Source organism: Epinephelus fuscoguttatus, linkage group LG8, assembly GCF_011397635.1.
Source record: "Epinephelus fuscoguttatus linkage group LG8, E.fuscoguttatus.final_Chr_v1".
In the NCBI taxonomy this organism is placed as follows: Eukaryota; Metazoa; Chordata; class Actinopteri; order Perciformes; family Serranidae; genus Epinephelus; species Epinephelus fuscoguttatus.
Genome location: NC_064759.1, coordinates 14,942,945 through 15,061,268, shown reverse-complemented (window position 1 = coordinate 15,061,268; position 118,324 = coordinate 14,942,945). Strand labels below are relative to the sequence as shown.

The 118,324-nt window shown below is 41.7% G+C and overlaps 4 protein-coding genes across 4 annotated transcripts; 1 reads left to right on the top strand and 3 right to left on the bottom strand.

Annotated features, from left to right (window-relative positions):
• Positions 1-7,279: 7,279 nt before the first annotated feature.
• On the top strand, positions 7,280-23,900 carry cacng6b (calcium channel, voltage-dependent, gamma subunit 6b). The gene is made up of 5 exons (XM_049584550.1): positions 7,280-7,387; positions 11,204-11,939; positions 16,320-16,394; positions 19,135-19,272; positions 20,945-23,900. Exons 2-5 carry the CDS (start codon positions 11,582-11,584, stop codon positions 21,163-21,165), a joined length of 792 nt encoding a protein of 263 aa, XP_049440507.1. The 5' UTR covers positions 7,280-7,387; positions 11,204-11,581; the 3' UTR covers positions 21,166-23,900.
• A 7,060-nt stretch (positions 23,901-30,960) lies between these two features.
• cacng8b (calcium channel, voltage-dependent, gamma subunit 8b) lies at positions 30,961-59,481 on the bottom strand. Its single transcript, XM_049584750.1, has 6 exons — positions 58,971-59,481; positions 45,048-45,342; positions 44,110-44,334; positions 36,823-36,906; positions 33,854-33,994; positions 30,961-33,587 (listed from the first exon to the last, which is right to left on the bottom strand). The coding sequence occupies exons 3-6, from the start codon at positions 44,330-44,332 to the stop codon at positions 32,791-32,793; spliced, it is 1,245 nt and encodes a 414-aa protein (XP_049440707.1). The 5' UTR covers positions 44,333-44,334; positions 45,048-45,342; positions 58,971-59,481; the 3' UTR covers positions 30,961-32,790.
• A 7,161-nt stretch (positions 59,482-66,642) lies between these two features.
• Positions 66,643-85,645, bottom strand: cacng7b (calcium channel, voltage-dependent, gamma subunit 7b). The gene is made up of 6 exons (XM_049584834.1): positions 85,375-85,645; positions 77,242-77,437; positions 76,767-76,853; positions 74,518-74,658; positions 70,417-70,562; positions 66,643-67,713 (listed from the first exon to the last, which is right to left on the bottom strand). The coding sequence occupies exons 2-6, from the start codon at positions 77,435-77,437 to the stop codon at positions 67,264-67,266; spliced, it is 1,020 nt and encodes a 339-aa protein (XP_049440791.1). The 5' UTR covers positions 85,375-85,645; the 3' UTR covers positions 66,643-67,263.
• A 2,817-nt stretch (positions 85,646-88,462) lies between these two features.
• Positions 88,463-117,031, bottom strand: prkcg (protein kinase C, gamma). Its single transcript, XM_049584414.1, has 17 exons — positions 115,786-117,031; positions 114,509-114,755; positions 107,109-107,140; positions 106,909-106,991; positions 105,868-105,979; positions 104,228-104,356; positions 103,955-104,111; positions 102,662-102,863; positions 101,981-102,178; positions 98,707-98,880; positions 97,617-97,708; positions 97,115-97,177; positions 96,796-96,934; positions 95,570-95,650; positions 95,273-95,380; positions 92,949-93,089; positions 88,463-92,103 (listed from the first exon to the last, which is right to left on the bottom strand). Exons 2-17 carry the CDS (start codon positions 114,748-114,750, stop codon positions 91,942-91,944), a joined length of 2,115 nt encoding a protein of 704 aa, XP_049440371.1. The 5' UTR covers positions 114,751-114,755; positions 115,786-117,031; the 3' UTR covers positions 88,463-91,941.
• Between the last annotated feature and the right edge of the window lie 1,293 nt (positions 117,032-118,324).

Here is a 118,324-nt window from a genome sequence, read left to right as displayed (position 1 = left end):
GCACTGACCTCTCCCGGTTCAAATCATTTCTCAAAACACATCTTTTTAAAATGGCTTTTAATGTGTGAATGATGTGTGTATTTTACTGTAGTCTATTATTTTGTGTTTTGTCTTGAAAAGCACTCTAAAAATATGGGAGAGGACATTTTCCACAAAATATTCTCCAAAAATGCATTTTTAGCAACCTTACCAAATCTTGTCATCCCATTGGCTTCTTTATTTATGTAAGAAATGTATATTATTTTTTTAGTATGTCTTTCCAAGACCTCACACACACACACATCGATTTTTAGTCAGATATAGGGGTCCTAACTTAAGATATCCTCCTTAACATCATACAAAAGTCATCTGTTTGACATTTTCCTGTGCAAATAAAGAAATTTAAAACGTATTATGTGCCATAGCAGGTAAATGTATGTAATTATAAAATGCTTAGGAATCGTATCTTCCTCTTTCTTAAGGTAGAGCTGCTTGTTGTGTCTAAATCCATCCAGAAACCAAGTGAAGTTGCTGTCTCTGGTCTTTCCCTTCACACTGAAGTCAGTTCACATGAGCACTCCGTCTTGGTCAGCAGCAATAGATGCAATAAGCTGTGTCCACCTGGGACTGTGACTGTAAAACAGTTACAGGAAAGCAACAAATCCCTGACATGTCCTGTGTCAGCTCTATACTGCCCATCTCCATCTGCATCGCTGCGCCCCAGTGCACAAAACCCAGCAGCAGGGCCACTGATGCATCACTCTCTCTACCCTGCTGTTCCCGGAGGGCACAGATGAAACAGCAGCTCTCCCGGGCTGCCGGAGCCATATTATCCACCAGAGGGAACATGTAAAACTGACCCTGCCTCTCTTATAGATCAGGACATCCGGGCTGCCTGACAAGAGACCTATTAAATGTTATTAGCAGCCCTCCCCAGGCCTCATGCTGCAGTGAGGATTGCAAATACATTATCTCCCTCTAGTGGTGAATGTAAAGCTGTGGTGATGGTCATTGTCATTCTGGGCAGTGCCTCCCCATTGATCCTCATTCAGAAAGATAGAACACTGCAGCAGTGGGAGAGTGCAAGGCTGGAGTAGGATGGATGCAGTACTCTCTGTACATATGGCAGTTTGCATTCAGTGTAGGGAGTTAAAAGAATTGAAACATCCCATGAAACCAAAGTGAAATTCCTTGTATGTGAACAAAAACTTGCTCATTAAAGCTGATTCTTATTCTGTGGTTGTTTGATTGTATTCTCAAGGCAAACTAAACTATGGCATCATAATGCCATTTCTCCTGACGTACTGTACTTATTATTGTATAAGATGTATACTGTATTACTGTACGTTATATTCAGCTCTAAGGACACAGAAGACTATGACTTTTATGATTTTTTTTAATAAAAATACAATGACGTTTTTTCATGATTTTGGACGACATACTATACTATGACTTTTTTTAACGATTTTTGACAACATCTTATACTATGACGTTTTTTAATTATTCTGGACCACATACAATACAATGACGTTTTTTCATGATTTTTGACGACATACTATACTATGATGTTGTCTCATGATTTTGGACGACATATTATACAATGACTTTTTTTTCTCAATTTGGACTACATACTATACTATGACATTTTTTCATTATTCTGGACCATATAAAATACTATGACGTTTTTTCACGATTTTGGACAACATACTATACTATGACGTTTTTTCGTGATTTTGGAGGACATACTATACTATGACTTTTTTTCATGATTTCTGACGACATACTATACTATGACTTTTTTCATGATTTCTGACAACATACTATACTATGACGTTTTTCATGATATTGGACGACATACTACGCTATGACTTTTTTTTAATGATTTCTGACGACATACTATACTATGACGTTATTCATGATATTGGATGACAAACAATACTATGACTTTTTTTCATGATTTTGGACGACATACTATGCTATGACTTTTTTCATGATTTCTGACGACATACTATACTATGACGTTTTTTCATGATTTTGGATGACATACTATACAATGACTTTTTTTCTCAATTTGGACTACATACTATGACTTTTTTCATGATTTCTGACGACATACTATACAATGACGTTTTTTCGTGATTTTGGATGACATACTGTACAATGACTTTTTTTCTCAATTTGGACTACATACTATACTATGACATTTTTTCATTATTCTGGACCACATAAAATACTATGACGTTTTTTCACGATTTTGGACAACATACTATACTATGACGTTTTTTCATGATTTGGGACTACATCCTATACTATGACTTTTTTCACGATTTTGGACAACATACTATACCATGACGTTTTTTCATGATTTTGGACTACATACTATACTATGACATTTTTTCATTATTCTGGACCACATACAATACTATGACGTTTTTCATGATTTCTGACGACATACTATACCATGACGTTTTTTCACGATTTTGGATGACATACTATACTATGACGTTTTTTCATTATTCTGGACTACATACAATACTATGTTTTTTCATTATTCTGGACCATATCTTATACTATGACGTTTTTTCGTGAGTTTTGACGACATACTATACTATGACTTTTTTTCATGATTTTGGACGACATACTATACTGTGACTTTTTCCACGATTTTGGACAACATACTATACTATGACATTTTTTATGATTTGGGACTACATACTATACTATGACCTCTTTTTATGATTTTGGACGACATACTATACTATGACGTTTTTTCATGATTTTGGATGACATACTATACTATACTATGACGTTTTTTCATTATTCTGGACCATATCTTATACTATGACGTTTTTTCATGATTTTGGACAACATACTATACTGTGACGTTTTTATGATTTGGGACTACATACTATACTATGACTTTTTTTTTTAACGATTTTTGACAACATATTATACTATGACTTTTTTCAACGATTTTTGACAACATATTATACTATGACGTTTTTTAATTATTCTGGACCACATACTATACTATGGTGTTTTTCATGATTCTCGACCACATACAATACAATGACATTTTTTTATTATTCTGGACCACATACAATACTATGACGTTTTTTTGAATTATTTTGGACGACACACTGTACTATGATGTTTTTTTGTGATTTTAGACAACATCCTGTACAATGACTTTTTTCATGACTTTGGATGACATACTATGCTATGACGTTTTTTCATGATTTTTGACGGCATACTATGCTATGACGTTTTTTCATGATTTTTGACGGCATACAATACAATGATATTTTTTCATTATTCTGGACCACATACAATACTATGACGTTTTTTCATGATTTTGGATAACATACTATACTATGACTTTTTTCACGATTTCTGACGACATACTATACTATGACTTTTTTTCAGGAGTTTGGACGACATACTATACTATGATGTTTTTTCGTGATTGTAGACGACATCCTATACTATGACTTTCTTTCATGATTTTGGACGACATACTATACTATGACGTTTGTTCATGATCTTGGACAACATCCTATACTACGTTTTGTCGTGATTTTTGACGACATACTACGCTATGACGTTTTTTCGTGATTTTTTACGACATACTACTATGACGTTTTTTCATTATTCTGGACCACATACAATACTATGACGTTTTTCATGATATTGGATGACAAACAATACTATGATGTTTTTTCATTATTCTGGACCACATACTATACTATGATGTTTTTTCATGATTCTGGACCACATACTATATATACTATTTCGTGATTTTGGAAGACATACTATACCATGACGTGTTTTCATGATATTGGACGACATAGTACGTTATGACTTTTTTACATGATTTTGGACGACATACTATACTATGAGGGCGGCACGGTGGTGTGGTGGTTAGCACTGTCGCCTCACAGCAAGAAGGTTTCCGGTTCGATCCCGGGCGTGGGAGCCCTTCTGTGCGGAGTTTGCATGTTCTCCCCGTGTCAGCGTGGGTTCTCTCCGGGCACTCCGGCTTCCTCCCACAGTCCAAAAACATGCAGATTGGGGACTAGGTTAACTGAGAACTCTAACTTGTCCGTAGGTGTGAATGTGAGCTCTGCGATAGTCTGGTGACCTGTCCAGGGTGTACCCTGCCTTTCGCCCGATGTCAGCTGGGATAGGCTCCCCCCCCCCCCCCCCCCCGCGACCCCCAAGAGGATGAAGCGGTTAGAAGATGAATGAATGAACAATACTACGACTTTTTTCATGATTTTGGACAACATACTATACTATGACGTTTTTTTCATTATTCTGGACAACATACTATACTATGACGTGTTTTCATGATTTTGGACACTATACTATGACGTTTTTTCGTGATTTTGGAGGACATACTATACTATGACATTTTGTTGTGATTTTGGATGACATCCCATGTTATGACTTTTTAAAATTATTTTGGACGACACACTGTACTATGATGTTTTTTTGTGATTTTAGACAACATCCTGTACAATGACTTTTTTCATGACTTTGGATGACATACTATGCTATGACGTTTTTTCATGATTTTTGACGGCATACTATGCTATGACGTTTTTTCATGATTTTTGACGGCATACTATACTATGACTTTTTTTCACTATTTTGGATGACATACTATACAATGATGTTTTTTTCATTATTCTGGACCACATACAATACTATAACATTTTTTCATGATTTTTGACGACATACTATACTATGAGGTTTTTTCATGATTTTGGATGACATACAATCCTATGACTTTTTTTAATGATTTCTGACGACATATTATACTATGAAGTTTTTTCATTATTCTGGACCGCATACAATATTATGACGTTTTTTCATGATTTTTGACGACTTACTATACTATGACGTTTTGTCATGATTTTGGATGACATACAATAATATGACTTTTTTCACGAAACTGGAAAACATACTATCCTACGACGTTTTTTGATTATTCTGGAATACATACTATACTATGACTTTTTTCACGATTTTGGTCTATGTACTATACTATGATGTTCTTTCATTATTCTGAACCACATACTATACTATGACGTTTTTTCGTGTTTTTTGACGACATACTATATTATGTTTTTTTCATGATGTTGGACGACACAGTATACTATGACGTTACTACTACATCCTATAATATAACTTTCTTTTACTATGATTTTTTTTCATGATTTTTGAGTACTTACTATAGGCCTACTATGACTCATTTTCCATGACTGTTGACTACGTACTATACTATGACGTTCTTTTTTTTCCACGATTTTTGACGACATACTATACTATGACCTTTTTGTGATTTTTTTTTCATATATCATTCTATGTTTTTTTTCCACATTTTTTGACATTCTACAATATGAAATTTTTGTCACGTTTTTGAGATTCTTTACTTTTACCTTCTTTGTTTTAAATACTTCACTATGATTTTTTGATTACTTTTAAGACACTGTTTACTATTTCTTTTTTTTCATTGCCTTTTTATGTCATACTATGAAGTTTTAAATACAGGTCATACACATACAATTTAAATGTAAATCATTTACTCAAATGTTGTAGGTTTTATCAGATATAGATTCAAATGGAGTAAATTGCCTGTTTTATGGGGGCTGTATTTTCGGCTGCGGATCTGGTGAACTAGGTTGTAAATGCCACAAGAATCATGCATGCAGGATTGAGTTAAACAAACCACAGAGCCCATGTTGTAGCTTTTTGATGTATTTTAATAGTTTTTGGACAACAACAGAGAACAGATAAATGGATTTTGTCTTATCATGGAATTTGTTGACAATACATAAAAATATACGATATCACTAGACCTATGTCTTAATCAGACAAATATTTTTCGTCAAAATTACTTAACAACTTTAAAGTGAGAGATGGTTGCAGCTGTAATGTGCACATGTGTGGTCAGTGTGCGCATGGCTGCATGCATGAGCACACATATGTGCAGTTCAGTGTGTTCAAGCATACATCAGCACTGCTAACAAGAATTCTTGAGTGATGTAGAGACAAGATTGTTCACATCAGCATACTGTAGATTATTAATGGCCTCAGATTGCCAGTGGACACTTTCTATCAATCTCATATGATGGAGGAGCAGCGATAGGCTGCATAATTAGAAGCAAAGTCATTTTAAAGAACAGACACACATATGTGCGTTAAAACAGATAGTTGTACTCCAGACGAATCAATTTATCACAGCTGTCATGTGTCCAACATATTCTTTTCTCTCTGTGAAAGTCAATCTGCAAACTGCACTGTGGCTTCAGCAGCAGTCTGTCCTGAAGACGAACATGAACCTGACTGTTTTGGACATTGTAGGTGTTTATTTTCCTGTCACAGCCTACAGCCTGTTTCGTCCCTTTTCTCCGATTCTCTCCTGTTCTGTCGTTCCCCAACTCACTCTGAGTTTGCATCACCCCCTCAGCCCCCCCTTTCCCCTCTACCCTCTCCCCTTTCCCTCCTTTCTGCCCTCACTGAGAGTAGCTGGCCGCTGGGGTTGGCCTCTCTCTCGCTGTGCCACGTATGTAACCTAAACCGTGCAGGAGCCAAGCAGGGCTGGGCCACGAGCAAAGCTTTCCACAAGACCAGGCTGAGTCTCTGAAGTCTCCCTGGACCTTGTTCAGTGAGGAATGAAATGGGGCTGCACATTCTCATTTTCCTCTCTGAACCATTTCACTTTCATACAGTGTAGTCCATATCTGCATCTACCTTTAGACATTAGTGCTCCTTTACCTTTTTATCCCTCCTTTTCCTATCTCTCCGTCTTTTCTCACACTTATTTTTTCCCTTCTCCATATGTGTCCCTCTCTGCTGCTCTCTCCGTTTCACTTTCACTCTCCGTCTCTGTGTCACATTTTCACTTTCCTCACACTATACTGTGTTGCTATAAAATGCTACCCTGGCCCCTCTCATATAAACACAGGCTCCTCCTTCACCCTTACTTAATGTCATTAACAGGTGGCTGTCCAAAATAGACGCACACATACACACAAACAGCGAGGCTGACACAGATAGAGACATGTTTTTAATCATGCAGGCATGGCTGTCGTCATGTGAGCCGACCACCCTGCAGCACCCCTGCTCTGTGATTTAAGAGTCGAACATGTGCGTTGAGTGAACGGGTGCTGGTGAGATTGCCGGGTGCAGTCTGAGGAGCAAACAGCAGTGCAGACACACACATTTGATCATCAGCAGTGTGAACCAACCAGGCTGCAGCCCCCTCCCCTGTTACACTCACTTTCCATAACCCTTATGTACCTCCCTCTCGCTTTCTCACTAACTCTCCCATCACCACTCTCCCCCTCTATTAAGTTTCAAGCGTCTCTTCCTCCTGAACTGAACAACACACACCAAACAGGTCAGAGTTATATTCTTATTTTCACTCAAGTACAGTTGTTGCTTTCTTGTGCCCACAGGTCACACAGGTTACTGGGGCAGTCTTTGGTGAAACTGTAAAGAGTTCCTTGTTTTCCTCGTGTGAAACGCACCCGTGTTTACAAGCTTATCATCTGCTCAGCTGCTACCAAACTTAAAGTCAGCGCAGCATAGCTGTTGCTTCATCAACTTCAAAACACACACAGCTCAGGATAATGTTTTAGTACAAAGTGTGCATTTGTGTGTGTTATCCCTCCAGTAGAGGAGCCTGGCATGCTCTGACCCCTCCGATCATCCTGTGGTTAATATGGATGTAATGTGATCAAGGTTTGTAACTCAATGACTACTAACTTGGCTGTCAGCAGCTGCAGTCTTGATATCCTTTATTACAGTTAATGCTGGAGGAGGATTCAGATGCATGGCTGCTATTCCAAACTTTTGGATCATTAGAGACATGCATAGATTTGTTTAGCTTTTAATATTAGGAGATTATATGCCTTTGGGGAGCCTGCTGTGGGTCAGGATCGGGCGACAAATTGATATTATCGTCACTGACTTTTTGCAGAATAATATCATGATGATATAATCTTATCATGTTGTTGTTTTGCTCATATTTGTTGTCCAAATTAATGTCATCAAGTTAGTTGTGATTAAAACCTAATTCAACACACCAAAGCCAAATTCTGGCTACTACTATCAGACCATCTTTACTGGCTTGGCTGACTGGACTGTCACACTCTGTTGCCCTTGAGAAACTTGTATGATTCAGGGTAAATATTCTACTTTTGATGAGATATGGAAATGTTTTATGACATTTCTAGAGGGGGGAGAAGACTACATAAGTCTACTTGTCTTAATTTGTTGAATGCGACATAATTATGTGCAGTAGGTAGCATTTCTGATTATTTAGTTTAGTTTAGTTTTGTATTGTCCTGTCATAACAGTTTTGGACCTTACTTTTTTTTTGTTGTTGTTGTTGTTTAAAGTAATATTTGAAGTATATTAAAAATCCGATGAACACACTTGTTTAAAAAAAAAAAAAATCAAACTCAATTAGGCATCAAAAATAATCTCATCACAAGGTCCACATGATTTTCCTCTGATAGTGGAGTTTACTCTTTCAGATAGAGTTGGCTTTGTCATTTTTAACTGATGCTATTTGTTATTTAAGTTCTTTTTTTAAACATATGAAGTGTCTGGTGACATGTAGTACATATCAGTGAAACACAGATTATCAGAGGTGTGAACTCAAGTCAGAATCAAGTTACAAATTTGATGACTTTTGAATCGACTTGACAAAATCAAAAAAGACTTGCAATGTGATTTGGGTTTAAACACCAAAGACTCATGACTCCACCTAAACTTTCCCTCAAGCCCAAAAATCAAAACATATTACATTTAAGAAGTGTGCCATAAATGGATCGTCAATCATTTCCTAAATCCACTCACACTAAAGCTATTCATTCCCAACAAGTTCACACTTAATTCCCCAGATTTACTTTGTCTGAACTGTCCGACAGCATCCAGTCAAGCTGCAGTAAAGAGAAGAATAAATCTATATTACTGAGCACCAGTTGGAAAGAAAGATACCTCAGATAATGTTGTTCATGTACAAAAACAACACTATGTTTCATGTGACATTATGATTCTGCAGACATTTGCTATTCGTAATGTATAATCTACGCCAGAGATTACCTTTACAAATATTGTGATAATGAGTTTAGGGCTGCAACTAACTATTCTTTTCATTGTTGGTTAATCTGCAGAGTATTTTCTGAATTCATCAAACTATAATTTAAAAGCAACAAAAGATGTTTGCACAAATCTCAGGATCATTTGGCAGAAGGACCTAGGGTGTGAATTAAACAATGAGGAATGGTCGAAATTACTATCAGATACTGGGAAACATATAAAGGTGGCAAAGGGGAAATTTACTCAATATACAGTTATTTTAGGTTCTACTTTACTCCTTCTGAGTTGTACAGGATGAGTTTACTGGCTTATAATTTATGTTGGAAATGTCAGACAGAAACAGGAACATTTCTACATGAAATCTGGTTAACACATTTTGAAAAAAAAGCTCACATAGGGAAGTGTTAGGGTATAATTGTACCTAACTCACCAAGGTTATGCTTTATGGAGGACCAAACAGAATTACAGAATGCATCAAAATATGACCTTGTTGTGATAAATGTAGGGGTCGTCACAGCTGCTCGAGTGATCCTTCTGGAAGAGTACATCACCTCCAGATTCTGAAAAGTGGAAGGAGTCTATGCTAGAAATTGTGTCATATGAACACATGTTAACGAGGGTGAGCAATGAAGCTGAAAGCTTTAAGAGGTCATGGGCTTTTTTGTGTGTAATATAATACAATGTAATACGATGTGGTGTTTAGTTGTACCTCTGTGGTTGCAAAATTATGGGGTATACGATATATGTGTAGCTATCACGTGCCTGCGGATATGTCAAGTTTCAATAACAGCACTGACAGTTTGTTCAGATTTGACTGAATTGATGGATAAAAAAAATTGAATTATATAAAAAAAGCTGAATGATATGATAAAGGTATTATAGCATAATTTCTGGTATTCAAAATTATATGGAAAAAAGTTAACATTAAAAAAATCCTTTTGTTTGAGCATGTTAAAAAAGAAAAGCAACAAAAATCTATCACAGTCGGAGTTTTTGATTAAAAAAATTCTGCTACTAATAAAGTATCAAAGTAGTTGCAGGTTAATTTTCTGTCCAATTAACTAACTAAATTACTCGTTTAAGATTAATAAATGTGCTGACAGCAACCAAAGTTTTTTTTTGTCTTAATAATAGAACTTTATATGCTGCAAACCATAAATTTAAATTCACATATTTCAAACTTCTCTTCATATTTATACACTGCAAAATATTGTACACAAAGGACCTGCACTCAGTGAGTTCATGTGGTGCGTCGCCTATATAAAATCTCTGATGCTGTCAGCGCAAAACTCTGAATTAAGTGATCCACCAACTGTGTGTGGCCTGTTGGTGCTGTCTTCCTAACTGGCTGGGCCTCCTGCCTCCACTATGTGACCTGTTGGACTGCACAGCAGAGTTAATTACTGCTGCCCCCTCTCTGTCAGAGGGTTCAGGCATGAATTATCACCTCTCATGCACCCTGCGCAGAGCGGCGACACCGCCGTGCCCCGTCACTCACGTTGTTTAAACTGCTCCAAAGGTCCCTTGCTCACAGTCTGGAATAACAGAAACAACTCCATAAGCCTGGCCCCACTTAGAGCGCATATGCCACACTCTGAAACGCACACACACACATCCACATGCGCGCTCAAAAAGAGAGTCATGGCTGCAGATTCCGAGTGTTTGCTGGTACACGTAATGCAGGATGGGAGGTATTTGTGGCAACCCATTATCCCCTCCGATCAAAGGGGATCTGCATCTAAGCCACAGATAGTGTAACTGCTCGGGGAAGAGCTCTGTTGTCAACTCCTCTGGGAAAATAGAAGATGGGTGGTCCAGTCTGGCGCTGTGGTGTTATCTCTCACCTTGAACCCGCACCGTCCGACTTCACCGGCTCACCCAGCCCAATTGTTTCTTCATCTGCAGCAAAATCTGCCTTTCAGGGAAACGCCATATGGCTTATCTATTGTTGGCTGAGAGCATGTCATATGGCTTTTAGGGAGGGAATACTGTAGATGCTGATAAAGCTCTTGGAAATTAAATATTACGCTGGTGATGAAAGGATTTTGCTCTTGTGAAGCATATGCCGGCTGCTCTTTCATCTCTCTGTTTCATCTCTCTATTTCAGGGGACTGGACGGACAACAGAAATTTGCTCTCCTGGTCCTCGCCTCCATCACCTTCCATTTTGTCATTTCCTTGCTTCATCCACCCCACCCACCTCACTGTAGCTTTTTAACATCTCTCTGTCTAATTTAATTGTTTCGCCCTTGATCCTTTGTTCGCTATGACTGATTTTGCTCAATGTACCCATCCATCACAGGCTAGTTAATAGCTTTGTCTTCATACTATTTTAAAACTTCCAAACCTCCACTTTCTTCACATTTAACCTCGCCCCATTCTCCTACACCACCCCTCCATTTTTTCATCTATTACTTCCTCCTCTACTCTTTAGCCAAAGTGCACTACTCTTTACCCCAATCTTCCTCGGGCCAGTTGAGATCAACATGTGGTCCAACTTTTTCGTACAGCAGGATGAGGACGGTCGGATCGGAGTGGCAGGGGCTGGACAAGGTGGGGGTTTGGGTGGAGTGAAAGGTGGAAGGAGGAGGATCCACAAGATGAGCGACAGTCAGGAGGGAAAGATCAAGCTGGCCTTCTTTGTGGCTATCATTGGTGTGACCCTGACGGTGCTGGGCATGGGGACAGAGTTTTGGGTGGAGCTGGCCCAACCAAAGAATTTCAGTGGCAACCAGACCTGCCAGATGGCCCATTATGGCCTGTGGAAGGGCTGCATCCGCACCCTATGGGTGGCTGACATAGACCCGGAGAGGACGAGCTGTGGCCCTGCTGAACTACCTGGAGGTGAGACCTCTGGCTGGAGTGCGCCTGTGTGTCTGTGTGAGTTTGAGTTCATCTGTCTGTCTGTGCTGTCTAGGAGGTGAGCAGGTGAGCTTTCTGGAGGGCATGTGTCTGTTTTGTTTCTGCGACTGTCTGCTCGTGTCTGCTTCTCTGCAAACTAAATTGCCCAGCCATGCAAGTGTAGCTTGAGGCTGCCTCTATGCTACAGTATGCACCTCAGTATGAAAGTGAATTAAAGGGATACTTGGCTGATATTCGCCAAGCTTTGTATCATGACATTGTGGGTAGTATGTGTAAATGAACGGTGGTAAACATCCCTCCATCTTATCAGCGCCCAGATCTCGATGCTCATCTCTCAGCTCAAAAACGTGCCATCCAACAAATATTCCCTGCATCTAGGGCTGTTGCTCCAACTACAGATTGTACCTCTGCATTTCCATATACTCACCACCACAAACACAAAGAGCCAACACATTATCACTCCGACCTCGTCACATATCAATGTTTTGGTCATGGACTTTCCACGTCCACATACGACTTGCAAGGTACCCTGGGTGCATTGGTTGTTGACATTCTGGGACACTATGTCAAGTTCTGTCTGTTACATGTGTTGTCTTCTTTCAAAATACACTTCCATTTTCACAGGAAATTTACGTCAGCACAACACAGCAGAGTGACCTTTTTTTTCCTTCAACAACAAACACACAAAAGCATGTGGTTAGGTTTTGGGAAAAACAACAGGGTTTGGCTTTAGAATCTTACAGGATGTGAACACTGCTCCTCTCTTGGGTCTAAGTCGGCGTTACTTGGACGCATCAACCACCTCTCCTCCCTGTCCCACTCGGACTTTCGCCGCCTTAACTTTTTTTTTTTTTTTTTTTTTTTTAAAGGTTTGTTTTTATTAACATATTCATTATTACAGCCTGTTTGTGGTACACAACATCAAGCACTTCCAGCCTATGCAATGGAGAACAACATAAAATAAATGTTTTTTGAATCTGTCCGTTTCCAAGGAAAATAAAAGGAGCACCTATCCACAAAAATACATGCAGACAAACCTGCCGCCTTAACTTCCTTGTCTCGCCAAGTTTCCCCTTGCTGTGACCAGGTGCTGATAAAATATAACACCAAACAGCCACACAAGGACGCTTTTTTTTGTTGGTTTCCGACGCTGCAAGTCACTGCCCAAGTGCGGTATTTTGACGCCTTCAGAGTGACACTGGGCTCAGAAAGCAGATCAAACATGGATCAGACAGTAACACTAGGTAGTGCTGATCAAATATAAACTAAGATTCTTTGGCATCGCTCTAACAATCACTATCATTTCCAAGAAGATAATTCTATGTCCTCAAGCACTGAATAAAATTTCCGAAAAATAAAATGCCAAGCCCTGGGTCCATGATTTACAGGTAACTAACATCTAACTAATTTACTAGCTTTCACCTTCTCATCAAGCGCACCTGGTTGCTAGGTGACAGGAACAGGTCGGGGCGGGAACAACGTGACACAACCAAGAAATCATCCGCAGACCAGACCGTCCTATTTCGGAGACCATTCGGTTTGGCTGATGCGGTCTTCGAAGGACAGGACCGAGGTAGACTGCGAAGGCTGCGTGCTTCAAAGGCTGCAGCCTCTGTATTAAGACACAGCTATATTTTAGTGCTCTGTTTGATTCTGATAAAAGAATTTGTGAACAGGAAGTGGGCACCATATTGTTTCCTGTATCGCTGATTTCTCATCTACAGTCTCTTTAGAAATATATTTTAGCTTAATTCAAGATCAGTTGTTACCAGCTGACTACCAACCAGATTGTTTCTTGTGGAAAAATGGCAAAGCTCACATTGTGTCACTCACTAGAGCGTTTATTAGTCAAGTCTGGTGCAGTGCATTCTGGTAGCTGTAGGTTTTCTTCCTCTTTAGCAAAAGCAAATGCCACAGCCTTTTCCTCTATTTTCTCTGATCAGTTTCAAAAGCATTTGTTTTTTCTACTACACAGACAGACCATCTCTCCAGCAGTGAAATTCTTCTTTAACAGAAAAGGGTCAAAGGATGTTTCGGAGAGGTTGCACGTTGTTGACATCATTGAGGGAAAAAAATGTATACACTTAATCGCCGCAATTTTTCTTTGCCATCACCACTGATGTGAAAACAGAGGGAGCAGGCATAACTAATACGATGTATGCCCTCTGGGAATATGCTTACATCTGTAGGTCTTTTATCTGAGCCCATAAGGGACTGAGGAGAGCTTTGCCAACACTTCATTTTAATAAAAATAAATGTCATCCCACTAACAACCTCCAGATTTCTGAGCGACATATTTATGTTTTTTGATAAACACTTAACATCATTTCTCCATGCGTATATATTTATATACACTGCGTGTGCATCCACTGTAACCTTTTAAAGCAATGGAGAGAGGGTAGCTGTGTATGTGAAGCTGCCTGCATACATATGTATCTAGGTCATCCTACAGATAATGTGCAAATTGAATCATTAAAGAAATATGATGCTCGGAAACAGACCACAGTAAAGCTGCTTTCAACTCCTGTGCTATTGTAACAAACACAAAGCAGCACGCAGGAGCATTACACAGTAAAGTGTCTGTGATTCACAACATTGTCAGTGTAATGAAGCATCGATTTCAAGTTTTCCCTTGACTGGGTACCTAATCATCTCCTGTTGTACACACAGTACAGACAGGTGATGAGGGGCAGACCACGGGTTTATTGTGCTGACGAACATCCGTGTTTAGAGTTGTGACGGCTCCTTTCGAAAAGCGCTTTATTCAACTTGACCATGGTTAGGTTCTCCAGAGTGCGTTGATTATCCGCACAATGACCTACTTCTGTCTGAAAAGTGAGTCTGGAGACGGAGAGAGGCAGGTACTGGGAGAAAAGAGATGGGCAAGGCAGGCTTTGGAAGGTGCTGCTCCTGGAATCAGAAGGATCCGCTGAGACACAGCAGAGCTCTGAAGAAACCAAAAGAGATTTCTCATCCAGGAGAGATACACATGGATAATATATACATAAATACTATTAACATGCAGCACCTTGAATGATGTGTCGTTTTTCTATTCAGTCATCACAGCTAATTCATCTCCCCTGTCAAAAAATCCTGGCTGCTTCTATCTAGCTGTTATTTATCTGTGCCTTCGAGATGGTCTGTTGGTGTGCGAGAGCAGCCAGTATGCTTCTGACAATCTTTCTCACACGTCCTAACAGTGTTGGCCCACGCCGCCTGTCGCAGATGGCCGTGGGCTTGTCATGTTTGGAGGAAAACAACTGTTTTTGCCATCTCTGCTTCTCTGTTTCACGTCGCTGTTTACATGCCTTTGGCTCCCGTCCCGAGCAAAGTGCGGCCCCGCTGATGCCGCGCCTGTCATCTCAAGACCAGCTATCCATCTTCGCAGCCTGCTGGAGAGGGACATGACAGCTCAATAATTATAGCCTCAGCAGGGGTAGCGAGAGCAGAACCAGTTGACTGTGATAGCGTAATGTGTTAAAAAATCAGTAAGCTGATAAATGGCGTGTCTGCCTCGGTTAAAAAATGTTTGCCCAAACATATTTGTGTGTGAGGAAATCTGTGAGTGTGTGTGTGTGTGCATGTGGTCATCTTGGAGCACATGATATTCAGTGGGTGAAAGTCATCACTATGCGCTTGTGAAGTCAAGTGGAATCTGACTACTTCACAGTTTTTGTCTAAATATAGAGAGGGGGAAACGAGGAAGAGGGACAGACAGGGACTGAGGGAGAGTGTATGTCTAATGCAGTATTAACCAACCCCTCTGTGCTTCCTCCCCCTCTTGACATCTCCTGCTCCCCTCACCTCCTTCTCCATCTGTGGCTCCCTTCTCTTTTCCCCTTCACTCACCACCCCTTCCATCTGCCCTCGACTCACTCCTCCTTTTCCCTGCCATCTCATCCTCTGAGCCTCTATCCATATTTTCTGCATCCCCCCTCATCATTCGCTCAGCCAACATATCCCCTTCCCCTCACTCCTTCTTCTTCTTCTGCAGCCACACCTCTCCATTTCTATCCTCCATCTGCCCCCTTCTCTCTGTCCACCTCTCTTTCTCCCCTCTGCCATCCACCTTCAGTGTTTTGCTGTCTCTCACCCTCTCTGGCGGCACCATATGTGCAGTGCTGGGCAGTGTGTGTGTGTGTGTGTGTGTGTGTGTGTGTGTGCGTGTGTCTCTGGGTATTCCAGCTAATGCTTGACACTTGGATATAAATAGGAATGATGCCTGGAAGGACAGAGTGCATGGATGCATAGGAGGCACATAACAGAAGACCAGCAGCCATCCATAGGAGTGTGTGTGTGTGTGTGTGTGTGTGTGTGTGTGTGTGTGTGTGTATCTGATCTTTTTTTTCTCTTTGCCCACAGAATCCAACTGCACCTACTTCAAATTCTTCACCTCTGGGGAGAACGCAGTCATATTCAAGAAGACAACTAACAAGAGTGAGACATCATACTTTCCTCCCTGCGTTTTCTGCTACACATGCAGATGCACACTAACAGTCACAGAGCAGCTACTATCAATAAAGATGTTCACTGGGGTGCTCAGAGGGCCGTGCTGGTGGTTTTTGCATGTTTCAGCCCATTAACTTCTGCTGCCACCCATTTTCCAAAGAAAAACCATGAGCTATTAGACTGATGAATGTGTTTAACGCACTGTCCGGGCAGCTGCTGGTTTCAGTATAGTTTGAAGATCAGCTGGCTGAGAACTGATACTCACATCACGTAGAACATAAAGTCAACTTTAGCTTTTAGTCAAAAGTTTTGAGCAGGGACTGTTTTGATGCATCCAAGGAAGTTAGGACATTTAAAATATAAGAGCTGTGAGCACAGAAGGTGCGTTGTTGGCGTTCTTAAACCCAGAGGATATACACTAAGCAGTCCCTCCAGGATTTCACAAGCTGTTTTTGGGATTGCTGCAACCTGAAACGCCTGATTTCACGGCAGCTTTTCTAAAACATTGCAATGCATGTTGCAATGTTTATAGGTGTATTTTTGCAAAGAAAATACAGGGGGCAAGTAAAAATCTGGATTCGGAGCTTATTATTACCAGCATTAAGTGTTTCCCGCAAAATTAGAATCTACTTGTGAGGGTATGGGGGATAGGTCAGCAACAGCTGTTGCTGCCGTTGGACGCAGCACTGACGGACGGTCTTCGTGAGCCGCTCTCCTCCTGCTTTCTCTGCACGGTTACCAAGACCTAACACACCACATATTTTGTCGGTTGGGCCGAGGCTCCGAAGCAGAGATTAACATCCGACACCGAACACTGGAACGGCACGACTTCATCATTAAACATGTCGTAATCCCTTGGGGTAACATTAGCCATGTGATGCTAACAGTTAGCACTGTCACTGTGTGTGTGAAACTATCTCAGGCACAGAGCTCCAGTCCCACAGTAGGCTCATGATAAACAGTGAGAGAGATGGGCTGAGAGAATCAATACACCAAACACAGTTCTACCATGAAATGAGATTTTATCCATTTTGGATTGTCAGATTTGCCGTGAAATTGCGGTGACTGGACAAAATTACAAGGTAGCGTATAATTTATGGGAATCGACTGAATTTACGTTAATTGTTGCGGTTGCAACATCACAACATCCTGGAGGGACTGACTCAGCAAACACTGATTTTATTAGAGGGATAATATGTGGGTGTGTAAATCACAGTTTTCAGTGGGATATGACATCTTGATTTACCCCCTCAGTGCAGTTCGTTCGGGCAGGTGTGAACACAGCAATCGCACTCAGGTGTGCACCAAAACAACTGGACCGAGACCTTACTTGAAGAGGTGGTTTCGGTCTGGTTACAAACGAACTCTGGTGCTGTTCGTTGGTGAGAACGTGTTCCGGCCTCTATCTGAACCAACTGCAGTCACATGACACATTGTTTGGGTTAAACATGAGCATGTTACAGTCCTGGAGGATTATTAATGTGCTTCTCCTCCTGTACTGCCTTAATATGCACATTCAGCACATCCAATGCATCAAAACATTGTTTTCTAGTTGGAGCCGCGCCTCGTTTTCAAACTGTATGGTTTGACTAAAATGAACAATGACAGCAATATAGTCCACGATGAGCAGCGCTAAAATCAACCTGCATAGTTGTCCCTCCATTGTGACATTAGAAAGTGTCACATTTATCTTGCAAGTGTACTCTGCTTCAACGTTTTGTTTACTTCCTGGAGCATGAACCAAATCCAGGCGATTATACAACTACAAAGAAATTTAGTTCCTGCTTCAGACCAAAGCAACACAACTCAAGATCTGAAAGGACTCTAAGATGGTGTACATGCTACATGTTGAACATTACGCCTGCTGAACATCAGCATGTTACTGTTGTGACTGTGAGCATGTTAACAAGGGTACATATGTAGAGCCTCACAGAGCTGCCTGCATGACGTTACACTCCAGTGTCCTCTTTCCTGAAACTGGTGGCTGTATGGCAGCCAGCTCATAGATGCCAGGCACCAACAACAAAGACTCTTCAAAGCACCCTGTGGTGCCAACTATATTAACAAAATGTGTTCACTGTGATGACTGATTCACGTCAAGCAAAATCCAAGTCTCTGCAGATCCATTTAAAAATCTAATGGACAAAGCCTTGCACAGATGGTTTCCATGGAGGATAAGAAAAATACATGAATCAACCTAAAAGCTATAAAATGTAGCTGGGCAAAAACAAAACTGCTGTTTTTGTTGCTTTCATTGTTATCTATCACCTCCTTTTTGGCTTCTCTCTCTCAACAACAAAACCCATCCCTAAAGCTTGTATCTGCCCTGGTTTAATTAATAAAATAATAATAATATCTGCGTGGTCGAGTGTCAAAAAACACAAAATTGGCACTGGCTATTGTGGAATGTTGAGCAGCTTTTTGGGTTGCACCTGTTCAGGTTTCTAATGCCAGAAAAATCTGTTTAAAACAGAGCCAGTATGGGAAGTGGTACAATTCACACCATGTTTGTATTTTCAGAAGTATAAACAATTATAGCCCCAGTAGAATCAAACTTTGTGAGCTGATGTAATGTCTGATTTCACAATACCTTTGCCATCTTTGCTGAATATTTCTTGCTGCATGAAATTAAAGATTTCGACTTCTTTACTCAAATTCTTGCATAGGCTATGCATTTGTACACTCAGTTCCCTTTCCTCCTTGATTTTCTCTCTGCTCTCCTTCACAGAGCTGAATCTAGCTGCAGCTATCTTGGCCCTTTTGAGTCTGACCATGATGGTGATGGGCTCCATCTGTATCGCCATGTCTCTCAGCAAAGGAGTGCCCTTCTTTCTCAAGCCAGCCTCCTTCTGTTTCATCCTATCAGGTGGGACCTCACTATTATATAATGTTCAACTGTGGCAATGTCACTAATTGACTGATGTTTGGCAAAATGATGTTTATTCTGTCTTTATGAGCAGTTGTTTGTGGAGATTATTAAGTTATTTTCAAGAGCTGGGTATCGTTTAAAAGAACAATGATACCAGTACCCTTAAAATGATGCTGACCCCAAGAGAGGACTTCACGTAATACCCATAATGGAAATGGAGGGGGGGGGGGTTAGTATAGCCATACCTTCAAAGCTTTGGTGACATCTTGGCACTCTTAACAGCCAACTAAGTCAAAAACACCACGGTCGACTTCACCACACCACAGCCGGTATGGGTTGTAGCTGCTGATGCTGTCAAATTTTAGGAAATTCTCTTACTGCCTTCTTGAGATATTGCATTTGTGAGAATGAGACAGACACAAGGTTAAATGATCTTGATGTTTGACCTTCGACCACCAAAATCTAATAAATTCATTGTTGAGTCTAGGGGACGTTTCACTTAAACTGAAAGAAATTCCTTTGAGGGCGTTCTTGAGATATTGCATTCTCAAGAATGAGACAAATGAAAGGTCACAGTGACCTTGACCTTTGACCAACAAAATCTATGCAGTTCACTGTTTACTCTAAGAGGATGTTTTTGTCAAATTTGAGGAAGTTTCCTCAAGGCATTCTTGAGCTTTCACATTTACCAGAATGAGACAGACATGAGGTCACAGTGACCTTGTCCCTTTGACCATCAAATTTTAATCAGTTCATCACTGAGTTCAAGTGGATGGTTCTGCCAAAATTGAAAACGTTCCCTTCAGGCATTTTTGTGATATTGCGTTCACGAGAATGAGATGGATGCAAGATCACAGTAACCTTGCCTTCTGTCTATGACCCCCAAATTATAATCAGTTCATTCTTACTTCCAAGTGGACATTTGTGCCAAATTTGAGGAAATTCCCTTGAAGCCTTCTCAAAATACTGTGTCCACAAGAATGAGACAGATGCAAAGTCACATTGACCTTGTCCCGTGATCTTTGACCACCAAAATCTAATCAGTCCATCGTTAAACCCAAGTTGATGTTTGAGCCAAATTTGAAGAAATTCCCTCAATATTCCATCCTCGAGAATGAGACTAATGCAAGGTAACAATGGCCTTGACCTTTGTTCACTGAAATCGTATCAGTTAATCGCTGAGTCCAAGTCGATGTTTTTGCCAAATTTGAGGAAGTTCCCTTAAGGCTTTACTTGAGATGGTGTGCTCACATGAAAGATACAGATGCAAGGTCACATTGACGTTGTCCTTTTACCTTTGGGCACCAAAATGAAATCAGTTAGATATTGTGTTCACGCAAATGGGGCGTACGTACATGGAAGGACAACCCGAAAACATAATGCCCCCAGCCAGGGCTATTGCTGACATTGAGACATAAAAACGGTACACAGAGAAACCTTTGTCCGATGTGTTTTGTCGTTGTCACTGCTTCTTGGTCAAACTTAGTCTCTAGGATTTTAAATCGAACCCATTCAGGAAATTTCTAATGACAAAAGTTTCGGAGTCAGTGCGCAACACAGTTGACTAGATGTGGGGTCATATTTATTTTTAAACAAGTGACAATCAGGATGAAAAATTCAGCCTTGGTGTGCAATGGCCTTTATGCCCCAAATTCTTCTCTTTGTGCAGGTGTACTGGTGCTTATCTCTGTCCTGATATTCCACCAGTCCGTGCTGGCCCTGCTGTCCAGTGACCACTCCATACCTTTACACCATGAGCTGTCCTGGTCTGTGGCCTGCGTGGGTTCAGCGGGAGCCATTCTTATTTTCGGAGGTTTCCTGTTCATCATCCTCTCCCTTCCTTTCAGCCCCTGGCAGAAATGCCTGCCACAGAAGAATAGCGCCACCTAGCACTTGAATGATAATAAAATACACATTTAGTATTCTTGATGTCTTGTTTGAGAGCAAGCAGAGATGTCCAGTTCACAAGGGCTGTCACTTTGCTTGTTCTTAGCATTTGTCACAGACATCGTACAAGGTCTTAATCAAATGTATGAAGAGAAGTCAGCCACACATCTGTGAGGCCTCCAGAACTTGCAATAAAAATGTTTTAGTGTTTTTAGTAGAAAATAGACAGAAGGAGCAACAGGGTTACTGCTGACTGTTTTTTTTTTCAGCTCTGTGTTGTGTTTACTTAAACAAGTGTCACAAATAGGCTTGTTAGCCTGCCTGTCGCTGTACATTCAAACATAAATCTGGTCTTTTGCTAGCATAAGGGGAGTAAAAAAAACTTCTTTAACGCCAAGACATTTTTCTATTTTTAAACTTTTTGTAGTCAGTTTAACATGGAAGCCCATTTCTACCAAGATCATTTAAAAAACATGGAAAGTTAGCAACACGTCCTCCAAATTAAGCAACAGAATGACGCCTTTATTGGCAGAATTTTTTCAGAACTTTTAGAAATCACTACTTGAAGAGGCCCAATGCAAAATTCAGAGCGTGTGAGTTGTCTGCACACAGTTCTCAACATGGAGATGGCTAAACCAGCGGCTGGCAGCTACAGTGCTAACTCCATAAACAGTGCTAAACAGCAACAACAGTGCTGACAGAGCTAATGGTGTAATCCAGGGAGGGTGGGTGCTTCCGCAATGATGTCATCCCGATACCAGTGATAACCGTAGTAGGAGTTGTGATGACTATGGGTTTGTAACAGCTATCTCATGGAATACATGCACCAACTGGCTTACAACAACAAACCACAGAGAAGCTCGGATTACAAAACACAGAGGTATCATGACTTAATTCTCTGCTCAGGACGCCATGACTCCGCTATATCTGTACATAGCAAATAATTGTTTGCTGTTCTAAATACCCTGAAAGTCACATACAGAACCTTAAGCCTGTTTTATGTTGTGACAATGCCGTTGGTTAAAGTTTTGATTAGATTTAAGCGCAAACGCAACTTGGTTAGGGTCAGGGAAAGTTCATGGTTTGGATTAAATGACTGCTTTGTTAAGGTTATGGGACCATCTTCTTTATGGTTACAATAATAAACACATGGTTAAGGTTAGGGGATGAGCATGGTCATGATTTTTGAGGAACTATTTTGCTGACCTATCTTTGCACTCTGATCTCTTCCCTATATGACCTTTGTCGCTCTACAATAGCAACTGACTAACATTTTGCTCCTATCATAATTACTACAGCTGCTAGAAGGCTCTGTCCCTTGGAGGGCACTGACGTAACCTTGGTTAAGACCCTTGAATCCACCCACTCCATTGAGTTTGAGTTGACTGATTCATCTGTCATCATGGCGGTTTCTTGGTTAAAATAAAAATGTAAGTGTAAAACATGTAAAACAGTAAGTGCCGCAAGGGATACGATCAGCCAATCTGTGTTATATGCTGGACTAATGCTATTGTTAAGTATTCAAATGGTGCAACAGAACCAGTAAGAAGTAATAACAACAATGGTGGCCGCTATAGACAAGATGGACAGGGCAAATTGTCTTCTTAATATCACTACGTTGATCTCTGGTGATTAGTTAGGGAAAATCAAATCCCCCATAGAAATCATTTAGACTGGAAGAAGATTATCTTGCTGAACAAAACATATAAGTATCATAAAGGTTTGTTTTCCTCTGAGCTTATTTTCTGCAATGATTCAAAATCCAAAGGAAAAATCTCATAGGCGTATTGACGAGGGAACCAGGGCGACACTAACTTCCATGTCGGCCTACAGAAAAATGTCGTCCCTGGAGCACTCTATGTCAGACTGAAGGTGGAAACAGACTGTAACAAGACAACAGTTTTGTCTGATATCAGGCAAGCACTGATGCAGTTATCTTCTTAGGGTAGTCTCAAAGTTACATAACAAAAATTAAAAAGTAAATCACTGTAGATTGTAAATCAAATGTCAAAATGATGACTAGCAAGTCAGAAATTTGGACTTAGCATCACATAATTAGACTTACCCTGAGTATTTCTTATTTTTAATATGCTTAACTTTTAGTGTTTTTTCAGGCAGAAATGAGCTTCCATAGTTTAAAACTCCTAAACCACCATCATAATGTATCACCATCATTGTAGCAACATGCTAACAGTCAGCGAGGAGGAAGTCCTGATTACTTTCAGAGAAGTTACTTGTCATATCTGCTACATGTTGCCTGATCAACAGTCAGTGAGTGTCCTTAATATTCTAGCAATAAGTCATATGAAGCTTTTTATTACTTAATACTTGATTTAAAAAAAGAGGCTTCAAGTCGTTATTTATTACAGATGTGTGTTTTTCAACTATTAGGTGAATGCTGCTTGGGTATGAATGTGCGCTGAATGAAATCAACTGTGAGAAGTGGTTAAAATACCATTTTGTATATCAGAGAATTGTATGGACTCACTTTATAAGCTCAACTTTGTACATAAATTGAATATATGTGTTTATATTGTATGAATGGTCACTGTTTGTGGTGCTGTCTTCAGTCACTTTATTTGCGATACTAAGGTAGTAAATACACTTTATTTTTGTTGTAGGATGCTCACCTTGTCTCTCTATCAGGAAATGCTATTTTACAGAATATATGCTCATTTCTACTCATGTATGTGTACAGTATGTGGCACCAGGTTTGCTTTTCATTAAAGGGATTTAACTAAAATAATTGCCACCCTTTTGTTTGCTGACATGACACCCTGTCTGCTCTTGACATTCACCCATTTTCACCACTTCACAGTGTGACTCCTAACCTCTCCGCCAAACATCCCCCTCCCCCAAACCGCTCCTCTATAATTAGGCCAGAGCTCATCGCAATGCATTTCACTGCAGAGGTTGGGAAACCTTATCCTTGAATTTCAACTATGCACGACCCAACACCACCCACCCCCACCCCCATTACCAGCCTATCCTCATACCCCTGTAATCTCTCCTCTCCTTCTCCACCCCTGACCCCAGTGCGTCACTTTCCCTGCTGTTGCCAGGTGACCTCGGCGGTCGCTACTCCTCCACTCCACCTCCACCAACCCCTCTGCACCACACGCACACACAAGGACAACCGACCGATTGGATCAGAGATGTCCCGATAGCTACTCACACTAAGCCTGCTGGGAAGTGGGTGGCATCCAGACACCTGCACACACACTCACACTTTCACACATGCTTTTAACTCTCAGTGGGCAGAAACTCAATCCACATGACACACTATCCTGGTTGTATATATAGCTGTTAATACTTCTACTGAGACTCTGTGGCAAGCAGTGCACAGCCACTAGCTGCATGTTTGTAAATGGAAATTGACTTCATAGACTTCTTGACAGATAAACAAATAACATCAGCTGTTATTACTGATATACTTGTCTACACTTGTCTATACCTGGATGTCAGTGGTTAACTATTTATTGGTTAACTGCCGAGAATATTTTTACTGGTAATACATGTCTGTCTTTAGGTTAATTTTGCTACTCTTCAGTTTACTGCAATGTGCACCAACCCGACCTGGTGGGAGACAGTCAGCTGGCTATCTGTGTTGACATGCAGAAACATGCCCACTACCCACCTTCCTGTCTCCACTGGTTAGCTAGCCTTGGCCTCTCTGCACTTTGCACCCAGGCCCCCAAGAAAGTGCACCAGGCTTTGAAGACAACTTTCGTAGTGGCCAAACGGTTGCACTGCAATTTCAGGGGTCTGTCATGTGAAGCCCTGCAGCCCAAAATGACTTTTTCCCATCGACTTACACTGGGAAAGAGACATCTGTAAATCAGTGGAAATATTTTCTTAAGTAATGCACCCCCAAATGACTCGATACACTGTCAGGATTTGATCCATTTGGTCTGATAGCATTTCAAAAGTCTAGAAAAGCCACAAGATTATATAAATTTATTCCCATTTAAGTTAGTGGAGCGCTAAACTGGAAGTTAGCTGTTTGGCCGGTGGAAGTAAGATGCTTGGCTGCACTTGGTCGTGCTTGTCCCCTGTAAGTCTCTAGTGTGCCGCACAATGCAGAAGCAGTGCTGATCATTCGGGTATTTTTTTACACAGCAGTTGAACCATTTTGGCTTCTGGCGCCACTGAGCAACTCAAAGGAATGAACTGAGCTCTGCCACCAATGCTGTATCCAGTTCTCCGAATACATCCACATTCGCACCAGCTCAGTCAGGTGGGAGCTAGCTAGCGACACTGCTCATTCAGTATTTGGTGACACTGTCTTGACCCAACAGCATTGCTGTGAAAATATTGTGCCCACCCTCTGGTCTCCTGCCAGGTCACCCCGATAAGTAAGAAGTTCAATTTTGAGCCACAAACCCCCCTCAGCACTGATTAGCTCTGCTGACATGCTAACGTTGGTAACATAATTAACAATGCTAAAGGGGTTTTGCTGCTCTACCTGGGGGGAGACCAGAGGGCATCATCCCACCACCAGCATGGCGTTACCAGCAGTAGACACAAATGAGTGGTGCCACTAACCAGCTATACCTTACCTGGCTGGTGTGCAGTGCAGAGCAGCCAAGGCTAACATTAGCTAACCAGTGGAGACCAGAGGGTGGGCAGTGGGCATTATGTTTCTGTATGTGAACATGGTGAGCTGACAGGCTGTCAACAAACCCAGCAGAAAATAAAAGGCAAGACATTGACATCACAACACATTAAAACTTGGCCACCTCTAAATAGATAGTGCTTTGAAATGTGGTGCTAAAGCTCACTCAGTTAGTGGAGCACCGCACTAAAAGGAAAGGCCTCTTGTATGTCACGTCATTTTGTGTTTTTCTTTTCTTAAACATTAACTGGTTTGTTACTGTTGGATGAGTGTCAGGCTATCAAAAGTAAAATTAGCCAAGACTGTTGTACATAATGCCAGTGTAATGTACAGTACAGGCCAAAAGTTTGGACACACCTTCTCATTCAATGCGTTTTCTTTATTTTCATGACTATTTACATTGTAGATTCTCACTGAAGGCATCAAAACTATGAATGAACACATGTGGAGTTATGTACTTAACAAAAAAAGGTGAAACAACTGAAAACATGTTTTATATTCTAGTTTCTTCAAAATAGCCACCCTTTGCTCTGATTACTGCTTTGCACACTCTTGGCATTCTCTCCATGAGCTTCAAGAGGTAGTCACCTGAAATGGTTTCCACTTCACAGGTGTGCCTTATCAGGGTTAATTAGTGGAATTTCTTGCTTTATCAATGGGGTTGGGACCATCAGTTGTGTTGTGCAGAAGTCAGGTTAATACACAGCCGACAGCCCTATTGGACAACTGTTAAAATTCATATTATGGCAAGAACCAATCAGCTAACTAAAGAAAAACAAGTGGCCGTCATTACTTTAAGAAATGAAGGTCAGTCAGTCCGGAAAATTACAAAAACTTTAAATGTGTCCCCAAGTGGAGTCGCAAAAACCATCAAGCGCTACAACGAAACTGGCACACATGAGGACCGACCCAGGAAAGGAAGACCAAGAGTCACCTCTGCTTCTGAGGATAAGTTCATCCGAGTCACCAGCCTCAGAAATCGCAAGTTAACAGCAGCTCAGATCAGAGACCAGATGAATGCCACACAGAGTTCTAGCAGCAGACCCATCTCTAGAACAACTGTTAAGAGAAGACTGTACGAATCAGGCCTTCATGGTCAAATAGCTGCTAGGAAACCACTGCTAAGGAGAGGCAACAAGCAGAAGAGATTTGTTTGGGCCAAGAAACACAAGGAATGGACATTAGACCAGTGGAAATCTGTGCTTTGGTCTGATGAGTCCAAATTTGAGATCTTTGGTTCCAACCGCCGTGTCTTTGTGAGACGCAGAAAAGGTGAACGGATGGATTCCACATGCCTGGTTCCCACTGTGAAGCATGGAGGAGGAGGTGTGATGGTGTGGGGGTGTTTTGCTGGTGACACTGTTGGGGATTTATTCAAAATTGAAGGCACACGGAACCAGCATGGCTACCACAGCATCCTGCAGCGACATGCCATCCCATCCGGTTTGCGTTTAGTTGGACGAGCATTTATTTTTCAACAGGACAATGACCCCAAACACACCTCCAGGCTGTGTAAGGGCTATTTGACCAAGAAGGAGAGTGATGGAGTGCTGCGGCAGATGACCTGGCCTCCACAGTCACCAGACCTGAATCCTATCGAGATGGTTTGGGGTGAGCTGGACCGCAGAGTGAAGGCAAAGGGGCCAACAAGTGCTAAACACCTCTGGGAACTCCTTCAAGACTGTTGGAAAACCATTTCAGGTGACTATCTCTTGAAGCTCATGGAGAGAATGCCAAGAGTGTGCAAAGCAGTAATCAGAGCAAAGGGTGGCTATTTTGAAGAAACTAGAATATAAAACATGTTTTCAGTTATTTCACCTTTTTTTGTTAAGTACATAACTCCACATGTGTTCATTCATAGTTTTGATGCCTTCAGTGAGAATCTACAATGTAAATAGTCATGAAAATAAAGAAAACGCATTGAATGAGAAAGTGTGTCCAAACTTTTGGCCTGTACTGTATATGTATCTTAAGCTACACTAAACTGTGATAAGGCATGACGCCTGTGTGACAGATGACATTAGTTTGCTTTGGCAGCCTCTCATCCTTCCTTCTAAATCTCAGCTGTATCACTGTGACTAAAACTAGAATGTAGGTATGATACTAGCAGAGGAACACACTCCAGATAACTAATCCTCAGGGTCCAGGAGCACTGCTAGGAATCTCAGGCTCCTTGTCAAAGATGTGACACTGCTTCCCTCTACTCAAATGCATCTGAAGTGTCATCTCTTGTCTCTGAAGGGACTCTTGCAACTTGATCCTCAATGGACATATTCCCACTGTCCTCTCTACCAGTGATAAACACTTTGAGGTCAAGCACAACCTGCCCAGGGGGCCTGAAGGGACCAAAACAGACCTTCACAAAACTTTATAACTGATAATGCAAAAACATGCATGAGGCACCAGATGGGCCCATCAGGGAAAAAAGATGATGAGCTCAGGTAGGGTGGTGGTCACAGAAAAGTGTACTGAATTAACTTTCAGTCGCTTTTCTCATTATCCTATTTGACAAATACCACCCATCTGGTGCTACCCATATATTTGCAAATATTATGAGCCTCAGGTCTGACAGCGAAGGTCGAATGTTTTTAGGATCACAGCACACCAAAGATTAGCTGAGAGAGCAGCTACTAAGAGCAATGTTTGCTCTCCGATGATGAACAGCGTTATCGCCTAGTGGTGAAAGTGCATTTACTCAAGTACTGTACTTAAGCTGAATGTAGTTATACTTTAGCATTTCAGTTGCAGCTTTGTACTTTCACTCCGCATCTCTGAGGGGAATATTATAATTTGCACTAACATTTATCTGACAGCTTTACTGCTTCATCTGTGTTCATCATCTTTTGATACTACGTATGTTGAAGAAGCTAGCTTGGTATTCTCAGTATGGACATTATGGGAGAGGCAAAGAGACCAAAGAGGATGTTCAAGGAGGTTTTCAGAGCTTTTCTTTTCTGAAAACAGCTGCCTGCTGCGGCTGGCAACAACACTACGAGAAAAGTTAGAGTGAACCAAAACAGTAAAGTTGTTGCAGGACAGCTAAACAGTGAGCAGAAACTCCCTATAAGGCTCCATAAATCCAAGAGGAGCTGCAGACTTTCAAATCAGCCCAGTCATCACAGGACAATGTTGGCACTGCACATTTCTACAAACATGAATATGTTTCATTTGCACATTTTAGATGTATCATATCATTGTTTCTAAAGTGATATAGGTCATTCAGAGGTTAAGGAGATGATGGATGGTACGACACTTTCGCAAGACGCCTGCCAAGCTGCAGCTCACTGGAAACCACACAGCCTGAGACCAACAAACAACAACATCATTTGTCATTTCGTGAGTCATAGCTGTGTTTCCTGCAGCTTTTAAGGCACCAAACATGGGTGTTTTTTTGCGACCCACTGTTGTTTTTCCTCTAAGGATGGTGCCAGACATTGCTGCATTTCCAATGGGGAATTTGTCCCTAAAACCAGGCCAAAAATAATCTTATCCTAACCATAACCAAGTGGTTTTTTTGCCTAAACCAAACCACACATTAACTACAACATTGTTCACACATTAAGCTTCAATGTGTCCTCCTCATAAAAACATGAAAATGTAACTTATCTGGGGGTTCGCCCATAATTCCGACATCCCATTATTCCGACATCCCATTGTTCCGAAAATGACCCATTGTTCCGAAATCTCAATATTTCGACATCCCATTGTTCCAACCATATTAAACCCATTGTTACGAAGTCCTGTTGTTCCGAAATCTCATTTTTCATTGTAACAAAATAACTGTTTCATGGTTAAGGTCTGGTTAGGTTTAGGCACAAGAACTACTTGGCTCTCTTAATTCCAGATACAGGCTGACTTATTATAATTTTCTTCATCAAACCTATCTTACGCCACAGAAATTACATAAATATAAACCTGAGATATCCAACCTGTGTTTTAGATGTAGTATAGAAGAGGGTTCATTCCTACACTGCACTTGGTTATGCACAAAACTTAACACATTCTGGCATGATTTTTCTGACATCATTATAAAACTGCTAGAACTGCATCTCCCATTAGATCCTCAAACCTGCTTATTGGGAGATACTACAAATATTGATGCACGATTAAGAAAAGCTCAAAAGAAGTTCCTCTCACTGGCCTTGTGCGTTGCCAGGAAGTGCATCGCCATCACGTGGAAGTCTGACTCCCAACTTTCTATAGGAAGATGGATTTCAGAAATCAATAGCTGTGCTCCACTTGAAAAATTACATATACACCCAGGAATGACTATAATACTTTTACAGAGATGTGGCAGCCCTATTTAGCATATATGGACACATTGCCAGCTTCTATGGTGGACGGGTTGTAGTTTTTGCAAGCTCTTTGTTGTCAGTGCTTACTGTTGTCTTCCTTGCCTCTTGACCGTTGTGTTTTTTTTTAAATCTTTATTAATATTATTTTCATTATTTATTAATTTTATTTATCTATTTATTTATTTTTTCTCCTCTCTCTCTCTTTCAGTTTGTGGATGGGTTGGGGAAGGGGTTTGGAGTTGTGTGTTTGTGTTTTCATGTATATCTTATTGAATTGAAAGCTGAAAATAAAATATTCTAAAAAAAAAAAAAAAAAAAGAACTACTTGGCTAAGGTTAGGAAAAGATCATGGTTTGGGTTAAAATTATAACTTTCAACATTGTTTCTACTTCCTCAAAACAGGGCAACTGTTGTCATCACGGCAACAGTAAACAACATGACAACACGGTCTCTTGCTGCTTTCCCTTGCTGCTTGCTTTTTCAACTTTTTGCATTGCAACATTGAGATTTCGGAACAACGGGACTTCGGAACAATGAGTTTAATATGGTCGGACCAATGGGATGTTGAAACATTGAGATTTCAGAAAAATGGGTAATTTTCAGAATAATGGGATGTCGAGATAATGGGATGTCAGAATTATGACATGGCACCACTTATCTGTGGGAACGTACAATGCAAAAAAAAATTCAGGTTGTTCACATTGTTTTCAAATTATCATTAGATACACTGTTATTACAAAAATACTGATTGCAGTCGCTTTAAGTGAAAGATCTGAATACTTATAGATTGTCTATAGATGCTGAGGGACACTTTAAACACAGGTATATGCTCGCTCCTCTCTCTTAGCAAAAAAGAAACAAAAGACAGCAGTCTGTGAATATGTCTGTTATTGTTTTTTTTATAAACTTCGTGCAATACAGTGTTTAAGTTTATCACACATTTAGATAAACCATAATCATTTGTCTAGATATATCTATTCTCAACTACATACTATTCATATTGCCCACATAAATGCTATCTGTGTGCAGTTTTTTATCACATTATTCTTTTTCTGAAATGAAATCAAAGAAACGAAAAACGTAAAGAATCTGGAAGCGTCTGGTTGTTTTGTTTTGCTTCTTCATTAAATCACGTAGCGGTGTGTCCATGGTTTCGACCCGGATCTGCAGTCACTCGGGACAGTTTAGAAGACAGAGTAACGGGTGGTGGTGGCGGGTGGTGGGGGTTAACATGTGTTTACATTCTCATCAACATAAACAGATCAGAGTTCAGACTCAGCGGTCACAGGGGGGAAGCACAGTGAAAAGAATCTTTGGGGAGGTTTAAGGGGTCGTCTCTGTGGTCAATCTGTTGTTGATCATGTGACTAAGTTGAGGGACGCTCATCATGTGGCCAAATATGTGGGCGGGGGGACACAGGGAGCAGGCGGCGAAGGGCTGGCGGATGAAACCACCTAACAAGAGTCCAAGGGGGGCACCGGGAACAAAACAGCCCAAAATGCATACCCAGTTTGAACAGTGGTCCCGAAAAAACGTATCTATAGACTTTACAAATATACGTATGCGTAAATTACAATGTACATGTATCTTTTCAAAATTTTTTCTCTGTAGTGTTTTTTTAAACCCTCTGAGCCCACATATACATATTGTCTTTTTTTGCCACTGAAAATGATGAGTTGCATGTCTCACTTTGGGACTCTTCATAGAAAAAATGATTAGGTTTTTTTTATTTTCTGCTCAGGCAGTAACCTTTACCTGAATCTGTACAAATGTAATATTCTATTTCTCTTTTTTTTCTTCTTCCTCCAGTCAGAGGTTTCTGTTAATGCCCAAGAACAAACATCTTCAACACGACTATAGCTACAAGTACTACTGTTAACACTGATTAGAATGGAAATAAGACTAACAGAGGCCCATAGGAAACTCAGACTTATAATAACAATGAAGTTGGTCGCTTGTCTCAGTCACTCACATTATTGTTGCATTTCTTTCAATATTGGAAGACAATTTACAGTATTCAAATCTGACTTCATGTTATAAATGAAAATCATATCATATGGGGGTTAAAAAAAATAATACAGGCCCTCATTCTCCCACATATTGTGCACACTCATGCTTGACACTTTGACACAGTTACACACAGCTCACTGACAGTCCCAGCGGCTCTGCATGGAAGAAATTCACAGTAAAAGTCGTCGAGATCTAAAATCAGAGTGAAAGTAAAATCAAAATTTCTCATTCCAAACTATAGTGTTTTGCAAATACGGCTAGCCTGTAATAACGCTAAGAATAATCACAACAACAATTTTACATTAATGATGATCTGGTTAATTAGCAGGAATATTGCACAAAAAAATATGTTTAACATTTTCATAATAGCCCAAGGTTAATTGCGTTTGATCATTAACAAAATAAATCATTTCTAGCACGTTAAAATATCAAAATAGTTTTATTGTGAAAGTTCATTGTTGTTGTTATTATCGCTCTGTTATTACTCTTCTTCTTTTTGTTCTCAGTGAGATTGAGCAGACTAAATAACAGTGAACATGGAGGGAGAGATTTAGCATTTCACCTGTCTGTCTGTCTGTCTGTCTGACTGACTTTCTATTTCCTGTTGAGCCACACAAACAAAGTGCACCTCTCTATCTTCCTTCTTTCATTACGACCCAGCCTCCTTCTCTCCCTTCCTTCTCGCCTCCACCTCTCACACCCTTTTCTCTACACAGGCGTCGTCTTCCTATTAAGGGTGTTAGAGTTGCTCTCCCTGTCTCCCTTCAGCCTGTCCAGAGTCCCCATCCCTCGCTCCCTGTCTACTGTGGATGAGGTGAAGGGTGGAGGGCCGGAGCCCACTGAGTTGGGCATCGGCGCGTTGGAGTTGGAAGAATTGGAAGGGTTGTGGGACTTCAGTGAGGGAAGTGTACCACTCATCATCACCCCCCCTCCCCCTCCATCCTTTGGGAAGCAGTTGTGGAGCTGGTAGAGCGTGGCCCTGTCCACCGTTCCATACATGGGTGGCAAACCCCCCAGTTTGGGGTCGCGGGACAACGTATAGAGAGAGATGTCACCTCCAGCCAGGGCCGTGTGGGAGCGAGAGTGGGGGTTCGGTAAAGTGGATACTGAAATGGGGCCCTGGGAGAGCAGCGCAGAGGGGGGCAGGCCAAAGTTCTTGCCCCCACCTCCCCCTACAGGTGAGGGGTCTCGGGAGCGGGAAGGGTCAGTGGAGCGGGACGAAGAGCGGGAGCGGCGACGGAAGCGGTAGCTGGGCAGGCGGAGCATGGCGTGCGTGGTGCTCTTGAAAATATCGGTGCGCGAGCGGCAGCGCAGCTCCTTGTTCTTCTCGATGTAGATGTTGACAGCTAGCACCCCCACCATCTCGGCCATGATGAAGGACAGGCCTCCGAAGTAAAAGGACCAACCGTAGGAGTACTGCCACTTCTTATCCTCGTCCTTCTTAGGAGAGATGTCCCCCAGTGCGGCCGAGATGTACACGATCACTCCAATTATGTTACTCAGACCTGAGGGAGCACATAGACACGGTATTTACAAAGGAGCTAAATAAACTCAGACAGACCAACTTACAGTACTAATAAACACATTTATTTGACATGATGACTTGTGACATTCTCAATTAAGACAACTGGCAAGATGAAGGTTGAAAGTAAAAACATCTATTAAACTGACAAAATAAAAACTGTCATCAGACCAGCACTCATACAGACAGTCACATGCATATAAGCAAATATACCCACACACAGATACACATACAGTATTCATAAGTTACCTGCAGCCACAAAGAGAATTCCCGCCCCCAGGATGATGTTCCTTTTACTCTTATAGAAACGACTAGCAGCGATACAAACCCCTCCCATCAGCAGCAGGATGGCACTGAGGATCGGGAAAATGTTGGAAGCCCTGACTACCCCTAAACAGAGGAGAGAAGAATGGTGAACAGCAGGAACTAGAAACATAGATATGTGTAATACAACAGTGGACAAAATCTGAATTGTCTTCAGGTTCTGATTGATGATTATGACATAAAATCCTGTTTTTGATATTTTTTGTGGTTGTCATTTTTTTTTCCAGCAACAGCCATCCAAAGTATTGTAATAGTGATAGTTGTTTTCATTCTTCGTGGCGGAGTCCGCCATTCCCAGCCACTGGATTCAAACTGCCTAGGCACCATACCAATGTATGCATGTATTTTTAATTTCATCTCACTGATATCAGTCTCACTGTTTACTGTTGACTCTCTTAAAGTCAGAACAGAACTTTTCCTGCATTATTCATCCATTTTTATTTTAGTGTCGTGCCTTCTTTGCCCACCCCATATGGGATTACAAGACACTGCTATTTCACAACCATCTTCCAGTCATGAATGTACAAAACAAAACACGTGCAAAAAGGAAAGGAAAACAAAAGAAATGAATCAAACACAAAAAACACACAAACAAATAATTAAAAATAAACACATTAGAAAATACCAAACATTTACATGTTATTTCGTTAAAGAGCCATCTTTCTTTTCTCCCAGCCTTTCTCCAGATAACTGGTTAATTTGTATGTTTCAGATGTGAACAGATATTTCAGTCTTGAATCTTCCATATTTACAAAATCAATAACTAATTTTATCTCACCAAACAAAGCATTGTGCAGTTCATAATAAAAAGGACAGCAGAAAGCAAAATGGAACTTTTCTATATCATTTAGACAGCAAAGTGGACAGATCCATCTTCCTGTGCTAGATTAATTAAAGGCCCAGACACACCAAACTGACTTCAGAGACCTTGTGACAACAAAAGCCCCCTGCTGTGTCACCTGACGTCGCCATGTCTTGGCCAAAAAAGTTGCACATGGATACACCACAAAGACCACAGCCGACGGTCAACCAGTGCATACGATCTGTGTGAGAGGAAATAACTCTCCACACAAGCAGATGGCGGTCGTCTGTATTCATCATTCAAAAAGGGAAACCAGAAGACCTCCTTGATGCTATTTAGCCACTTAGCACATTAACAACACAATCCAGTGTTAAAAAACAAAGCATTTTTACTGTGCGCCAGTGAACAGTAACACAAACTATCATCAAACATTTCAGCTTAAGAGCTCAGTGGCAAAATAATAATAATTATCTTACCCTATGTAACAAGTGTGTTTTGGTCTCACTGCCTCTTGACTTGACTTTAGCTCTTTGTTTACTTTCCTCACTTCTGTTTCTCTTTTCGTGCGCTGAGCTGTATACCAATCAGAGTGATTTCATACACAAACAGGCGCTGCTGTTGCCAACACCAATTCCAGCCTACGAGGGGCAATGGGGTGGGACACACCACAGGGTGGTAGAAGCTTACCAGTGGTCCAACTTTGACCAACAGCTGACCATCAGCTTGGTGTGTGAGGGCTTTAACATACTGTTCAACAGTCAGAGGTAAAATACCAGATCTCATCTGAGCGCATAGAGATCTTTGGTTTTTAGACAAATTATATCCAACACAATTCTCTGTAATGTACTCAGTTTTTATCATTGTAAAAATACGCAGTTTTGGTTTAGTCCATATACCATCAGACCACTGGCCATTGTCCTTGGCAAACACAGATTCTATAAACAAACCATTTCATTATTTACAGCAAAAAAGCCTCACTAAACACAGAATTGCAAAACAATTTGCATTTATCTTTACACCAAGAACCAATTTTTTGTTTATCCCAGATAAATATTTGCCTTGTCAAAACACAGAAGGATTTTATTGTGAAAGAGTCAAAGGAAATGCAATGTGGGTGTTGCTGAGTGTCATCGTTCATTAGAAATGCATCTACAAAATAAGACAACTGTCTCTTTGGGCAACAAGTCCATTTATTGTACTTTTTACTTTTACTGTATTGTTCTGTGAAAACGACCACTGTGCACAGCATGCATCAGATTGTGTTATTGCTGACACAGCAGCTGCTGAGCAAGTGTTAAGTGTAGTATTAAACTGTGTTAGCTGTTACTACGGTAACACGTTTGTCACCAAATCAACCACGAAATGAGATACTAAGAATTACAACTTTACAAAAACTGGTGCTGCAGCTACTGCAAGCAGTGTAAAACAACTAATAAACACAAACTGATGCTACTTAATTCAGATTTGGACGATACACGGATGAAAAATAACGGAGATTAACAGAGAAAATAAAAAGGGTTAATGCTGCTTCATTAAAAATAAACACATAATACTTGGTGAGGAAATTAATTACTCAGTCCTAGACACACAACTGAATCAAACCCTTCCCATGTGGCCTTCAGTGCTTTCAGCAGGTCTGCCAAACACACACACACACACACACACACACACACACACACACACACACACACACACACACACACACACACATTAACACTCTTCTCTCATCTAGGACAACTAGGCCACAGGAGAGGAAATGCCACCTAAATGCCAGCAAAATGCCTCTGCAACATTGTAAACAGAACACAAGCTTTTCTTTATGTATGCACGCAGGCACACATGTAGCATAACATGGAGCAGAAAGACATTACTGCAGGGCACTGAGGACGAACTAGGGCACCCTCACTCCCCTGACTTTCTGTATACAATGCCACATGTTTATTTCTTGCCAAGATCATCTTCTGAGGAATCAGCAATAAAAACACCACGTTCAAATAAAGCAGTGCACATTATTTTCCTCCTATGTTTTATTTATAACCAGGCTTCGCTCTCATTCATTCATCCATGTCTAGTAATGGTAGTGCTGACTTACGTAGGACGTACTCTGCCCCGTCATGGTCAAAGTCTGCATCTTCTGGGAAGTGGTTGATCTGAGAACACACTCCTCGCTTTACTCCTGAGATATGAGAGGAGACAGAGGTGACCAGACACAACAAAAGACAGGAACTCATAACTGTAACCTCAAGAAAAGAGAACAGCAAATATCCTCCTGAGGGACAAACTGACACCTGAACACAGTCATATCTTTGAAAATCTCTTTTTGCTGAATCCAGGCATATGAGCCAGATGATAAACCTCAACATACTGATCACAGCATCACACAGGTTCTTCTAAATGCATGTTAGTAACATCACACACATGCACAGCACACACACACACACACACACACACACACACGTGTAAATACATGAGTATACAGACACATAGGCAGACAGATAACCTTCCGCCGGGGTCTTGCATGTAGACAGACAGACGAACGGAGGGATGCACGCACGATGATGACAGCACATCACTGTTGCTGATGGATGGATTGTGAGAAAGATGAATGGAGGTGATGGAATGAAGAGACAGACGGAGGGAGAGACGGACAGATGTGGGATGAGCTGGTCTCTTTCTCACAGCTCTTATATTTCCACAGGTTGGTCTGTAAAGAAACGGAGGTACATCAGTTGAGCCACACAGGTCAGTGTCATCGGACACAGGCACAGGTGGTGTTCAGGTGGTGTTCATACAGTCATTGTTTAGACATTAGGGTAAGCTTTCAGATTTCCTTCAGACCGATCAGTGATTTCCTGAATGACTTACTGCACATTAAACATTGCGTCTCTACCAGCTCTTCTTTAGGACATAAAATTCTACTAAGTGTCTGATCAGCTGGCTTTTTCTGTGTTGTCATCCTCATAACTTGAGGATGTCAGGATGAAGGAGTGGTCTATGGCACTGCGTCAAGGTTGCAGTTATCCCCGGAGGTGTGGGTTCCAATCCCACTTCTGACAATAACCCTGTACTGGTTCCAGTGTTGTACATGCAGCATAATGGGACATAATGTGCAATATCATGAACATAATCATGGATGAACTAACCATATACACTCACCTGTACTTTGTATTTTGTATTGTATAGACTAAGCTGCGTGCCACTTCTCATACACGTCTATGATCCTTCTTTTATCCTGGATATATTTTTGGCATTGTGTATATTTTGGATTTGAACCTCACGGATATTCTATACTTTATATTGCATTGTTTGTTCTGCGACTGCTGCACAACAATTTTCCTCATGATAAATCTATCTTGTCTTGTCTTATAGTCGCTAGAAGAAAATGGTGGCATTGTGACTTTCTGCAAACCACATGTTCTTCACATTTAAATGTTTTATATGTATCGCATCAACATTTCTAAAGTGACATAGTATGAGTTAACTTTGGTTGTGGGTGGATGGTGTGTCACTCAGGCATGATGGCTGCCAAGCTGTAGAATACTGTTTGAGACCAACAAACAACAGAAACAGTGGTATTTTAGCAAGTTATCGCTGCATTTCCAGCGGCCTTTCAGCCACCAAACGTGGGTGTTTTTTAGTGACCTGTCACCGTGTTTTCACCAGAGATAGTGCCACCAAAAGCAGTGTTTTTTACTGAGACATTGCTGCGTACCAGCCAAGATTGTGCCACCAAAAGCAGGTATTTATGGCCAAAATATGATCTTTTTCTAACCAGAAATGAGTGGTTTTTGAGTCTAAGCTTAACCACTTGTTGACCACAGCAATGTTCAAAGGAAAAGAAATGTTAAGTTTCAAAATACTGACTACATAATAATGTTCAAATGTAACCTATCCATGGTTTACAGAACTGCACAACACCAAAATTTATTCTAACGACTAGTTGACCCCAGGGGGTACAAGGAAAGATTTTGAGTGGCTCAGCTAATTCAAAGATAATTAGGACTTAAAATGATAAAAAGCAATTCACATACTGAGTCAGCTTTAACACATGAACATCACATGCTGTGATAGATAGAGTGTGAAAATGTAGCAAGTGAGCAGAAAAGTAAAAACTGTTAGCAACAAGTAATGGATGAAAGAGTTGAACAGGAAGCTGAAACTAACTAAAGAATTGTTAAAATAGATAACTGAAGGTAGCAGATACGTGGCTGAGCTCCACTCCAAGCAAAAGTAGTAGAACAAATGTGACCCCAACATTCAGAGTGCAATTGTATGAGAAGTGCACAAGAACAATACCCACTTTATATAATGAATGGTATCACATAATATTTGGCTTTATAATCAGTTCAGTTAGCACATCTATGTTGTTGATGAAGGGGTACCTGCGTTCAGCTGACAGAGCTGTGAGAGGAGGTTATTTAAGTGCTATATATTTTCATTTATTTACCCTTTATTTAACCAGGATAGGTCCCACTGAGGTTAAAAAATCTTTTTTTCAAGGGAGTCCAAGATAGACAGGAGCACAAGATAAAACATATAAACAGACACAAGACAGAATAACTGACTATACTACAATATAAAACAGTGGACAAAGTGCAGAACAAGCCACATGTATCCACCAGCACTAGGGGTGTAAATTACAGGTTTCATCATGATATGATATGACATTGATTCTTCAGACAACAATTTAATATTTACTGATAGCACAATGTCTGCCATGATACAATTCGATTCAATATAGGGTACTGCCTTCAATATGAGATGATATCAGTAAATATCTTTACAGTATTCTTCTTGGCTGCTTGTCATTATCTGCCTGATGCTAAGCTGCTAGCACTGTTTGAATGTGAAGGTGCACTTAGAGAGAAATAGTCATACAAATCATGTGAATGTAAAAAAAATGCATATCTTAAAGATGACAATATGTATTAATATTGCACAGATAATATTGGACTGTTGATCACTGAATCTGTATATTGATCCAGATCAATGTTTGGTTGCATCCCTGACCAACACCCCAACGATTCTGTCTCCAGGTCTTTTCAAAATTGATTTAAAAGCATCAAAGAAATCAAATGAGTTTAAAATATTCAACAATGAATTTCAGTCATAGGGTGCGGAATACCTAAAAGCCCCTTTCCCACTATCTGTATAAACAATCCTACACATAAGAGGAAGTAATGATTGACGGGTAATTCAGCGCCACCCCACCTTCAGTAAACCTGCAGAAGGGCTGGAGAGGAGGACAGGACACGTCTCTATCCACAGCATAATGTGCCACCCACCCACAGGCATAAATCTTTTAGAGCTAGCATGTCCTGCATTTCCACCCCAGCTACACCTCACTGCATCACTGCACGACTACTGAGCATCTATCTTGGCTGAATACTCCACAGACATCAAGGATACTTGACCTCTAAGCCATGCCAAGACACTGTCAGCTTTACTGCACCACAATGTGAGAGAAAAGACTGAAAGAGAGGAAACTACACGGAGGGGAAGAGGAGGAGAAACCAGTGAAAGATTAAATTCAGTGTTTGGGGGAGTGAGACTGAGGGATAGCAAGTGGAGAAACTGAAAGAGTGAGGCAACGGAGGGAGTGGGTGGGGGTTCACTGCAGCAGTGCTGCAAGGGCTAGAGCTTATCTCTAATTGGCTGCTTTGCTATCAGGAAGCTTAGAGATGAGGACAAATTAGCTTTGTACAATGACCAAGCCCGGGATGGGCCGGGGATGCTTTATAAGGAGAGCCAAGAGGTTTTTCCTGGAGACAGAAGTCTGTATGTGAGCACAGATCGCTAACTCACACCACCCCTTTGGCTGGAGCTGCTTCACTGTTAACTCCATCCCAGCCTTTGCTGCTGAGTGTCAGCCAGGCAGTGTAATGTATAATGAATTAGCAGCTTGTGTTGCGGTGACAAGCCGAAGATTGAGAGATGGCCACTGCCAGTTTCTGTAGCTTCCGCCACTTGGAGTGAGAAGACGATTGGCGTCGGGGTGAGCGCAGGCCTTTTGTTTCAGCAGTTGAATTAAATTACTGCAGCCTGAATCAAACACAATGATTAATGGATTATTTTGAGTGAGGGTTACGCTTCAGTATCTTGTAATTATACTGCAATTATGCAAACTTGTTTTCTTGTCGCTGTGGTGCAGCCTAACAAGTACGAATAGAATGTGCACAGTATATGTTGGTGCTGATATGATTACTGATATCACAGCCACGCTGCAGCTCTCTCAACAAAAGGTCAAGTGAAAGGCGCCGGGCGCTGCTGAAAAAATGTTTACACTGATCCCGCTTTGCAGAATAAACAACACACGAAATGAAAAAACAACAACACATGGTGACTGACGGAAAATATGTTTCCAATTAAAAGCTTTGACATGGCCAAGAGATTTTCATTCCACTGTAATGAGTTCATTTCAGTTGGATTCATCACTACCTCCAGCGTCCAGTGCCACCCACTCGATTTTGGCGAGTGTTAAATAGTCAAATCACAGCGGAGGAAGGAAGACGGGTTTGTGATTACAAACAAAGACTAAGTACAGACATCTCTACATTAATGTGTTTGAATTATTCTGCAGACAAATTGGCAAATGTTACACAATAGCTCCTACCTCACAGAGGAAAACTAAGACTAGGAAGACCACTTAAAGGAATAGTTCAACATTTTGGGAAAGTTATTTGCTTTCTTGCCGAGAGTTACTTGAGAAGATTGACCCCGTTTACACCTTTTATTAAAATGCATTTTGGGTGATTGGACTGCAGTCAGTTAGTGCTTGACTACATGGAAGTACAAGTGTAAATGCACCCAAAACACATTGAGGACAGGTTGTGATCTAATTAGCCAAATCACCTCCAGAGGTATTCAGGTACACATCTGACCACATTTAAGACAAATCTAAATATAACTGCATTTTTCAGTCCACAAGCAACATCTATTAATGCAATCCCACGTGACTGTTCCAAAACAACGAGGTAACAAAGGCTCTCCTTCACCAAAAGCTGAAACTGTGGGGCGACACTGAGCACTGTCTCATCTGATGCTAAACTACCAGGGTATCTCCTTCATCTGTGATGTCTTCTTCCTGTCGATCACTGCATTTGCAATCAGGTGGGCCTGTTTTATCCTCAACAACGTCCCTGTCGCCATCTAAATCTTCCTGACTGTCTCTAATGTACGTAACAAAGAAAACTACCATTTTTTAAAAATATAACCCAGGGATGCTCAAATTGCTTTGCCCGGAGGCAACTTTTGCAAAATGCACGAGGCAGGAGCCAGTCAATAAACAAACATTAATTATATTTATCGTTATATATAATAAATGAATCGCCTGTATTCAACTTTTCGATGTTTGCTGTCTTCACTCAGGCAAATCCAATCACAGCAGCCTTGCATAGGTCAGGTGTACACAGGGGTGTTTTTAGGATTGAGTATATTTGAAGCCTAGCTCGATCTCTGTTGTCCAGGCCAGTGGTTCCCAACTTGTCCTGCAACGAGGTCCAGATTCCTCCTTAATCATTAGTTCAAGGTCCACGCCGTTGAATACATTCAGTGTCATACTTAAAGGGACATTGTGTAACATTTTCAGTTGTTTATTAGCAAAAAATGATGTCTGCATTTATAAATATATCATCACTGGTGTATTATTACCTCCACCAATAATCTGACTTATTCTCGTAAAAGGAGAATTTCGGATTTGTTTGTACATTTTGCGAGTAAGTCATCTCGAGGGTTCCATAATGTTTTGCCATCCTGAGAATACATCTGCCAGCAAGGGACATGCAGCCCCGCCTTTGGCGTTTTCGTTGAGAGCCAGGCCAGCGTTGAGTGACTGAGAAATCGAAGGAGAGAAGCAAGAGGCGCTTCGCTACTACCCTGGCACTACTGCAGCACAACAAACAGCGGCGCTGGCCTGTGATTGCATTACCTTTCTCCTTCAGCAGCTCCCTCCACCTGGAAAAGGCTACCCCGATGTTGACCCTCGTTTTTTGAATTTGCTGGTCATGTTGCCTTTTTGATTCCCTTTTGCACTTTCTTGGCGACAACTATTCCGTCTCCCGTGATGCTGCATATGCATGATCCTGCATTTTGCTCAAAGAGTGGGACTTTGTTATGCTGCAGTAGTGCTGGGTAGTGGCGCTGGCCACTACTACCCCGCGGCTAACAGCTGTCAGCGGTGCAGTGATGTGAGGACAGGGATGTGTGAGGTTGAGCCACTAGTCAGTTGTCAACTTGCGTTGCATGTGTCTGTGTAGGAGCCTGAATGAGTACTCCATGAAGTATCGGATAACATGGTTTCATAAATGTTATCATAGCTTTTTGGTACATAGCAGCTACCATTGTTGCAATACGCGTTTGAAACAGTGAGGCGCTAGAGTGCGCTAGAGTGCGCTGCAATATATGATTTCAATGTTAGATGGGAGAAATTCCTACACACTGTGGCTTTAAGGTTGGCCATGCTGTTAAGCTACTTTACTGTATCTGTCAAGTAGCTGTCCGTTATTCACTCACTCTATAGCAGGAAATGACACTTAAAAATATAAACTGTGTGCTGGAAATTCACTGTACTTAAAAATAAATTGTTTTTTACAAACTTGACATGTTTGTGAGTCACTTGTAGTTCATTCAGAATGGGTCTGTGACCCACTTTTGGACCACAACCCACCAGTTGACCAGTTGGGAACCACTGGTCCAGGGTATCCCTGACACCCTTTCTGAATATAATTAAAAAAAAAAAAAAAAGCTCTATTTTGATGCTTTTTATGAACTCTGTCAACTTATTGACACTCAAACTACAAATAAAAAGTGGGCCACCTGTCACCCTTTCATTTGTCCCACAGGCCACAAGTTGAGTATCATTGGTCTAACCTGTGATATTTCTCTCCCATGGATTTGTGTGTAATTGTTTCTCAAAAATACAAATCAGACGGGTGTCCTGTATCAGTTCAATATGGAACACATTTAGTTTTTATTTACGGGATGATTCCATTTTTTATGGGACAGTTGGTCACCAAAATCAGCTGCTGGCTTTTGCGTCATATAGCGTATCAATCTTGTCATCTAACTTTCAGCAACAAAGTGAACAAGAGCATTTCCCAAAATGTCTTCAGTCTTAGGTTGAGCCTTATTTTCCCTGCTCACCCTCAGGTCCTGAGTGCTGAGGGTGAAAGCAAGAAGGTAGTGTGACTAAATTCGGATCTGCATTAAATGCTAAATGGCTAGGAAGTAACCGGAGCTGTGCTGCCATTTATCAGCTTTCCCTGCACCCTTTTCACTGAAAACAACAGCCCCAACCACAGCAAACTTGCTCCTGCGTGTATCCCCTTCGGTCCAAATCCCACCCATAGACCTGAAATGTCTCCCACATCTTCTTCTTTACCTTCCAGGCAGCATATCCTCCACAGTCCAGAGTGGGTGAGCGCCCCAGGATCCTTCTTGTCCTTGTTATGGGGGTCATCCTGGGTAACATTGGCTGTGCTGTTGCAGATGAGGGCACGGGAGTACAGCCAGTAGTCCGTCCCTATTGCCACCGTCATCAGGCCGAAGGCAGCGAATGCCCCCACGGTGGTGAGGAGGATCTGGATCCCCTTCTCACACACCATGCCTTCAGAGAGAGGAGATAGTAGGAGGAAGAGGAGTTAGATAACAAGGAAGGATGGAATAACCAAGCAGGAGGGTGTTTACAATCACACATAAAGTGCAGTTTATTGAGAAAGACGGTGAACATTCAGGCGAGATGATGAGGGGGCAAGAGGAGGTGAGGGGCAGAGAGGGGGGGCGATGAGAAAAGATGAGGAGGTGGATGTGGGAGGTGCATAAGTGGATCTATGATGTGTCCTTGGAGGAGAGTTGGATGACTCTGCTGACTTCGCTTAACAAGACAGAACTGATGTGAAACACAACAGATCACACCCTCCCAATCTCAGTGTACTCCATATTCATGACCCTGACACCATTTCCCCTCAGTATCAGCAGGGCCAGAGATGAATACAGAAATACACACACATGCGCACACACACACACACATACATCAGATCTAACATGAGATCACCTTGTACCTGTCACAGTCTTTATTAGAAAGGAAATGTAGGTTCAGCTTATACATACACATCAAGCTTCATACAGTTCGTCACATTGACAAGTGCAGCTCACACATGCACTTGTCACATTGACAAGTGCATGTGTGAGCTGCAGTAAAGTTGCCTCAGTGGCCTATAAATGCTGCTGTAGATATTCTCTGCTCTGTTCAGCAGGTAAAACTGATTCTAACAAATATTTAAAAAGACTGAAGCAAAGTCTCAGCCACTCAAAACTTACCTGACGGCGAGTTTCTATCCTTCGACTCAATTTTGAAATCTTTCTTTTCCTCGTCAGTGAAGAACGTGCTGTCCCCTCAATCCGGACAGCATCCATCGACTGTTTTCACCCGCTCCCCTCTCTCCTTCTTGCACTTGTGCTCTCTTTTTGCCTCTTTCTCTTGCTCTCTCTCTCTCTCTGTCTTTCTTTCTCACTGGAAAGCTGTTGCTGGTGGAGGTTGTATCTTGGACGGCTGTCCCGCTCTCCGTCCGTCCTCTGCTAGCAGAAAACTTGCACCATGGTCACCGCTCTGCTGCTGCAGCACATAAAATAAAGCACAGGACAGCATTTTATTGGTTCATGTGGTAGTATATTAGGCCATAAATCTACAGATGAAAAGAAAAGAGGCATGATCACAAAAAGATAAACATGTTTAGTGAATAATTAGACATATAGGCTAATCATTCTGTAAGAGCTGCAACTAATCAATATCAATAAAATTATGTTATTTCATATTGTTGTTTTCATATTTTATTCAAAGCTGATTAGATGTCTGTCTTCCTTAATTTCATCCTCATCCTTTATTTGCAGTTGGTCAATCAACAGAAAATTACCTAGCAACTCTTTAGATATTTGATTAATTGTTTAAGTAATTTTTGAAGCAAAAAACAAACAAACATTAGGACATTAGTTCCATTTTCTCTTAGTAAAGCGGGATACGCCGTAGCCTACAAACGTGGCGTACACGTGTCACTCCACTCTGCAGTTACACCTCCAAAACACTAGTCAGCAGCGGGGGTTCTGTGAAGTTCTGTAAAGTTTAGTTGATTCAAAACACACATTAAACACACATTAAACATGGCTTAATGGAGACAATTTCAAACACAAGTACACAAATCAGCTTCATTATAACTCGCAGCATTCACAGACAAAGCACTTGTCTTTATCTGGACACATTTTTCCCACAAATGCAACATGCTAACGTTATTAGCACAATAGCTTTTTACATTGTATAAATTATCCTAGCATCTAGCAAACTTTTCCACCTCTCATATAAAACCAGGGACAACAGCAACATTTAACAAAACTAATGTTACAAAATTCGGCTCCATTACAACTCACAAGGTTCACTGACAAAACAACTGTCTTATACTAAACATGTTTTTCAAACAAATATAACATGCTAACGTTATTAGCACAAGCCTGTGGCATTTTACATTGTATAAATTAGCTTAACGACGAGCAGAGATTTCCTATGCTCATATGAAGCCAGGATAAATCACACACAAGACTTAAAATAATATTTTTATGGAGGCTTTCTTCACAATTTATTGTTTATTATCTGTGAAATTAAAGTAAAAGCTTTGTTTCCACTGAGGGAAATGGTTTAAGCAACAAAAATAAAGGTCTGCGCCGTCGCAATGTATAGTTACATTTCTGGGGAGGTCCACCACAGGCTTCAGCGTAGGTTACGTAGCTACAGCGTCAATTCAATGCATAAGTATAAATTCTGCCTTAGGATTTACTTTTCTTTGTCTGGTGTGATAGCCAATTGAGCTAATCTAAGTAAATAAATCTAAGTAAAAAATCTAATCTAAGTAAAAAAAAGTAAGTCTTGAAAAATTAGTTGGACCAAACTAGCAATTTAACCTCTAAAATTCCCACGGCCCATCCACCTGCCCAACAATCACAACAGCAGATACAATCAATGCCTCCGTCAGACCACCAACAAACAAACAAGTGGGCTACGAAATTAACAGACTGCTGTTGCATCATTTTAAATTAGCAGACTCCATGTACTCCACATGCAGTCAAAAACAGGTTTTAATTTACTCTCTGTAAGCCTTGAATGGGTATATAGGCTAATTTTACAGGAATGGTAAATTAATAGTTCATCAATATACTCTAATACTGGTGCATTTAATTCTCTGTGCTCTGTCACTGAAAAATGAGACGGTTGAGTATGTAAGTTCAGTACATGTAGTTAAATTAACAGTTTAACTACATTCAAATCTCATTAGCTTTTTCAGTAGATAACTAATTGGGTCATGTATTTTAGGTAGTTAAAGATGTCACCTTGGTCTTTAGGAAATTGTAATTAACATTTTTCTACCAATTAATCAAATTACATAGACCAAATGATTAATCATGAGTCATGATGATTAACTGATAATGAAAATAAATGTTAGGTGCATTCCTAGTAAATGTTCTCTGTATACAGAGCTCCCATGCAAAAGAAAGTAAACTGCACTTCTTGGTTTGCTGTGCATAACAAAAGGTTAACTGAATGAGAACAACCCTTTACTGTTAATCAACTAATCTTTGATCTGTAAAATTTCAGAAAACACTGAAACTATACTGCCAGATCCACTTTGAGGACGCCTGAGATGGTGTCTTTAATTTTACTTTTTGTCCAACTAACACTTCAGAACCTCTATATCTTTAATTTATGCCTAATATCCTGAAAGACAAAAAAAAAAAATAGCAGTGAAGCTCCACAACTGAAAAGCTGGCACTGGGGGATTTTGGGGAGGAGTTTTTATTTGTAGCCATGACAGTGTCGCTCTGTCAGACTGAAATATCTCAACACCAATTTAATAGATTGCAATGGAAGTTTTGTGCAGACGTTCATGGTCATCAGAGGTTTAATCCCTGTGATTTTGCTACCATTACCTTGACATGTTTGACTTTTGGTGAAATAAATATACAACTGCTGGAAAGATTGCTATCAAAACACATTAAAATGCAACTACTACAACATGTAATATAAATAAAACAACTACTTTTCAAACAAAGTGGCCTCTCAAGAAAAACAAGCACATGTCTCTATCACCACATTCTTTATGATGCCTTTAAATTCATCGATGACCAGAGCTGATGCACAGAAGGGTACAGAGGTAGGCCGGAAGTTTGCCCAATATCGATTTATAGATAAAAATACACCAGTGCTGTTGTCTGCGAATGGTCAGTGATGTCCAACCCACGAAATCATGAAGAATGCAGTCATGAGTAAGTGACTTTGCATTTGTAATAAAATGTAGCTGCATGGTATACTGAATCAAGGCTACATAAAATGGAGGGGGTTGCGTGCATATACAATATGTCACTCATAGTTTGTCGAGGGAATAGGACAACGCTAACTTCCACGACAGCCTACAATACAACGTCATCCTGTCAGCACAGTAACTTCAGTGATGCTCTGACTTTTCATCCACCGTCATCACCAGATCAAAATCACATCTGTCTTTGATTCAAGACCAAATATCTGCAAAAGTAATGACATTCCCATCAGCCTCAGTTGTGTTTTGTGCTAATTAGCAAATGTTAGCATGCTAGCAGGCTAAACAAAAATGGTGAACATAGTAAACATGAGCATGTTAGTATGCTTATGTTAGCATTTAGCTCAAAGCACTGCTGTACCTAACCACAGCCTCACAGAGCTGCCAGCAGGACTGTATTCTCTTGTTGCAGATTAATCTTCTGTTGATTGACTAATCACGAACCACCTCCACATTCTGCACTACAGATGTTTTATTTAAATATTGTAGGACCATATTGGAGCGATGCTCACACAGATTAGGTTAATTATAAGTGACAGTGTTACGGGCTAAAGACAGAATCACTCCAGAGCTAGTTGTACTGCATCTAGCCTGAATAAGAGGAGCAAGAGGGGGAGGCAGAGAGGACCAACCCGACATTGTTACCATAGCAACATTGAATTCCAAAGTCTGGATCAGCATAGAGCGAGGGGGGGTGGGGTGGTGGGGGGGTAGTGGGGCAGGCAAGAGATAGAGGGAGAAAGAGGCAGAGAGAGCAAAGCAGGGAGAGGGCAGAGATGGGAAATAAAGAGGCAGAAACGAGGGGGGATATTTCAAATCAGTAACATGAGTGTTGACTGTGAAACCCAGACAGACACAGACGGACCAGTGCGCTAATGCTCTATCAATAGATTTGTGTGCGTGTGTGTGACCACGGTGACACAGATGCTCCCAGACACACACACGCACGTGCACACACACAGTAACACATGAATAAAGACAAAACATCAGTTGCTGAAAAGAGAATGAGAAGCAACCACTCTGTCAGTGTCTTTTCTTTAGGAATAACCGCCAAAAAAAAGAGGATACAACGAAGTGGCACACATTCAACAAACATTATTTAGCAGACATAATGCAGTGCAGTCAAGTCTGTTAATATTTGATGATGCAATATGGCACCGTGATCAAAATAGGTTACATCCTGTTTGCATTGTGAGACCCAAAACAGAGCTGCCTCAGAGACAGAAGGAGAGATGGAAGGAGAGATGGTGTGTTGTGTGTGTGTGTGTGTGTGCGCGTGTGTGTATGTGCACATTTCCTCTCCAGTGCATCTGAGGATGGGTCTAGTCCAATCTTATTGAATCCCAGTAATGTTCCCCTCAGCTCCCCTCAGTTAGACAGTTAGCCTCGTATCTCTGCGTTCAGGCTCCTTATTATGTAAACTATCAAATGACACCACCACAGTGTGGCTTATTATACATCATGGGTTCATATGTGCAAGCAAACAAGTGAGTGTGATTGTGTGCGTGCGTGCGTGTGTGTAGTATGACCTTCCAACCTTATCAACATACTGCGTCTCCCTAAGGAAAATACATGGCCAGAAGGGATTACACTATCTCCAAGGCCTGAAAATGCAGTATCTAACGTGTGTGTGTGTGTGTGTGTGTGTGTGTGTGTGGTCTTTGACTCCAGTATTTAATGAATGACCTTAGCAATAACCTACTAAGTTATTCCCCTCAGCAAAAACTCCCCTGAGTAGGAGATCATAATTGTCATTTAATTATCTGTAATTTCTATTTTCCACCAATAATTAAGAAAGAAGGGAATGAGGGGAACGAACGCAGGAGAGCGTGAAAGAACAAGAGGGCGAGAGAAAAGAAAGTGTGAGAGTTGAATAAATGGATGAGAGTAAGGGACGGTGCAAAAATTATTGGCAGGGGATGGGGTCAAAAAAGGGAGGGAAGGGGTATTGGAATTTTTCTTTTTGCTCAAGGTACAGTAGTGTGGATTTTATTTATTTATTTTTTATTTTTGTCTTAAATTCATACGTTAATGCAGTATAGTTAATGGTTACAACAAAGACACCTTATGGGTGCACTTTGCCATATGGGGACACAACACCGTCTCAGACGAATCATGTTTGTATGTTACCAAACTGCTTTCTCAATTACGCTGTTGTGACAATGTTATCACTGCCTATGGTAGCCTATGTTCAGAGACAACGATTCTTTCAGGTAATAAAACACTACATTCATGCACTGTACAGGCCTCGGCAGGAGGTGGTTGGGGAGGATGATGGGTGTACAAAGGGCAATACGTTGACACCAGAACTTCAAGTTTGCGTCCAGACTCATGTCTTAGGTTTAACCAACAAAAACACTTTGGTTAAGATTAGAGAAAGATTGTGATTTTGGTTAAATGTTAATAAAACAGGTAATAAAACCATAATGCTATGGGCATGATGAGGGAATACTGTATTGCAAAATTCGCTATTTTGGTTAAAAACCAACTGAAATATATTGTTAGTGAACATTATGCTGGTATGTTCTGTATCAACAAATGTGCAATTTGCCAGGTACATTAATTAGCAACAACCCTCATTATTTTAAGTATAATTCCCTTGGCATTATGTTTCCCATAAAGGGTATTAGCTGTTTCAATATAGTTGTAAACATAACTTCTAGAAGACAGAGCTGGCAGAGAATAACTGTGTTGTCTTTGTATCAAGGTTTTATCAATGTTAACATTGGTGACCCACAATAAAGGTTGTTTAAAGGTCCAGTATGCATGATTTAGGGCAGGGGTTGGCAAGCCGCCTCTCCAGAGCCACATTCATTGTGGTAGTAAAAGTTGCTGACCCCTGATTTAGGGGGATTGAGTGACATCGAGAGGTGAGGACTGCAGATTGCAACCAGCTGAAACTTCTGGTTAGAATACCCTCAGTTCTCTTTGTACAGGAGATTAAAAACAAAGGAATACTTGACACATGTATTTCCAAACAGGTGCACAGGAGAGGGAAAAGAAGAATAAATCTTGTAGATTAATCTAGATAGAATATATAGATAGAAATGTAGATAGAATCTTGAATCTTGATGGTGATCTCCATCACTGAAGACACAAACACAGCTTATTCTAAGGTAACGGAAACACTATGATTCTTATTTTCAAGGGTTTATGCACTAAATAAAACATACTTATTATACTTAATTCCACTTCTGCCAATACATCCCCCTAAATCTGACACACTGGACCTTAAAAGGCATTAAGATTTAAACTAGGGTACATGGTGCTCCTCATCTCTACTTGAAACTAGCAGCTCAAGGCTACATTAGTCGCAGCTAGCATAACACATCCGAATATCTCAGACCAAACAGTTGGTAGCTTTGTGGGAAATGTAGGGGCCAGGTATTGAAAAGGAAGATACATGGGAGGAATAAAGAGCCCATATCTGGTTGTGCTGCATCAATTTGAGTCTTTTACAAAGTGAAACATCAGGTTCAGCCCTCCTCACCACTTAAATAATGTTAGTACAGTCTCTGATGGCAGCATATTCTAAAGAGAGGAGAAAATTTGGGGGTGATTTTAAATTACGAATATGGGTTGACGTAAAACATACAATGATGTTTGCGTTGTCCACAATTCTGAGCTTCCCAGAGCTAACTTACTCTTACAGTGAAGCTTTTATAGTATGTTTGCAGCACTCCGAGGACTCCGGGCCAGCCAGAGGCCAATTAGCTGCAGCAGGATGTACTGCAGCAACAAAGGCCAAGGGCTTAGCTTTGGGAGCTAGCTGCTACAGGGATCATTATGGAACCAGGCACTCACTTGTCAGAAAACTTCAGATGTAATCAGATCTACCTGCCTGACTCATTCCCAGCATGACAGAATACCTCGTATAAAATATAAGCACGCTCAATGAGTTGTGGCTCCAATAATGCAGCCATAAATCACACAGGAGATTTGAAATTTGTAGCAGCTGCTCCATCAGCTATTCATTGCATAAATCAACTACCAAACTGCTTGTTGAATAAATGATGACATCTGTAATAAGTTTTTCCACACATGTGCAAGGCAGTGATCCTGTGTGGGCATGTGAGAGCATTTTCAGTGTAAATACACAACAGTGACTCAACAGCAAGTCACACTGCGTTGACTGTTGCACGTCCACGAGAGGGAATCTGGGATGTAGTTAGTAAAAATGACATAAGCTAATACTGATTGCTTGACCAAGAGAAAAAAAATGCACTAGGCCTACTTATGATGACAGCTCTAAAAATACAAGCAGCGTATTCTATTCTGAGTGCTTGATGCAAACATGCCTAAATATTCAGAGCGGTGACTCTTGCTAGCCAAGATGATTTCTCTCCTTAATCATGAGAAAAAGCAACACACCTGAGCTCATTGCTGAGATCCCACAGCTGGCGAAAACACACACATTTACATCTCCAAACACTCACATGCATGCCAGCACAGACACACACGCAGGTGCACAGAAAAAGATCAACACGCAAACAAACCCTTGGCATGCAAGCACATATGCAGCCTCAAACCCCCACAACTGTCAAAATGATGACAATAAAATCATAAAATAGGTCATCTTTAAAAGACACTTCAAAGCGTAGCAGAATTGCCATTAAGCCCATGTGAAGAGTCCACCACGATCCTCAGAGTGCATGTGACCGAGTCTCTGCCTGTCTGAGCAGAACAGCCCGAGGAGGCAGTGACAGTAACACCTTGGTCTAAGAGGCTCCCAAAATAAAGTGTCTCTGGATGACCTGACGCTCATGAACCCATGAACATATGCTTAAACACATGCGCACGTGCAACCATGCACATGCATAAGGACGACACTCTTCACTGAGTAAAGTGACAGCAGATCTAACTCAATTCCTGGTTTTTTTACAGAGAGAAGTGTGATGTTAATTCATTACCCTGCAATATGTGCAGCGGAGGTGAAAGACTTAAGGTAGGAAGAGAAGTGAATATTTGCATATATCAAAGCTACTCGAAAAAGGCAGTCGCCCTGAAAAGAGACAACACGCTACCTGCAGCTACAGATTATTTTCATTAATGATTAATGATGTTGTGCTTTAGATGTCATAAAAAATACCTATCACACTTAAACTGAGTCCAAGGTGATGTCCTCAAGTTGCTTGTTTTGTACGACAAACATTCCAAAACCCAAACATATGGAATTTACAATGATATAGCCTAAAACTGAGAAAATAATGTTAATTCTCAAAGTGAGAAGGCAATTGTTCAGCAGTTTTGCTTAACTAAAGATAATATAAATAAATGAATGTTAGAAAATAGGCTAACTCATTTACTTGTTGAGAAAAGATGATAAGATCGATAAAGTGCTGCAGGGATGACAGTATTTGTAGGCCTGTGCAGAAGTTAGCATTTCCCTGGTTCCCCTGGCAAACAGGCTAAGGGATTTTTCCATTGGATTTTGGATTGTTAAGTTCTATGACGAACAAAGTTTATGATAGGTTACTTACATGTTTTGTTTAGCAAGATAATCTTCACAAATGAACACCACTATATCTGAACTCTAAGTGCAATTGCCAGAAATACAAAGCTAACGCTAGGCTACAAACATGCTACACTTTGGTTGCATGACTTGAAGTCGCCAGGCTGTAATGTCGTGGTCTACATGATGACGCTCTCATTTAGCCACTTGTTAGCAACCATTTACTGATGATTTTATGTCGCAGAACAAATCATGAAAGTCTCTGAAGCTTGTGTTAACCACAGACCTTATTTCAGGCATCCAACCAAAACCCATGGCCTTCAATACGAGGGCACCTGGAGTGCTAAAATGCTAAATCATTTCCAGGTTGTAGGACTCATTCCCGAGCCACTTTGTACCACTCTCAGTCTTCATGCTAAACTAAGTTAGCTGCCATTTGGCGCCATTTCTTAAAGTAGTTTCAGCATGTAACTTCCTGTAAAAGCATGAACTTCATAGGTTTAGACCTTTATGCAGAGCTTGGCTAGCTCTTTACCCCTATTTCCATTCTTTATCCTAAGCTAAGCTACCCGACTCCAGGCTTTAGCTTGATATTTAGCCTACAGAAAGTGGTATCAATCGTCTCATCCAACTCTCAGCAAGGAAACAAGTTTTTAAAAGTGTAAAATTATTGCTCCAACTCAAGGTCCACTTATTAGCTTATTCAACGGCCACCAAGGTGCCGACGCTCTGGAGCGACCTGCCCATGGACATAAGGCTGTCGGAGTCACTGGCTTCGTTTTAGTCTCTCCTAAAAACATACTTCTATCGGGAAGCATATCCTGACTTTATCTGAGCTGTCTATTTTATCGCTATCTTATTTTTTCTACTTCCCATTTTTTATCTTGATTTTAGTTTTGGCCTTCCTTATTTTATCTTTTACTGGAATACATTTTATGACATATTATTTGTTTTATTCTTCTTGTGTTTAAATTTTGTTTAGTTTTATTGCACAGCACTCTGCAACTGTGTTTTGAAAGGCGCTATAAAAATAAAGTTTATTTCAATATCATTATTTCAACTCCATCACGTGGTCTTCATATTGAATAGAGTTTATTTATGTCAGTTGTGAATACTTTTCTTCCCAGTATTTTAGGTCAATCCTATTTCATTTCTTAATTCATTTATTCATCAGCTAAATATTAAAGTGATACATGACCTTCTCTGTTGGTTTATTTGGCATAAATCCTTGAAACTGTAAAAATGCTGATGCAGTTGTCTGATGAGCTTTAGCCTATTTTTATTTGTTCATTTTTTAAAGTTATATATATATTTGTAATACTGTATAGCAGCAGTGATACTCACGAGTGGTGCTGGGTGGCCTGACGACCATTTTTGATTTCACAGTGACATTAAATTGATTGACACTGGGCTTTTTTTGTACTGTTAATGTGATTAAGGTGCTTGAATGCAACAAAAAGCCTCAAAATAGAGGTTGTTCATCAAAAAAGTGCCAGTGAAGGGTTCACAGGACCTGCAGCAGAGGTTGAGGCTAGCTTTTCTAACTATTTAACTGTTTATATATTATTCATGTTTGTTTATTAACTAGTCCCTGGCCTCCAGTCATTTTTGCAAAAGTGGCCCCCAGGCAAAGTAAGTTCAGTGTCCCTGCTGTATAGTATACAGTGTACACACACACCTACAGCCTGTTGTAGTGAATGAAAAGGTCTCATGTTGTGTCTCTCCGGTCCATTGAAATCGCTCGCCTGTCAGACATGCTAACACTGTGTGTCTGCTGTATGTTTACACTGCATGCCCCTGCACAGACAGGTTGCATAGAATGTATCACTGACACGATATGGTTCAATCGCAGGCTCTTACAACCCTGCTCTTAGAGGCTGCGCTAACTTGAGCGAAGCTCTTAAAAACACCAAAGCTGGAGGTTAATTGATGCATGGGTCACAGCCATTGAGACAGGAGTCAATTAGAAAGCCTCGGATAAAAGCCTCTGCTCTCTGGAATTATAAGCAAGGTTGTGTACTGAATCAGCAAATACAGGAAGCCCGTGTTTAATTTGCAAGTACAATCGTCGGTTCAAATTTACTTGACTTACCAAGCACGGTAAATATAAAGGGGTTTGTCTTACTGACATTGGTGCAGGAACAGAAGCTGCACATTTATGTGATTGAACAGTTGTTTTTTGATAATTAGACCGTTCTGGGACACTGACATCATATTTAAATTGAGCCATCTGAGTCTGTTCCTCTCTTACAATGCAGGGTATCCTCCTGAGCTCCCTGAAGAGAGGAGGGAACATTGTGAAGCCTGTAGACCATCAAGAAAATTGCAGCAAAGGCATTGATCCTCTGAACAATAGCTACATGACAGATGTGATGATGGTTGCAGAATCGCTTCTCCTCAGAGAGAGGAACAGAGAGTAAGAGGGAGATGAACAGCTAACGGCCAACCAGCTATGAAATAAGAGAGAAATAGCGAGGCGAAACAAGCCGAAACATTCAGAAGTTGCAGACGTTCCTTCCGATTGTTCTGGACCGCTCATGCATTAGATGATTATGATTTGGCCGGCAATAAAAAACAACTAGAGCCTGTGTGGGCTACACACAAGTATTGACTGCAATGAGTCACCTTACAGCGTAAACAGCAGATCTTAGAGGCGGCTGAGGGGTTTTGAATGTAATCCAAAATGCACAGAGGCAATCATCAAGGCCACACACACACGTAACACACATAGTACAGACGGTGTTTACCACGTGGGAGGAGGGGCTGAGGGGGTGTGACCCACAGATGGCGGGACCAACCATACCTCAATGAAAGATTTGGCAATGATTGATGGAGCCGCCGGCTGCCAATGACAGCACTATGATACAAAAAAAATTACACATCCCTGTTTGGAACATATTTGATGTATCGCTGCACATAAGTTGGACGAACGTGCCCTTTGAGGTGCAATAATGTGTAAGCATTAAACTTATTATTTATACCACCATGAAAAGTCGGAATTCTGTCGTAATTTTGCGAATTAGAGTTCAAATAACTTTTATGAACTCCACGTTTTATGATATGTCTGCTGAGTTGTTCAGAATGAGGATTAATTAGATGTGCAATTAAAGGTGCAGTCTGCAATTCTAATCCAGTACACTTCTTCAGCGGATAATCTCCTCACAGGCCGCTAGCTTTATGTTGTGTGTGTGTGCGCTGAAACAAAATGTGTCCATACACAGTTCTGGCTATGTAAATTGGAAACAAACAAAGTGGCTTGGACTGAGCTACACATCTTCCACGTCTTTGCCCACAAAGAACAGTGCTACGTCATGATAGTAATGAAACGTAAGTAACATCGGAGGTATTAAAGACCATTCTTATTCCCAACTTTAACATAGCAACACTTGGACATTGGCCCTCAGCAGCATACCCTGAAACACATAGGCACTCTTAGCCGTGGCATCATGCACACTAGGTGGTGGTATTTCTGATGTAGCAGTCAACTACCCTAGTATAAAGTGCAAGAAAGTCCATCTAGGGTGGTCAGGAGCTCAGGTGGATGTGTCAAACAAATTCCGGACTTTGACCCGAGAGACTGCTGTTTTTCTCCTGTGTGAAGTGTGTAGTGTTAGTAGCGTGATATGCTAATGACGTATGTTACGTGACGTTACACTACACTGGTAACAACTGTACTTATTTTAAGCCAAACCATGATGTTTATTTCTTAACCTAACCACAGACTTTTGCTGCCTGAACTTAAGGAAGTAAACCTAAAAACTACGGGTTTAACAAGCAGAAACTGGACATTTCCTGCGAAAACGGAAGCGCATTTTGAAAAGGCACAATGCACGTATCGAGTCTAAATTGAGAGGAACTTCCTGGACATCCAGGAAGTTAACCAGCACCCCATATTTTGACATGTAGGGCCACTGACCAAGCATCCGTATTTGGCGGGATGGGATGATAATGTGTTAGATATGAGTGGAGCGAGCACTGAAAGGAGGGGTGTCTTTGTTCGGGTTTTGAGTTTAAATATCAACAGTGTTTCTCCAGAATCATCTTTAAGGTTCTCATTAACAACTATATGCTCACTAATTTCATGTAATTATTAAAATAATAAACAAAAACTACTATTTAACTATCAATCACCACCCACATATCAACACCAGAACTTTACAGGTAAGTGTGATGTAAATGTAAGAAGTTCAGCTTCATCCCTGCGACACTGAGAGCTACACAAGTTAGATCTGCATCACAACCACGAAGGAGCAGGTGCTGCTGATAGACACTTGTGCTGCTGCAAAAAAGGCCAGTCCCTGTGCTGAGGAGATGCAGCACCTAAATCAAAAGCTCAGCTCAGAGGGGAAAAAGATTGTACGATAACTACAAGTGACCACATTTGGTTGTTTCACCTCAGATGACGATAATCACTCAGAGCTGCACCTGTCATGGGCTGCAGCCTCAGTGGAGACAGGTATAACTCATTCACTCACTACCTTGTTTTTTCTATCAGTGCATGGTGACTCCTGAATGCTGCAGTGCACACACTCCTTTAGCATCTCCAAATCACAAGACATTTCACTCCACCTTTAGCCCAGATGTGATCTGAGCTCTGATGAAAAATGAATGATTGATAAGGTGCCAGATGTTTGGTGCCCTTTACCTCTGGATCTGTCAGAGCTCAGTGAGAGCAGACAGTGTGGCTGAGAGGAAAACGAATCTCATAACGCATCAGATAACATGATGTGGCCCAGGTCCAACACGAAGCTAAGATGCTGGCCCTGCGCTGTGAGGAGTCCAGCAGCAGCAGAGCGGCAGAAGCTGTGCAGACCACTGATTAGACACATAGGCTACAAGCTCGGTGCTGAGAGCGTGCAAAGCTCAAGTATAGTGATGCGGACTGCGGTGCATTCATTAATAGAGTAGGCTACACACATCACCCTGCTTGCATAGGCTACACGGTGGAAAATGGACGCCTAGCATCAAGCGGCCGGTACAGAGAAAAGTCAGTGGACTGGGACACATTAAGACATCCACATCCGCAGAAATCACTCCTCAGTGTGCGTCCATTTCGGCGCATACAACAGATATTTTAGTCCCCACACCTGCGGTGCGGATGCAGGGAGAGCTTCAAACGAGCTATTATAAGGCTTTCATTTGCATAATAGACGTTGCCGTCGCTAATTATAGGCCCGCGGAAATAGGTGGGAAAATTATCAATCAGCATTTAATCAGAGAAGTGGCACAAGTCTGAGAATTATTATCATTATTAATTTTTTTGCCAGTAAATTCCGTAGTCCACACTGTCAGGAGTGGGCTAAGTTGCAGGCAACGTGAAACAAATCAATGTGGCGTGTAAATGACACTGAATGAACTGTGTATCCATTAAGCTGCAAAGTAACAAACAACAGTGTTATTGTGATGATACAAAGAAGCTTGGAGAGGTCTTACCTGCAGGCTTTTTTTTTTTTAATTTCAGATATTCGCAGCGCGTCGCGCTCCCAGCGAGGAGATGGAGGGAAAAAGAAGACAGGGGGTGGACGGTGGATGAGCTGAATAACGGGTCTATCGAGGCAAAAATAAATAAATAGAAAAGGGGGATGAATAGAGTTGATAAATAAGAAGCACGCGAGGGACTTGGTTCTCAATTCCTGGTTAAATTTAAATCAGCCAGTGATGGAAAAAGGGTTGCATTAAAAAAAAAAAAAAGGCTGATACAAAACACGTCACTGAACACGGATTTGTCTACAGTGGATGTGGCCGCTGCTTGTGTGTGTACTCGGGGAGAATGCGTCTCCCCCCTCCCCTCCGGTTGGACGAGCGCTCTCCTGCCTGCCTGCCTGCCTGTCTGCTCCTCTATCTATTTCTCCCACACCGAGCCCGACGCAAGCAACTTGTCGCATCCCACCAAAACTCCTCAGTGATGTGAGTGGTGACGGATAATGTCAGAATCGACACAAGATGAAATCTACGACAGTATGCTGCGCTGCAAGAGCACGGCGGAGGGTTTTAAAGCCCCCCATCATCATCATCATCTCCCCTCCCTCCCTCCCTCTGTGTCTCTTCTCTCTCATATTGAGAGAATTGGTCTGGATGTGCTTATTGGAGCGTGTGGCACGCGCGCACTGCTGTGCGGTTGTAAGTAGCCTACCAGCCATGGCCAGGTTATATAGCTATATATATACTATATCTGTGTGTGTATGTGTGTGAGTGTTATTGATGTCGATTTTTTCCCTTTTTATGGTGGAGAGTGACTCGATGGAGCGCCACTGGGACACTTTTCCTCTGTGGTGATGATGATGATGATGATGGGGGCCGCGCTGGTAGTTCTGGGAAATGCAGCACGAGCGCAGCCCTGCAGAGAGAGACAGAGAGATCATGAAATATCTACAGGTCAATACTCATGCATCAGTGTGGACAGAAATTCAGCAGCATCCCTAAAATAAAAGTGATGACTGACTGTGATTGTAAAAAAATATTCAGTCTCCAGTAAGTGTCATGCAGACTGAATTATGTCATAGATCTATAACAATGGAGCCAGTGGCTGGAGCTGCTGCACAAAACTGAGCGGACAATGACCTTCAATAGCTTTAAAATGGCTTTGCTGCCCAGTTCACCCCTCTCTCTATGTCTCTCTGTCACACACACATGCAAACACACACATACACACACACACAGAGGGGAGAGGGAGAGCTGAAGAGAGCTAATACAGAGTGACAGGTCTTTCATGCAGTAATGGTGATGGTGAAAAGAGAGATCCACTCAACCCACACTGCCACACACATAAAGTCAAACACACGCACACAGCAGACAAACAAAAGGAAGCAAATACACACACACATGCACACACAGGCACACACACATGCACACGAGCTCAGTGAAAAGCACATTATTACAGAAAAGTGGCCACACAACAACCACAAGCCACAATTTAATCTCAATTGTTTACACTAGCAGTCAGGCTTCATTCATCAGGAGAGACGCTCACACGCACACGCACACACAACTACACACACTCAGCTCGCAGTCCTGGAAGTCAGGCAGCCGAGTGTGCTCACGCTTTTTAGTTTTATTGACCTGTGGATGTTTGATGTTTGACTTCCTAATGTACCACCTCTCACTCTCTTTCTGTTACACACAGACACATTACTGTTTAGGAGAGGCCGGGGTTAGTTGGCACACAGCTGTTTTCTGGTCATGTGAAGGTCACAGAGACAAAAATGTGACATCAAAATGTTTGTTTCATTCACCTGCACTCATCTACTGTGTTAAAACATCTGGAAGCCGCTTACTAATTTTGTAAGGGTACCATTTAATATTATAGTATCAAAGGTAAAAAGTGGTCTGTGGACGGAATGTGGTATAAAACTGCATTAGACAGAGACACTTTTAGTTATTAAACAAAGGAAGCAGCTAAATTTTGATAGAAGATTTGAAAGTCTGTGATGAGTGATGGCAGCTGGCTCACATAATTTAATTACAACGTTGGGTCAAATGTGAGGAGGGCTGGTTGATTTTACTGAAGTGTAAAATTAAGAGTTCTAACTTTACCTGTATTTTGACAGATTATAACTATTTTGAAAGATTAAAAACAGAGTTATGTTGTTAATTTTTAATAGTTATTCTGAATAGTCTATAGTAAAAGTAGTTAAATGGATAAATAGATCAATTAAAATAAATTTTAGTTTCAGACTCCCATATACGAGGCGGTACAAAATACATTCTCACTCCAGTCTCGTCACATATCAACGTTTGGTCATGGACTGTCCACGTCCAAATATGAAGTGCAAGGTACCCTGGATACGTTGGTTGTTGACGTTCTGCGATGCCGGGTCAAGTTCTGCCTGTTACATGCATTATCGTCTTTCAAAATACACTTAAGTTTTCACATGAAAGGTGCCGTTTACATACAGTCTCTTTCAAAATAAACGCACTATGTCAGTACCAGGCAAACTGACGTTTTTTCTTTTCCTTCAGCAACAAAGGCACATGGTTACATTTTGCCAACACACACGTGGTTTAGTTTAGGCAACAAAAGCATTTGGTGGGGTTTAGGAAAAAAGAACAGGGTTTGACCTTACAGTCTTAATGTGTAAGCAAACACTGCCCTCCTGATTGATGGTCATTGGTTGTTGGACCCATCCACCGCCCCTCCCACCTGCCCTATTCAAACTTTCGTCGCCTTAACTTTCAATGTTGTCCCACTGCGTTTCCCTCTGACATCACTGGGTGCTGTTAAGCTATAACAGCTACTGGCCACGTATCATGCCAACATGAAAGGATGGCTTTTTTCGTCAGTGTCTGAAGCTGGAAGTCACTGCTCAAGCGCCAGATTTCAATGACTTCGGAGGAAGACCAGGTCGTAAAAAGACAGTCCATAGAGATTTGGACACTAGTCTAAGAAGTTAAGTCTAAAGACATTCCTACCGATAAATTGCTTAAAAATGTTGTTTTAAAAATTGGCAGATGTTCTTTTAAATGTTTATATTTTCTGGCAACACATTCTCACTCCAATCTCGTCACATATCAACGTTTGGTCATGGACTTTCCACGTCCACATACGACATGTGATACCCTGGGTGCATTGGTTATTGACGTTCTGGGACGTCGTGTCAACTTCTGCCTGTTACATGGATTGTCTTCTTTCAAGATACACTTCTGCTTTCACAGGAAATGTATTGTTTACATACAGTCTCTTTCAAAATAAACACTTTATGTCAGTACAACATCGCAAATTGACATTTTTTCTCTTCAACTAACAACTGTGGTTAGGTTTAGGAAATGATGCCGCCAACCGTTAAACTATAATGACTAAGTTGCGTATCATGCTGACGTGAAAGGACGCCTTTTTTATCGCAACTGACGCAGGAAGTCATTGCCCAAGCGCCGGATTTCGACGACTGTGGAGCGAGACCGGGTTGTGAAAAGATAGTCAGTAGAGATTAGGACATTTATCAGAGAGGAGAGGTTACGATCTGTGTACTCATATACGCAAATTATCTACGATCAGACATTTCTACTGATGAAATACTTGTCTTTAAAATAAGTAAATATTCTATGAAATGTTCATATTGTCTGGTTCTTTTTTGAGTTGAATGTTCAAATTGTTATTACTGATTGCTTCTTTTTTTGTCGCTATAGCATTTTAACACTGTGCCCTCCAACACCCTGATGGGGCTGGTTGGTTCAAATGGACAAGGTGACTTTAATCTCAAATCACCTGATTTTAGGTGACATTTGTTTACATTGAAACATATATATTTAAAGCTGAGACCTTAACCTTGCAGTCGCTGCTGGTTAGAATATTCTAACATAAATTATGCCAGAGAAAGGTGGCAGAATGTGAAAAGGGTGCCAGTCAACCCCAGTCTCCCCTGAAATTTGCATCTAGCATTCAAATTCTGTCTAGTTCTGGATTATATTATACTTTCTGAGAGATGTCTGATTGTATTTTGTCTCTATTTAATTTTGCAAACTGGCTCTCACTCCAGATATATTATTAGTTCACCTACATGGCTCATTCCATTAACTCCACTCTGTTTCTGACCTTGACCAAAAACAAGTTCTTCTTAAATTTATGTCACACAGACTAAATTTTAGAGACGGTGATTTAATTTAAGTGTCACTTCTCTTACTTTATGTTATAATACATTGAAATATCTTAAATGCTGTGATTTTTAGTCTCAGGCTGTTTATAATAAACAATTACAATCCTTCATACATACGCAACCACATATGCCAACAAACACAGTCAGGCACAAATGCATGCACACATACAACGCTCTGATCAATTGTTGCCCTCAGGCTGTGGTGGCTTGCCGTGACTGAGGAGGGAGCCTGGTTAACACCCAGTGGTTCACCGCAGTGCAGTGTGCATTCACTTACAACGGTTTCCTCCATCACAGGGACCAGCCAGAGTAACAGTCTTTATGTATCATACTATTATAAGTGCATGCTGGGCTTGTATCACTACATTTAATGTCAAAATGAGGGAATATTTTTCAGTTCTGTCCGAACACTTTCATAGCAAAATTTAACAAAAAAAAAAAGTAGAAAAAAATATATAAAAATACATAACTTCAGCAGATAAGCAGAGAGGGCGAACAGTGTGAAATGAACCCAAGTTGAAAGTTTTATTCATGTTTAAAGAAAGTGAGTGACAGACGTCAACACTTTCGAGAACAGTGATCTTAATCACAACTGCTATTGACTCAACAACTGCTATGTAACTCAAGATTATACAGCGTCAGTTCCATTGAAGCACTGAAAAGCATTTGTTTTACCCATTTCTTTTTCTTTGCAAAGACAGTCATGTGCAAGAAGTCCGGGCTTTATGCGGAAGCAAGCACAGCTACACCCTTTTATGTAATCATGTAGAGGCAAAGAGAGAAGCTGGGGGTAGTAGAGAGGGAAAAACAAAGAGGTACAGAGATGAAAAGGGAAAGAAGTGCCGCAGTTTAAGATGCAGTGAAGGATTATCGAACGGTTCTACAAATTAAAATGGAAATTAGTGATGTGAGGGGAGAAACAGGGCAGCTGTGCACAGTCACTAAGGTCATGACGGGGTCAGCAGCAGTCTAAAGGTTAGATAGCTGGATTTTAACCGCAGGGTTTAGATGCCTGTTGGTTGGGAAAAATCTATAAAGGGAAATACTTTGATCTTCTTCAGCAGCTACTGCTGAGGTGCCCTTGAGCAAGGCACTTAACCCCCTAACTGTAACAGCAGAGCCAACAACAGAACGCTGCAGTTACAGTAGGCTTCACCTCAGTGTGAATTTGTACAACTGCATAAACAAAAAGCAGGGTGGTGCTGAGGAGCGGCGCACCTGCACAACAAAACCCTGCAAAAGGCCAAAATATGATGATATCTCCATGATCTCACTTCACATACTCCCCTGTACATCTTCAAGATTTCTCTTCCACACATCCTCTGTACGACATCTGTGTGTTTCCCTCTCTCCAGCATCACAGTGATAATGAAAACCAGCCATTACACAATGACACGGTGGTTTAATTCTCAATACAGAGATATATTGTTTTTAACGTATCCCTGTGCATGATGTGCCTCAAAGACAAACAAACTATTCTAAATTAAGATACGACTGTTTCTGATATGCAGGTCCTGCTTGTCTAAAGATAAAGATACTGGTATAGTATTGAAGTGCATTAATGTTCTAGAGCATCTGAAAATACATTATGTACAACAAAAACAATTATTATAGATTACAAGACAATGGGCCCCCGGGCACAGACACGCCGAAGGCCCCACCACAGATAAACTTGATAGTTGTTTAGCCTCTTTTTGTTGTTGTTTTGCATCTCTTTGTAGTCTTTTATGTTCCTTTGTAGTTTTTTACTTTTTTGTTTGTGGCCATTTTGTGTCTATGTAGTCATTTGAATCTGTTTGAAGTTGTTTTGGGTCTCTTTGCAGTCTTTTTATGCCTGTTTGTAGTTGTTTGAATCTAACTGAATTTGTTTTGCATCTCTTTCTTGTCATTTTGTGTCTCTTTGAGGTTATTTTGACCCTTTTCGTTGTCGTTTTGAGCCTCCTTGTGTCTTTTTGCAGTCTTTTTATGCCTGTTTGTAGTTGTTTTAATTCATTTAAGTTGTTTTGTGTCTCTCTCTGTTGTCATTCTGTGTCTCTTTGTGGTTGTTTTGACCCCTTTTGTTATCTTTGTGAGCCTCCCTGTGTCTATTTGCAGTCATTTAGAGTCTCTTCTTGCTCCACATGTGTTAATTTTAGTGACACTTTGCAGGTGAAGGCCAAGGGGGTGCCCTGCACTCTTGACTCCTGAGCCTGCAAGCTCATTTATTGATCCATTCATGCCCACAATATAACTGTATTTGGTTAAAGTGCTTGGCTAAAACATCCTACAACGTCCTACACAGTCTGCTACATTGTGATGTTGAAGGAAGTGCTACTGTGACCCATGTGGGATCGTCTGAAAATACCTGATTTATCAATTACTGTAAGTCCATCAACATAAATAAATAATAGCAAAACAACCATTTCAGTCAGTTTCAAAGCAAAATACTAAACTCTTGCTTGTGCCAGATTTTCAACTGCAAGTATTCGGTGCATTCCTTTGTCACAGGGTGGAATAAGGACTATCTTTTGCTTTTGGATAACAGATCAAATAAAACTAGCTGTTTAAATACATCAACTTGGCATTTTTCACTATTATCTGACATTTAATAGACAAAATGATCAGTCTAGAAAGTAATCAGCAGATTAACAGAAAATAAAATTAATCATTAGCTGTATCAGTTACAAGAGAGCGCAAAACATATTTTCAGGTAGTCTAGAAACCTTTAGCAGGATGCACTGTCACCAAAAACATTTTAAATACTTTGTCTACGTAGTGAGGACCTGTATTTCACTAACAGTGGTATCATCCTTTGAGCAGTAAGTGCAAATGCAATTAATACTTTCACCATGTGAGATTTCCAGATATATATAAACAGCTTTGAAGCTTTTAAAAAATACATCTAACCAGTCTTTAAAGCATAAATCTTGATCCATGTGCAGTTCAAAATGTCTCCTTGCTCCTGACATTCACCGTTGACTCATCTGTGCTGCACCATCACCTGACACACAGTGCAGACCAGTGAGGAAGGAAGAGTGCATGAAAAAGTAGTGACCTGGGCCCCAGAGCTGATCCAGGGTCAGTGCGGAGCAGTGGCCAGTAGAGGGCATCAGACCACCGTGTCAGCGCCGGGTGGTTCCTCCTTTAAACCAGTGTGCGCTGCATCCACAGGGTGCGTTGTTGGTTGTAGTGCGCCTGTTGCAGAGTCTTCATCCAAAGCAGAATGAGTCAGACATTTTCTTGATGTGACTTGTGCCAAAGCTTCATTCATAATTTACAACAGCTATATAGAACTCCTCATGTGCAATTTTATATACAAGAATTTTATAAATTTGTATCTTAAACAAATATGTAAAACATGAAGATTTGCTCTTATGATATTTCAGAACATCATCCACTTCTGTCTGTCTGTATTTTTTTTTTTTACAAAGATTAACAACATTCACATACAGTGTTCTCATTTAAGAATTACTCTATTGTTTAACTAATGTTTTTTTAATTAATAATATCATTAATATTATTTTGACATTGTGAGTTATGAAACTGGACTGATGATGTAAGAAATTCAGAGAAGACAAGAATATAACCACATTTACCTTTTGGTAAAAAAAGGTACCTTTTTCTGTGTATTTTTATGAATTATGTATGTATAAAACTATGTGCATCCTCAGTCTTTGTGATCAGTGTTTTGCATTGTACATTTCCAAGTGCATACAAATTTCCTGCAGCACTGCAGTATCTTGTATTATACCGCAGCCCCTCGCTCTCCCTGCCTCACACTCCCTCTCCTATATCTCCTCTGTCACTCAACCTAACCTCTAAAGTCTTTCTAGGAAACTCTTTTTGCCTCTTTCCATTATGACAACCCGAAATTCCTTTTTCTTTTTCTCCTGTTTCTACTGTTCTGTGTCCATCACGGTTTCTGTCAAATCCCCCGCAATCCTGTTAAACCTTTCCTTTTACTCTCCAACACCTCCTCTGTTCTTGGTTCATATTGTTCCAAAGCTACATTTTATTATGTTTGATCACCTCTCCCTCCACTTCATCTCACATGATCTGTGCTCTAAGCTCAGCATTAACTCTCATCCACAGCTAAATGTACAGTGTACGTGATTATGAGGAGTCAGTGTCTCTTCCCTCCCCAGTGCTCCTGCTTCCTAACAGGGGGAGGCGCTCATGTGCATGTGTGTGTGATAGTGAGGGGGAGGTACGGGTGACGGAGGCATTGCCATGGGGAGAGCCTGGCCTTGGGGGTGTGAGGAGTGCGACCTGGTGAGGGTGTGCGTGGTGGGGTAGCCAGCAGACTGTGGAGGCATCTGGTAGCTCCCTGCGGAGGACGACCCAGAAGGTGGGCTGCCCTGCCCTTGGAGGCTGCTTTTGGGGGGTGCTGGTGGTGCCTGGTTGAGCTGGATGGAGATGTCACTGGAGGCTTCAGAGGTGCTGCGGCCTCGCTTCGGTTGAGGCCAGGAGGATTCTGGGTGGAGGAACTGGCCGCTGTAGTCACTGCTCTCGGACAGGCGGGGGCGGTAGAGCGCAGGGTGGGGGCGGTACATCTCTTCCTCGGCGTAGCGCTTCATAAACAGATAGACTGACATCACCCCAGCCCCCTGAGACAGTGAGTGAGAAGAGGAAGCAGGAGGAGATGAGGGGGTGATAAGATGCGACAGGGAGAGAGGAATTTAGTCGCGTAAATAAATTGAGTTCAGAGACAAATTTCAAAGACGCAGTAACAAGTGATGGCTGGGGAAATTAGATTAAAAGTGACTGAAAGGTGAGAAGTGTTAAAAGGAATGTACAAAGTAGAGAGGTGTAAGTGTGTGCTTTTGATTTAGAAAGATGAGGGTACGCTTGAAGCCCATAAAACAGATTGGAAAAGAAAGAACGGAGACAAGTGTGTGGAGAACAGATGAGGGAGGGAGGAGGTTAGTGTCCACTGCACCACATTAAGAGCAGTGCTGCTGATGATGGGAAAGCAGCAGGAGGAGAAGTGGTGGTGGGGGGTATGAGCAGAGGATTCATATGAGACATCACCACGCATGGATGCACAAATGAACACACAGACTCACACAAACCACTGATGCCTCACCATATCTACAGAAAACCAATCACCTTACCTTCCTGCACACTCAGCATGCAACACTCCAGGAAAAAAACACTCATACCATAGAAATGAAAATATATTATCTGTGTGTAACATATGTATGCACGCAGACCAAGAGCACAGATTTCATTTTAACACTTCGGGGAACACATATTAAAGGGGGCGTCTGGAGGTCCCCCCCTGAGGAAATTTGAAGCGTCAAACACTTCATTTCCTGTATACTGGTCATTTTTAGGCATTAATTTTTGCCTTTCGCTACGCCAATCTACAACTTATAACAAATGTGGACCAGGGTGCCTTAATCATCTTGTACTGAAAAAATAAAATGCACTGCCCCTTACTAAATCAATACAAGATGCAAATTGTTCAGTGTCTTTGTGCACAGAACAGTTAAGGTAAAGATGGTGTCTCCTTCACTTAGCCTTTATATACTGTATATCTATGTGACGGAGCTGCAGTCTCGACGTTTTATTCGGTAGGCCGATGCGGAAATTAGCTTTGCCCTGGTTCCCTTATAAAAAAAAAGTCTATGTGATATTTTCATTGGTTTTTGGATTATTGCAGAATATAACATCTGTGGCAACCAGAAATTTAGATATGTTTTGCTCAGCAAGATAATATTCTTAGGATTCTTTAAGCATAAATGCAATCACCAGAAGTAAAAAGCTAACGTTAGGCAATAAACAAACCACACCACGACCACCACAACAAGGCTGTGAAACCGAGTTAGGCGTGGTGACATTTTGTGGCCTCATTTAGCCACTTGTTAAGAACTGTCTTTTATAAGATGCGTAAAAACTTCAAAATATAGGCTACGATTCAAGGGCGTAGGTTTACAAACATTAATGTAAGGCTATAAACAAACTGCACCACGGTCACATGATTAACTTCGCCACTACGAGGCTGTAAAGCCGTGTTCGGCGCGATGACATTTTGTGGTCTCATTTAGCCACTTGTTAAGAACTGTCTTTTCTAAAATTTCAAAATATAGGCTACGAGTCAAGAGCATAGGTTTGCATATGGACAGTAGGGACATGTCCCTACCGATATTTCGGCAAACTCATTTATATTATCCTCATACTAACCGTTCTGTACATGAAAATACAGGACAAATCATGTCCATTTATGTTATTATGTCTGATCAGAGGTGTTGTCAGCTAGTTTTGGTATTCCACCTCCAATGAAGAGCAGTGCACAGCCGCTTAAACTTTGCCTCATATAGAGAGAGTCCCAAACAGGGTTGTGTGTCTGTCAGACGGTCTGAAGGGGAAACTACCGAATCAACAGAACAAAAGTGTAACGCCCAGCAGACAAAACAGCAGGTAGATTTTCGTTCTTGAAACATTCTGGCTTTATTCTCATTAATATAAAAGTTCATTTTTGTAATATTACGACTTGATTCTCAACTTCTTAGAGAACACAGATGTCTGGGACATGATTTGACCGTGCAGAAAGTTCTGAACATTAGTAAATATCTTGCTGAAACACACATGAGCTATTGAAGTCCAGGGATTTATGAATAAATTAAAATGAACTGACTTCTCATAGTGAATAGGTGTTACATGTACATTTAAAGAGGGTACTTCCCCGAACAGAAGACACAATGGAGGATGGGAAAGTGACATGTGCTGAATCAGCAGAGATAACAGAGAAACAGAGAAACTCACTGTGTTATATTCTATTGTAGCCTATTTCTATATTTTGAATTGTCATCTATGGCTTGAAATTTGTGTTTTTCTTTACAATAAATAAAGACATTTCCATCATAAACTGGCGCATGAAATTTCCTGGAAGAGGGCCCCCAAACCCCCAAATGAAACCTACAGCCTCGGTACAAGCTCGTTTTTTTACTGACGTATTTTATTTTATAGAATAAAATGTGAAAGTTTGTTAAGCTTGTGGTAACCATAGACCTTATTTCAGCCATCTCACCAAAAACCCAGTGAAAAAACCAATTGACTTGGAGATGAGGGAACTGGGAGCGGTAAAATGCAAACTCATTTCCTGGTTTTAGGACTCATTCCTGCAGCACTCTATTGCCGGGGACGATTCAGTAGTCACTTGATATTTATGGGGACATGTCCCTAATGTCCCTACCAAATTTGATGCCCTTCAGACAGACACACATTCTCTCACACTCTTTCATATATTTTTTATCACTACCACACACACACACACACACACACACACACACACAGCCCAGACCGACCTCTTTGAGTAAGAAGGAAGAGGCAGCGAAGGCGAAGGACCAGCCATAGTGGTAGTTGAAGAACTGCTCGGGCTCTCTGGGCCGGTTCATCACCTCGTCATTAATACTGGAGATGTAGAGCACCAGACCCACCACCAGACTGAGGCCTGCACACAGCACATTAACAATGACACTGAGTCAGAGAGAGACAGAGAGACCCAGGAGGTCATTATAATCCAATAGAGACAGCTGCACCAGCGTGGCGAGAGTTTAACAGACAGAGAGAGACTGAGAGAGAGCAATGGGATGTGGAGTGACCACACCAAGCAATTAGCCTCAAAAATTCCAACTTTAATAAAGAGATGGGAGAGAGACCAGAGAGGGTGTGTATGTATTATAATGATAGATAAAGAGATAAAAAAAATAATGACCTGCAGAGATGAAAAGAATGACTCATAGAAGCAAAACAATGTAGACTTTATTCATGGAAAAAATGAGTTCCCAAACAAAAGATGAGCTACTTTATAAATCTGATAAGTTTCCAAAAATTCTGCACACAACACTCTGAAGAACAATAACTAAAGCATTTATGGAGGCAATTGGATGACCTTCTGATTTCTCCTCTTGTTGTATCCTGTGTTCTTAGTGTGTGTGTGTGTCTCTGCTACATGGTCAGGACTGAAACACATTTAACAAACAAAGTAAGGGCATTTCTGAGAGAAAGACATTTTGGTCGGTCCTCACATCTTCACAGGCCTGCTTGAGGGTTAAGACTTGGTTTTAAGATTCAAGTCAGAATTAGGTTAGGCATTTAGTTGTGAAGGTTAAGGTAAGGGGCTAGGGAAGGCATCATGTTAGTCAGGGTCCTCACAAAGATAGAAGTACAGAATTTGCGTGTGTGTGTATACTTGTACATGCTACACAGTGAGGACCAAAGATGTATTTTAGCAAGAGAGTGAGGACATTTTTGCAAAGTGAGGACATTTTAATCAGTCTTCACTTTTCCAAAGGCCTGTTTGAGGGTTAAGCCTTTTTTAGGATTCAGATTAGAATAACTTTTAGGTTAGGGTTAGGTTAGGGATTTAGTTGTGATGGTTAAGGTTAAGGTAAGGGGCTAGGGAATGCATCATGTCAACGAGGGTTCTCACAAAAATACAAGTACAAGGATGTGTGTGTGTGAGAGTGTGTGTGTATTGGGAAGGACTCTGAAAGTGGCTTTGTTCCTCGCCTGCAGCAACCCTGTCTCATGCAAAATCACATTTCCACACTACTAAATTGTTTTGCCAAAATTAGTTTGGAGGGAAACACAATTTCATACAGATTGTATTTGGCAGAGTTTCCAAGTGCAGGAAGTGATACTTTTTATTCAGTGTGCTGTTAGGTTTAGGAGATATAAGTACTCTAGTTAATAAGGACACAGATAAACTTTTTGCTTTATAAGTTAAAGCATTTCATTATGAAATAAATCTTGATTGCATAAATAATAACATCATTTGTGTTTATGTTGGTTCCCTATAAGCCTCGCTTTCGTTATTCAAGTCTGTCAGCCACCAGGTACAATCTCAGTGGAAAATGAAGACTCGATCTAAGAAGTGTGTCAACAATTGCGCAATGAAAACAGAAAGAGGACAGTGCTTTTGTTTTCCTGGTAGCTCCTGGTAGCTCTCGCTAGTCACCAAAGTGTATCAATATGAGTTCTTTGCAAAGGAAACTCTACCCACCAAAATAAAAAGAGACTCACTGTTAGGCTTTGAGGAAAAACAGAAAGCGAAATGAGGTTGTCTTTGCGACAGCGACACCAAAAACAATACCACTTTGAAACACTGGGGAAAGGAGACAGTTAAAAAAAGTTAGTCATTTTCACTTTCAGCTTAATGAAACACTGGGTTTACGGTTAACTGTAAATAAAGTAAACTCCTCTTTTCTTGTGCTTAAAGTCATTGTTGACTTTCTAATCATATAACCATGATCTTTCCCAAACCTTAACTACATGCTTTAAGTGCCTAAATGTAACCCTCAAAAGAGTTTATTCATGCTTTAGTTGCTATGAGCAGATGTTGCACTGCAGGTTGTGGCAAAGAAAAATGAAGGAAAATCAGAAATGTCAGTGAACATATTGCAGATACAGATATTGTGATTGTGTAGATACATTCTTTGAAGTAAAGAGACAACATTTTGATCCCAGTCAGATTCTCGTCGGGTCAAAAAAACTTAATAGCATATAAATGTAATTTCTAGGGGACAGGACTGCCTGCAGATCTGCGTTCATAAGAAACTAATTTTCTTTCCTTTACTTATCCCAGGAGCAAAGTACTTTTAATTTCAATGTAACGTCATATTGATTAACGGCTGAGCTTGTAATTGTATAATTTGGTTCTTCTTGAAAATCATGATAAAGACATGTTTCAAAAAAAGACAGATAAAGACTGAAAGGAAGTAAAAACATGAAAGCAGATTGACACGCCTTCAAGTCCATTACTAAGAAGCTACATGCAGCATACACTGTAAACTTTTCATATACCGTATGGAAAACCAGAATCAGCTTTCAATGACCGTTTTCCCCCAGAAGCAACACATACAACATTAAAACCCCCTCCTCCGAGAACACCCACGCGCTCTCCACTCTGCCTCCAACATGTTAAATGCATGAGGCGCAACATATGGCCAACATCGAAGAATCAATATTCAAAGAAAGCTACATGCTGTAAATAGCAAATACGAGTATTTTTAGCTTTCACTGCAAAATTCAAATGTACCACGAGGCTGTCGAGTAGTTATGTCCTTTGCAATGAACGGCTTGTTTAAGAGGCTGTGTTGTTGGGTTAAAATTGAAAAGCATTGAAAATGCAGAAACCATGCTGCTGCCAATCCTGCACAGGAAGTACATCTCTATCTAAATAAGTAACACCAGGAAATTGTAGGAAACACACACATGCATGTGCACGCTAAGAGCAGAGGAAGGAAAAGAAAGGGTGTGCATGTGGGCGAGACAAAAGGAAGAAGACGTAGAGGTAAATTATGCGTCTACGAGTACACATGCATATGCAGGATGTCTGTGGGGTAAGAATATAAAGCTCTAACCATGCTTGAACAGCTGTGGCTACATGCTGTGCTTTTTCACTATGAATTCTGTAATATCACCCAGAACATGACCCAGACTACAATATTTACCAGACCAGCATGTCGGTGATACCAGCAGAATATGCTCACATCAACACCACCACATCCACTGTGACTACTGAAAGACTATACTGTGAATGAAGGTGTGAGCAGGAAGGAGAGTGACTGAGAGAAGGGAGAAACAGAAAAAGCAAAGAAATCTAAGAAGCTGAGTGAACAAGAGAGGAGGGGGAGGCGGAGGGAGGGGGGGGGGAGTAGGGAAGGCAGTGTGTGGAAAGAGAGTGAGGCTCAGTGCTGCAGAGAATCTAACCGCTGAAAAGCAATTTGATACACTTGCCCCTTATTATCACCCTATTATCAAAATACCTCATAAAGTAAAACACTGCAACACTTCCAGCGCAGGCTATAAACATTACATAACCCCCGTTACATAACACCTATTATTCTGCTCCACCCTTTATCAGCATGTCCCCGCCACAGCAAAGTCAGGAGCTGTCGCTGCGGCCCACGTTTGATGCTCCTCTGAGCTCTGCAGCGCTGCTTCCTTCTAAAACGTGTCATGTGAAACAGCCTTCAGAGAACATGAGTTCCAATTTGGCTCCTGACTGTCTTTACTACACACTGAGGATGAGAGATGGGAGCATTACAGCCACCTGCTGTTCAAGAGGGTTAACTGCACTAATGCAGGAAATGAAGCTGAAAGGCCTGTCCATGATGCTGTGAGAGTATTTCAGTCTTGTCAGAGTTTTCACAATCCCTAGCTCATAATTTCTCACATAAAGCCTGTTTAATCCAAAGTAATGCAAAGTCAGAGGAGCAAGAAACTCCCACACTGAAAACTAATCGTCACCTGCTCTCCTGACAGCCTACACACCTGCAACACGCACCCAAAATAGAGCCGTGATGGAGTGTGTCCATGTGTGACACAGGACACACCAGGCTGCTGTAATCAATCACGCAGTGAAGGTGCAGTGACAGCGGGACATGAGTAATGGCTCCCACCTGAGAGGATGAAGAAGATGCCGGACACAAAGGCCAGGATGGTTCGCTGAGGCCGGATGTGTCCAATGTTACTGATGACAAAGGCGGTGAAGACAAAGAGCAGCGACACCATCGGGAAGGGAGTGGCTGTCCGCACCATCTCTGTAGGGAGGAGAGGTCACAGTGTTAAACACAGCTGATGTAATGTGTCCTTACACTGCTGGGAAAGGTGAATGTTAATGTCTCTGGAGCTCTGAAAGTGTTAGTTAATATAATCTGAGGCAGTAGAGTCTGGAATATAAAGCCAGTTATGTGGAGATGTCGTGACTTTCATCTTTTAAATGGTGAGATGGGAAAATTTCTTCCTTTCTTATAATGGTTTACATTTCACAGGGTATGGACATATCTCAGATTTAGTGTTTCCAGTGAAGCATCTTGTTGCTTTTTAACTAAACAGAGTTAAGGTGTTAGGATGTTACAACAGAACACAGCTACATGATTGTAAACCTGTGAGATCACAGAGAAACATCAGCTTTACACTAAATGTTTAATCCAAGGCCGTAGCCATGGAGTCAACACCGGGGGTCGGGAGTCGTGTGCTAATACTTGAGTATTAGAGTATTACTTTTTGGAAATGTATTACTTGGACTCCAGCTTATTTGAAAGACAAATTTTGTCTTCTTAACTCCACTACATTTTTACGAAGGCTGTCCTTACACTTGCTTTGAAGTCTGCGGATGATTTTTATTATTTTTTTTAAATACAGAAGTCTATAAACTGTGATCATGCAGTTCTGTGCTACTCAGATTGGTCAGCTCATCGGTAGAGAGAGGTAGAAAGGAGAGGTCATCAGCGGTTGTATGACGTTTTTCTGTAGGCCGACATGAAAGTTAGCATTGCACTGGTTCCCTTGTCAAACAGCCTATGGGATTTTTCCATTGGATTTTTGATTATTGACAAAAATAAGCTCTGTGGGAAACAAAGGTTTATGATACTCGCACTTTTTGCTCAGCAAGATAATCTTCACAAATAAACACCACTTTCATGACTATTAAAGCCTAAATGCAATTGCACGAAGTACCATCATAACGACACTGTAAAGCTGTGTTTGGTACAGCTCGGTGTGATGACATTCTGTAGTTTCATTTATCCACTTGTAAGCAACTGCCTTTTTTAAAGACATACAGAAGCTTCAAAGTTCATGAGTGGGGTATCACCAGACATATTTTATGTTGTAGAACAAAACGTGAAAGTCTCTTACGCTTGTGTGAACCACAGACCTTATTTCAGGCACTTAACCCAAAACCCATTCAAAAAACCCAGTCAGTCGTAAAATGCCAGCTCATTTCTGGGTTAAAGTCAAGGAAAATATAAAGTTACATATATATTTCATACCTCTCTAGCCTCCTGGGGCACTTGGTTTGGTTTTGCGGTATTACTATGGTTACCACAGCAGATGGAGATAAAGATTGCCCACCAGATCACTCGTGGTCACACCTCAAGTCCATGTTGGAAGTTTTTGAGATGCTCTGTTTACCATGCACAAATGTCATCACGGCCTACAAGAATTCACCATTTACGTTTACTTCAACCAGGTATTTCTGTTAAAGCCATATTTTTGTTTATGAAGATGATCTTTTCTGAATCACGTCAGTGTAGTTCATCTGATTACTGTTAGAGAACAGAGGCTGAAACGGACTGATGACCATTTTCATCGATTAATCTGACAATTATTTTCTTGATTATTATAAAATCAGTGTCAAAATGTCCACCACAGTTTCCAAGAGTCAGAGGTGACATCTTCAAAAAGCCAAAAATACAAAATGTTCAGTTTACAGTACAGTAATTTATTTTTCACTATTCAATTCACTATAGAAGTGAGCCCAATGTGAATAAGAGTCATAAAAGTGATCATAGATTTCACTTCCTCCACAGTTAACTCCTCAACTGTGGTTGATAACTGTAGAATTCTGGTCTTAATCATATCTGTCAACTCAGACCTTTTCAGATGGAGGTCCCTGAAGCAAAATCTTATCGAATGGGGGACCTTGACCTAATGTGTAGCAATTTAGGGGTCCTTGACAAGAGAAAAAGTTGGGAACCACTGCTCTAAATCAATAATCAGTTTTCTCTTTATCCAGTAATAGGTGCAGCTCTAATGATCTGTTCAAACTTCAGTACCCTCAATCAATCAGCAGGGGGACTCTGCAGAGCCTCTCATACAGCAGATAACTGTGTAATGTCACCGGGCTGTTGCATGTTTTACTCACTGAGGATGTTTGCAGTGTTTTCGGTGGTGATCTCTATCTCGGGTTCAGTGAAGTACTCGGATGCAACACATCTCCCGTTTTCTGTTCCTGAGAGAAAACGCATCAAACAAAACAAGAAACAAGTTGGGCTCTGCTTTTAGGTTCAAAGTCAGTGTTGCATGAGGAAACAAAACAAATCCAAAAAAAAAAGAGAAAAAAAAAAGCATGTGGGTCTCTGCAGTGCTGCTCACAGGTAACGATCATGTTTTGTGACAGCTATGACTCTGGAGGCCAGAAGCTCTCCTCTCTCTTTTCTCTCCTCACTGCTCTCACACTCTGCTGGTTTCTGTGTGTTTGTCACTGTGATGATGTGGACATATGCACACACACACAGCAGCGCTGTTTGAATGGTGTGTGTGTGTGTGTATGTGTGTTTTAAAGTCAGCCTTTTAATTTCTGAATGTGAATATTCAAACATATTTTCGTATCTGCCTACCCGCCACAAAGCAAACTCTCCACAGGCCTGAATGCAGCGCCATCTTCACCTCCATGCTCTGGTTCTGCTGCAGGATGATGCCCTCCACCATGATCAGCCAGTAGTCTGTGGACACGGCCACCCCCACCAGCAGCAGCCCGCAGGCTCCGAACACTGTGGACAGGATGGTCAACGCACGGCTGCTGCACGAACTCATCTGGAGGGCGGAACAAGGGAGGGAAGGGTGTTAGAGGAGAGGAAGAATTACATGTCAAAACTGCATAACACAAATGTAGGTAAATTTGGATGGGATCGTGGAGGGAGGTCGTTAGGAGCAGGGGGACACACTGAGACAGACGTGACGTGCACACATGCAAACAGCTACTGGCCATCTTCCTGTCTGGCCTTGTTACAGCTAAAGATGAGTTAGCGACACATCCAGTGGCGACCAATCCTGTTAAAGGTCAGCGAGGAGTCAACGCAACAGATGAAGATTTCACGGCGAAACACTGAACTTAAGCCAGGACTTAAAAAACTGAGTGACAGAAACACACACACAGATCAGGACAGGGAGGAGAGGTCCTGTGTGACTCACACATGGTCTTTCTGTGACTTAGTTCTGGTTGACTGGGGAAGACTTCACTGCAAATCCTTTGAGCACACTGTCTGTATGCATTTGTGAGTTTTCGTGTGTATGTATGTGTTATTGTTCAGCCACTAGCCTCTGCTTAATCTGGACCACTGTTCAGTATCATCAGCTTGACAAGTCATGGAGAATGTGGAGAACACAGAGTGGGTTTGTGTTTACTATAATCACCCTCATTTTGTTGAGTTATTCAGCACATTATGCGTTACACTGGGAGGATCATTACCGTGATGCAGCTGACCTCGTACCTTCATTATTCAGACTTTGTTTTTGCATTTCTCTTTTATTCTAATTTACACTTTAGTTAATTTATCCAGGTCTATACACCTGGTGGTCATTTATTTGGGAGTACTAACAGCACCACCTTTAATTGATAGATTTTTTTAATAGCACATAAAAAGGAACATTAACAAACTAGGATTACCGTAGTTTTATGCCTCTGTGAGCCGGTCAACTTACATTTTACAACCATGTCTGATCAGACTCATATGGCAGTTGATGATGCTTCAAATGTGGATGTTGCTGCACAGAAGCTACATATTCTAAAACATGAAGGCTTCACACACATCTCAACCCAGCACAGTTTCAAGATGGACACCCAAGAACATTATGATGTCACAGTAAAGTTGACCTTGGATATTAACATGTCATCATTTCATTATTTTATCCTATTAGACATTTGTGTGAAGTTTTGTCATAATTATGTTATGGCCAAAAATTGGATTCTGTGAGGTCATAGTGACCTTTGACCACCAAAATCTTATCAGTTCATCATTAAGTTCAAGGGGACGTTTGTGCCAAATTTGTAGAATTCCCCTCAAGGCGTTCTTGAAATAATTCATTTCAGAGAGACTGATAATCCTAAAACGTAATGCCTTCAGCCATGGCGTTTGCCAGCGGTGATGAATAAAAACAAGTAGCTATAAATAATAACAGAATATGCAATGGCTTAACACAAGTATCCCTTAATTTTGAGTTGAGCTGTCACGTAAAAGAAATGTAAGCTGAATATAATTTTTAATATGTTAGTAAGTCATTATTCTTACACAAAAAGTCATACTGATAAGAAAAGTAATTTGAACCTAAATAATTAGAAACAGATCAAAACAAGTGACTCACAAGAAAATTAGCAAAGACTGTACATAACCTAAACACAAGTTCTAGTATTTTCTAAGAAATTATTTTATTTATGAAATACTGACCTGGAAGCTGATTATCACTGTTCTTTATTATAGGTCCTAAATATTTTACAGAAAATTGACTTAGGTGGGTTTTAAAAAGGGGAATGTGATGGTGACATAAGTTTGATAAGAGTGAAGATCAGAGTTGAAATTGCGGTAAGCTCTCCAGTTCATTGACAGCTTTGTAAACAAATTCACAGATTTGCAGTCTATGAATGCAGGGGTCGGCAACCTTTACAGTCAAGAGAGCCATCCATCCATCTTCTAACTGCTTCATCCTCTTGAGGGTCGCGGGGGGCTGGAGCCTATCCCAGCTGTCATTGGGTGAGAGGCAGGGCACACCCTGGACAGGTCACCAGACTATCACAGGGCTGACACATAGAGACAGACAACCATTCACTCTCACATTCACACCTACGGACAATTTAGAGTCACCAATAAACCTGCATGTCTTTGGACTGTGGGAGGAAGCTGGAGTACCCAGAGAGAACCCACGCTGACATGGGGACAACATGCAAACTCCACACAGAGGGGCTCCCACACCCGGGATTGCACCGGGAACTCTCTTGCAAGAGAGCCATTTTGGCCAAAAAAATCAGTCATTGGAATGTTTAACTACAGGGTGACTAATCTGCAGTGGCCTATTTATAATAATTTGGCACTTTCATTTTGCAGCATTCACAGAGTAAGCAAACAAATCTGTCCACGCACTATTAAATTCTCCATTTTCCTCCAAGACTTTGGAATCCATAGATAGTCTGGTTAGGAAAAAATTAGCAAAATATAGAATTTGAAAATAAAATGTTAAAAAAAAAAGAGTTGTTAATTTACATATAGTTTTTTTTGTCAAAGCCACAGGGAGCCACTGGAGAAGGGTTAAAGAGCTGCATGTGGCTCCAGAGCCTCAGGTTGCTTATCCCTGTATTAATGTCATAAATGGATACGATTTTCAGTTCATGAAACAGTGACACAGAAACTAGAAAACTGAAAAACTGAAAACTGAAACGAGAAAATGTGGCATCCCTAATGTTTTGTTTCCAGGAAGGAAAGAGTGGCTTGATAGGAGGGGACAAATATTCTGGCCCATACAATATTACAGTAAGAAAAATATAGATATATTCTGCTACAATAAAGTGTAAGGAAACTTCAGTGGTTTATTGTAGTACCTTTTTCATGGATAATGCCAATATTTTTCGTATTTTTATTTATCTATATATGTCAATATGTTGCATCCAAATGAGCAAGAACACCATAACAGCTTTCAGCAGGAGCTTGGTCTATTTCTTTTGCTGGTGCATGTGTGCTGTGAGCATCACATTGTGTCTCACTCTGACTGTGCAGGCCATTAAAGTCCACCTCAGTCACTTTAAATGAGATGTGACATTGTAATAACTATCTGGAAGAGCCCAATTATGGGCACGAAGCGATGCACCTGCTCTGCAACAACGAGTAAACACACACTGACACTCAATCCTCAGTCATTCAGAACTGCAACAGCCGCCCTGATGTGCACAGAGAAAACTTATCCGACATCATTACACACACACAGTGCTGTTTGCAGCCTGAACTGTCGACCAGAGGCAGAAGGGAGCTTTTACACCAAACGTCTGACCCTTACTGTCACAAAATAATTGATATTAGCTGTAACAGGAAATGTTTTTCACTCCTCTCCTGTGCAGTGTACTCGAGCTTCACACTCTCACTCCTGCACTCAGTGACAGGAGTGAAATCAGGCATGTTCTTCTGCTGATGTAACACAGCTGCTGCTTCAAGGTTTCTGGAGATGTGTGTTTGAGGTTTTACCTCCGTGCATCGCTGTCGTGCTGAGCTGTTATCTGCATACTTGTGTCCGGCCTGTTTGAGTGTTATTAATGAAATGTTCACAGTGCTGCAGCTCACCAGAAGCTTTGGTGTCAGTCTCAGTCACATGGTGCACAAAAAGCCAAATTATTATATACCTAACAAACACTGAACTTCTGTGTCACTGTCTTTGGAGTGAACTATTTGCATACTAATGTACAGTAAAATACATCATGTTTAGTCTGACTAATTAATTCAACACTGACCATTTATCAGGTACTTAAGAGACGACTTTGAGGACAGGAAATGAATGCCCAATTATTAACTTGAACATGAGAAGCACATTATTCTTCTTCTGCTCTTTCTTTGTATGACAAACCTTTGAGTCTTTAAAGAGCAGAGTTCTGACAGAGACAGTCACTCTGCTGGGGAATAAACTCTTAAAGATTAAGCCTGGCCTCATCTTATCTCGACAGCCATTGTGCGAGACGTGACCACTATAGAAGTTGCTTTAGTTTCTGTGCAGCACCGGGGATGAATAGAGCTTCTTTTGTGAGCATGGCGTGTGTGTAAGAACAGAGCTGACTGCTGGTAAAGGGTACGCATCAGAGAAATCCTCCGAAAAATGACAAGTTAGGCCGTGTCGAGGCTGAAAGAAGCACAGAGTGAGTTACTAACAAGACAGACAGATGTGAGGGGGACAAGTATGGACTGCGAACAATCCAGTCGCACAAACACGATGGATTAAAGATGGAAAAACAGGGGGAAAGGTAAAAGATTTTCAGACACAAGGGCACAACTTAAGATTTGTGGGAATTCTTAAAGAAGCAGTGTGTAAGATTTAAGGGGATTTGGTGGCATCTAGAGGTGAGGCTTGCAGATTGCAACCAGCTGAAACTTTCCCTGGTTAGGATTCCTTCAATGTTAACTGCTCAGGAGGTTTTTACTGGGAGCCAAATTATCCGCAGAGGTTTCTTCCTCTCAAAAACAAAGGGACATGGTGATTTAAAAATGGTGAAATCACTGAAAAAGGCAGTTTCACATTACAAGTCGGTGTTTCTCTGATGCTGTTCAGCACGTCGCATTCAGGCCACTAGCCCAGGCCTGGAAATAGCCACCCATGCTCTTATCTCCACCCATTTGGACTACTGTAGACCTCCTAACTCTTCATTCTACACCAAGGTCCCTCAGGTCAGCTGACCCAGGGCTCCTGGGTGTTACATGCTCCAGATTCGAGCTCAAGGGTGATCGTGCCTTTGCTATGTCTGCCCCCAAAGCGTTGAACAGCATCCCCCCCTTCGAATCAGATCTGCCCCCACCATTGACTCATTTAAGTCCAGGCTCAAAACCTACTTTTACTCATTAGTGTTTGAGTCCCCCTGATGAAGCTTTCTCTGACACGTGCATACGTGCATATTAGTGCCTGATAGTTATGTTGCCTCTCGTGTGTTCCTTTTGTACAGCACTTTGGTCAGTGTGAGTTGTTTTTAAGTATGCTTTATGAATACATTTGAGTTGAGCCCAGCACATGCTAATGTGTGCTCAAATGTTTTCTCAGATAACTTAAGATCCAGACGTTCAGGAGGTTTTAACCAAGCGCTAGGTATCCTTCTGCATCTCTTGTTCATGTTCCAGGACACCTCCACCAAACTGACCAGGTGATTAAAGCCGGTGAAAATACTAATAAAGTAGTTTCACTTTACAAATCAGTGTTTCACCTTCGCTGTTTTACATGTCGCAGATGGGCAGCTAGCCCAGCACCTGTTAATGTGTGTGCACCTATTTTCTCTTATAACCTAAGATCCAGATGTTCAGGGGGTTTTTACCCTGAGCCGAATTATTATGTAGATGTGAAACACCACTAACAAAGCATTTACATAATGTGACAACTTGGGATGAGTAATTGTTGGGAAGAAACCTCTGTGGATAATTTGGCTCCCCGTAAAAACCACCTGAACGTCTGGATCCTAAGTTATCAGGTCCGTGTCTACAGAGATTGCCATGTTTTACAGTAGTCAAGAGCGGAAAAACCAAACACTGGCTCTAGATAGCATTTTCGCACCGGCCACCATAGTTAGCAGACTGATTTTATTCACGTGAACCTGTTTTGTTCAGTTTTTTTTTTACTGGTTTAAATCTGTCAGTTTATTTTGGATAGAAAGAGACCTCTGCAGATAATTCGGCTCCCAGTAAAAACCTCCTGAACGTCTGGATCAGAAATAAGCAAGCACACATTAGCAGGTGAGCTAGTGACCCATCTCCAACATACCGAACAGCATCGGAGAAACACTGATTTGTGAAGTGAAACTGCTTCATTCAGTGTTTTAACCAGTTTAAATACCTTTCCATTTCTTCTGGAGAAGAAGACACCTCTATGGTTAAGCGCTCGGTATCCTACATCCGCTGTTGACATTCCAGGACGTCTCTAACAATGCTGGGATGTCAGAAAAGCATAAAAGCACCAGGCTCCCGGGTGAAAGTCCGGGGTTTGTTGAGTCAGGTGTCTGATGGTGAAATCCCTGACAAAGCCGCAGTATTTGACGATTTCAGAATGAGAATGGGCTGAACACACAGACCAGGTTTTATGTTTAAAAAAATCTGTTTTTCCAACGCTCAAGTGTTGCTAACTACGGTGGCCTATGCAAAATCACAAATGGCCATATCTAGAGCCAGTGTTTGGTTTGTCCATTCTGGGTTACTGTAGAAACATGGCAGTGCAACATAGCAAACTCTGTGGATGAGACCCTGCTCCCTATGTAGATCAAAACAGCTCATACTAAGGTAACGAAAATCCAAAGATTCCTACTTTCAGGTGATCATACACTAGAGAAAACATACTTATCATATTATATTCTAGTTCTGCTAATACATCCCCCTAAATCCCACACACTGGACCTTTTAACACCAAAGTTTCTTTAATTTTCAGTCTTCAATCAGAGGTTGTGGATCTTACAACAGGCCCAGAAGTTGCCATCACTGCTGTTGACACAGAGTATGAGCCAGTGTGATACAGAGAATTCGAGGAACGTCTCCACAAAAATCAAAAACAACTCACTGAAATGACAGATGAAATAACTGAAGGCAAGTTACAAAGAGGAGCAGAGAGGAGCAGAGAGGAGAGGAGATGAACAGTCACACCTTCCAGCGGTTGGAGGACGTGCCAGAGTGTTCAGGAATGAGTGAGAATCAATTGGAGTTGCAACCCAGCAGAAATGAGTGGATGTGCCTGAGTGGCTCTTCCAGACTCGTTCAGCACCGCGGACAGCACCCTCATCCCTCTCTCATAGACTGCATGAAATCATCCTGCTGGTTCATAATGGATTTGGACACAAAAAACGAAGGGAACAAATTCACCTCTTCACCGCCCATGTATTGTGCTCACATCACCCCCCCTCCCAGAATAAAAAAATCCTCTAAAGAGCTGTTGCAGCTTTTGGAGAAACAGGAACAGGCATTGTGGATTTGGGATTGAGATTGAGTGGGAAAAAAAATCCCTGTTAGATTTGTGATAACAATCCTATTTTAGCGCTGTGAGACAGGCCCCTCAGCTCCATCACCCAGAAAGTAATGAGCCACTTGAATTGGTTAGATAGGAGCCACAAGGGGGACAAAAGGTTTAATTCTCTCTAATCTGTCACAATCTGCAGACTGACATCACCTCTAAGACTCACAGGAAGGAAAGAGAAAGAGGGAGTGATGGGTAGGGAGAGGAGATGTGCTGAAGGAGAGAGGAGAGAGGAGAGGAGGGAGTGTTTGAGGCAGGAACAGCGCGGGTACATGTAGCAGATATAGGTTAACACAGGGAAAGACCTTGGCCCAAAAAATGGAAGGAGTACCCAACATGGACGCGCACCACGGGGATGCGCCTACACCTGTGCTAAACTAACCAACCTTGACTGTGCAGCGTCTCCAAAATCAGCCCGAGAGGAGGACGGAGTCACTGAGTGGAGCATAAATGACTTCATAAACGTACATATCGTGACTCAATGGGTGGGTTTGCTCATGATGTCTCAGAGCTGCGCGGCCACACTCCGCTGAAACTCGCACCATTTTCACGCAGATCATTATTCTCTGTAAACTGGACGCGTGCAAAGCGGGATGTGGATCCCGGCACAGGGCTGACTGAGGCACTGATGTGCGCATAGGATTGTTTAGAAACCCCCCTCCTCCTCCTCCTCTTTTACTGTCACACACACTCACACGCGGAGTTTGGAGATGATAAACACAGAGCAGGGAACATGTGAGCCACTCACACACACGCGCACACACACATTTGGGGTGAGATGAAGAGCTGCTCCAGGTACCATTAAAGAGTGATACCTCCAGTAAAAGATGAGCGGCTGTCTCCACGCTACACGTTATGAACGCTGCGCTTCTCACAGCTGTCATCACATACACACACACAACACACACACATATATTTTATAAATTACTGACTCAGGTTTGGGAAAAGGCGTCATCGTCACAACTATTGCCAACACACACACAACTGTAGTTATTTTAATAAAGGGGAGAAAATGTACTCACCCTGCCACGAGAGTCGTGCGCACACGTCAGTAGCCAAGAAACCTCACACCAGGGAGGCTTGGTGGATGTTGGTCCTCCTCTTTTTCCTCCTTCTCCTTCCTCTCTCTCTCTCTCTCTCTCCGTGTTCTGTGTGTTTTCCCTTAAGCCCCCTTACCCATCCTCTAAATCCCTCACTCTCTCTTTCACTCAATCTGTCCCAGGCACTGCGGTGGATTGGTTCAGCAAGCTACTTTGGCTACAGAAGAGACATAGCGGAGCAGGAGGGAGAGGAGTGCTGGAGAGGGAGGGAGATAGTGAGAGTGAGAGAGGGGAGGAGGGAGGGAGGGAGGGAGGTCATGTTAAAATACAATTTCTCATCTTATGTGTCCTTTTTTAAATAATGTTTCTATGTGTATGCAGTAATACAGTTGTTGCATAATGTGCTGTTGCAGTGTAAAGTGCAAGCACATTTTTATCAGGTGGTTTTATTATTATATTTTTTATAATTTTTCCCCCTCTTGTGTCCATTTACCCCCAGGTTTAGGATCAGACATGTTGCCAAGTAGCTTTGCACTTAACAAGGAATTTGACTTGATGATGGGTTGGGGCATACCATTTAAACACAGTGCCAAAAAATAAATAAATAAAATATAATAGAATGCTTTAAGAAATTTTTTTTTTTTTTATAAAAATATAAATATATATTTATTGATTAAAAAATATGTTCACTTCTAGTATAATTTTACATACCTTTTGGTTCTTCTTTGCAGTAGTCTTACTTTGTGTTTTATATTGCTTGTTTTAGAGCTGCACATTTTTATTTTGTATTTTTGTTCTGTGTTATCTGTCTGTAACTTATGTTGCTGCCTGTCTTGGCCAGGGCACTACTGAAAAATGGTATTTAAAAAAAATATTTTTTTCTGGTTAAATAAATAAATAAAATTAAATAATATAATCCTCCTCCTGTGATTTCTACCATTTTTTCCCCCGTTAAAGGTTTTTTGGGGGGGAGTTTTTCCCTTATCCGTTGTGAGGGTCCAAAGGACAGAGGGATGTTGTGTGCTGTAAAGCCCACTGAGGCAAATTGTGATTTGTGATATTGGGCTTTATAAATAAAATTGAATTGAATATTATTAATGTAACTGTTTTTAAAAAGTTGTGCAGTTATTGTCTGGGGGATGTAAAAGTTCCCAGTGTAATACAGGTACAGGAATATGTACAAGAGGGGTAACAGTGATGATGGCCAGGTGTCACACTCACATTTGTATATGTTGTCTTATTATCAGCATGTCAGTCATGTGTCAAACACAATGTTGCACTAACTTGTAGGTACACCTTTTAAATTGTTTTCTAATATCATATTGCAATGCTGTACTTGAGCATGCTCATAAAGCAAAATTTCGCTTCAGTGAATTCACAAACATGACACAAATTTACAGAGTTAAATATCAAATAGAAAACATAGTGGTTCACCTGCCCTGTGTCGTAGCTGTATCTCATTCAAGATCTGGTCACACATTCATTTCAAACCACATCATGAGTGCAGATGAATAAGCTGCACAGCTATTGTAGTAACCTCTGTCTCCCTCTCCTCCTCTTCCTCTTGCCCCCTCCTCCTTTGTCTCCCATGGTCCATGTCCCTTGGTCTATTTTTAGCTGGCTGGTGGAGGAATCCTATATTTTTAGTAACGATATCAATAGTCTACAGCACACTCTGACCTCAGGGCAGGACAGAGGAGGAGGAGGAGGAGGAGGAGGAGGAGGAGGAAGAGGAGGGGTGGGTAGGAATGAGAGATTAAGAGAAGATAGAAAGAGAACAGAAAGAGACAGAGAGGTAGAGACAGAGGAAGAGGAGGCAGCGGCGGTGAAGAAGAGGGATGATATCATGTCAAAGTGACAGTGAATGATGGTGTGCACACACGAGTCTGACCGGAGAGCGCAGGAGGTTCAGTTACACGAAGGCAGATACTGTCAAGGTTGGAGTAAAGGTTGTGGTGGAGGAGTTTAAAATCAGGCAGTCGACATCAGGAGCACATCAAACTGAGGAAGATTTACCTTTCCAGAAAGCTGCCAGCACACATTTTCTTTAAAATACTCAAGTGTGAAACTCCTTCACCACTATATTACAGGTCAGACACACATCACAGACTATTAAAGAGCTGCGTGTGCCACTGCAAAAAAGTCTACATTAATTATTTTCATCACAGGAATCAGACATCATACATATAAAAATAAAAGTTACATTTCTTGACACGATTTGTGACATTTTTATGGGGTTATAGCCACACATCATTTCATTTTGAAAATTGGGATGCAATGTTTTGATATCTGTCAAATCAAATGTGAGGACACTTCCTTAACACCATTGTTAGAGCGTAAAACAGGTCACACTGGTGATGCAGAGGCCGGGACAAGATAAGACACGATACTGGTATCAAGAGACAACATTTGGGGGGGTGTATCAAAGAGATAACAGCAACAACAGTGATTTCTGACATTATGATTTACAGAGAATGACATAAACAGTGCATCGAAGCATTTACAGTGCGGCGCTGACAGAAGAGACCAACAGAGAGGAAGAGAGATGAAGGACAGATAGAGAGGAAGAGACGGAGGCAGAGAGGGAGATGGGAAGTTGATGAGATTTTAATGTGAAGGTCAACTTGTTATAACTCAGATCTCTATGGGGATATTAGTCCCATCATGATGCTGGAGGGGCTGGAAGAGGGGGCGGGGCTGAAGGGTGGAGGAGGTGGGAGTGTGAGGCTGCTTCAGAGGAGAAAGAGGAGGAGGAGGGAGTGAAAGTGAGATGCCTGAGAGGTGGTTTTGCTGGTTCGACAACTACAGAATCAGAGTAAATAGAGGGGTCAGCATCTTCTCTGCGTGTGTGAGTGCGTACGAGTGTCTGTGTGTGCGCGCACATGCTTGAGATTGCACTTTTGAGTGTGAGTATGTGTGAAAGTGAGGGAGAGGGAGTAAGCGTGACAGAGAGGCGTGAGGAGGAGACAAAGCGAGAGGTTGTGCATGTTTGTTTCTCGGCAGCTTCGCACATAAAAAAAAAATCACAGAATGAAACACTTCACTGGTTCTTGTTTCATGAGTTCTTTTTTTCAGTGAGTTTATTTCGATGTTCTTTTTTTTCCAGCAGATAAAAACAGAAGTTAACTCAACTAACAGATACATCAATCCATAAATTATCTATTGTATCATTAATTATTGATTGCATTCTCTATCGTATTGAAGTATTGCTTGTGTTGGGACATTTGACCTCGAATCAAACTGAGCTGAGGCGATCGGATGAACTTCTCCGACCTTTTACTGCCGGCCACGTTTAAAGGGACACACACATGAGCATTTAAAGGTCCAGTGTGTAGGAATGAGGGGGATATATTACCAGAAATGGAATATAATATAATAAGTACATTTTCTATTAGTTTATAATCTTGTTACCTCACAAAAAGCAGTGTATATCTACATAGCGAGTGGGTCCTTATCTATGGAGATTGCCATGTTTTACTGCCATGTTTCTACAGTAGCCCAGAATGGACAAACCAAACACTGGCTCTAGATAGGGCAATTTTCCATTTTCGCACTGGCCAATGTAGTTAGCAGCCCCTATGCACTGAGATAAATAAAAAAAATAAATAAATAAAACTGCTTCATTAATTTTTTTACAGGTTTAATTCACCTGGGGTCTCATGTATAAACATTGCGTACAAGGCCTGAAAGAAGCATACGCCATTTACAAGAGAAAAGTTGTGATCTATAAAAACAGACTTGATGAGAGAAACTTTGACCCATGCTTACGGACATTTTTGAGACGTGAAATTGGCGACGCAGATGGTGAGGTGGAAGCCTGGTTGTAGATTGAAGAGCTATTTTTTGGTGCATGCCATTTTTGGCTGTGGTCCATATGTACATTTCTAGTATGGATCCTATGCACTGTTTTATAAACGAGACCCCTGGTCTGTGTGTTCAGCCCATTCTCATTCTGAAGTCATCAAACACTGTGGCTTTGTCAGTGACTTCGGTGTTTAGACAGACCGAAGTCGTTGAGTCAAGTCAGACATCTGACTCAACAAACCCCGGACTTTCACCCAGGAGCCTGGTGCTTTTCTGCTTTTCTGACATCCCAGCATTGGTTGAGGCGTCCTGAAACGTCAACATCAAACGCAGAAGGATACCTAGTGCTTAATATGTAGATGTGAAAGGCCACTAACAAAGCCGCAATATGTGATGACTTGGGATGAGAAATTGTTGGGAAGAAACCTCTGCGGATAATTTGGCTCCCAGTAAAAACTGCCTGAACGTCTGGACCATAGGTTATCAGGTCCTCGTCTACGGAGATCGCCATGTTTCTACAATAGCCCAAAAAAGACAAACCAAACACTGGCTCTAGATAGGGCCACTCGCATTTTCACATCAGCCATCGTAATTAGCAACCCCTTTTTTTTCATCAGGACAAAATAACGCTGATTTTATTCATGTGAAACTGCTTTATTTTGCGTTTTTACTGGTTTAAATGCATCAGTTTGTTTTGTAGAGGATGCGACCTCTGTGGATAATTCGGCTCACGCTAAAAACCTCCTGAACACCGGGATCAGAAAAAAGCAAGCACACATTAGTAGGTGAGCTAGCGACCCGTCTCTGACATGCTGAACAGCATCGGTAAAACACTGATTTATAAAGTGAAACTGCTTCATTCAGTGTATTAATGGGTTTAAATCACCTGGTCCATTTGTTTTGGATAAGAAGACACCTCTAAGGATAATTTGGCTCCTGGTAAAAACCTCCTAAACATTTGGATCTTAGGTTATAAGAGAAAGTAGGTGAGCACACAATAACAGGTGCTGGGCAAGCTGTCTGCCTACAACGTGCCAAATAGCGTAGGAAAAACACTGATTTTAAACCTGAAACTGGTTTATTTAGTGTCTGTACGAGTTTTAATGGCCTGTTCCTGGTCCTGTTTTGGAGAGGAAGAGACCTCTGTGGATAATTCAGCTCCTGGTAAGGAATCCTAACCAGGAGAAGTTTCCATCTGTAATCCTCACTGCTAGATACTACTAAATCCCCCTAAATCGTACACACTGTTCCTCTGAAGCAAATCTGTAGGATTGTGCTCCTCTGGATGATGGTTATAATTATTAGTCTGCTAAAATATTATGTAGATTGAAAAAGTCATAAAGATGCATTAAAGAAAACCAGATTTCTGTGGGAGCTGGCTTGTGAGATAAGAGCACTGAAATGGGATAATTAAACTGAATGTTTGCAGCCACCTGCCCCGCTCAGATAGTGTTTAATGACAGCACTGCTATTATTTTTTCCATGTATTGAACAGTCCCAGTGAGCCTCACTTTTAATTACGCCTGATCAATGCTGTGAGTACGTCATTACACAGCAAAAAGCTTTATGGTATACACCACAAAAATAATAAAGTGCTTGTATCTGCACAAGCGTCTTTATTAAGAGGCATATTTTCTGAGACTGTGAATGCATATTTCAGTGCAGTTGTCGGATGTCATTAAGGAGCAGAGATACTGTATATTGCAGTGCTGATAGGATTACAGCTCGCTCAGGAATAATAAGAGAAAACAATCACGTGAATGAAAAATTATGAAGCCCAAACTGTGGCAGTGACGTGAGGACTTCCTCCCACTGAGTCAGGCTGAGTGGGCATGAGCTGGGGGGGTGGCACTGCACATTAACTGTCACATTGCGCCCGCTGCGTTGTTTCAGCATCTCAGTGGATCATCTGAGGTCACCGGTGTGACGTTAAACTGAGAGTTCGGGCCAGGCCAGAGGAACCTGACTGAGCTCTTCCACAGGCCGCCAGTCTGATATATAAAGGCTACTCGCTCAGTTTGCATCACAGTCAAAGTGTCAACACTCACATACAAATAGAGTGAGAGAGATATTTAGAAAGACACATAATCGTGCTTCTGATGCTGAATAACAGTGCTGTGTAAAGATGTAATATTCGACTGGAATATACCTGCTAAGAAACATTTTTAATCATGTGTATGAGCTGCAAAGTGTTTTAAAAAGTGACCTGCTATGTGGCCTGTGTAGCTGTATGAGAAAACCTGACCTTGTAATTGTTTCGTAAAATACGGCTTCTCGCCACAAAAGATGATTCTAATCAGAGTAATGGAAAAAGTTTGAAATAAATTGGTTGTAAAGTCACACAGGGAATATCTTCCTGGATAATCTATAACTCTAGAAAACTAGTGTGTCGAAGCAATTCATTCTAAAAACACTGCATGCAAAAGAGACTCATTTCTCCACTCCATACTACAGTACTCTTATATCAAGTTAAGGGATGTCTTACAAAAAAAACCTCTAAGATGGAAGTCTACAGTACAATACTGGCTCTGTTTGTATTGCTGCAACATATTCTGTGACTATCAAGATATTATACATACAACAAAGAGAGTGCATGAATATAAAGGTGTCTTGGCATTTTCATGTAAACGTCAGAATTTGGTTATGAGAGGTGTCTTTAATACTCGCTAGCTCAAATTCTCTGTTATAAAACTACTATTAAGGGGATTGATAAGGTAGATTTTGGAGCAGGTGTGGGAGCCGTTTTCAAACAGCGGTGAGAGGCGAAGGGGCAAAGTCTGGGTTTTGGAAGGTGAAGCCCTGGAAGTCCTCCTGGGTGATGGCTGCTAGTACATCTGGGTCGGAGGGGGTGAGCGCTGACGGAGCCGCTGTGAAGAACTTGTCGAAATTTTCGCCTTTTCTTCCACCCTGAGGAAGGACAGCAGAAGATTAGCACCACACGTTTGTGATAAATACAGACTGAACACACACCATTATCGTCCTCTTGAAAATAAAAAGAGAAGCTGAGTTATAAACGGACTCCACCTACGTTTCTCTGTTTCTCACCCACACCCTCGTTTTCTCTCCGAGGAACTCTCTATCACACCTACTGTTGGAAGAAAGCTGCTCACGTCTCTTTTCCTGCTCCCTGACAGCCGTTCTGCTAGATGATTTGAATCTCATTTGGCTAATGGGCCTGGCCTCTAACCCCTGAGCATTCTCAGCTCACTCCAGGCGCACCTCACCGTCGGCCAGCGGGGCCGCAAACTGGCGTGTGGCAGGCTAATGATGACATACATTTGCATATGGGAGGAGTAGGCAGGACCCCAAGGTCAGGGGGTCCTGTCTGTTATGACTGGACTGTCTGTTCCCCAGCGCTCAAAGCCCATTTCTAGGAGTCAGCAGAGGTGTTGAAAAGACAGAGAAGAGACGGGAATGGGGAAGAAAGAGGGAGGGAGGGACAGAGACATCTGAAGAGAGTGAAGAAGAAGAGGGGATGAAATGGCCAACACAGTGAGAACAGCCAAGAGAGGAAGCATGCAGGGGAATGAGGGAAGGCGTGGGAGTCTGAGAGAGAGGAGACAGATGGAAGAAAGTGACAGCTTCAATTCCCTAAAAGTGTCCTCAGAGAGACAGAGACAGAGAGAAGGAGGACGGAAGAGAGGGGGAGGAGAGGAATGAGAGAGAAAGAAAGAAAGATGGGAAGAAGGAAAGAAGTAAAGAAAGAAAGACAGATGAGTCTGTAGAGTCTGTAGTCCATCTGTTCAACTGACAGTTCTGGGTTTGAAGGGCGCCTGGATCTCCAGTCTCTCCAGACGGTCCCAGTCAATCCAGCGGAAGAATGGATGCTCTCTGATTTCTCTCTCTGCATCCTCTCCTCCACCCAGACGCTTGGCCGGGTGTTTCGTCAGGAGCTTGAGAGAGAGTGAAGAAAAGGAAGGAATCAGTGGAAAAGTCATAAACGGTGAATTACATCTGCTCTGCTTTTCTTAGTCAACAATGTGCAATAAGCTTTAAATATTATTCAGGTGTGTATTAAATGTTATATTACATAATTGCTGTGTTTGCACTTATTTGCTTTCTTGTTGCGAGTTAGATGAGAAGATTGATACCAGTCTTGCCTGTATGCTAAGTATGAAGCTACAGCCAGCGGCCTGTTAGCATAAAGACTGGAAACAAGGGGAAACAGCTAGCAGGGCTCTAACGGCATTTGCGTACCAGTATTTCTAAAGATCACTAATTACCATGTCATATCTTTTTGTTTAACCCATACAATAGTCAAAGTGCAGAAATTACTATTTGTGGTTTTAGGGGGGGTTACGTGTGGGAGTATTTCATAGCAACAAGACTTCAGGAAGGTCACCGCACCCAGCCAAGAAGTAGTTTGGCACACAACCCCCCTGTAAGGGCTCATTTATGCTCCCTTTACGTACGAAAATGTATACGTCCGTTTCAAACGATGTTACTGTCACTTCCCACATACTTCCATGCGCCCTTTACATTGGCATGGGTGTTAACCAATATATCCACCAGGGGGCAGCCCAACGTCATAAGTTTATGACAGCAACAAACTCAAAAACAAGCATGGTGACTGTGGAGGAGATATTGATAATGTACCTCTTGCATAAAAGACAAAAACAGGTAGCGTTGTGGGAGGCAGTGGTCGGTGAGGCCGTTAAATACATCGCGACTGGAGGACAGAGAATTCTTCTCTCTAGTACTGCCGATGAGAGAAACTGAATTGTTATTTCTTCTTCTTCGTGTCTCACTAGAGCTACGTATCGGGTAGTGACAGCAACACTGCCCCCACGGTTCCCGGTGGTACTGCTCCGTTTGGCCCGTATCCATAAGCTTTATGGAAACGTGCAGAAATACGGACGAAATGAACGCAGAGAACGGACAGAAGGCTCCGTCCGTATTCGGATCCGTATTTAACATTGAGCATAAATGAGCCCTAAGACCACAAATTTTCTGCACATAGTCACAGGATTCCTTCAGTGTAAGGCAAATTAAATTTGAGACTTTTAAAGACTTTTTAATGCCACTTGAAATTTAAGAACAATTTTACAAAACGAAAATTGCAGAAAAAAACCCACTTTGACAACAAGCCACAAAATCTTGGCTATAAAGCACGGTTTTGTTACTTTGCACTTTCCCTAATAATCCAGGGTGCAGTGACAGCTAGCTAGCATGTGCTAACATTTTTAAAACTCCTGAAATATTAATCTAATACATCTTAATGACAATTAAAGCTTTAATTTTAGATTAATGAATTCCATGTCTTTTAAGACTTTTTAGGATCTGTGAGAACCCTGATTAAACAAATAAGATATAACTGTTACCTTCAGACAGAGCCAGGCTAGCTGTTTCCCCCTGATTTCAGTCTTTGAGCAAAGCTAAGCTTCATATTGAATAAACATATGAGAGTGGTATCGATCTACTTATCAGACTTTTGGCAGGACAGCAAATAAGCGTATTTCCTAAACTGTTGAACTATTCCTTTAAAGGACTCTATATGACACTCAGAGCATTCATACAGCAGCAAACCTCTATTTGCTATGTACAGATACAGTGGAGTAATGGCGTCCTGAGCAGATGATGATGATGTAACACTACCTCTGTGTGTTGTAATCTGAGCTTCTCTGTTGTTTGTTGTGGTAGTCAGTCCGGCTGTACCTGCATGTGAGTCCTGTGTGTGTATCCCACTAGCTAGCTGACGCTTTGCACTGCGCTTATACAGCGGTTACCGTGGATATTGTGATGGCATCATTGCAGATATGTAGCGCCCATCCCCCAGTTAACACCGTTAGCTCTGTCACCACCATTACTGGTGTCCCCATACCGGGCGACACCTCCAGCGTATCAGCCACCTCCATGTTGAGAACCATGTGCAGATGATCTGATTTAGACTCTGAATCTCTGAATATCGTACAGAGCTCCTTTAAGTATTCAACAGTGTTCATGGTTTGCTGCATTCATTTAAATATATTTTTTAGAAATGTAATATGAAGTCATTTCATTTCTTTTTTTGATTCATACATTTATCTTAATTGTCTGTGCGCTAAAAGTTATATGAGTAAGAAGAATGGTGTCTTACTCCCTTGCAGATTGCGACAGCTTCACGAGTGAGACTTTTGGGGTATACGACACTCTGCTCCATGATGGACTGAAACAGCTCCTCCTCGTCAATACCATCAAACGGTGGCTGGAAGGGAAAGACAGAGAGAGAAGAAAAAAGAGAGATTAACCACGAGGACCTGTGAGCAAATTGAAAGCAAATATATTGAAATTAAAGTTCTCTTGAAAGTCTTTTGAAGTGATTACAAAGGACGAGTACTGGAGGCTTAAGTGTCTGAGCACATGGCTCTATTGTTGGGATTAAGCTGAGTGTTACCTGTCCTGCCAGCATTTCATACAACAGTACTCCATAGGACCACCAGTCCACTGCTTTATCATAGGGCTGATATGCCACAATCTGAAAAAGGATGGAGAGAACAGGAGAGGAGATAATGGCAGTGCTGAGATAAGAAAGTAGAAAAAAAGACGGGGAGAGTGAGAGAAAGCGGAGTTGTAGCAGCCGGATGATACACAGCCACAGTATCAGGGAAGCAGAGAGACAACGTACGGCATTAGGGAGGGTGAGTGTATGAATGAGCTCAGAAATAATCAACACATGACTCTGGATTTGTGTGTTGGTGTTTGTCTGCACATGTGTGTGTGAGAGTGCTTGTTTGTCTGCACGTGTGTGGGTGTTTGTTTGTTTCCCTACTGTGTGTGTGTCTATGTGTGTGTGTGTGTGTGTGTGTGTGTGTGTGTGTGCAGGGAGGGGGGGGGGGGCACAAGGGAACAATTCCCAGCCCCTGGGGAAATATATTGTATCACATCCAAAATGGCAGATGCAGAAGAATCAATGGGTGTTTACATAAGAGAGTCAATACCCAGGGGTACCATAGCAAGGTTTACAATATCAAAGACGTGCACAACAGTCACATCTTCCCTTTCTTTCTCTGCTGGCTCTATTTTCTACAAGTCCAAACACCAAGCAAGCTGGATATATCCTTCACTCTTTGCTTAACACGAAAATGCACACACACATTTTTCAAACAATTTGTAAGCTAAACATTATAAAGCGTACAGTTATGATATTTTGCATTTTAAAAGGGTGTCAGGCAAAACCACCTCCACTGTTTTCAGCCTGAAATTTGCATTGTCATCGATTAAATCCTGCTTCAGTTAGTTTGCAGTGGTTTGCATCACTCTCGGGGGAGTTAACCACCTCAAGTCAATTGCAGTAAGTGGAAGGAAACTGGTACTACAAGGTCTCTGAAGGACAGCCGTGGTTTCTATGTGACGTTCTCATAGCACAAGCACACACCGCCGCTAATTGAATCATGTGAAGTTAATTATTCAAAAATGCTGACAAGGTCAGAGAGGACGGAGGAGATGAGAGGAGCTGCAGCGAAGCAACTCACCGTCTCACAGCAGCACTGCAGAAACAGGTCAAGCAGATGAAGAGGGGAAGACAGGGGTGAAACGAGGGGAAATGAGGGATCTAAGGAGCAAATGAGGGAAGTTCAGGAGTTAGTCTGGACCATGAAGTGAGAGCAGGGGTGGGTGTACCTCCGGGGCGATGTAGTCAGGGGTGCCGCAGAAGGTGCGCGTGGTGTCGCCCTCAAACATACCCTCCCTGCACATCCCAAAGTCTGCTATCTTTATGTGGCCCTCGCTGTCGAGCAGCACGTTATCCAGCTTTAGATCCCTGAGAAAGGAGGGGACAGATCACACAGGTATGAATCATTTTGATAGATAACATCTTTATAACAGTCATTAGCTACAAAAGAGATGATAAATCTGTGCCACGGCTGTGTGTGTGCTGCAGCGAGAGGAGCAGTGTCAGCGCCAAACCAGGCCATGTTAGATGAGCAGCCCACTTCTCTACCTGTAGATGATGCCTTTGCTGTGGAGGAAGAAGAGGCCGACCGCTATCTCCGCTGCATAAAACCTGGAGGGAGAAAGAAGGGTGGGGGGGGATTGGCAAAGGTTTTCAGTGAGAAGAGAGGAACGGGAACTCAAGAGGGTGATGAAAGGGATAGAAACCAAACAGATGAAAGGCAGGGAGATGAAGAAAGAGAGCTGGAAATGAGCAACAGGGTAAGAATTAGTTTTAGATGATTGATCAAAGATTATTGATTAGATGAACAGCCAGAAGGAGGGAAAATGTAGATGAAAAGATGAAATTAGTGGGAGGAGAAGGACTGGGGAAAGGGAAGAGGGCCGGCACTTGAGTCGATGACTTTATATGAGTCTCCAGGTATAATGAACAAAGCTAAGAGATGAGTGTGGATGTAAAGGAACAGAGGATAAAAGAAAGGCAGGAAATGAGATGGTGTAGATGAAGACTGTGATTAAAGGTGAAAGAAAGGAGCTTTTCGTCTACATACGCTGCGTGAGGCTCTTTGAACTTGCCAACTATCTGAATGTGAAACATCAGGTCTCCACCGTTGACGTATTCCATCACATAATACAGACGATCCTGCAGAAACAAAACACAAGCACAAATGGATGAATTACTGAACGGGCCTACCGGGCACAGGCCCAGGGGCCAGAAGTGTCAGAGACCCTTCTGGGCCTTTACCTGCAAAAAGGCACGTGAAGAGACATGTAGTGACCAGGGAGAGACTCAAAATGGCCGCAAAGATACAAATTACTACAAAGAGACAAGAAATGACTACAAAAGGGGCAAAACACCTACAAAGAAAAACAAAGAGACTTGTGATGACCACCAAAAAGGAAAAAATGACCACAAAGAGACTCATGGAGACTACAATAAGGGACAAAATGACCACAAAGAGGTTCAAATTGACAACAAAGAGACCAGAAATGACCACAAACACATACAAAGTGACTGCAAAATAGCTGCAAATAGACAAAAAGAGTCTCATCACGACTACAAAAAGGGGAAAAACAACCACAAAGAGACACAAAACAACAACGAGACTCAAATTGACTACAAAGAGTTGAAAAATGACCAAAAAGAGACTCAAAGTGGCCACAAAGAGACACAAAATGACTACAAAGAGATGCAAAGCAACCATAAGAGGATGCAAAACCACAGAGAGATGTGTAATAACTACAAAAAGAAGCAGAACAACAACAAAAAGAGGCTAAACAACTAGAGTCTTAAAGGTGGTGGGGCCTTCTGTATGTCGGTGCCCAGGGGCCCCACTGTCTCATTTTCCACCAATGCATGCACACATGAACACACACACATATGCACACTCCATACATAATCACTTCTTGTCCAAATTAAAAAGCAATCTGTTAAACCCTCCTCCAGGACCAAGGACCTTGTTAAAGAAAGCAAACTAATTATTTAATTTATTAATCGAAATTCTCAGGCAGCCGTTACTGAAACAACTCCAGGGAGAACTACGCAGCCAAATGTCAGGCGGGTTTATGGACAGTTTAATGAAAATGATGTGGTTCGTTTAGTAACCTGTATACCCGCTAAGGACAGACACACACACACACCTCAGTCTGGAAGGCGCAGTAGAGCGATGTAAGGAAGTGAGGGCGAGAGGAGAGCGCCAGAACCCTCCTCTCCACCATGGCGCTCTCCGTGTCCTCGTCCTGGAAGAGAACGTCTTTCTTCAACACTTTCACTGCGAACAGACGCTCGCTGCCTCGCTCCTCTGCCAGCAGCACCTGCACAGACAGAGAGGAGAGTAAGAACAAACAAGACCAAGAATTCTAAAGCAGCTCCTGCACGTCTTCCACCTGCTGAGGTCCAAAGATAAACACAGTGTGTATTTATAGACAACACTACACCCACTATCATATAAAACTGTGTTTTTTATTCCAAATTCACTTTTTAAAAACTCCCCCCACAGTTAACTGAGTCTATGCAACAAAGTCTTGAATTCCATCAGGCTCTCAATAGAATTATGCATGTGCTGTAATGCTGCCAGTACTGAACATTTTTTAGGTCATTGTGTTATGAGTGACATGGTGCTCTAGTTAGGCGAAAACTAGTTCTACTGTTTTTATTAAACATTATGTGCTTTTGAGGCACATTTGTAATATTCTGTGCATGAAATTAAGAGTCATGCTTAGCCAGGGCTCGTACAGGGTGTCCACAGGTACCAGACACTTAGATTTAATGTTTTCTGAAGATCATTTTTTAACCAAATTTCAGACTGATTATTGGACAAATCATCTTTTTCTTACTCAAGCACTGCAGGTTGAGTATAAAAGTAAGTAGCATATATGCATGTGCTCCTGTGCAGAGTAAGGTTTTATGTAGGAATGAGATTATCAGAGGGATTTAGGTTTATCTACATTTTGCATCAAGTGCACATATGAAGTAAAAAGACAGTAACAGGTTTACATTTAAAGATTTGAAAGTGCTATATCGTAGGCAAATGTAATTGATTGCATTTCTTGAAGACGTTTCGCCTCTCATCCAATATGAGAACGATGGTTTGATAGAGGCGTGAAAGAAGCCGTCTACGTCAAGCTGGAACGACCATCGTCAAACAGAGGAGGTGGCCTATGACAACAATTATCACCAACCTACAATGCAGTCTGGGGATCCCTCCTGGGACGACTTAACAGCCATTCACACCTGGTCCCATCTAACCCTAATGGCCAGGTGGGTCAACGACTCACATGTGACCTTAACGACTCCGTAAGGGCTCACACCCACATAGTTTAAAGCATGCAACTCTTCACCAGTCCGTTAGAATTGAAGAAGCCTCTTGGATGAGAGGTGAAAAGTCTTCAAGAAACGCAATAAAGTCCAGCTGCCTATGATATGGCACTGAAGATCACCATGACCTGCATGACTGAGAATCTTCACCAACATTTAAAGATTTGGTACATCAGAAATGTGGACTTTCATGTCGAAGAACTTGGGTGGGAGTTACTCAGTAAATAGGGACTTGGATCGGAAACCAGAGGGTCACTGGTTTAAGTCCCTCTCTGGACCAAATATGGATTTTGGACTGGTAGCTGGAGAGGTGCCGGTTCACCTCCTGGGCACTGTTGAGGTGCCCCTAAGTAAGGCACCGAACCCCCAACCGCTCAGGGCAGCCCCCTTGCTCTGACATCTCTCCATTAAATGCATGTATAGGTCCTGTTTGTGCATATTTATGTATTTGTGTAGTGTGCATATAAATTGGATTTCCCCTCTGTGATCAATAAAGTATATCATCTTCTTCTTTTCCTTGAAATTAAAAGATGGACAAATGAAATTAGATAAAAAGTTTGTGGAAATAAAGACCTCAAATATTCACAGTTAAAAGTAGGATTTGTGAAGCTTGATATTTACAAAATTGAATTTATTTTAGTTTGAAGACTTTATAAGGAAGGCAGACACTCTGTTACATAAAGTGTCCAGCACTGAAAAATGCACATTCTGGTAAGAATATAACACAGTGCAAGAGAAAAAAGAAAAGTTATCACATTATATGGAAAGATGCTCTACCAAGTTCATTACTGTGCACATTTCCCCCGACATGGTGAACTAACTGCACCTACGCCTAAGATTTCAAGACACGTTCGTGTCATAAATGAAAAAGCGAAGTGGCTCTCGTGTTTTTATCAGACATTAAAAACACATTCGGCGGCTATCTTCTCACTCCTGCGAAATTGGCTGCGAGCAGGTTGCTCTGAAAGCTAATGATACTATAATTTTCTACAATGAGCGTCACGTGACCCGAACTTTACCGTGGTCCACTGAAAGATACGGTCAAGAAGAGCGCCGGGAAGTGCTGACAACAACACTGTTTCAAATTGGCTGGCCAGCCTGCAGTGTGTGCCATAATGGCTGCCGGCTAGCGGGGGAAAAGGATCTCATTTAACTTTCAAATAGTGGGGACTAGTGGAGAAAATTACAGGGTGTCATTTTTCAGAAATCAATGTGACTACACACAGGTGCCTGTGGAGAAGGGGTGTGCGTGCATGTGCTGGGTGTGTGTGTGCTATTGATGAACTGTCAGTCACTGAGAGAAATCCTGCTGTCCTCTGTGATCTTGTTTCCTGCTCTTCCCCCGTGGTCTTTTAAAATTGGAACTCATCACACTTCAGAATATTACAAATCTCACTAAAATCACACGTACTTTTTTCCTCTCTCCTCTCCGCTCTTGTTATCCCACTTCCTTTTGGTCATTTTGTCACTTTCTGCAGCACAGTAATCCTCTCCTCCTCCTCTCTATCTCTGTCTCACTTTCCCTCACTCAGCAGCCCCGGGGTCTGTCTCTCCTTTCTTGGGTCGTTTTTTTTCTCACATCTTACGTAAGTCGAGTCTATTTCTCCTGTCCTCTGTAGACTCTCCTCTGACAGTTATGAAACAGCACAGGGGGATTTCAGAGGAGGAAGAAGGACTCAAAACTCCACTCTCTTCATTATGCCTCATCTACTGGGGAATTAAAGAGAAAATGAAGAGCAGAGGCTCCCTTGAAATGAACACCTCCAGGAGGACTGTGTGACATGTAGGAAGACAGCCAGCCCGAGCTCACGACTGCTGACAGCACAAAAGAAGCTAAGGGTTAAATGAATCACTTGGCAGTGGTGGGAGAGACAATGAGCATGTTAGTAAGAAAAGGTTTTTTTTTTCTTGAAAGAAATTCCACCGGGGAGCTGCTGTATGAAATGCCACTTGAAGGTCAAGTCCATCAATAGAGGAAATTATTTAAATCTTTGTTGTTTGCAGCATGAACGGCCTCTTTGATATCACTTACAGCTGCTGGATCACAGGCGCTGATTGTATGTAGAAAAGCTGACATTTCGTCTCTGCTGTGTTTACCTTGCCAAAGCTGCCTTTGCCCAGCACCATGAGGAAGTTGAAGTCGTGGATGCCCACTCTGACTTTGGCAGGGCCGGGAGTGTGGATGACCGGGCAGGATGGTACAGGGGTCGGGGACAGGGCCGTGGGGAACGGTTCAGACAGCGCAGCAGGTAGTGCTTGAGGCAGCGAGGGTGTCGTGCCGTCTGGCTGGGGCTCCTGGAGAATCGCAGTGGGAGGGTTGAGAGATGAATGCTTGGATGGAGTCCAGCACACAAACAAAACCTGACAAACAAACTCCTTCCTACCCCGAGTTGTGGATTACAGTCAGGCAGAACAATCCTGCACCCTGGTGGAGACGGAGTGTAACAGGGATGGGAGTGGATCTATATAATTTATTATCTAATTATTCAGCTACAACACCAGGCATAAATCTTCCCTGTTTTTTTTTCCTCAGATAGAATAGGGAGGGACAGGTTAAAATCCTGACCCAGTGTGAGCATTGGCAGCTGGTATTTATTAGATGTAGGTAATTATGAGCTGATAAAGGTTATGCCCAGACTGTAGGATAAATGCTCATTAAACAGAAAGGGCTGCTCCACTCTGGTGAATACAGGTACATAAATATTTCCCCTGTTGCTTTCATTCAACATGAGGACCAACTGATGGCTTTCTTTGTCCGTACTGCAATAAGCTTCCTACCTGCAGGTCCGGGTCTGGCACAGGAATGTTGTAGTACTCTCCCTCATCCTGGGCCAGCAGTTTAAACCAGCCACTGATAGGACGCCTGAAGATCTCACTCACTCCAAATGACAGCGCTCCCATGAAATCGTTCCTGGACGTGCGGTCCCAGTCCCACACCTCCACAGACAGACGCCTGTCCCACTGGTGACCGCGCACTGAGCTGGAGAGACAAACACAGAAACTCAAAATCACTGGGGGGGAGTTAGCTCACTGCGTTAGCAAAACAACAACACACAGAGACACAGAAGGAAATTATTGTTTCTGTTGTTTTTGTTTCACTTTTGGGACGTTTTTCAGATTTCTAAGGCAATTTTCTAACATCTTAAAGAGGTAGTGTGCAGGATTTAGTGGCATCTAGCAGTGGGGATTGCAGATTAAAACTTCTCCTGGTTTGGATTCCTTCAGTGCTCATTGTTCAGGCGGTTTTTACCAGGAGCCGAATTATCTGCAGAGGTCTCTTTCTCTCCAGAACAAACAAGACCAGGTTATTTAAACTGATACAAACACTGAATAAAGCAGTTTCACCTACGAAAAAATTGTTTCTCCAACACTGTTCAGCTCGTAGCAGACAGGCCGCTAGCCCAACACCTGCTAATATGTGCTCAACTTTTTTTCTCCATTAGCTTAAGAGTCAGATGTTCAGGAGGTTTTTACCAGTAGTCAAATTATCCACAGAGGTCTCTTTCTCTCCAAAACAAATGGACCCAGTGAAATAAACCAGTAAAAAAAACACTGCATTAAGCATTCTCACATTAAAAATCTGTCTGCCTGTCGCAGAGAAGCTGCTAAAAAAGCAAATGGCCCTATCTGGAGCCAGTGTTTGGTTTGTCTGTTCTGGGCTTCTGGCTGTGCAACATGGTGATCTCGGTGGATGAGGACTAGCTCTCTACGTAAACAAATATGTCTCCTTCTAAGTTAACAAAAAAAAATACAGTTCTCATTTTCAAGTGATTATACTTTCAAGACATTATAGCTACTTGGTATATTATATTCCATTTCTGCCACTATATCCTCCTAAATCCTTCACACTGAAGCTTTAATTCTACTGAAAATCAGAAAAAATGCAAACATAAAGGTATTAAGGACACACTGTTCATGTATATAAGCTGCATATATTAAACTTATATTCTACCCTCTCATCTTTTTCTTTCATGGTGCTTTTTATGACTCAGTAATTCCAGTTTCAGGGACTTTTTTGATCCCCGACAGGTTTACATTTTCCACCTTCGATTAAAGCACACAAGGACTCACAAGGTGAAACTCTCATTCCAGACGGGATTGAGTGTTGAGCGGATGGTCTTGGTCTTCTGTTTGCTGTGGCTCTTCGGGTCCGGAATCAATTTCAGTTTAACATACGGGTCTGACAGGCCGTTTGGATCCATGGGCATCAGGTTACGAGCCTCCCGCACTGAAGAGAGAGTAGAATAATAGAGAGCGCAGAGAGGGAGAGAGAAATCCTTTATTACCTGCGTAATCCTACTGTTGGTTTTAAAACACTTTCTGTGATCCAGCTGTGTCTCTCACCTGTGACAAAGACGTCCTCCTTCTCTCCTCGGACAGTCAGGTGGATCCTCCCTCTCTTCTCTGTGTGGTCCTGGCCACAGAGACTGGGAACGCTGGTCTCACATCGTCGATGCACGTTCATGTCACAACCTCACGATACAAAGATAAACAAGTATAAACAAACACATGCAGAACAAACAGTAAATAGATAAATAAGAAGCTTAAAAATTATAAAATGTTTCTTGTATATCACATTGAGTGTCAGACAAATGCTTAATATACCGTATATCTAACCCTGATCCTAACTTAAAGGAACATGTCAACATTTTTGGTAATGCACTTATTTGCTTTCTTGTCGAGCGTCTAATAGGAAATCTGATACAACTGTTATGTCTTTACTGTAACTATGGGTCTATTGCCAGTAGCTGGTTAGCTTAGCTCAGCATAAAGACTGGGGGGGAAAGAGAGGGCCTGGCTCGAACTGAGGATGACAAAATTTGCAGTAACTCTAAAGCTCAGTTTGTAGGATTTAGGGGCATCTATGAGCAGAAATGGTACATAATATTCATACCTATGTTTTCATTAGTGTTTAATCACCTGAAACTAAGAATCATTTTGTTTTATATCTACATATGGAGTGTGTCTTCTTCCACAAAGTCTGCAATGTTGTTTCCCAGAGTGGACAAGACACTGGCTCCAGATAGGACCATTTGCGTTTTCATGTCGGCAATTGTAGTTCTTCTACATGCTTGGTACATGGAGAAGTTTCAGTTGGTGGTTATCAGCAACCTCTCCACTAGGTGTCGCTAAATCCTACACTCCAGACCTTTAACATGTTTTGTAAGTGTTAAAATGAACCATGGTTTTACAGCTGGTTATGTACTGGATTATTTCTTGATAATCTCTTGATAAGCTCTTCTTGAGCTGGTTGCCCAACGTGATCTCATCCCTACTCGTCATATTTTGACACTTGGGCAGAAGCCCCCAGTGTTATTATGATGGCACCAGGGGCAGCATTTGCATGTATCCTCATGCAGAAGGGGTCAGTGGTAAGTCACATGAGTCTAATCACATGCCTAGGGGGTCGACAGTTAGGTTTAGGCAACAAAACCACTTGGGTAGATTTTGGAAAAGATCGTGGTTGATGTTAGTCACATCAGTAGACTCACATGACTAGTGACTAACATGACTAACAACACTGACGTTTAGTTTGACACAGGACACAAACACTGGTCTCCTAGGTCAAAGTCCTGTACATGTTGGGCCCATCCATGTCCCCTCAGACCAACTCCAAGGGGACTTTTGTGCTCTTGACACTCTATCTGTGACTCTGAACCTCTAATAATGTGGATGGGTTTGGTCGGTTGAAGGCCTGTTGTGTCTTATACATATGCTAAAGCGTGCTCTCGGCATTATAACAGCAATGCTGGAGACACTGTCCAAGCGATGTATTTTGACGCCCTGGGAGTGAGACCAGGCTGAGTTGCTAATCTCATCAGCAAGAAGCGTGTAACATACCCTAAACATAAGCTTAATCGAGTCAACTCTAAATTTTGGAGGCTAATTTTGCTGGGACTAGCTTTACCCAGCTGGGAGGTGAGTCCCAATAATGTGCCTGTGTGAACTGATTTGTAAGGTTAGTTATATGTGATGAAACTCACTGCCGCATTTCATGCCCTGGTGTATGAGGCCGTACAGCAGTGAGCCACAGTGGTCGCAGAAGGTGGGACTGGAGTAAGTGTGGACCTTAAATGTGTGCTGACTCTTCAGGTCCTGAAAAAATAACAGAAATTCAGCATTGAGAAAACACACACACACACACACACACACACACACACACACACACACACACACACACACACAGAGCGTGACCATGGAAGAACCTGTGAACACACACACATTTACACACATACATGCAGAGTATGATTAGTGGAGAGATGTTGAGTGGGGTATTCATGAACAAGCCAATTAGATTTCTCCACTGGGAGAGGACATATAAATGAGAGTGCATCTAGGCAAGGCTGTGTGTGTGTGTGTGTGTGTGTGTGTGTGTGTGTGTATACTGTGCAGAGAGGGATGAATCATTTTTATCTCTCTACAGCTCATCAGACCCCACCACCACTCTCCACACACCACCTTCTCTGAAACTGTTTTCCCTCTGAGCTGCTATTTAAAAACACCGTCACCCTGTTTCTCCTCTGTGTGTGTTCCTTTCACTCTCTCATCCATTTTTTCCACTCCAACACACACACAGTCATACACATGTTCCCCTTGACCTAATTTCTGAGGCAGTTTATTTGGCTGGCAGAAAAAAAAAACACGTGAAGAAAAGACAAATCTCCTTGAAATCCTGAAAATGCCACAGAGAGGAGGACTGAGCAGTCTGTTGCTCTCGCTCCCCTCCTCTAATTCTCCCTCTTATCAGCCCCTCCACCTGCATCTCCCTCACTCTCTATCTCCAACCCGCTGCATCTCTGAGGCCTTGTAGGATGACATGACATGACATGAGTGCAGACGTCATAGATGGGACAAGGCTGCGCGACAAGAAGGATGTATGGATTGACGAATGAGTCACACACACGTGTTCCTGGCACGGAGCGGATGGCTAAATATGATGATGACGGGCTGGGTCTTGACAAAAAAATGAAAGAGAGAAAGTGAGAGGAAGGCAGACATCAAAGTAACGGATATATTCTGCTTACATCTGGTCTGGGGGCCGCCACAGAGCCGGGACAAGTGAAGGTCACAAACTCGTGACATCTTTTGTGGACCACAAAACTGCAGACTAGAGGAATCACAAAGAAAGAAATATCCTCAGAAATGACTCGGTCACACTGAGAAAATCATCTGAGAAGATTAAATACTTAGGAAAAAAAGACAATAACACCAAGTTTATCTTTACCTTGACATTGGAATCCCTGTTTGCCGATGCCCCTGAGTGAAAAAAAGGCACATGGATTAAGACACAAATACAATCTTCTCTTACTCTTCTTTAAGGTGAAATATTTTGCTTTTTCTGAGACTGTTTCCTCAGCCAGAGGAGAAAAGATAACAGTGCAGAGACCGAGATAGTGCTGTTGCATTATTCCGTCCTGTTTTAAGACCAGCAGACATGCAGGCACAAGTTGAGAACAAACTCTGTCTCATCAAAAAACAAACACCACTAGCTGTGTTAGAGGCTACCGACGTGATAAACAAAGTCATTATGTGTGTCTCTCTTCTCTAAGCCACACTGCTGACCAGGTCAAGTGGTGTCAATCATCGTCACAGACACACACACACACACACACAGACACACATGCACACACAAACACAATTCTCCTGTTTCCAGAACTGCGGTGTTGGCTCGTTTCCAGCGTCTCCTCAGAGCTTTAATTGAATAATTAAAGCCATTGATTGACTAAAGAGTCCACTCAGCGGCTTGCCTGCTGTGAATCAAGTTTTGATTAGAAAGGCAGACGAACAAGACACCGCCGAGAGCTCCTCCACAATCATACTGGAAAGGCCCAGGGGTTCATAGGAAACTGACCATAATCACTGATCTAAAATCAGTTCACCATCTGGCTGGGTAATAATTAAAGATGGGGTTGCAGAGGGTAATCTGATCCTTGATCAGCATTCAGCTGAAGTCTCTGTCTGCAGCAGTCTTGAGTGTGTTAAATTCAGTTCTGCTTTTTGACCAGCAGAGAGCATGAGAGAGCCAGGTATGGATCTGGAGAGGAATGACAGTGTTGCATCCTGGGCAGATATCACAGGGAATTCACTGCATTTTAAATGTAATGACACACTGAAAAACATATGCAAATACATAAAAAGCTGCCATTAAAAACCACTAGAAGAACTATATGAAACTGACCCGACTATTTATAAACATGCTGGACTATTGAGTATTCATTTCAAATTACAAATAATCTATTAAAGAGAAATTAAAATACATTCTAAGAGGGAAAAACAGGACTTTGTCTCTGTAAAAGGTCTTTTTCAATGAAGACATTGTGACAGTACACAATTGCTCAATCCTACGTGCTGCCCTCCTTAGTTACTGTTGCTAAGTCGGACAAGCTTGACTAAAAGAAACATGGCGGCGCCTGCTACATCCAGCCGGTGCCACAGTGTTTATTTGAAACTTTCTGGGTGTCAGACAATATAGCTTCAAGAACCTGACATCAAGGACTACAGTATGCGATGGAAGGATATGTTGACGATGTTAACTTTTATAAACAATGCATACTGATGCTTCCGGTCTCGACGAACAAAAGGGAGAAGTCGAGACCAAGGATGACAAGACAATCAGTCAATATTGCTCCTGCACTGTTGGGTATGCGGCCCCCTTTCCCCTTCTGGGGATCAGTGTTATACTAGTGTCTATGTATTCATTACTGAATACAGACCTCACATCAGTCTCTATACAGTAGTAAGTTATGTTAGTTACTTTGGGTCGGCACATAGCTTTACAGAGAAAATATAAATGAAGGAACGTAAGCCTTGATCTTTTCTGGCTAACAATAATTCATGCCATCTTTAAGATGTGTCAGCAACACACCTGTTCTTTTCCAAATCTCTTTGACACAGGGTGTCTGCAGGTATACACAAGTTAAAGTTAAGACTCCTTAAGACCTTTTAAAGACCACTGTCAAAGAAATCTAAGACCAAATTTGTAATGGAAAGACACACTGAAGTGAAAATATAGTCTTTCCAAGTGAACACATTGATGTCAGTTCAAAATGAACAGTAAAAATGACCCTGATACTTTCTGTGCTTACAGCCCTGATCCCCATTTTACTGCATCTGAAATATTTTCGACATACAGCACAGTTTGCTTCGTACACATTTCCAGGCTCTGGGTTTAATGATCACGAGTAATTGTTGTTATTCGTTTAAGCTATTTGTCCTTACACTTGCACTTTCCTATTTTTCCATAGCTTGCAAGGTCATGGTTTAACTTCAACTGTAAAATGTGATGGATTGTCTGTAACTATGTGATGTGTTTTTTGCTATAACACAATATGTTCTGACTGGTTTCACATGCTGTATTTCATTGTCGTTTTTGATTTTTCTAGGATGCTGATTTTTACAGCAGTTGAAGGGAGTGTCGATAAAAACTAGCCTTCCAGCTAATTCTGGTGCATTTACTTTTGTTAAAATGTTGATTAAAGCACACTGTCCCTTTTCTCAAATAAATAATTAATAAATAAAAATGCAGACTCATTGCTCGATATTACTGTGTGAGGGAGCAAAAATAGGGGCATTGCTCAGGTACAGTTGTTGTGTCGAAGTTTGGAACTGAGTCAAACAGTGTTTCCCTCCTGTTAGGATTATCTTTTCCTGTAGCACCAACACCAAAAATAACATTGGTGATGTGACGAAAAACATTCAAGAACCATTCAATCAGAATTTAAGACAATTTAATAATGCTTTTAGTAGTAAACATGTATTTTAGACATTTCTAGACTTTTTTAGGACCCGTGGCCACCCTGTCATATTACGCCATAAATAAGGACGAAGCCTGGCTGATGATCTAATTTATAGGCTAACTCCTCCTAAGCTAATTAGCTAGCAATCTGCTAACATTAGCTAACTTAAGATGTGACTATACATAATGTGATGTGTCCATCAAGACTGTAAGGGCCCATTTATGCTCAACGTTAAATACGGATCCAGATACGGACGGAGCCTTCTGTCCGTTCTCTGCGTTCATTTCATCCGTATTTCTGTACGTTTCCATAAAGCTTACGGATACAGGCCAAACGGAGTAGTACCACCGGGAACCGTGGGGGTAGTGTTGCTGTCACTACCCAATACGTAGCTCTAGTGAGACACGAAGAAGAAGAAATAACAATTCAATTTCTCTCATCAGCAGTACTAGAGAAAAGAATTCTCCGTCCTCCAGTCGCTTTGTATTTAACGGCCTCACCGACCACCACCTCCTACAACGCTGCCTGTTTTTGTCTTTTATGCAAGAGGTACATTATCAATATCTCCTCCACAGTCGCCATGTTTGTTTTTGAGTTTGTTGCTGTCATAAACTTTTGACATTGGGCTGCCTCCTGGTGGATATATTGGTTAACATCCATGCCAATGTAAAGGGCGCATGGAAGTATGTGGGAAGTGACGGTAACATCGTTTGAAACGGACATATACATTTTTGTACGTAAAGGGAGCATAAATGGGCCCTTACAGTCCCACTCTCACATCTTTTAGCCATCTTAGAAATTTGTAAAAGCTGACCAAGGTTCAGCTGGGTTCTATGCTTGCTCAACTGTTATTGGAGCACGGAGCAAAAAGGGGCGGGACTTAGGAAGACCTTAGTGATGGCTGAATTCCATTTAGCTGCTTCAGTTTCAAGGTCCTGAGCCAGTTGTACAAAACACCTCAGGTTTTCTCCTTACCTGTGGCGCTTCAGACTTAATTTTTCCTAAGCTGAGGGACTTACTTAAGGGTGTTGCACAGAATCCCTTAGAGGGTCTCCTTAGTTAAGTAACAATGTTAAGGCATTTACTGCATTGAAAGAGATTTCACAGTGGTAAAATACTACAGTTTCCATGATAACCATTTGTATGCTTGCGCTCAAGCTTGTGATACATATAGTCTGTTGTTCAATGGTTTAACTATGGGTGCTTTCAGACCTAGAGTTGTCTTGCTTTGGTCTGAATCAGAGACTAACTTTGTTACAAAGTTGCATAATTGCCTAGTTAGTTCGTGTTCTCATGGCAGCATTTACAAGCGGACCAGATCAAATGTATTACACAAGAGAGCTGCTCTTGATTGGTCAGAATTTCCATGCAGGAAAAATCCAGGAAGTAAACAAAACGTTAAAGAAGAGCACACTTGCAAGATAAATGCAACACTTTCAACGCTGCTCATCGTGGACTATATTGCTGTCATTGTTCATTTTAGTCAAACCATACAGTTTAAAAACGAGACACAGCTCCAACTAGAAAAAAAGTTTTGATGCACTGGATGTGCTGAATGTGCATATTAAGGCAGTACAGGAGGAGGTGCACATTAATGATTTGACTGGTTTCAAGTCTTAACATGGACTTTTAGAAAAATCTTAACTTAAGGTGTACATGCTGGCTCAGTCACAGAGTCATGAGTTAATGGGACACTTAAATAAAACAAAGCCATTGTTACAGCCTAAATTTTGTAACACCTGTAATTTTCTTCTGTGACAAGTCAAAATATCTACTGTGGAAAAATGCCTGTTGGATCTGTTCCCATATCAGTTTAAAGCATACTGTTATCTGGAGTTATTCAGAGACTTTTAGTGTAAGCAGTGTTCTTAATTTAGGACCCATTAGAGCAGCAGGACTCCAAACACACATTGAACTGTGTGACACTTTTTCCCTTTTGAGAAAATTTCACTTAATTGATGATAATTGAAGGTGCCGTACAAGGTACAACCCATTCCCTTTCAGAACCTGACTTAATAAACCAGATATTTACATTTCAAAATTAGAATCTTTTCTTAGTCTTTAATTAATGTACCAATCCCCCCCAGGGGCTTCGGCGCCCAGGTTGAGAGCTGCTGCTCCGACATCCTGTGTGAAGGAAAAGAGTTTTCACCCTGAACTAAGTGCTGCTACCACGGCCAAGACACAAGCCAGTTGGAGAAATGTCCTGAAAGCTACCCAGAGGCTGCTGGCACAAGCACCGCTCTGCATCCGACATACACCACCACCATATGTCACACACACACTCACACACAGAATCACACAACCACTTACACACACAATGACTCACAGCTTCATTGGACAGAACAAGCTCTCTGCATGGTTGTCTGTATGGGCATTTATTACATGAATACCCATATGCCTGCATGTCACAGAGGTCATACATCTACTAAAGTACTGTACTCCAGTACAGTTTTAAGACACTGGTACTTTACATTTCCTTTTCTTTTCTTTCTTTTGTCTCTTGTTTATGCTGCCTCTCCACTCTTATCCAGAATATTTTGTTCCTCTGCATTCACCTGTAAATGCTAAAAAAAAAAATCATCCCTGCCCTACTGTATCTCCAAAAGATAATTTCATGAGAAAAACAGCCCTTTTTCAGCCTTCAGACTGCCTCGTCTTCCATTTTTGTCCTAATTTATCCCCACACTATCTAATGTTTTTTGCAGCGTAAGAAGAAAGAGAATTTTCCAAACCAATAAAGAAGCACTTTTAGCTCATCTGAAAAATTCACCAAATTTGGAGAAATTTAGTTTTTACTGGACAACGACAAGCACAAACTCCAGCAGTTTATAAAATAGTTACTGTAGATCTAATTAAATACTAATTATATATAAACACATTAAAAATCAAACACTACAAAACACATTAAATTTTAGAAATTGTTCTGTTGGTACCTGAGTTCATTTAACTGCTTATGCTTATTAAAGATCTGAATTCTTAAAGTACTCTGGAGTATTTCTGAATGCTTCTGATTCTTTCTGATGAAGCATTATTTTATGTTGTGGTATTCACACTAAAGGTGAACTCTGTGAATTTTATGCATGAAGTGCAGTTTACCAGTTAGAAGAAGTACGACTCAATCTCTGAAAACAGTTTTCTCAAAAGACTGAAAAATAACCCTAATCATGGTGGGATGGCGGGACCACATGAAAGTGGCCACTGAGTTGCATTATGGGACTTGCAGTAACAAGCATGCTTGGAGACTGGCACACACTACAGACTAAAGGTCAGAATATCTCGGTTAATCTTAACTATTCTTGTTTTATTCTGTCCCTCGTGAGTTCTTAGCCTGGGCAGAGGACAAATCTGGAGCACATGTTTCATGTGCTCTAGCAGGTGCGCCTGGTCCCCCATTTTGGGCCAGGCCAATCACAACCATTAATCTCATAAGGGGTGAGTTTGACAGAGGAGCGTCACCAGTCCAGATTTGAAAAGTCACATGTCACACTTTTTGTTGCTCTGATTGGTTGTAATTCTGTCCAGTCTGCTCCATCCAGTGCAACACACCAGGCTTACAAATCTCGGATGAAACTGTCAAACTCGGCAGCGCTGATCAAATATGAATCAAGATTCAGTTACTGCACTGCCTATTTTCCATCTCAAATGTTTACAGAAACACATTTTAGCGTACTGTTAGCTGTAATTTGAGAAAGTTTGAGACCAAGCCACCATTTTTTGCTTGAAAATAAGCCCACACCAGAGTGTGGTTACCCGACCCGAGCCCGACGGGATCGTCAGAACCCAATGGGTCAGGCCGGGTTTGGATAACAAAACAGAAATTTTGCTTGGGTTTGGCCCACTTGACATGCTGCTGTGTTGTGCTATGGCATATTCAAATGCTGGAATTTGTTATTTACGTGACAACGCCTGAAAGCAACACAGGCTCTGCTCCAACTGAGAGTGTGTGCTGTGCTGCGCTGCTGTGCATGCCGCTTGATTGACTGCGCGTAACAGCAGCCTTTTGATGGTCATTTACACACTGTCCACATGTGATCATGGTAAACAGACAAGCTGTTACCATGATAACAATAACTATGTCGAGCTCGGGTCGGGTTCGGACTTAAAACTCAGAAAGGCTGTCGGGGTCGGGCCAGGCTCAGTTATAACCGGTTTGGACTCGGGTTGGGTTCAGTCAGGAAAATGCGGCCCGAGCCATGCTCTAGTCCACACTGCCCAATCTTGCGTGTGTCGCTCAGCACTACGTCACCCATTTTGTTGCTCTGATTGGTTGTACTGTAGGTCACATTGCATTGATTTGACTAGTTGTAGCTCTATCCAATGGCATCGAGAGGTATTCTGGTCTGTGCCCGTTGATGACGCCCTCTGGAAATCAAAAATGAACTGGAAGGTTCAAGACTGGCGATGCCAGGTTAGTGAGTTTCCCAAATCTCTGGGAGTGACACACTAAAGAGTGTTCCTTTTAGATCTGAATAATTTCACCTGTGTGTGTTTGTGCATGTTTAAATTTACTCTTCTTCTGTGTGCAAGAATTCATCCTGGAAAAAAAAATCTGTGTGCTAATTAGGTTCTTGCTTGTGTGCATACTGTATGTGCGTCTGCATGTGTGTAAGCACAAGTTCCTCAAGTAGCTCCCATATTGTGTGGGCTGCAGTGTGGAGGTGAGGTTATATGATCAGATCGGGTCAGTGTGGTGGCTACGGAGTGTAGGCTGTTTCTCCAGCAGGCAGCTGGATCTTGTAAAAGACAAAAAAAAAGTGCAGAGGAATTGAGAGTCAGATGGAGTAGTGGGATGTCTGAGGAGGCGGCTTATGAACTGCCGGGTTGGTTTCTGTGTAAATGTGCAGCTCTGTGTGTGTGTGTGAGACTGTGTGAGTGTGTGTGGTACCAGATGAAGTCGGTGCAGTGGCTGCAGAAGGTGGGCTGTTTGAAGAAGCGAGCCGTGAACTGATGGTCTTTCACCTCGACAATTCTCTTGTGTTTGAGCGCTCCCTTCCTCTGGAACACAGGCACCCTGGCTGGGGGGGAGAGGGGCGAGGGTAGAGGGGAGGCACCCGGGGAGGTCGCCGATGCAGGGGAGGCCAGTGTCAAAGGTGACAGGGAGGGGGAAGGGGAGACCGGGGTCGACATGATGCCTGGAGGATACAGTGGATAGAGAGAGGGAGGGAGAAGGGGGAATGGATGATGAGTGTCAGTAAGGAGGGTATAGAGTTGCACAGGCAAAAGACCTTGAACATGCGAGAGGGAGGATGGGAGGAGGCAAGGACGGGGAGGAGGAGGAGTGGGAGGAGGAGGGATGGAGAGTGTACTGGGTCATGGTAGCGACAAGAGTTGTATTAATGGCACAAGGGATATAGGGAGCAGCGAAGGAGTGACGCGATGGAGAGAAAGATCGAGAACGGACCGGAAGTGCAGAAGAAGATGGAGGGAAAACGACAAGAGTGAGAATGATGGAGAAAAGAGAGGTGTAATGAGGGAGACAGGGAGGTTAATTCACATACAGAGACAGAACTCTCCTAAGAGACTCCGAGACACTAAACGATTAGTGCGACTCACTGTGTGTCCCACATACGGCCTGTCCATTCTACCTCCATCTCCCTCTCACTGTACCCCTGATATCTTCATCTCCCTGGCAGCTATGATTGCCCCCCCCCCCCTCCCCCCGCCCCCTGGTCGTCATGTCAACTCTACCTCCTGTTGCCATGTCAACAACACCCCCACCACCTGCTCCAATATTAGAGTCAGTATCCTAACTCGACTTCCTGCCTGCCCTTATTAGCAATTAGTCCCATTTCTGAAGTAAAGTTTAGAACAGAATAACATGTACACGTCTACAGGGAATGAGAAACGCTGGAAAAAGTGCAAAACGGCAAATGTAAGAGATTGTGGTGCAAGAGGTTGCACGCTACTAAATGATAAATGAAACACCAACAGAGATTTAATGAATAAATAAATAACCCCATAGCAAAAAAAAAAAAACAAGGCAGAAAAAAGTGATGAAATGATGGTGTCTCAGCAAAGAAGCAGAAGCAAATCAATCAAAAGGGGTGAACAAGGAGAATGGCGAGAAAAATGGCACAGTGCTAAGAAATTAGTAAAATAATGACAAGATGAAAAATATGTTCTGAAAACGGGCGCACACCCATATGGCGGAGATAACAATACCTGAATTTGTGGTGTTTTCGGAGGAAAGGCTCGACTAAAGGTCAGCTTTCTTCTCTTCCTCTTCCCCTTCTCTTCTCCTCGTTTGGCTCACTTCAAAAGACAGACTAATGTGTCACACCTGTAGCTGGTCACCTCACAAAAAAAAAGAAAGATGGAAAGAAGAGACCAAGAGAAGTAGTGCTGTGGCGAGTAGAAAAGAATCAGCCGAGATTTAATTTTAAAAAAAAAAAAAGGGAAAAAAAAGAAAAACCTATTACGACAAAAAGCAACAAGCGTTTCAAGAGACTCAAGCTTTCTAGGAACCAAAGATAGAGGAGTGAAGTGGTATATATCCGTTAACCCAGCGGCAGGGTGAGGAGGAGGACGAGATAGAGAGGTGGTATTCTCTTTCCAAGATTGATTCTGTTTTTACTAAGAAGAGGACGAGAGATGGAGAGAGAGAAAGAGAGAGAGACGGAGAGACAGAGAGAGAGAGAGAGAGAGAGAGAGAAGAAAGATTGAGGGGAACAGGCAGCGATTCATTTGGAAATCTGGGTTACTTCTCTCAGGAGAGGGTGAGGGAGGTAGAGGAAGGAGGACGGCTGAGACAGAAGCTGCCATTTTGCCACCACCAATACAGTATGGACAAGCAAGCGCCAACTGTCTCTCACTTCCTCTAGTGCCAGACGGAGGGAGGAAGAGGAAGAGGAGAGAGCGTATCCAATCTGGAAGAAAAGAGCAGAGAGTTTCAGAGGTGGAGAGTCCAACAAATGGTCAGTTAGACACAGCTGACACGGGAAAAAAAGAGTTAAAAGTCACGGCAGCAGATTCAAATGACTGAGGGATCAACAGGCCTGTGCAATAAACAACCCTGTTAATCTTTTCTGCAACAGTGCCGTTAACAGTACGTTCACTGCATCTGAAATTTGTTCTGAGATCAGAGCGAGTGGTGACACGATAACACTGCTCCACTGTGCACTGAAACCAGGTCAGCTAAGCCTGATGGGAAGAGTAGTTTCCAAGAGAGAGGGGCTGTTTGTCCATTGATTGCCCACACACTGTCAAGGACACACACATGCACACACACACAGAAACATGTTAGGAATTGGCTTGAATTCATTAATAAAATACAAACCAAGCCTTAAGGAATATTTACAACATTTCAGGAGACTGACTTATTTGCTTTCTTGATGTCTGTAGCTGGTATGTGTAATTAGAGCCAGCAGCTGGTTAGCTTAGCTTAGCATAAAGACCAGAAACAGGTGGACACAGCTGGTCTGGATCTGTGTGTGACAAAAAAATTGCCAGCCAGCACCTCTACATATTATATCCTGTTTTTTTTTTTTTTTATCCTCATAAAAAAAAAAAAACAATTTGCCTTTTTTATGTGCCAGACTATTTCTTGGCCCAGATCAGCTGCCAGGCAACAGAGACACGACTACAATGTGTTAATTACTGAGCTTTAAGGATGCTGATTAACAGTTGTTGTTTTTTTTTACCCTTTGGACTGAGCCGGACTATCCATTTACCCCTGTTTCTAGTCTTTATCCTAAGCTAAGCTAACCAGCTTCATATTTACCACACAGACATAACAATATCAATCTTCTCGTGTAACTTTCATGTAGAAAGTGAGTAAGTGTATTTCCTAAAATGTCAAACTGTCCGTGTTACCCTAATCCTCAATGGCTTCCCTTGTGGTGACAGTTTTTTGTCCCCATATGGTAGCTAAGTCCCCATAAAGCTGCTATAAGAATAACTGTTTGTCCCTAGAAGGTCAGCAATACAAGTATCTATACACACACATACTGAAACTTAATTAAATTCATGAATAAACTACAGACCAAGCCTTAAGGGACAGTTACAACATTGTGGGAGATTTACTTATTTGCTTTCTTGCCAAGACTCGTCTGTAGCTGTTATGTGTATTTAGTGCCAGCAGCTGGTTAGCTTAGCTTAGCATAAAACAGGTGGAAACAGCTAGTCTGGATCTGTCTGAGTGTGACAAAACAAATGATAGCCAGCGCCTCAAAAGATCAAGATTAACATGTTATATCCTCTTTGTTTTGTTCTTACGAAAATCAAAATGTGGCCTGTTTTAATGTGACAGTTTCTTCACCCAGATCAGCTGCCAGGCAACCAACAGAGACCTCGATTACCACACCACTATAATGTGTTAATTAGTGACCTTTAGGGGTGCTGCTTTTTTCATTTTTGCCTCAGGACATAGCCAGGCTAGCTGTTTACCCATTTGTAGTCTTTATGCTAAGCTAAGAGCACCAGCTGCCAGCTTCATATTTACCACACAGACATGAGAATATCAATCTTTTCATCTAACTTTCATGTAGAAAGCAAATAAGCACATTCCTAAACCTCAATAGCTTCCCTTGTGGGGACCAGCTTTGTGTCCCCATATGGTAGCTGAGTCCCCACAAAGGTGCTGCATGAACAAATATTTGTCCCCAGAAGGTAAGTAATACAAGTACAAGCAAGCACTCACATACAGAAACTTGCTTAAATTCATTAATAAAATAGAAACCAAGCCCTTAAGGAACAATTACAA

Bases quoted from the DNA above. Each gene is read 5' to 3' on its own strand.
- cacng6b (XM_049584550.1), top strand. From the start codon at position 11,582: ATGTGGTCCAACTTTTTCGTACAGCAGGATGAGGACGGTCGGATCGGA. The intron at 16,395-19,134 runs GTGAGACATCAT...TCTCCTTCACAG, and splicing joins CAAGAAGACAACTAACAAGA to AGCTGAATCTAGCTGCAGCT. The intron at 19,273-20,944 runs GTGGGACCTCAC...CTCTTTGTGCAG, and splicing joins CTTCTGTTTCATCCTATCAG to GTGTACTGGTGCTTATCTCT.
- cacng8b (XM_049584750.1), bottom strand. From the start codon at position 44,332: ATGGTGTGTGAGAAGGGGATCCAGATCCTCCTCACCACCGTGGGGGCA. The intron at 36,907-44,109 runs GTAAAGAAGAAG...CTCATATCTCAG, and splicing joins GAGGATATGCTGCCTGGAAG to GAGTAAAGCGAGGAGTGTGT. The intron at 33,995-36,822 runs GTAAGTCAGCAC...TCCTCTGTTTAG, and splicing joins CGGGGCAGAGTACGTCCTAC to GGGTAGTCAGGGCTTCCAAC.
- cacng7b (XM_049584834.1), bottom strand. From the start codon at position 77,437: ATGAGTTCGTGCAGCAGCCGTGCGTTGACCATCCTGTCCACAGTGTTC. The intron at 76,854-77,241 runs GTAGGCAGATAC...GTTTTCTCTCAG, and splicing joins GAGAGTTTGCTTTGTGGCGG to GAACAGAAAACGGGAGATGT. The intron at 74,659-76,766 runs GTGAGTAAAACA...TCCTCCCTACAG, and splicing joins AAACACTGCAAACATCCTCA to AGATGGTGCGGACAGCCACT.
- prkcg (XM_049584414.1), bottom strand. From the start codon at position 114,750: ATGTCGACCCCGGTCTCCCCTTCCCCCTCCCTGTCACCTTTGACACTG. The intron at 107,141-114,508 runs GTACCACACACA...TTTTTCACTCAG, and splicing joins CACTGCACCGACTTCATCTG to GGGCATCGGCAAACAGGGAT. The intron at 97,178-97,616 runs GTATGTAGACGA...TTCTCCCTCCAG, and splicing joins TTCAAAGAGCCTCACGCAGC to GTTTTATGCAGCGGAGATAG.